Source organism: Pinus tabuliformis, chromosome 9 (genome assembly GCF_031772625.1).
Source record: "Pinus tabuliformis cultivar Carrire ecotype Pingquan chromosome 9, CPIR1, whole genome shotgun sequence".
NCBI classification, from domain to species: domain Eukaryota; kingdom Viridiplantae; phylum Streptophyta; class Pinopsida; order Pinales; family Pinaceae; genus Pinus; species Pinus tabuliformis.
In genome coordinates, this window is record NC_142307.1 from 1,907,505,169 (window position 1) to 1,907,649,347 (window position 144,179).

Below are 144,179 nucleotides of genomic sequence, written 5' to 3' on the forward strand. Positions count from 1 at the left end.
ACCAGTATATGCAGATACTCAATTATTCATTGAGAATGGAACAAAACTGACATGGCAACAGATCAAAGGCACTTTTGCAGAGGACTTCAAGGTAGAATTAGAGGACCATCAATTTTATCTTAGCATCTAGTGGTCAGGGTTATACAAGGTTTCATGAAGGTACCCCTTCTTCCCATGTGTGGACATCATTAGCTGGATTGCCTCACATACGAATGGGTAGACTATGACATTGAGTAGTTCCAGTGGGAGAGAGCTTGCCACCTTCAGGGCAGAGAACCTTTAGTAGATGTATCATCACTAAAGAAAAACCTTGTGATTAAAGTCCCTTTTTTTCTCCTTTTTTTCATCTAGAGCCCATTTTTGGTGCTATTTTTGTCCATTTATCGAATATGGTGCAAAAATTGATGCAATGTTTGCACCTTGTTTTGCACCAAGTCTTACACCAAGTTTAGCACTAGGTATTGTAGTAGGTTTTGCACCAGATTTTACACCAGGTTTTATGCCAGGTTTTATGCCAAGTTTCATGCCATCCTTTGCACCATGTTTTGCATCAAGTTTGGAACCTAATTTTGTTTCACCAACTTTTGCATCCTCTATTGCATCCACTTTTTGCGCCTACACTTGCATCAATTTTTGCATCATCTCTTGCATCCTATTTTGCATCATTTTTTCAATCATTTTTTGCATCCATTTTTGCATCATTTTTTGCATCCCCTTTGCGCCAAGTTTTGAATCGAGGTTTTTGTTTAGTTTTGCATCTAATTTTGCATATACTTTTTTTGCATCCACTTTTACATCTTGTTTTGCATCCATATTTACATCCTCTTTTTCATTTGTTATTGTGTCCACTATTGCATCCAATTTTCTTGTGCCATATTCTGCAGCTAGTTTGGGACCTCCATTTACACCCATTTTTTCTTCTAAATTTGCATCCACAATTGCATCCTCATATACGTCTAGGTTTTCATTGACTTTTACATCTATTTTTGCATGCATTTTTGTATCCACTTTGGAGTTAAGATTTGCATAAGGTTTTGTATCTCATATTGCATCTACTTTTGCATTGAATTTTGTTGCATCAACTTTTGCATCCTATTTTGCATCCATTGTTGCACCCATGTTTACGTCCACTTTTGCATCCCTTTTGGCATCTTATTTTGCATCTTCATTTTCTTATTTTTTTTTCATCTATCATTACATCCACTTTTGGTGTGACACAATGTGTGCCATGTCTTATACTTACTGTTGTACCCACATTTGCTTCCAATTTCGCATCCATCTTCACACCCTCTTTTGCATCAAATATTTCATCTATTTTTGCATCCACTTTTGTGTTGGATTTTGCGTCTCATTTTGTATCTTCTTTTGCATCTACTTCCATTACATCCATATTTTTCATCCAATTTTGTTTCTCCTATTGCACCCATGTTTGCATCCACATTTACATCCCTTATTGCATCTTGTCTTGAATCTAAGTTTGCATCTTTTTTCTGTGTTTGTTATTACATCCACGTTTGTTGTGCCACAATTTGTGCCATATCTTGTTCTTATCATTGCAACCCACATTTTCTTCCACTTTTTCATCCACATTTGGATCCTCTTTTCTTTCCAAGTTTGTATCAAATATTGTTTATGTTTTTTCATCCCATTTTACATCTACTTTTACATCCACTTCTGATGCGTCCACTTTTGCATCTAATTTTTTGTTCACTATTGCACCCATCTTTGGTCTATGTTTACATCCCTTTTTGCATCCAATTTTTCCTTCTTTTTTCATCCAAGTTTGTGTCTTTTTTTCCGTTCATTTTTGTATCCACATTTGTTTCACCTGAATTCATGTTAAGTTTTATGCCTACTATTGCACTCATGTTTTCTTCCACTTTTTCATCCATGTTTGCATCAACTATTGCATCTACTTTTTCATCCACTTTTGTGTCACTTTTTCTATCTTTTTTTCATCTACTTATGTTGTGTCCACTCTTTATCCAATTTTACATCCACTTTTGCATCTCTTTTCCAACACTCATCATATTTTTTTCATTCATGATATTTCTTATCACATTGACAATTATGAACAACTGATGACAATGTCAATAATTATGACGATGATGATAATGAAGATGATGACAACGACATCAATTATGATTATTATGATAATGAAAATCATGATAAATATGATGGGGGTTACAATGACAATGATGATGATGATGCTAATGACCTTGGCCAATCTTCCCAATTTTTAAATGTTGTTATGGTCATAATCATAATTAGTATCTTTGGCATCATCTTCCAAGTCATCATCATATAATCATCATTATCATTATTTTCATCTTGGTCATCATCAACGACAATAATGATATGATGATCATGATGAAGATGACAACAATGATGATATAAATTACATTAATTATGATGACGGGGATGATGAAAATTATAATGACGATGATAATGATAGTGATGATGATGATCATCAATCATCTCTCAAAGATAAAGTTTTTATTTCTCTTGCATATATCATGCATCCTAACAACCCTTTTCGAGCACTTGTAATATTTTTAGGTTGATGATGTTTGTTACGACACCTATAATTATGAACAATTGACGAAAATGTCCATAATCATGATGATGATGATGACATGAATGGTGATTATGATGATAATTAAATGATGACAATAATGATGACGATGATGGTGGTGATGAGGACGATAATGAAGATGATGACAATCCCTCTAAACTAGGGTACTCATAAAGAGACAAAAAAGTACTCTCAAGTTGAAATATTCATATAAGAAGGGATCTAGATTGATAAGCATCAACGATGATTTACATCATCATAGCCAACATTGTCAAAATAGCAAGGCCTTGACTAACAAGTTCTATCTCTCCATTAGATCAGAGCACAATGTTGGGAGGAATAAATTTGGACACCACTGCCTCTCTACGCATTTACCCCACTGGGACGTTCACCAAGTATGCCATCACATGAGCATTTCCTAATCCACTTTCATAATATTTGACACTAGGAAATGTCAATCCTCATGACTATTCTTATCTTGGATTAATGTACTTGACTTATGGTGGTTAGTCCTAGTCAAAGTACAAATTCTCAAATAATATTGGTCCCAGATGTTTATCCAATCCACCATTCTCCCTACTGGTGTCTTTACTAGGCTTACGACTATTAGTCTCGGCCATAGTACATGACACATGATAATATTATGTCCACCCTTACTCCCTCTCAAGAAGGGAGGAAACATCCACAAGCATAAGAATTTCTCAAGAATACCCATGATTTTCATTGAGAATAACATCATTAATTTGTTTTCATCACATGATGCCTTTATGATTAAGCATTCACATATTTGTGGAAAAATATAACCCCCTTTTGTCATTTATGATGAAATAAAATCAAAAAGTGAAAGATAAAATCATAAAAGAACACTATAATGATTTATCTAAGTCCAAACACTAAGGTTGAAGTGAAAATTCATGTAAATGTTATATCTATGAGTTGTGCAAAGCATATGAAAACCTTATTCCCTAAGTCCTATATATAAGAAAAAGCAAAAGAAAGAAAAATAAGGCCCAATGAATGCTAACTCATGTATTCACTCCCTCTTTGGAAAACATATGAATATATACACTCCTAGTCACACTTGATCACATGTTTGTGATGGTTAAATCATGAAGTCCTCTTTTCCCCTTGCATTTTCACTTCATCATTTAAGCACCTAATTGAGTATCTAGGGAATGTTTGTTGCCCAAGGGTTTCATGTATAATCTTGGTTTACTTCTGTCACACTACAATAAATTTATGTGACGGGGTGAAATACTTAAGTTTTTGGAGTTATTAGAACATTGTATTAATTTAGTCACCACACACACATGTATTACATCTCATTATCCACATGTGTGGGTTGGAGACTCATTGCTTGAGAACTTTAATGGAGACTACTTTAGGGCTTTGATGGTATTCATCCTTTCTTTTCCTTGAGACACTTGATAATATTGAAGTCAATCCCAATAATCCATGGAGATTGGGAGTATAAATTATGTGTATTGGAAATAGAATTGAGAAATAGAGGTTTTCCATTTGCGATATTGGAGTCATAGACATTGGATACATGGTAGTAGTCATCGATGTCAATTAATTAAAATTGTATTGTCATAATGTGAAAAGTGGTAAACTTATAGGTAACCTTGATGTCCTGATCATCTCAAATAATAACCATTCCACCCAAGCATCTCTAAGCATCAATCGCTACTACTTGGCAATTCCTCGCCGATTTTCTAATTATATGAGGTAGAACCTCACTTAATATTTTTGTTTCTTATATCAGCATTATTGATGGGTGATTTGCGTACCATTTTTCTTTTAGGATTCTTTTTTTTCCTTTACTATTAAGGCCTCTCATGTTCCATGAGACTATTTTCATGGAGAATTTACACAGAAAGGAAGTATATTGTGACTAAAAAAACATGTTTCAAGATTTAAGTGCTTGGACAATGCCACTTCATGACTCCTATATTTCCTTAACCTCGGATTGAATGGTGAACTTGATGGCCTCAAGGGACAAATATCTACAATAATATTTAATATTTAATATTAATATTTAACATTAATATTTAACAATAATATGGACAATAAAACATTTTCATAAATTAAATAACATGTTATCAAGCCTAAGAAATGTCACTAATAGAAAAGTAAAAAGAATGCAACTAATGGGAGTGACCACTCAAGGAAACCATTAGAAAAATAATCTATTAAGACCAAGATTAATGGGGACAAAGATATACAAAGGACAAAGGAAAACCTATTTTAACTTTATTTTTTTATTAGGTGCAAGTTGAACATCTCAAGATATAATGAAGAGCATAATTAATTTTATTGCATTAAGAGAACCCAAGCACATTATATAACTTAGCAAGGAAGGGAAGTATAATATCCATCTCAGTGACACAACACATGGCATTAAGTTACTTTTTTATATATAATTTAAACTTCTATCATAAAATCACAAATTTAGGATGAATGGAATGTTTAAAATCCATTTTTATAAAAAGAAATACCAAAAACTAAATATATTTTTTTAGAAAATAAAAGAAATACTAAAACTAAATATATATTAAAAAAAAAAAACTAAAACATAGTAAAATATTTTTTAGAATTTTTCTAAACACTTCCTTCCATTCGAAGAAGAAAAAATAATAATAGAAATAAGGACAGACATAAATTTTTTCTTTCCCTGGTAAGTGTTTCCCACCATTCATTCCACTCACTCAAGTTAATTCATAAAACATATATAAGTGTTATTTCACACTCTTTTGGCAAAGGCTATTAAGCTTCGCGTGTGATATATTTATTCCTTGATGTAGTCCTTGATATATTAATCAAGTTTTGATTCCTTGGAGATTAATAAGAGCAAAGAAAACATGAGTACTTTTAATTCCAAGTTCAATGCCTCTGATGGTGGACACGAGGCAAGGGAGGGGGTTTCAGTCGTGATCATGGGCGTGGAGTTTTCTCTTTTACATTATATTTAGGGAGTTCAAAGAAATTTGAATGGAACCATTGTCGTCACTAGGTATAATGGATTAAGTGTGATAATGGATAAAATGTAATTATTTGTGAGAATTTGTTCTTGAATGAACATTAGGATCCATTTTATCATGGAGAAAGGTACATGCATTAAAACAACTTAATATTTCATGTGACATTCATATTGTATGCAACTTATTTTTCATTAAAAAAATTTACTTTTTCATGTGACATTCTTTTTTTGTTAAAATTTCTTCTATTTCTAATCTGAATTACAATTGTAATTTGAAATATAGCTTCGAGTAAAGCTGAAGTTACCAATCGTGCATGGAAATCATAAGAAATATTCACAATGTAATATGAAGAACAAATGGGTACCTACTTCATATGCATTAAAAATGCTTCTACTACTTAATGTGAATTACAAGTGTAATATTAGTTGGATCTCCAATATATCTTAAACCATATTCTCATTTTATTTTTTAGCACTATTAAATGTTATTATGTCCTACCTCATTTTATGGTTAGCATTGTAATAAAAATATGCATTGTGCTATGTAATTAGTACTAACATGTAATATTGATTTTTTTTCCAGAACACTACAGGTAATGACCGCGAAGATGATGACACATACTATGTTTAGATTACATCATATATCAGAGACGATAATGATGAGGATGGCGATGGCATTAATGATGATTATGTGGATGATATTATCAGGATGCTCATGATGATGATCATGATGAAGATCTTGACTATGATTTTGTGGTGCAAGCTAGCCATGCATTATTTTTTATATTTCTTTGGGATGTCTTAATATGGTAATCATACATTTGAATTTTAGTTGATTTGAATAATCATGATCATACTATCAGTACTATCTTGTTACCTTATGAATATGTTGAAAATTGTTTACATTTTTTTTATGAAGAATTATTGTGTATGATGAGATTCCTATTTTTTTATGGATGTTGTGAACTTACCTTAGAATAATGATATCTATGAAATTTTTTTATTTGGTAATCATACATTGAATTTTAGTTGATTTGATTAAATATGATGATGATATTATCATTTTTATCTTGTTATTTTATGTATATATTGAAAATTATCAACATTATTTTTATGGAGAATTATTATGTATGATGATATTACTATATTTTGATGGATGTTGTGAATTTAGCTTAGAATAATGGTGTTCATGAAAGATTTTGATCTGATAATCACACATTTGAATCTTGGTTGATTTGATTAAAGATGAAGAGGATATTGTTAGTATTATCTTGTTACCTTATATATGTGTTGAAAAAAGTCAATGTTTTTTGATGGAGAATCATTATGTATGATGATAATACTATTTTCTAGATGTAATGTTGTGAATTTACATTGGAATAATGATATATGCAATAAGTGTTGATTTAGTAATCATCTATGTATATTGAAAATTGTCAATTATTTTTTGATGGAGAATTGTTATATATGAGGACACTACTATCTTTCTGATGATCTTGTCAATTACCCTTAAATTCGTCTAGAAAGATTAAGTTATCAATTTGAATTATGATATCTTATTAATGTGTTATACATGAAAATACTGCCTGTTATAGACATTTTTGGGCACTACAACCCCAAGCATAAATGTCCATAAACTAAGGGCTCCTAAGTCCCTAAAGGTGTTGTTCCAGCCCCTAAAAGAACAAGGTCAACTGACTACAGCTTCTCCCAGAAGTTCTCCATGAAAAACTACTCAGAACTGGTCAAAACTGGATCATTTCACTTGCTCCATGGCCAGGGTGTGATGCATCGCACCTTGTACACACGGGAAGTGCGTTACATTTCAAAAAGACCTTCTATGGGGTGCGATGGATGGGAAAAGACAAGTGGCAGAGACAATTTGCGAGGTGGATGATCATGGAATCTTCTACAAACTTCTCCTGGGACACTTGCCTCTCAGAATCGCCCAAGGATGAGTAAGAGATCAATGAGATCTCCAAGTGGCGTCAAGAACTATCAAAGAGAAGACACTAATCAAAAACCCGGAGCTAACTCACACCTCTGCAAATATCTATATATAGATCTCTCATCCCAGAGATCCAGAGGTTGAAGGCTGGAATTTTGCATATTGTAAGGAATTGCTCTTGGTTTCTTGAGACAAAACATCAGATTGTTGGGTGATCTAAGCATTATATGAGGTGAAGAGGGGCTTCCTTGTTGAGAGGTTGATGATGGGTCAGAAAAACTGGTTGTAACTCCTCTTGGCTCTTTCTTGTTTATCAATAAAAGCTATTCAAGTTTTCCTCCATACTCTTGTGTCATTTATGTTTGCTGCATTTGTATGGTCAATTTACATCTGATCCTAGATTTTTTGTGATTATAGATCCATGTTCTTGTATAGTGCTATGCTACTGTGATCTTACAGGTACTCTGTGAAGCTGGGCGTGCAAGGGAACAAGTAGCGAAAGACTATCAAGGAAGAGAGGAATCGAACCAGGAGATTAGTGCAAGACAGAGGTTGGTCTTGTTTGTTCCTCTATATCTATAATTCATAAAGGAAAAACGACAGTAGCTTTACTTTGTTTGTTTCTAAGGCAACTATCACACCTTAGTGGGATAAGCAGTTCTGAGTAGACACTTTTCCTTGTAACACTGCCTCATCATCTTGGAGGAGAATACTATGTTGTTGGTTGAAATACCCCTTTCTCCTATACTATATAACACTATAATAGAAGCTATGTACCATGAGGACCACATTATCCTAGTCTATAGCAAGTTTTCCCCTTCATCTATCTTTTGTTACTGAAATTCTCACTTAGTCATGAGGAAAAAAGCTTGAGTTAACAATAATTTGACAATCTTGTCCACTTTAAGAAAATCATATGGTGAAATGTGATCTCTTTATCCTCATATTTAGCTTTTTCCTAAAAACGAAAAGCATACAAAAGCGGGAAAGAGCCATAAAGCATGGGAATTTTTTTCGTAAGCACAAAAGCATCTAAAAAGTGGAAAATGCCATTTTTATATAAGGAAACATTATTCATCCAAAATATTTTGCCCAAATTGAACTAATGAGGAATTTGGAAAATCTTCATAGCCTTCACTTTCCTATATATTGGAGGCTTGGCCATTGAGAAAAGGATGGGAATTCTTGTATTGTCACGCTACTGAGATCTATCTTGAGAGGGAGAGTTTTGGAGCTAGGAGTTGGGGGAGGTGTTGCTGCAACTACATATGATGGTTGTAACTTTCCTCCAACTCCTTTATTAATATATATCGGTTGTTCTTCCTTCCATATGCTACTATTCATTCTTTACTTATTCTATTTAACTAATGAATGTATGGGATTTTGGTTTATATTTATTTATTCAGTAATATTTATATGTTTATGATAGTTTCAATTATCAAGATATTATGTTGTGAAGGTTTCTTTGTTCTCTCTCTTATGTGTAGGACCAAGATTTGGAGCTAGCTAGGAACGCTTCCGAGCTACACTAAAACCTCCAACAAGACTTGCATTCAAGGACTCACAGGAATTCCTTCTCTTTTTCTTAATATATACTCTACATCTTGATCTACTAAGAATCTTGAGCCTTAGAACAACCTTTCTCTTAATCGGTCTGTCCTAGGTTTCTGGGATAAACTGAGAAGGTTTTATGTTCATTTAACCATGCATTAAATACTACAATAAAATGATATTTAGAAACTGTAATGTATTTCACTATGTAATTGAAATTAGTAAAATGAACCCATAAAGTGGGTCATAAATGGAAATAAAAGTAAAACTCTAAATAAGAAGCCAAAAGTGGATGTAACCATGGATGCAAAATTGGGAGTAGAATTGGATGTTAAACTAGCCATCAGAAGGGTGCAACACTAGACACAAAGAAGGGAACAAAATAGGGCATACAAAAGGATACCAAATTGGGTGCAAACAAGGATGTAAAAATGGATACCAAAATGAAGATGAAAATAATGGTGTAAAATTAGGATGCAGAATTGGGTGCAAAAAGGATGTAAAAAAAGACACAAAACAAGATGCAAAATGGGACTAAAAAATGGTGAAACCAAGGGTGCCAAAAATGATGCATAAGTAGATGAAAATTCAAACTAAAATTTAGGTGCAAAATGAGATGCAAATGTGGACACAAAACGTGGCAGAAAAAAAGATGCAAATTTTGATGCCAAAAAGGATACAAAATTAGACACCAAAAAGGATGCAAAATTGGACATAAAAAATGGTTCAAAATTGGACACAAAAGTAAAAATAATGGTAGAAAAATGGGCATAAAAATGGATCAAATTTGGATGCAAATTGAGATGCAACATTGGATGCAAAGTGAGGTGCAAAAATTAAATCAAAACTTGGTGCAAAAACAAATGCAAAAGTAGACGAAAAAAATGGCTGAAAATTGAACGTAACATTAGACACAAAATGGGATGCAAAGGTGGATGCAACGCATGGTTCAACATAAGATGAAAATTTATATGCTCAAAAGGATGTAAACTTGGATACAAGAAATGGTGTTAAAAATAATGCTAAATTGGATGCAACAAATGATGAAAAATTAGATGCAAAATATGGTGCAAAATAGGATGCAAAAAAGGGAGACAAATAAAAGGAAAAAGTGGATGCAAAAAATGGTGCAAAAATGGATGCAAAATTTGGCACTAAATTAGATTCAACATATGGTGCAAAATTGGGTGCAAAAAATGGTGTAAAAAAACAGAAAAACTGGCGCAAATATAGATGTAAAAATAAGTACAAAATTAGAGGCAAAAAATGGCATAAGATTAGATGCAAAAATTAGCACAAACTAGATGCAAAAAAGGAACTAAATTAGATATAAAAGATGGTGTAAAACTCGATGCAAAGTATGACACAAAACTAGAAGAAAAGAATGGCACAAAAAAGAAAGTAAAAAATGATGCAAAAATAAATGCAAAAAATGGCACAAAACAAGAAGAAAAACCTGTTGTAAAACCAAATCTTTGTGCAAAATATGATACAAAAAACGATGCAAAATTTGGTGTAAAAATGATGCAAAATTTGGTGCAAAAGAGGATGCTTTAAAAATTGTACAATAGAGCTAGATTTAGCACTAGGCCGCTCATCCCAATTAAGAAAAAAATGCACTAAAAGCTGGTGCTAAATCTGGCACAAATTTCTTGTTTTGTTGTAGTGCATTTACCCAAGTGAGTAAAGCAAATGGACTCACTTTTCTATGCCACCCATAGCTATGTGAACATGAGAGATATTTTCAAGCACTGGGTGTAAGAGCTGTTGAATTTTAGACAAACACCTACCCATGTTTACAAGGCGAAGTACCTCAGGAAGGATTACCAGTTCTTGATCATCTTTTCCTGCAGAATATATGGTAAAGAGAAAACAAAAACTTTTCGTGAAGGGTGGGTGGTCTTATTAGACTAGTTGGTGAATGATGGGAGGCCATTCAATTGGTTGGATCTGTTGGCTCATCAGTTCAAGCCCCATGTGCCTAAGGCTCGAAATCCGCTCGAGAATGAGCAAGCAAGGTTTTACATGTACACATACTTACTAGATGCAATCTGTGCCCAGAAGAAGTTCCCTAGAATGAGATGGAAATGGACACAAAAAGAGATTACTATCAACATCTATTTCAATTTCCTTTCTGACTGCAGCTATCAAGGAGTGATGGTAAGGCTAAATGACGATTTTATCATCCTGTAGTACAACCTTTGTTTTGAGTAGGATCCACCTTGCATGTCCCGAGAAGCAATGGAGGAGATAGTAAACATTGCTGATTGATATGTCTCACTAGGTGGCACCTTCATTAGAGTGTTTGGCGGAGAGAAGCCTCCACATGTTCTACCAAGGTATACGACTGATAAGTTTATCATGCAAGAAGTTTCATATCACCTCACTATAGGGTTGTTAGCAGGACTGCATGGGAAGAAGAAAGCACCATGGCACACTCTTTGTTTGCATATTGGGTTATATGAGATTAAGAGATTGAAAGATATAGATGTCGAGGCTAAGGACATAGTGAAATTCGAGCTCGACACTAGGGATTTTAATCCGTATGATCCCCATGGTATTTTCAAGGGCCACTGTACGAGAGTTTACTTTCCGTGGATCCATGGGGCATGTCATTGGCCAGAGGAGGACCCTTGGAGGTACTATTACAATGCCTCCAAACTCCATGAGTTGATCAGTATAGAAAGAACTTGGAAGGCTTCTCTACAGAAAATAATAGCTCCAGAAGCAACAACAATAGAAACGGATGGTAGCAATCCAATACAAGATAAGGGAAAGAGGAAGGTTGTTGAGAACCCAGAGGGAGAGGAAAGATGCAAGATGAAGGAAGATCCTATACTGGAGAAGGAATCTTTGGCAGTGAAAGAAAAGAGGGAGTAGCAGATGAGGAGGGTAGAGTAAAGGAAGAGAGAAAAGAAGAGGTTGTAGGGAGTAGAAATGAGGCTGTAGGAGACAGAGAAGAAGCTAAAGGAAGAAAAATAATTAAGGAGGAGAGAAAGAGAAGAGAAGAATAAGTAGGAATAAGAACAAAGGAAAGGCACAATGACAGAGAAAAAAACACTGATATAGTTTAATGATCTAGAACAACCAATAACTAAGAAAGAGGGTGAATAGATGCAGGATCAAGAGCTTTCTCAGCGAATTGAGAAATTGATTGAAGTGACAGACATGGAGTTGGAGCAGGAGCCATAAAATTAAGACACTGGTATGATGCTAAGAGCATCATAGGCCATCACTTAGTCTCCACACCTCTAGTGTCAGAACTAGCTCCGAGCGAGCCAGGAGATGCTGTTCTCATTGATGATGATATGGTCATGGATGTGTACAATCTATCATTTGACGAGTTGCAGAAGAAGATTGTACATGCGTAGAGGAAGAAATTTCCAGATAATCATGCATCACCTACATTCATCAAGGAAAGGGTGATAGTATCAGACACTAGGAAGCATCCAACTTCCATTTCCCAAGCCAACTTGGCCTATGCAGGAGCAAAAAGCTCAAATGTTCAGTACCTGATAGCCGAGAATGAACAATTAGCAAAGAATTTGCAGGTTGCCAGGAAAGAGGAAGAACAACTCTAAGCATCAACACAGAATGTAGTTTCCGCATTAGGGGAGATAAGGACAATGATACCTCCTAAAGTATCAACACTTGGTGATACCATGTGGAAGCACTATTACAGCTTTGTCATCATGCATAAAGCAGTTGTATGTGAGCATGACCTACAACAGAGGAGCAAAGAGTTTTTTCAAACTCTCAAGAACATATATGCTGCCATCACCCATGTATAAGAGTGGATAATGTGGTGCAAAGGGGACTAGCTTGACTTAGTAAAGAAGATGAAGCCACAAGTGGAGTTGGAGAAAGAAAAGGGTCGAATGTTAATCCAGAACTACGAGCATATAACCACATTAATTGATAACATACAATCCTTATATGTGTGGTTGTACAATAGTTTGGATGTCATGGTGAGAAAGCACAAGACTCCATCAATCCGTTCCATCATGATGCCAAACCCAAGAACCAAGTCTGACTAGAGATTGATGAGTACTTGGAGCAGCTATGACAGGAGGCCACTAGGGAAGACTTAGAGTTGAATGCACATAACATGTAGAAGTACATTGGTGGTCCTATCAAGGTCAACATCATGTTTCTCATGCTTCAGAACAATTTGGATACATGTTCCAAGACCATATACCTGGATGATATGGAGGAAAGAGTCCGCTTCCAGAAAAACACCATTAAATAGTTTGGGGACACCATCACACAGTACCAAGCTTGGCACTGATATGTGACCAAGAAGCATCAAGTGGATGTTGCTAAGCTGGAATTTCTCCAAACTCCAGAATCATAGCATTGTGTCTTGTTAGGCTATCTCTATCCTATTTTCTCTTATATGGGTACATGTGGAAAATGTAATATTATTTGTAAATATGTTGTAATTGAAATTCCATGTGTTAATATTGGAATATGAAAATTCATCATGTAATGTAATATGTCATTTAGTAACGAAATTGAAGAGTCATGAGGGATGTCAACGAGTCACAAAGAGGAATGTCAAGGGTCACCCCACACTTTGTTATAAATATAACCTCATAACTCATAGAACAAGATTTTGGGAGCCAAGGTTTTGGCTAGGCTTAGGCTTAGAGAAGTCTTGGGAATATTGTGAAGAGCCTTGGCTTCTCCATAGTGTATAATGAGTATACTTCTTTGGAGGAGCATGTGTTCTTGACTATAATGTTCCATTATTGGGGCTAGTGGTTGTCAATGGTGTATGTATGGATGGAATCTTCACTTATAATAATAATATCAGAGCTAGCACACTTTCATGCATATGTTGTTAATGTTGTAGGACTATTCTTGTTGCGTTGGCAATGTATTTTATTTAACTTACACATATGCTTATGAACTAATTTGTATGCATTTCTATGAATTTGGTTGAATGTGTGTTGTTGGATTAACTCTGTGTGTTAGAACCTTCATGCATTGCACTTGACTCTCTAAAGTACTGTTAGGTTCCTATACCAATAGGTTTCATTTTTCATGATTGACAGTGGAAGTGCCAAATATGTTCATCTTTTCATACTGCAAAGGTTCCATATTTTGTAAAAGAATTAGAGAGAATTAAAAACTATAAAGAGGGTATGCCCTAAAAGAAAAATCAAAGGGAAAAAAGAGTGAATTGGTCAAGAAAAAGTAATCAAAATGAACCCCAAAGAAAGACCAGGAAAGTGGCCAGCCAAAATGCCACTGCTCGCTGATTTGAAAGTTCACAATGTACAAAGTCTTGTTGTTTATCACACTTGATGGGTGGCCCAAAAGTTCAATCTGGACCAGTCCAAGTTTAAATTGCTTGTTGTAGAATAGAGAAAAAATATCTGTCCAAACAGTTTAAGATTTGCAGACACTAGCTTGGTAGAGAAATTAAGGAGCCCAACTGCTTAATCTGGGCCCTTGGAAGGAATAAGGGTAGATTTAGATAGGAGGAAAGTCAAAAGAAAAGAGGATAATCAGGGTCTGCAAGCCTAAGTGCACCCATTTAAAAGGAAGAAAAAATGTTAGGTGTATTAGGCCGGGTAGGTAGTTTGAGGTTGCAGAAGCAAGGTTTTGATCACCTCATGTATTGTCAATCAGAGCTCATCTCAACAATGACAGAAAGGTCAAAGCAGTTGTCTAATGGCAGAACTATGGAAGCATGTCTAATTCTCCTTTCATTCCACTATAAATCACTCACTAACATCCCTTCAAGGAGCTTGGGATTTGCCCAAGGGTCCTGTTTCTCTTCATTTCATGATAAATGTTGAGCATAATCTTGACTCCTCTTACTGAAAAGAAGCCACATTTCTTGTCTAGAAATCATCATTCCATACTCTTTTCATTTTCCTATGTCTAAGGTTCACTTTATGAACTTAGCATTCACCCATTCATTTTCACTCCACAAAGTCATATTAACTTCTATTTTATTATTATTTAGCTCCCTAAAGTTACTTTCCCACTCCTAGTTCTACAAGAAACTATGTAAAAACCCCAAAATTTATTAAATATTCCCACCCCATGGCACTATAGCCATATAATTCAGTCTTGGGAAATAATAGTCCATTTGGGACTATTGTGAACCCTTCCACGTCCATAAAATCTGGAATTTGTTTAACCTCTGGTTAAATTAGCAACCATAATAACCCCTTCCTAAACCATAGTTCATTAACCCCTTTGCGCTCATATACATTTTCGGGTTTCTATTTAAATGTTTAACTAAACACTAAACTCTACCCCCGGCGCATACCCATAAAACCCATATTACCCAAAGTCTAAACCCCCGCAGCATTATATAAAGATTTAAATATTCCGGTGTGTCCCGTACATTAACATCCCGCTAGCTCGGAATTTCGTCCACCGTCGGATCAGGCCCTCCACATCCGATGGCTATCACTGATATCGGAGTGCCCCCGACGTACAAGAGTTAGTGTCTAATAGAACGGTGGTTTTACCGTCAAACAAAATATGCGTGCCCTGTTTTCATTGCGTCGGGCCTCCTCTGACACTTACCACCCCCGTACAGAAGGCGGTCCGATAAAACCATTTACCGCCTTCTGGGCGCCACGTCCCAGTGACGTCACCTCCGCGTCAACCCGCCGCTGCTCCATGTCACCGCCACCTCATATGCCTGCGTCCATACCCTACCACCGTGTCTTGTGCTACGTCATCGCCCCATTCAACTACCACGTCTCATTGTCGTACCCGGGACCCACTGATGACGTCATCGCAGAAAAGCGCCAAAATGCCGCAAAAACCCAAATTTGCGTTAAAACTCGTGAAAGTGTCATTTTGTTTGTTTTATATGCAACCAAACGGTGCCAGTTCTTGCATGAAACTTACATCCAGTTCGTATTCGACGTTCCCGTCAGCCACCCAGGCATACTCGACCTGCAACCTGACCTCTTTGGCCTCCACCTGCAACTCTTCACCACAGCAATCTCTCAAAATAACAGGTATTTACCCAAAGAAACGCCCGTAACCCTGTTTTTCATAGTTTCTCTGCAAAAATTGCCAATACACCTAAAATTCACCTGGAAGACGTTGGCACCCAAGAGCTTCTCCTCTCTGCCCCACTATATAACCTGATTTGCGACCAAAACCTAGCAACTCTGTTATCCCCTGCAAAATTCCCATTAAACTCGAAATTTAGCTCCACTTCTCCCGCAAAACCACTGAAGACTGTCTGCAAAAGTCCTTTTATTTTTCTCCATTTCAGGTGAACTTAGTGCAAAGCCCTGCACAGTCTTCATTTCATTGAGTTTTACTCATCAATAACATCTCTGCACAGAACTTAAAACTGTGAGTTCCTTGCCCAGAAAACCATTATCAGAACTCTGTTCCTTGTTGAAATACAAGCCTAATCCAACTGTAATCACAGTAAAAAAATGGAGGCCCTAGTTGCCCTCAATATTGCACCACTAAATGCACCACATAGATAGTTAGAATGGATTCCACTGGCAGATAGAGACTATCAAATTGCTGATATGGAAGGAGACACGCCTCATCTTCAGGCTTTCTGTGAGATAAGGAACAAATTCAGAAAAAAAAGATGACCCATTAGGAATATGAGAATCCAACATGCCCATGTACTACTTGCCCTCAGTAAATGTCTTTCCTGACCTCATCCATCAATGTTGTTCCAATTATGAGCCCTCTTAAAGGGCAGTGATGGGCCCTGCTAGTAAAGTCCTCTTCTACATTACTCCTTAGTCTATCAATGAGATGTTGCAATTCAAACCAACTCAGCCTTTGGTCCCCCTTTCCATGAAGAATCTGCTAGATCAAGCCTCAAAGTTGCCCTCTGCAGAGATTGACCGAATTGCTAAGTTGTTTATGCCACCAGACTGTTACTCCAGATTCACAATCCCCTATCTCCATGTTGCGTTTACTGAGGAGGGAAAAATGCTTATAGATATGATCTCCTACATCCTGGGATTCAGAACAAGTGAAATTGTGGACAACACTGTCTTTGCCTTGATGTCTATCTTCACTCCAGGACAGCCCCCTGCTGTCCAGTATGATTATGCTACCTTCATAGCCTATGACATCCAAGAAGGGAAAATGACCCTCGGTCATTTCAGACCTACAATTCAGCAACCACAATCAGCTGTCGACTACATCAGAACCAATCTAGAAGTTTTTGCCAAGAATATCCATCCGATGGACCAGATTGAATTGCACAAGCAGATCGGGGAGATGTTATATTCTACTTTAGCAGATAAAACATTGTTAGCCCATAGATTGCAAAACTCTTTGCACAATACTGCTGCCCAACTAGAGTTGGAGAAAGCTTCGTCACAGGCCAAGGACAATAGAATCAAATCCTTGGACGAGATCATTATAGAGCTGGGACATGATCCCACTGATCCCAAGGGTGTGCAAGCTTTGATAAAAAAGAAAGATGAAGACATAGCCGCCCTTAGAAGACAAATCAAGCTGTCACCTACATTTCATCCTCAAACTACAGAGGTGGCACAGCAAAAAGAAGAGCAGGATGTGGTAGCTTTGCTTATGACATTGCATAAAAGGTTGGTAGAGACAGAGAGTGCCTTGGAGGCATCATTACAGCGAAGACAGGGAGAGTTGGCCGCTCAGCCAATTCAAACAGCTCAGATTCTTATAGCTCCTCCTCCTACGACCACCACAATAGTCCCTCCGACTACTCCAGCATCAGAAGCAGGTACCTCAAGCTCAACACCAGTTTGAGCAACTACTACAACACCTGCAGAGCAAGGCACCAGCTTGAGAATGGACAATATGATGAAAGAAATAGAAGCCCTGGAATTGCAAATGGTGGAATTGAAAGAAACCAAGGAAAAGTTGGGTAGAATTGAGGAAAAATATGACAAGTCAAAGCAGGATGTAGCTGAGAAGACAAGGGAAGTGAAAGCCTTGGAAAAAAGAATAAAGGAGCTGGAGAAAGAGCTTACTTTTGATAAAAATCTAGTAGATATCAAGAAAATTTTGTGGGCCAAGATTGGCCAATCCATTACGGACCAATGGCAGTCCATTGAAACCATTCATGAGCAAATGGATTTGATAAGCTTGGCTCAGTTTGAAAACCAGAAGGCTAGAGCATCTTTAGGAAATATGCCCGAGCAAGCTAATAGAATGATCCAATTCCTGAATACTTGCACCAAAGGGCAGTTGGCAGCAATAGGAATCGGGAACAGGACTGATACTATCTTGCTAATAAAAAGGGTGTTGACCCTTAGGAATTTTGTGAAAACCTTGGAAAGAAAATGCCAAGAAATGCAAGCAGAGGTGGATGAGTTGATAGCAAAGATCACATCATTATAGAGCAAAGGGCTACCAAGTTTGGTAACTAGCGCTGGAAGACTGCTGTCACATGAGCATTATGCCAACAAGGTAAACAACTATGCCTCCAATCAAATCACAGCGTCCTCAAGCACTTCAGAAGAAACAGGGCCTCCATCCGGACAGAGTGTCTTCGATAAACTAGAAAATCTATTCTACATTGCACACGAGATAAACCATCTCTTTGAAGACCAACCAAACTTTTATAGATACACAGAAGCTGATGAAACACTGATAAAGATACAAAGGCATCAACTACCTACAGAGGATTGGTGGAAAGGGATGATAGATACATTGCTGAGGTGAGTTTGTTTATTAATTCTTTTTGATCAGCTACAGGTCAGCGAAAACAGGGACACGGTCCACCTGTCAAAGGATTAAAGCAGCATAAATCAGAATTGGAATGGTAACTACAACTCATTAAATGTAAAGAAACCTAGCACCAAGGATGAAGACCAAGACAGCAACAGACAGCGTACTAGCATCAGGACAGCACACGCAAAATGAATACGCATCAAGCAGCCGACTCACCCAGCCCAGAAAAGTCAAAATTTTCTGACAAAATGGATAGCTAGCAAGCCAATATTAACTATAGTGTTTAATTCTTCATTTACTCCCTTGGAAGAGTTGGTGATGTAATTTATTGCATGAAGACTCATCATCTAGATATTTTGTATCTTATTTTTCTATATATACCTCCCCATAGAACGTATTTGAGGTTGGTTGGTGATTCTCTCTAAGAGCTACACTGTAAATTTTTAGACTTTTAATACAAATTGCTGGTGAACTTCATGGTCTCTGCACTGTCTGGATGTGAAAGTAATGAACTGCGTTCTGCTACATAATTCCTCTGTCGTTTAATGGAACAATAAGTTATTCTAAACCGTGTTTTGTCTTTCTGTGTTTGCAAAATTCACATATGTTTCATGATCTTAGTAACAGAGAAAAAGAATAGCTCAAGACTTGTTTGAATGCACCCTTTGCTCAATCTCTATTTCTAACTGTGTTTTCTTCAGAATTGGTCATAAATATGAATTCTTAATTGCTCATGTTTTCACTGATTCTCTCATTATGAATGCTGTTTAGGAATTCTTAATTGCTCCTAGGTAATATTCTCACACTTTCCCTCTATCAGCATAGTGAAATATCCTTGAATGCCTTTCATCCCCTTATTTCATGTCATCGATTCCAAGATTTGAAGAATTGTTCCATAGATGCCTGTCTGGCTCTGTAGCATTACCTTTTCCCCAAGAAATATTTTCAGCAGTACACCATTATTGACTCCATTGCCCAACAGTCTAGATTGTTCTGAAACTGCATCCCAGTTCTCCCTGAAATCATCATCCAACCAAACATAAAACAAAACTTTGTACATCATAACTAGCCTAAAATTACACCAAAACAAAGTTAAATTATAAAGAGAGAGCCCTCTCTGGTTGCAGGTAGGCTAGAGCCTGCAGCTAAAAGATTGGTTAGTGGTTACCTCGGCCGTATTCCCTTCAGGAGGCAGGGAACAACCTGAGTGATAACATCATTGGCGACTCCGATGGGGACTTGATGTTTATTTGTAACTACTGTCTATTTTCTAAAAACTACAGATGGAGCCTGAAGTTAGCTAGATAGCCTCCGAAACTGTTCTTGCTGTGCATTTACAGTAGTAAGTAAAAGCTGCTTCAGTCAATCTCCAGTTTAGTTCTAGACTATAAACAGTTGTTCCAAATATTTGATCAGTTTCTTCATTTCAACATATTCAAAGAAAATCCAAAGCCTACCCTATTTCGAAGGAACTCTTGTAGAATATTGTAAAAATCTGTGATCACAAAACATTCCCAGAAAATAACAAAAACAAATTTAGAAGCTGGCTCCAAAGAAGAAAACTCGGTATACCAGGTCAAACCCTGACCCAGATCCTCTAGCGGTTTTTGAAAATCCCAACTTGATCCCTAAGATCCTTAGGAAACAGTAAGCTCAAGAATATTTTGCTGATTCAAGTCTTGAAACAGTTCATCAAAACTATATTCCAACCCTTGCTAAAGCTTCAGTTCGTCCTCACATTGCTCCTACCTCTCCTTCTTCCTCATCCACCTCTCAAAGCACCTTCCCTACACCTCCATCCACTGCACATATTTCAGCTCCAGCCCCTGCGGTTCCAGCTGTCCCATTTCTTCCTGTTGTACCATTTATCCCTGTCAATATGGCAAATCGTTATGCCTCGTTATAGCTACTTGGAAATCCTGGGGCTATGCCTCAAGATTATCAAAGTAAGATCACTTATTTTGATGGTACAGGTACATATACGGCCCTACAGCATACAAAGAAAATGCAAGACTATTTTGAGAATTATGAGATAGACGATGATGATGTAAGAATGAAGATTTTTGTCCAAAGTTTAACAGGTGAAGTAAGAACTTGGTTTAGAGCACTTGCTGCAAATTCAATAGCCAATCCGGATGCTCTTTACCAAACATTTCTCAACAGATGGGAAAAGAAAAAAGATCCACTGCACATTTTATCTGAGTATGACACTATAAAAAGAGGCCCACAAGAAACTGTCCTAGACTATTGTGCAAGATTCAACAATGTCTACAATGCCATCCCTCAAAACCTTAGACCTCCACTTGATTTATCTTTGATCAAATTCCCTGATGGATTTGATTCCGACATGGCATATCAACTGAGGGAAAGAGCCCCTCCAACCTTCGCAGACATGCAGAATATAGCTGTTAGTGTAAAGGCAAACCTAATTTCTAAAAGAAATCGGGCAAGAGCTGAAAGAAGAACTACTTTTAAAGAAGAACCTTCAGCTTTTGAGAAAAAATTGGATGTAATCATCAAAGGTATGGACAGACTAGGGGATAGGGTGGAAACCATCGAAAGAAAGTCATCATGGGAAGGTCAACCAAATAACACTCCAAGGAACCCAAACTTCAGAAAGAATCAAAATCCAAATGTTGGGAAGGCTGGTCCCGACCAGAACATCAGACCTCCCTTTCAAGAAAATTATGCCGAACCCTCAACATCTAGTGAACCAACCGAGGACCCTCACATCAATTTGATGGGTTTGGACAGTGAACACCAAGTCGTTCTAACACAAGAAGATCAAGAGGCCCATAACATCAATCAATTTCAAACCAAATCAGGGGAGTCATTTGATTTTAGAGAAGGCTATGATGCAGCAGTCTATGAAGTCCATAAATAATACAAGTTGAGAAGTAGAACTATAGATGTGCCTGAAACTATCAAACCAAAGGATGCCAAGCAGCCAAAAAAAGTAAAAAATAAAGTTACGCTCACAGAATCCTCTGATAAAATAGACCCTAACCCAAGAGAAGTCATTGTGGAAGATATATCAGATGTACAACCCACAAAAAATCAAACTTTTACAGGTCCTCCCACAAAAGCAAATCCAAACAGTGTTCCTGAAAATATTTCTAGAAAAGAGGTACTTCAAAACAACATTCAAAATCAAGAGAAGATCATTGAAGATCCAGCTGAAAAAGAAAAGTTTGTTGTCCACAACACAAAGCTGCAAACAGAAAAACCCTTTAATTTAGAAACAGAAATTGGCAAGCTGAAAATAGCTATTCCTCTTTCTGAATTGGCCAAACATGAAGTATATAGACAACAAATCAATAGGTCACTCCAAATACCAGACAATAGGGATGCTGTAAATGTTTTAGATGATCAACCTGAATTACTTTTTGGTCCTGAAGTTAATGGAAAGACAACAAATGGAGGAGTTCCACCTTTTTATGTCAGTTTAAACATTCATGACAAAGTGTTACACAATGCAATGTTTGATTCAGGAGCCTCCCATAACCTAATGCCTAAATCCGTGATGGAAAAACTAGACCTAGACATCACAAGACCCTACAAAGATTTATTCTCATTTGATTCCAGCCAGGTCAGGTGTCTAGGACTAATCAAAGACCTTTGTGTATCCTTAGTCCAATACCCAACCAAAACAATTCTGATGGATGTGGTGGTAGCTGATATTCCACCCAAGTACGATATGCTTTTATCAAGATCATGGGGTGCAAAACTCCAAGGATCCTTGCAATTGGACATGTCCTATGCCACTATCTCAGTCTTTGGACAGCCAAAGAGATTGTACCGTGAAACACTGATGAAATATGTGGTGAGTAGTCAAGAAAAGCCCCAAAACTTCCCCATCTATTCAATACATTCCGACATGGATTCATTCATTTTATATAATGCTGACATGTGCCCCAAAACTGATGCCAAACTCCTGATAACAGCACAACCAGAAAGCATGAATGAACAATCTGCTGATCCAGATCAAAAAATTGTCAATATGACTAATGCAATAAAGAAAAATGACACATCATATGATTCACAGGAACCTAATTTGCCCACTAAACAAATTTCCAAAACTCTCAATGCAAGTCATAACCAAGAAATCTTATGGTACTTAGAGTTTGATGGCTCAGTAAACAAATTAGGAGCAGGGGCAGGGGTCTGGATGCACAACATGCAAAATGACCATGCTGAAGGTCATGCATATAGATTAAACTTCAGATGCACAAACAATATGGCCGAGTATGAAGCCCTTTTGCTAGGACTCAAGCTCATCAAAAACCTGGGTATAACCAAAGTCTCAATTTTAGGGGATTCAGATCTAATCATACAGCAGATGAAGGGAAATTTTGTCACAAATGATCCTAGGTTGAGGGCTTACAGAGGTGCAACCATTGAAATACTTAACACTTTCTTAGAATTTCAGCTCACCAAAATCTCAAGAAAGCACAATTTACATGCACATAGCTTGGCAACCTTTGCCAGCACATGCAAGCTACCATTTGAACCCAACCACAATTTCACTACTGAAATCAAACATAGGCCTGCAGTCCCAGATAATGTCAAAAATTGGCAAGTCTTTGAAAGTGATACACAGATAAATAACTTCCTGACTTTGAAGGAAGAATTCTCCAGCATCAACATTGATACAAGCACTATGGATGATCAACAATAGACAGACAGAATTGAGCAGAATATATCAGTTGAAATAGCAAGTCTAATTTTGCAACCAACTAATTTTAATGACAAGAATGTACAATAGCTGAAGCAAACAGATTTTGATGAAATAGCTGAGGGAGAAGCTGAAGTAATTGATCTAAAGGACATTTTTCTGCCCACAGGTTTAACCCCTTTGGAGGATTTATTCGATTCAAATGACATTTCAAGGAAGCCAAAAATACAACCACTAAATGCTGAAATTGAGGACTGTAACATTAGAACCACACAAAATCCCAAAATGGTAAAACTCTCCAAAGCCTTGCCTGCTGATCAGAAACTGAAATACATTGACTTGTTTAAGGAATTCCAAGATGTGTTTGCCTAGAGTTATGAGGACCTCAAGTCCTATGATACTTTAGTTATCCAACATACTATACCTTTGAAATAAAATAAAAACCCGTTTAAACAAAAGCTTATAAGGGTGAACCCAGTCCTTCTTCCCTTAATTGAAAAGGAAGTTAAATGAATGCATGAGGCAGGAATCATAGCTCCAATTAGGTTCTCAGAGTGGATTTCAAATCTAGTGCCTACTAGGAAGAAAATGGGAGAGATAAGATTGTGTGTTGACTTAAGAAATTTGAACAAAGTCTCTCTCAAAGACCATTACCCCTTACCAAAAATGGACCATATCCTACAAAGGGTAGTAGGAGCCTCTAGGATCTCATTGTTAGATGGATTCTTAGGATTCAATTAGATTTTAGTACACTCGGATGATCAAGACAAAACTGCCTTTACAACACCTTGGGGAACCTTCAAATATGTGAAAATGCCTTTTGGGCTTAAAAATGCAGGGGCCACTTTTCAAAGAGCAATGGACATAGCCTTTGCCAAAGAAATCCATGATTTCCTAGTCATATACCTTGATGATCTTACTGCCTTTTCAAAATCAGACCAAGAACACTTAGAACACTTGAGGCAAGTTTTCCTAATTTGCAGAAAATATGGCATATCGTTGAATCCAAAGAAATCACTGTTTGGCCTGGAGGAAGGCAAGCTCCTAGGTCACATCAGTTCAAAAGATGGCATTAGGATCGACCCGGACAAAATTCAAGCTATCCTTCAAGTGCCTCATCCAAGAAACATCAAAGAACTACAAGATTTTCTAGGGAAGATTAACTTTTTGAGAAGATTCATTCCTAATTTGGCTGAGCTCATAATACTGTTAAAAAATATGCTGAAGAAAGATTCTAAAGTCAAGTGGACCATGGAAGCCAAACAAGCCTTTGAGGACATCAAAAGAGCTTTGACAAATACACCCGTCCTCACAAGTCCCAGGTTTGATAGAGATTTCATTATTTTTTCCTTTGCATTTGAGCATACAATTGCTACTGTCCTATTGCAAAAAGATGACCAAGGGTGTGAGAAGCCCATTGCTTTCTTCAGCAAAGCTCTTAGAGACTCTCCCTTAAAATATCAGATCATGGAAAAGCAAGCCTATGCTCTTGTAAAGGCCATCAAGGATTTCAGAATTTACATTTTATACTCTCATGTGATTGCCTATGTCCCAAATGCTGTGGTTAAAGACATTTTAACTCAAGAAGGAATTGAAGGCAAAAGGGGCAAATGGATTGCCAATATCTTAGAATATGACATTGAAATAAAGCCTACAAAACTGATAAAAGGACAAGGATTAGCCAAACTAATGACTGAAACCAATTTTCAAGCCCTTGATATTAATCAGCTGGACAACGAAGAGGAGATGGCGACTCCAGAGATCAATCAAGCCTTTTAACAATCCCCTTGGTATGCTGATATATGTTTTGTATTGCTAAACCTGCAAGCTCCTCCAGGGTTGTCCAGAACTAAGAAAAGATTCCTAAAAATGAAAGCATCAAAGTTTTGTATCATAGACAATGTTTTGTTTTGGAAAAATCATGAAGGAATTTTACTCAATTGCCTAACATTGGATGAAATTGACAATGTCCTCAAGGAATTTCATGCAGGTGACTGTGGAGGACACTTATATTGGAAATCGACAGCTGATAAGATATTAAGGGCTGGATTCTATTGGATCTCCCTGTTTACTGATGTGAAAAAATTTGTAATGTCTTGCCATAAATGCCAGGTCTTTGAAGGCAAGAGGAAACTGTTACCTTTACCCCTCAAGCCTATCTCAACTGAAAGACCATTTCAGCAATGGGGTTTAGACTTCATTGGTGAAATCCACCCTTCATCCTCTAGCCAACATAGGTGGATTTTGACTGCCACAGACTACTTTACCAAGTGGATAGAAGCCATCCCTTGTAGGCAAGCCAATGACTCAATCATCATGCAATTTCTAGAAACCAACATCTTGTCAAGGTTTGGCTGTCTAGAAAAGATTATTACAGGCAATGCTGCTGCTTTCAAATCCAAAAGAATGATGAAATTTTGCCACAAGTACCAAATTACCTTAGGCCATTCCATAGCCTATTACCCTCAAGGCAATGACCTAGCTGAGTCCTCCAACAAAAGCCTCATCAATATCATCAAAAAGGTCTTGGAGGAAAACAAAAAGAATTGGCATAAGAAGCTAGTAAATGCACTATGGGCAGATAGATTGACCACTAAAAGATCTATTGGTACAAGTCCCTATGAATTGGTTTATGGAATGGAGGCCAGATTTCCTTCTTCTTTAGGAATCCCTGTGATCAAGTTATTACAAGAAATACAAGCAGAACCTAATGATATTCAAAGAAGGATCAATCAAACTATCCACTTGCAGCAAACAAGAGAAGAAGTATATCAGAGAAGTCAGGCTTTACAAGAAAAGCTAAAAAGGATGTTTGACAAAAGAACAAAAGCTGAAGATTTCTTCATAGGAGATAAAGTGCTGAGATGGGATTCTAGGAGGGAAGATAAAGGGAAACATGGGAAATTTGATTTTCTGTGGAAAGGACCTTATGTCATACATGCTGTACAAGGTAACAATACCTATTTCTTGAGGAGTTTAGATGGCACAAATACTGAGGAAGGCCCAGTCAATGGGCGAATGCTCAAGCACTATTTTGATTCCCTGTAATCAGCATAACACCACTGTGTATTGTACATAAATATTTGTATTTCCAGCAAGTTTTTATTCACAGTAATTAGATAAGGAACAAATGCAATAGGTTTTGAGGAAAGAGTCAGGGAATTACTCTACTTTGGGTGTATATTTTGAAATTACAACAGGGGATCAAGGAAATACTTGGGAAGTATACAGATGATGATAAATGCTCAGAAAAACCAGCAAAGACACAGCTGTAATTTTGCACAAATAAGCTCATAAGGACTGCATATAGGATACCAAGGTTCAGATCATTGGTCTTCAAGAGAAGGAAATTTCAGGCTACAACAATAGCTGAAAAACAAGGCAATCTGACCTGCTGTTCTTGGCCTTTCACAAGGAAAGGCCATCCCCAAGTGGAGCCACTGTTAGGTTCCTATACCAATAGGTTTCATTTTTCATGATTGACAGTGGAAGTGCCAAATATGTTCATATTTTCATACTGCAAAGGTTCCATATTTTGTAAAAGAATTAGAGAGAATTAAAAAATATAAAGAGGGTATTCCCTAAAAGAACAATCAAAGGGAAAAAAGAGTGAATTGGACAAGAAAAAGTAATCAAAATGAACCCCAAAGAAAGACCAGGAAAGTGGCCAACCAAAATGCCACTACTAGCTGATTTGCAAGTTCACAATGTACAAAGTCTTTTTGTTTATCACACTTGATGGGTGGCCCAACAGCTCAATCTAGACCAGTCCAAGTTTAAATTGCTTGTTGTAGAATAGAGAAAAAATATCTGTCCAAACAGTTTAAGCTTGGTAGATCACTAGCTAGGTAGAGAAATTAAGGAGCCCAACTGCTTAATCTGGGCCCTTGGAAGGAATAAGGGTAGATTTAGATAGGAGGACAGTCAAAAGAAAAGAGGATAATCAGGGTTTGCAAGCCTAAGTGCACCCATTCAAAAGGAAGAAAAAATGTTAGGTGTATTAGGCCGGGTAGGTAGTTTGAGGTTGCAGAAGCAAGGTATTGATCACCTCATGTATTGTCAATCAGAGCTCATCTCATCAATGACAGAAAGGTCAAAGCAGTTGTCTAATGGCAGAACTATGGAAGCATGTCTAATTCCCCTTTCATTCCCCCATAATCACTCACTAACATCCCTTCAAGGAGCTTGGGATCTGCCCAAGGGTCCTGTTTCTCTTCATTTCATGATAAATGTTGAGCATAATCTTGACTCCTCTTACTGAAAAGAAGCCACATTTCTTGTCTAGAAATCATCATTCCATACTCTTTTCATTTTCCTATGTCTAAGGTTCACTTTATGAACTTAGCATTCACCCATTCATTTTCACTCCACAAAGTCATATTAACTTTTGATTTTATTATTATCTAGCTCCCTAAAGTTACTTCCGCACTCCTAGTTCTACAAGAAACTATGTAAAAACCCCAAAATTTATTAAATATTCCCACCCCATGGCACTATAGCCATATAATTCAGTCTTGGGAAATAATAGTCCATTTGGGACTATTGTGAACCCTTCCGCGTCCATAAAATCCCAAATTAGTTTAACCTCTGGTTAAATTAACAACCATAATAACCCATTCCTAAACCATAGTTCATTAACCCCTCTGCACTCATATACATTTTCTGGTTTCTGTTTAATTGTTTAAATAAACACTAAACTCTACCCCCGACGCATACCCATAAAACCTGTATTACCCAAAGTCTAAACCCCCGCAACATTATATAAAGATTTAAATATTCAGGCAGGTCCTGTACGTTAACATCCCGCCAGCTCGTAATTCTGTCCACTTTCGGATCAGGCCCTCCACATCTGACGGCTATGGTTGATATCGGAGCGCCCCCGACGTATGGGAGTTAGCATCCGATAGCACGGCGGTTTTACTGTCGTACAAAAGATGCGTGCCCTGTTTTCATTGCGTCGGGCCTCCTCTGACACTTACCACCCCCGTACAGAAGGCGGTCCGATAAAACCATTTACCACCTTCTGTCTGGGTGCCACGTCCCCGTGACGTCACCTCCGCGTCAACCCGCCGCTGCTCCGTGTCACCGCCACCTCATATGCTTGCGTCCATACCCTGCTACCGTGTCCTATGCTACGTCATTGCCCCAGTCAAATGCCACGTCTCCTTGCTGTACTCGGGACCTGCCGATGACGTCATGCTGACGTCATCGCAGAAAAGCGCCAAAATGCCGCAAAAACCCAAATTTGTGTTAAAACTCGTGAAAGTGTCGTTTTCGTTTGTTTTTTATGCAACTAAACGGTGCTAGTTCTTGCATGAAACTTATGTCCAGTTTGCATTCGACGTTCCCGTCAGCCACCTAGGCGTACTCGACCTGCAACCCGACCTCTTCGGCATTCGCCTGCAACTCTTCAGCACAACAATCTCTCAAAATAACAGGTATTTACCCGAAGAAATGTCCGTAACCCTGTTTTTCATAGTTTCTCTGCAAAAATTGCCAATACACCTAAAATTCACCTGGAAGACATTGGCACCCGCGAGCTTCTCCTCTCTGCCCCACTGTATAACCTGATTTGCGACCAAAACCCGACAACTCTATTATCCCCTACAAAATTTCCATTAAACTCAAATGTCAGCTCCACTTCTCCCGCAAAACCACTGAAGACTGTCTACAAAAGTCCTTTTATTTTTCTCCCTTTCAGGTGAACTTAGTGCAAAGCCCTGCACAGTCTTCATTTCATTGAGTTTTACTCATCAATAACATCTCTGCACAGAACTTAAAACTGTGAGTTCCTTGCCCAGAAAACCATTATCAGAACTCTGTTCCTTGCTGAAATACAGGCCTAATCCAACTGTAATCACAGTCAAAACATGGAGGCCCCAGTTGCCCTCAATATTGCACCACTAAATGCACCCCATAGACAGTTAGAATGGATTCCACTGGCAGATAGAGACTATCAAATTGCTGATATGGAAGGAGACAAGCTTCATCTTCAGGATTTCTGTGAGATAAGGAACAAATTCAGAAAAAAAGATGACCCATTGGGAATATGGGAATCCAACATGCCCATGTACTACTTGCCCTCAGTAAATGTCTTTCCTAACCTCATCCATTAATGTTGTTCCAATTATGTGCCCTCTCAAAGGGCAGTGATGGGCCCTGCTGGTAAAGTCCTCTTCTACATTACTCCTCAGTCTATCAATGAGATGTTGCAATTCAAACCAACTCAGCCTTTGGTCCCCCTTTCCATGAAGAATCTACTAGATCAAGCCTCAAAGTTGCCCTCTGCAGAGATTGACCGAATTGCTAAGTTGTTTATGCCACCAGACTGTTACTCCAGATTCACAATCCCCTATCTCCATGTTGCGTTTACTGAGGAGGGAAAAATGCTTATAGATATGATCTCCTACATCCTGGTATTCGAAACAAGTGAAATTGTGGACAGCACTGTCTTTGCCTTGATGTCTATCTTCACTCTAGGACAACCCCCTGCTGTCCAGTATGATTATTCTACCTTCATAGCCGACAAGATTTATGAGAAGTTCATGAACCTAGAAAGGGAAAGGGTATTCAAATACACCTCATATATCTATCATTTGCTGCTATATTATCAGTCTGAAAGTTTCCCAGTATTCCTCAAAAAATTGGATGCTAGGGGGGAAAGGAGGTCAGTCATATTTTGGTCATCAGTATTCCATCATGTTAGCTACTCCCCATACACATATTGTGATTTCATTGACCTTTTTGTCTATCCAGCCACCTGCTTATTATCAACAGATCCTCCTCCCAGACTCACTGATGAGATGCAAAAGATTCTACAGCTTTCCAAAAGCTACAGCATTGGTGACTGGTAGTTTTACCAAAACCACACAGTAATCAGGGTTTATGGCTGTGAATTAGCCCCCTACCAACTGCCAAAATATGTCCCTATGAGACTCTTTGCCTTAGAATACTTTCGACAATTTGGTAATGTAGATATGATCCATTTCCATGGCAAAAGAAAAATGGCACAGCTGAAAATCAGACATAAATTGGGCCCCTTTATTTTCAATAAGAGAGAAGAAGCATGGAAGGATGCTGACCAGATGCTGGGAGAGAAACTTAAGCTCAAACTAAGTTTCATTTGGTCACCATATGATCCAAATCACTTTATAAGCCTTAGAAGAATCAAATTTAGGCTTGCAAGATATGTACATTGCAATATCCCTCAAGTTGAACAATATGCCAATCAACAAGAATGGGTAGAAGGCACCCTAATGGAAGAGCTCACTGAAGAAGAAATGATAGAAAAAGCAATCAAGAGTCTAGAAAAATCTATTGACTTGGAATCTTTTGCATAGGTCTTTTTTACAGCTCCTCGGCACCTTGGAGAAGGCACCTCATCTGCGATGTCCCCCCAGCAACCGGCCCAAGTAAGTGCCCCACCAGCGGCAACAGATAAAGGTAAAGAGGTGCAACATTCAGAAGAGGAAGTGCACAATTTAGAGCAGTAAGAAACAATGGCACACCGGCCGGTTTCTACAGATGAACAGAGTCAAGGGAAAGACCCTTTAACTCAAGCAAAAGTGACTGAAATTCTTGTGTTGCAGACTCCTGCCAATGAAGAGAGAGAAAAGAAGAGGGATAGACAGGAATAAACACCTCTAGGGACATCCACAGAGCACTAAGGAGAAAAAGGATAGAGGCTAAATCCTTTTTCAGAAGAAGAAATGCCAGAGGGGCCCACTAAACAGTAAGTTCCCCCAAGCATGGAAACATCGACCAGCTCCTTTCAACAGGAGCAAGAGAGACAACAAGGGGTAGAGGTAACATCCACTAGGCAATAGGGCCGACAGGGCTCTGACATTAAAAAAGCATTCACTGATATCAAAGCTAGGAATGAGCCAGTGAGATTACAGCTGTACAACCAGTTAATAAGGATGGCTCCCACCAATCAGTAAAGGCTAATGGCAGCCTATGACAACCAAGAAGTGAAAATGACCCTTGATCATTTCAGACCTACAATTCAGCAACCACAATCAGCTGCCGACTACAAGAGAACCAATCTGGAAGTTTTCGCCAAGGATATCCATCTGATGGACCAGACTGAATTGCACAAGAAGACCGGGGAGATGTTATATTCTACTTTAGCAGATAAAACATTGTTAGCCCATAGATTGCAAAACTCTTTGCACAATACTGCTGCCCACCTAGAGTTGGAGAAAGCTTCGTCACTGGCCAAGGACAATAGAATCAAATCCTTGGACGAGATCATTATAGAGCTGGGACATGATCCCACTGATCCCAAGGGTGTGCAAGCTTTGATAAAAAAGAAAGATGAAGACATAGCCGCCCTTAGAAGACAAATCAAGTTGTCACCTACATTGCATCCTCAAACTATAGAGGTGGAACAGCAAAAAGAAGAGCAGGATGTGGTAGCTTTGCTTATGACATTGCATAAAAGGTTGGTAGAGACAGAGAGTGCCTTGGAGGCATCATTACAGGGAACACAAGGAGAGTTGGCCTCTCAGCCAATTCAAACAGCTCAGATTCTTACAGCTTGTCCTCCTACGGCCACCACAACAGTCCCTCCCACAACTCCAGCATCAGAAGCAGGTACCTCAAGCTCAGCACCAGTTTCAGCAACTACTACAACACCTGCAGAGCAAGGCACTAGCTTTAGAATGGACAATATAATGAAAGAAATAGAAGCCCTGGAATTGCAAATGGCGGAATTGAAAGAAACCAAGGAAAAGCTGGCTAGAATTGAGGAAAAATATGACAAGTCAAAGCAGGATGTAGGTGAGAAGACAAGGGAAGTGAAAGCCCTGGAAAAAAGAATAAAGGAGCTGGAGAAAGAGTTTACTTTTGATAAAACTCTAGTAGATATCAAGAAAATTTTGTGGGCCAAGATTGGCCAATCCATTACAGACCAATGGCAGTCCATTGAAACCATTCATGAGCAAATGGATTTGATAAGCTTGGCTCAGCTTGAAAACCAGAAGGCTAGAGCATCTTTAGGAAATATGCCCGAGCAAGCTAATAGAATGATCCAATTCCTGAATACTCGCACCAAAGGGCAGTTGGCAGCAATAGGAATCAGGAACAGGACTGATACTATCTTGCTAATAAAAAGGGTGTTGACCCTTAGGAATTTTGTGCAAACCTTGGAAAGAAAATGCCAAGAAATGCAAGCAGAGGTGGATGAGTTCATAACAAAGATAACAGCATTACAGAGCAGAGGGCTACCAAGTTTGGTAACTAGCGTTGGAAGACTGCTGTCACATGAGCATTATGCCAAAAGGGTAAATAACTATGCCTCCAATCAAATCACAGCGTCCTCAAGCATTTCAGAAGAAATAGGGCCTCCATCCGGATAGAGTGTCTTCGATAAACTAGAAAATCTATTCTACATTGCACACGAGATAAACCATCTCTTTGAAGACCAACCAAACTTTTATAGATACATAGAAGCTGATGAAACAGTGATAAAGATACAAAGGCATCGGCTACCTATAGAGGATTGGTGGAAAGGGATGATAGAGACATTGTTGAGGTGAGTTTGTTTATTAATTCTTTTTGATCAGCTACAGGTCAGCGAAAACAGGGACACAGTCCACCTGTCAAAGGATTAAAGCAACATAAAGCAGAATTGTAATGGTAACTACAGCTCATTAAATGTAAAGAAACCTAGCACCAAGGATGAAGACCAAGACACCAACAGATAGCGTACTAGCATCAGGACAACACACGCAGAATGAATACGCATCAAGCAGCCGACTCACTGAGCCCATAAAAGTCAAAAATTTCTGACAAAATGGACAACTAGCAAGCGAATATTAACTGCAATGTTTAATTATTCATTTACTCCCTTGGAAGAGTTGGTGATGTAATTTATTGCATGAAGACTCATCATCTAAATATTTTGTATCTTATTTTTCTATATATACCTCCCCATAGAACGTATTTGGGGTTGGTTGGTGTTTCTTTCTAAGAGCTACGCTGTAAATTTTCAGAATTTTAATACAAATTGCTGGTGAAGTTCATGGTCTCTGCACTGTCTAGATGTGGAAGTAATGAACTGCGTTCTGCTACAGAATTCCTGTGTCGTTTAATGGAACAATAAGTTATTCTAAACCGTGTTTTGTCTTTCTGTGTTTGCAAAATTCACATATGTTTCATGATCTTAGTAACAGAGAAAAAGAATAACTCAGGACTTGTTTGAATGTACCCTTTGCTCAATCTCTGTTTCTAACTGTGTTTTCTTCAGAATTGGTCATAAATATGAATTCTTAATTTCTCATGTTTTCACTGATTCTCTCATTATGAATGCTGTTTAGGAATTCTTAATTGCTCCTAGATAATATTCTCACACTTTCCCTCTATCAACATAGTGAAAGATACTTGAATGCCTTTCATCCCCTTATTTCATGCCATCGATTCCAAGATTTGAAGAATTGTTCCATAGATGCCTGTCTGGCTCTGTCGCATTACCTTTTCCCCAAGAAATATTTTCAGCAGTACACCATTATTGACTCCATTGCCCAACAGTCTAGATTGTTCTGAAACTGCATCCCAGTTCTGCCTGAAATCATCATCCAACCAAACATAAAAGAAAACTCTGTACATCATAACTAGCCTAAAATTACACCAAAGCAAAGTTAAATTATAAAGAGAGAGCCCTTTCTGGTTGCAGGTAGGCTAGAGCCTGTAGCTAAAAGATTGGTTAGTGGTTACCTCGGTCGTATTCCCTGCAGGAGGCAGGGAACAACCTAAGTGATAACAAGTGTCACACACTTTCTCTCACCCAAAGTCATCATAATTTCCTCTTCACAGTACTGCAGTCAAGGCATTACACTACCACCCACTGTTGGGACTCCTACTCCAAATGGTGTGAGGTCTGGTTGGGACTTCATATTAGGGAGATCCCTTGAATGTTGGCAGGTCTAGAATGTCAATAGAAACCATTCTCTAATGACAAAGGTTTCAAAATAAGAACTTGTTGTAGTGGCTACAACCACCTTGGAGCCTCCCCACTAACCATCCTCAGCAGCATGACTTGCAATGGCAAGTATATGTGCTTCATTAGTTTTCTAGCAGCTTGCTAGCTTGTGCATGATTGCTTGCTTCACTCCCCTCATAGGTTGCCACTCTAGACTTGGTCCAGCTGTTGGCTAAGCATCTCCCCTAATAAATTACGTAATTTTGGAGGGGAAGCAACCTTCCCTCTAGAAATTGCGCAAATCAAACTCGCAACCTGCTAGGCCCAGAAACTGCGTAATCCTGTCAGACAGTCATCCCAGTGAAAACTGCACAATCTGGCCCAATAGTGCTGATCAGATAAGAAATTGCGTAATTATGTGCAGAATTCAGTTAGTCCTCCTAGAAATTGAGCAATCCCTTTGGACAGCTAGCCCAGCTTCCTACAAGAAATTGCACAAAAATCTCCCTCAGTCAAGCAAGTTGTTGCATGTGCCTTCAGGTTGACCGGTTCCACCTGGGATCGAGGAAACTTGACTTGCATGCATGGGCTTATTTTTCCCGAAATAGCAAAAGGAAACATGCAAAAAGTGTCCATAGATTTTAGGGAGTTATTTTTAGCAGTTGGAGGTTATATGTAAAGATCATTTTAGAAACTTTCCTCAAAGTGTCGCTTTTTCCTAGATTTGTGGCATGCACGTCATGAACCTCAAAATTATTTATTCGACGCTTCAGAGCTCATTCTTCACATTGATCTTGGAGCTCTGACATCCCATAGCACATCTAGGAGTCTTTGACACATCTATCTCAGCTATTTCCAGGTAAGTCCACTTAACTTGTCTTTTGCAACATTTCTGTCGCTTTTTGTGTTTTGGCTTGTGTGAGTGTTGTCAACTTAATTTCTGTGAATGCTTCTTGTCATTTGGATGCATGTTAGGTTGTACAAGCACTATTTCAATTTTTGTTAGCATCTCACTGCTATCGCATGCATGAAACTGTTTTGCATGAATGCTCATCGATTTAGCAACTTGTTTCACACACATGCATGTTGTTCCATTTTATGAATCTTGCATTCACTATTTGCATGCACGATCATCCACTCATGTTTACACTTAGTATCACCATGCATTCACATATTCATTTTCTTTGAGTTGCCCATCGGCGGGTCCGGGCAACCTTGGCCCGGACTCTGCCTCACCAAGACAACATTGCACAATTCTAAGAGGGAATGCTCTGGCTTCCTCCCAGAAAATGTGAAATTCTTGCCAGTGGCTGCCCTTTAGTCTTGCCTTGCACAATTATGAGAGGCAGTGACTGTTGGCCCAAAAAATTATACAATGTAGTCCCTAGGCCTGCATCACTTTCTAGCTGAAATTGCACAATGCGGTCCCTGGGCCAGCATCACTTTCCAGTTGAAATTACGCATTGCGCAATCACAAAACCCAACATGCTAGTTTGGATTATGCATTGTGCAATTCCAGTAGTCAACCAACCTCTCGAAAGTCTGGACTACCTTTTGCATAGTTCCGGCAGCCAGTCTCCTAGCCTCCTAGTGAGAATTACACAATCCTTTTGAGTTAGTCCCCAGGTATGTTGCATGTCATGCCTCAAGTTTTCTTTGGTTTTAAGTGACAGATTTCTTGCCATGCATGTCGCCATGTCTCTAGATATAGTAGGTGTTTTTTCCGTTTCTCAGTAGTTTAGGATCAATGGCCTTAAAGAGAGCATGATCAAAGGATACTGATGGAAGCGCAACTGGAGCAGCAGTTGAGCGTGTGTCTACAAGTTTGCCGATCTATGAAGACACCAAGTTGATTTTAGACAAATACATCAAGCTGAAATGGAAAGAGGTCAATGATGTATTCTCATGCACATTTGGGGAAGATCTCGAAGACTTCAAAGTCTATGTGAACATTCATAAGTCCAGCTTGCATTGAATTGCATGTAGGTATCTCGCATTCCTATGCGTAGACATGATACATTGGATCGTCTTGCACACTGATCCCGAGATGATGACATTGAGCAGTGTCAGCAGGATGAAGATTTATACCTTTAGGGCACAGGATTATCAACAATTGTATCATTTGTCGAAGCCAGTGATCACCATGGAGACGCCCTTCAGGATACCCAGCAACAATGCCAACTCTAGGGATACCTTGAAGAACTGGGTGAAGGAGCCACCCAAATTCAAGATGACACCCAACAAAGTTCACAAGATGAAGATACTGCAGAAGGCGTATCAATACTTGGTCATGTTTTCATGTCTCTTGTATGGCCAGGAAAGCACCGAGACCTTCCTGTAGAGTTGGGTGATTGCATTAGACCCACTAGCCAACAAAGGCAAAGCATGCAACTGGTCTGACATGTTGGATCATAGGCTGAAGGAACAGGGAGCAAGAGCTCAGAAGCCATGCAAAGGTTAGCAAGCAAAAATCTACATGTCCGCTTATATCTTGGATGCAATATATGCTCATCAGGAGTTCCTGGGCATGAAGTGGGCATGGAAATCACTGGAAACCTCTGTGAATACTTATTGTAAACTGATTTTCAAATGCAGCTTCAGAGAGTTTATCACACAACTGTCAGATCATTTTTTCACCCTACTATACAAGATGATATTTGAGCAGGTGACCTGAAATGATCATAAGTTAAAAATGATGTAGAATTGATTAGCCATTAATGAATAGAATGTTAATGAAAGTGCGGAAACTAAGAGAACTACTTGAGAAGAAAGACATTACGACAACTGATAAAACATAATTAAGATGCAAAAAAGAAGTGAAAAGAGCTAAAACACAGCAATACTAGACAACAATATTGATTACGAAGTTCGTCCTTGATGGACTACGTCTTTGGGTCCGCTTTCAAGAGGGGTGACTGCTTTATTAAGATTGAAATAGAAGAGGTCGATTACAAAGATATTTGACCAAACTTAACATGCACGCAGGCACTTCTAGTCACTGTTAAAGGATATCTCTCTGGACCAGCTTTCCAATGCCAGTCACAGTTCCCAATTCCAAATCCTGATGCTCCTGTTACACTGAAAACAAAAATGACTATGATCTCCAGAAGTTGCATACAAAATCCAAAACCATTCTCTCCCACTTCAATGAATAAAACTGCCTTTTAAAACCCACCAGGTGCATTCGAACTTCCTCCACCGAGTTTAGGAATGCATTTGATCTAATTTGGGTTACAAAAAGTCTTGGTCTAGTCATGATTTGCCACCTAGGGATAAGGTATATGGTGGTTGAATTAGTTTTAAATATCAAACTTAACAAAACCCACAAATAGACTTTGTATTAAATCTTAACTATTGGTGGCTTGCTGACCGGGTGGGATTGGTTAATTGTTTCGTGTGACCAGCCACGGTCTAACTGTAGGCTACCACCTAGTGGTTATCCTCCGGTGGTTCCGGCGTAGACATCGCTCTGATGGTTAACTCTGTCACATGTCTGCTGACTCCCCGCATGGTTAAGGCTCTGATATGGTTAACCCCGATGGTTAATCCATTTCTGCTCACATGCTATTGTGTTACTCCACTGTGGTGAGGAACCGGGTTAAGAGCAAAGGGTTATCCGCTACGGTCAAGGCTGCGGCTTCACCAACCGCCCCACTCTGACTGCTCACGTGGCACGGTTTCGACGTGGTTATCTACTCTGATCTCTTAACCGTGGTGAGGATTGATATGTTTTATTTGAAATGTATTGTATAGGCTGAGAGGCAAACTTAGGATTATATGTATGTTTTAATACATAGTTTGCAATGCAATGAGGTCCGATAGGTATAGGGCTTAGTGTTTAGGTCTTTTAGCATAGGTTTAATGTATTTACTTTGATAGGTTAGATTCTTAGGACTTAGGTCATGTTATTTAGTGTACGAATTTAGGTTTTAGGATTAGGTTTTTAGACTTTACATCAAAACCCATTTACAATCATTTGTCACAAAGTGACATTCACCCACACACATGTTCTACAGCAAGCTTCATTTGCGATCACATGATGAAAAATCCACGTCGACACCAATTCCTGCGAGGTGAATTGTCAACCCATATTGATGACTCAAATCCTGCGAGGCGGACAAAAAACACATGTTGACGACCAAATCATGGTGGAACTGACGACAACCATATGTTGATAGCCAGGTACAAAACCATATCAACTGAACACCATGAAAAACCATAAACATCACCTCGACAACCTGAACCATAATCAACACTGTTGATATTGAACGACACCGGACTGAACTGCGGACGACGACACTGTACCTGTGTAATTGATTTGACGAGATCCTCCTGGACAAATCCTATCCACTTGAAAGCTTTTGTACCACAAAATTTTGACTAAACAAATAGACGATGAGGGTAGAGCTCCCTAACTTTCCACCTTGTCCTAATAATGTACCAATACATTCGATCAATCACCTACAAGTGATGACCCTGACGATGCTAACCATGGCAGATTTTAAATCGGTGACCTGTTCCCTCCATCTGCAAAATGTACAACTTGTGATGGTGGTCAAAAAACTTGTTATAAACATGGAAATTGATTTATTTCCATGAATAACCATGAGTTAGTGATTCATAATAATCTTTGAAAACAGTCTCTACAGGATATTGTTCAATACCATTGACATGTATTAACAATCTATTTTGTGGAATAACAAAGACAATCAAAGATGTTTTTGACATCAAACCAACTGCTTGACTTGACATACTTTTCTGCTTCCTGATTAGTAAGTGAACTTGCTGCCATAAACCCATCAAACTGTAAGGTGAAAATTCCTGCAACTTAGTTTGTCTTTGAAAGTATTGAATTAGCTGTTGATTTGTTTGAATAAATTTTCCCTTATTCATTAAATGATGTTTCCATTGATTAGCGCTTTCCCCTGATGCATAAGTTTCCCTTAAATACTTTGACATTTCTTTAGGAAAGGCTTTGATATGAAAACAAATAGGTTTCCTCTCCACTTGAAAAGAGGCTTCCAAACTATTTGAAACATGAATAGGTGACACAATACAAGAGAAATTTAACACTGACTTTCCCCAATACTAACCTACATCCCTGTAACTGTTAATTTCCAAACTTGAACTGAATTGATTCATTCTGACATTAGGAAGAGGAGCTTTAGGCAAAAATTGTAATTCATGTTGTATTCCCTGCTTATGAGTAAGATGTTTGGTTTCTCTGAATAGGACTGGAAAAGTTTCTACCTCTTTGATCAAGCTATCTTTAAACTGGGACTCATACCTTGAACAAACATCCTGCCGACTCTTATGTTTCTCCTTTACACACATGATTATAAATCTTTTATTTGAACTTACTAATCGCTTCATATGATTAGCAACAATATTCAAATGATTTTTACTTTGATGTGCCCTAACAATAAATTCAACCCCATCTTTCTTAAGGTGATATTGATGCTCTCTCCTGTAAAATACTGCATCATGATCATAAAGATAAGGACTTCCTAAGACAGCTCCACATATGTCTACTGGAACTACATCTAATTCCACTTCATCAATGTAATTAGCTGTAATGAAAAATATTAATCAACACTATTTTGTGACTTTTATCTGAGTTGATTTATTTAGCCACCCTAATGGGTAAGGTCTTGGATTATTCTGTGTTTCGAAACCCAAATTCTTAACTAAATATTCAGATATTAGATTGGTCTGTGATCCACTGCCAAACATTATATTTATCTTTGTATGCTTAGAAGTTATCCTTATGTTAAACAATTCAACTCTTTTATCATCATTTGAAGGATTTATGTTTGATGAAGATGCAATAGTATTCAAACATGAACTAGTGTCAGAAGTTTTACCTGTCGTAACCATAATAGTTATCTTCCTTTCATCACCTAAATGTGAACCTAGATCTTGTTGGACGGCTGCAATTTCCTTCTTTTCATCCTTCTCCTTAAGTAACTTTTTGGGCTTAAGTTCTCGATGAAGTTTCCAACACTTAGATTCATCATGACCAATTCTCTGGCAATGGGAACAAGTAGGTCTTTCCTTCTGAGCTATCGCTGATTTCTTTCTCTTCGAACTGTTCTTCCCCTTATTGTCATTGGAATCTTTGATTTCTAACTCTTTGGATGATTGCGATGAAAACTTGAATGGTCTGCCACCTGATTCAATATGTATGGCTTGAACACACACTTCATCAAAATCATCAGGATTAAACATCAATAATGTATGCTGCAAATATGAATGTAAATTGCCGATGTATTTTAATAAAGTTTCACATGTATCCAATGAAATACCAAGCACCAATTCTTTCTTTCTAAATTCCTGAGTAAAATCCTGAACACTCTGCCCTTTACCTTGCCTCAGATGCTGCCAATCAATAACAATTTGTTTGATGTATCCTAAAGGATAGAATTGTTTCCTAAGAGATTTTAAAAGCTTAGACCATGAAGAGATGATTTTTCCTTTTCGCTTGACATCTATCTAAGTTTTACTTTCCCACCAGATTAGAGTTTCTCCCCCCATTCTAAGTGTAGCTAATTGAATTTTCATTTTATCATCAGAGATGTTCTAAATATGAAAATACACTTCTAATTGTTTAATCCAGTTATCTAACTTTTCAGGATTCATTTCACCATCATAAATAGGTAACTCAAATTTTACATCAAGTTTCAAAAGAGATGTTTTCTTCAGTTTCTTTTGTATTTCAGATTCTGCACTGGAAGAAGAAGAAGAAGACGATGATGATGGAGATGATGGAGGTGAAGGTGGTTTATCACCCTTGCCTTTACCTTTGTCCTTCTTTGATGTCTTTGAATAAGAAGCTGCATCTCTCGCGTTCTTATCTTCGTACAGTTCTCCCAACATTTGCTGCATAGTCAAGAATGCTTACTAAAATTGTTCATCACTCATCTTAGTTTCATTATTTTCACCTGCATTAGATGTTGTCATGGTTGATTTATGAACGACTCATCTCTTTCCAATCTTTGGATCAATCTTCTCAAGGATTCCTTCTCCACGTTGTGACTTTGACCTAGTTAAAATTCAATGGAAAATTCTACAAACGCAACCTACTCTGATACCAAATTATATGATTTGAAATGATCATAAGTTAAAACTGATGTAGAATTGATTAGCCATTAATGAATAGAATGTTAAATGAAAGTGCAGAAACCGAGAGAACTACTTGAGAAGAAAGACTTTACGACAGCTGATAAAACATAAGTAAGATGCAAAATAGAAGTGAGAAGAGCTAAAACACAACAATACAAGATAGGAATATTGATTACAGATTTTGTACCTGATGGATTACGTCTCTGGGTCTGCTTTCAAGATGGGCGACTACTTTATTAGGATTGAAACAGAAGAGGTCGATTACACAAAAATTTTGCCAAATTGAATGTGCATGCAAGCCTTTCTAGTCATTGTCAAAGGATATCTCTCTGAACCAGCTTTCCAACGCCTATCACGGTTCCCAATTTTGACTCTGGATGCTCCTGTTACACTGAAAACAAAAATGACTATGACCTCCAGAACCTGCATACAAAATCCAAAACCACTCTCTCCCACTTCAATGAACAAAACTGCCTTTTAAAACCCACCAGGTGCATTCGAAATTCCTCCACCAAGTTTAGGAATGCATTTGATCTAATTTTGGTTACAAAAAGTCTCGATCTAGTCATGATTTTCCACCTAGGGATAAGGTATATGGTGGTTGAATTAGTTTTAAATATCAAACTTAACAAAACCCACAAATAGACTTTATGTTAAATCTTAATTGCTGGCAGCTTGCTGACCGGGCAGTATTGGTTAACTATTTCGTGTGACCAGCCATGGTCTAACCATAGGCTTCCACCTAGTGGTTATCCTCTGGCGGTTCCGGCGTAGACATCACTCCAACGGTTAACTCTGTCACATGTTCGCTGACTCATCGCGCGGTTAAGGCTTTGATATTGTTAACCCCGATGGTTAATCCATTTCGGCTCACATGCTGTTGTGTTACTCTATTGTGGTGAGGAACTAGGTTAAGAGAAAATGGTTATCTACTATAGTCAAGGATGTGGATTTACCAACCGCCCCACTCCGACTACTCACATGGCACAGTTCCGATGTGACTATCTATTGCGGTCTCTTAACCGCGGTTGGGACTGACATGTTTTATTTGCAATGTATTGTATTGTTTAATGTATTGCAAAGGCCGAGAGGTATAACTTAGGGTTATATGTATGTTTTGATACATAGTTTGCAATGCAATGAGGTCCGATAGGTATAAGGCTTAGGGTTTAGGTCCTTTAGCATAGGTTTAATGTATTTATACATGGTTTTGATAGGCTAGATTCTTAGGACTTAGGTAATGTTATTTAGTGTATGAATTTAGGTTTTAGGATTAGGTTTTTAGAATTTACATCAAAACCCATTTACAATCATTTGTCACAAGGTGACATTCACCCACACACATGTTCTACAACAAGCTGCATTGGCAATCACATGACAAGAAATCCATCTCGACACCAATTCCTGCGAGGTGAATGGTTGACCCATATTGATGATCCAAATCCTGCGAGGCGGATGACAAACACATGTCAATGACCAAATCTAGGTGGAATTGATGACAACCATATGTCGATAGCCAAGTACAAAAACATATCAACTGAACACCATGAAAAACCATAAACATCACTTGGACGACCTGAACCATAATCAACACTGTCAATACTGAACGACACTAGACTGAAATGCAGACGACGACACTGTACTTGTGTAATTGATCTAACAAGATCCTCCTGGATGAGAAAGATCCACCTTGCATGTCAAAGGTAGCAATGGAGGCACTGATCGACATAGCGGATTGGTAAGCCTCACCATCCGACACCTTCATACGAATGTAGAATGCGGAGAAGCCTCCTCATGTTTTGCCAAACTTTTCCATGGACAAACTCATCATGCAAGAAGTATCATACCACGTCTCGGCAGGATTGTTAGCTAGGCTTCACCAGAAGAAGAAGGCACCATGGCCCACTCTTCCATTGTGGATCGAGTTGTACAAGATATGAAATTTCAAGCATACGGATGCCGAAACAAAGGAGATCAAGAAATGTCCTTTCAACATTCGAAGTTTTAATCCATATGACCCACATTGTTTGGTGAAGGATCACTACACGAGAGTACAATTTCTATGGATCCAAAGGGCATATCATTGGGTGGAGGAAGACCCATGGAGATATTGTTACAACTTCTCTAGGCCCAATGAACTAGTTGGTCGGCATCACTGTGGAATGGCTAGTGAAGCAACATATGGGAGAGCACCAACAACAATAGCAACAGAGGTAAACATAACGACGGACAACAAAGGCAAGAGAAAGATTATCGACAACACAGAGGTAGAAGAAAGATGCAAGTTCAAAGCAGACCCACTTGTACAGAAAGAAGATTTGGCAATAGTGGTGAAGGGGAAACAACACGACAGGAGGAACGTACAAAGGCAGAGAGAAAAACAGAGGATGGAGGAAATAGTGAAGGAGTTGCATGAGTTGAAGGAGCAACTTCGGAAGAAACAAGAGTTGTGCAGGCTGGATAAGGAAGAACAACAAGGACAGGTACAATAGGGGGTGCAACATGTACAAACAAATGAAACTACGCCCATTCAAGTAGTAGACTCATTCAAACAGCTGGCACAAAGCAGATAGGGTGAGCAGTGTCATGAGCAGGACTTCACTCAAGAGATTGAACAAGCACTTGAGCAGATGGATACGAATATGGAGCAACAAGAGTTAGACAAAGATATCAACCTCATGCCTTACCATCAAGAGTTCAAGCCACTAGCTTCACCAGATCTAGAAGCAGAGCAAGTCCCAAGTGACCAAGGAGATAATGAGATCCTTGGAGATAATCCAGAAGGAGAGATGCACAACATATCATTCGACGAGTCACAACATAGAGTTGTGCAATCACGCAGAGTGTCTACTCCAGATGAAAACACATCTCCTACGTAGTTTGAAGAAAAAGTGATCATGTTTGATGTGCGCAAGCATCTAGTAGCATTGGTCAATGCTACCAGAGCATATGCCGAAGCCACTAGCTCGAGTTTTTTCTTCTTGATAGCTGAGAATGAGCAAATGGCTAAGGAGTTACAGATGACCAAGCAAGGAGGAGAACCGGTTACAGCATCTTCCCAAGCAGAATTGAAGAAGGCGATACTAGATTAAGTATTGTCCCTTGAGACATTCATGCGGGCGTTGTATTCCAAGTTTGGTACCATGTGTAAGGCCATTTTCCATCTCAACGGTTGGCAACAGTGATGTGCTAGGAGAGAACATATCTTGTTAAATTTACATATTGCTATTGACTACATGCAAATATGGACAATGAGATACAAGGGAGCCCTATTACACTTGCCCAAGATGATGAAGCCCAGAGCGGTCGAGCTAAAGGCATGAATTCATAGTTAGATCCGAAACTATGAAGAAATCCTGCAGCCCGTCACTAGTTTGCAAGCTTACCATGCATAGGCATTCAGAAGCATGGATATTGTTATGTGTGCACATGCGATCCCATCTATTGGGACACTCACCAAGGCAAAGACAAAGGCACAAGTCCAATTGGATCTTGACTCTTAATTTGATGAGATGATGTGCATAGCCACCAACGTAGACTTGGAGATCAGTGCAGACACCATGCATCAATATGTCACTGGTCTGGCCACGCTCAAGACAATGATGCAAATGCTATTAGACAAGTTGGATAGACGAGCAAGAGCAGTGTACCTGGATGCTACAGAGGTAAGAGTTCATTTCCACAAAGATGTCACCACAGAGTACATGGACACCATCGCGGACTACCATGTTTGGTATCAGTTCGCTACTGTCGACCATCATGAGGATGTCGAAGAGCTAGTCTTCCCACAGTTGTCCAAGTCATAGTGATGTCTTGCATGGCTTGCTCAAGCCTATTTTGTCTCACATGGGTACATGTATAGATTGTATGTAACATATTGTCAAGTGGAAGTTAAAGTGTCGATAGTTGAATGTAACAGTCATAGAGTAGTTGAAGAGTCATGAGGATAGATGAACAATCACAAAGGGGAATGTCAAGGGTCACCCCACCCTTTGCTATATATAGTCCCTCATAACTCATTGTATAGGATTTTGGTCAACCAAAATTCTGATAGGAGTATCTTAGAGAAATCTTGGAGAGTATTGTAATGAGCCTTAGCTTCTTCATAGTGTAGAGCTGGTATATCTCTTTGAAGGAGAAGGCGATAGTGACTATAATGTTCTGCTATCGGAACTAGTGGTTGGTCATGGTTGTATTGTATGATTGGACCTTTCATTTCTTAACATAATAGAGCCAACACAATTCATAAATATGTTGGTATTGTATTTCAACTAACTTGTTTACTCTAATGATATACGTATTTGTTTTCTTACGCATGAACGTATGGACTTTTCTATATAAGTATGTATGAATCTTACCGAAATGTGTTGCTGGTTTAACCATCACTTTGGATTTCTAGCTTACTCACCTTCCAATTTGTGATGCATATTTTCTTGTGTGTTCCCTTCTTAACTCCATGCTTTCATAGGTTTCCAAGGGGCACACTCACTTCACACTCCATGTGCTAGAACCACTCATGCATCTTCCTTGACTTGCTACACATGTCACACCCTTGCTACCAACAGGGACATCTTACTTGCCTCTATTTGCAACCGCGGTCAAGGCGATATTGTACAATCCACTACTGGGACTCCTACACCAAATGATCTGAGGTCTAGTTGGGACTACTTACCAGGGAGATCCCCTGACATGTTGGCGGGTCCAGTATTGTCAACAAAACTCTCCAAGGTACACAAATTTCATATAGGAAAAATCCCTGAACCAAATGGTATCTCTATTGGATTCCATCTTGAATGATTTTATTTTATTCTTAATGATATTCTCTTTATGATTGAATAGTCTCAAAATTTGGTTAGTTCATCCCCCCCTTGAACTATAATTTCAATAACCTTATCCCAAAATCAAACCCACCCAACTCCTTTGATCTCTTTCATTTGATCTTCTTATGCAACTCTATCTACAAGATCATCTCCAAGATCATTTCCCTTTGCCTCAATGATATCCTATCTGATCACATCTCCCAAGAACAATTTGGTTTTTTTCAAAATCACCAAATCCATGATGCAATTGATCTTGCCCAAGAATGCCTCCATTTGATGCACATAAAAACGAAAGGAGGAATCCTTTACATGTTAGACATTTCAAAATATTTCTATCGAGTAAGTTGGATCTACCTCATATGACTCCTAATACATCTAGGCTTCTGCCACTCCTTTGTAAGTGTGGTAATGAGTTGCATTAGCACAAATTAATTTTCCTTGTTGATCAGTGGAGCAACCTATCCTTTCTTTCATGCAGAAAGAGGTATAAGACAATATTGTCCTTTATCTCCAGTCTTCTTTATTTCAGTGGAAAAAAAAATAAGTTGACTAATTATGAATTGAAAATAAAGAGGGAATTGTTAAGGAATTAATACCTTCAAATATGCAATCTCTCACATATTATCCTTGTAGATGAGATATTATTTTTTCCTGAAACGAATTTATCTCGTCTACACACATTAATAGATATGAATGTATCCATTTTCCTTGAAGCTACAAGAATGAAAATAAACAATGAAAAATCCTCCATCTATGGTTGGAGAATCCCAGAGAGGATCAAAGCCTCAGTGGAGGTTCTATTGTAATAAATAACTCTCAAGGGTTGGGAATTTGGATTTATGCAAAGTTATCATTAAATCCATTCCAATATTCTAAGAATATTTATCGTGGATTTCATTGGCATTATGGTGTGCATGGATCTAGCAAGATAATGTTGGAATTGGTTCATGATGGAAGCTATATCATGTTGGAATTGGTTCATGATGGAAGCTATCTCATGTTGGCATTGATGTCAACCCTATGTAGTCTAGCTGATGTGTTGATGTCATTCCTTATAGCATGGTTGCGTCTAGTTGAGATGACTTTGAGATGGTTATGTTGGCATTAACGTCAACTATATGATGTCACACTCATGATGATAAGATGATGGAATTATGGTGTTCATGGAGGTAGAGGTTGCTACTACAGGTGGATGATGCATATCTTCATGTGATGGAGATGATGGCACACTTGATGAGTTGGCATGCTCAGTCTTTATGCTTATTCTTATGGAGATGAATTGTTGTGGTTTGATGGCCTTATGTTGATGATGGAGATGTGCTACACTATATTTTAGGTATGTCACAGGTGTTGCAACTTATGCATATCTTTGTTGGAGAGTGGAGGACTTGTTGGCACTCTTGCCAACCCTTTTTTGTTGGATTCTAAGTAAACATGGCAGTATCACTTAAGAGACATATTTTATCCACTTGCAGTTGTGTTAATGAGCTTAACAGATGTTTGGAGGCTTGTACAAGAGCTGGAGAAGGTGATCCAACAGGTGTTAGGGGTTCTGAACTGAAGGTCCATTGTTTTCCTTATGAACTGCCCCAGTTGCTCCCATGGAGGATTATGCATGTGAATGAAAGGCTCCAGTTGCTGGGAGATAGGCTAGTGCATGTGATTGAAGGCTCCAGTCAAGTTTAACTAGTTTTTTGTGTGTGACTGAGCTTTTTCACGAAAAATTATTTGCATTTCTCACACAAATCGAGTGAATATTTCCATTTAAATTCCCAAAGACTTCTAGAATAAGTTGTAAAGGTTGGGAATGGTTTAAAAAGTCCTCCAATGATGTGAAACCTTTAGTGCAAAAGCAGTGATGTTAGTGGATTGATTTGGTCCAATTTGTGCACCTTTGATCCCAGCCCAAAGATCGATTTATCACTACACATTTTATATACATCACTTTGGAGTTGAGTATTGGTTGGTTGTGTATGAGAGTGAGGAAGATAATGATGCATAGTGTTATTATTCTTCAGAGTTAGTTCCGAGAACAATTGCTTTAGTGAGTGAGTGTAAATGGAAGTGAATGGCACAGATTGTTGAAGCATTACATCAGTGTTTGAATCAGATTTGAGGTTGCTATAACAGAGATTGTCTGGAGAGTTTTTGCATGTTTTCGGAGTATATTTTATTGGTGACTCTCACATTTATTCTTACAGGAGCTATTGATGCATTTGGAACATAACCATTATGTTCTATGTTGCTAATTGTAGTGTGCAACAATTATATTTTTTTGTGAAGGTTTGATGTTATGGCTGAGTATGAGTTTTATTTTAGCTGTTGGTGATATTAGTATTCAAATTTGTTGCATACATTATGGCCACTATTTTTCTAGAGTAGTGAGCATATTTGTGGTGTTATTTTGATTTGATGAGATTGTCTTGTTGTTGGAGATCATATTGCAGAGTCGAATCGAGCTGAGTAGAAAGTCTTGGGATTGAGTTTCAAAATAGATGAAACGAGGTATGCATAGAGTAGAGGAGCAGTGACTTCATCAATGTGGAGTAGTGATTGCAAAGTTTTAGAAAAAGGAATAGTTTCTCAATCCAATGGTAGCTGGATAGTCCAATCAGAGTTGGGTGAGGATTGTTGATCATGGTGGCTTTCAGTAGATGGTAGTTCATAGATCTGTGTGAGAACATAGTCTTTCAAGTTGATTAGTAGAATCAAGTTTCCTAGCTCATAGTAGTCAGTTGATTGTATATGAGGTTGAATCTCTTAGAGATCAGAGTCAACAATCTATGTAAAAGACTATATTTTCTTAATAGAAGATTCAGAGTAGTGCAACAACAACAAGGGTGATTTTTATCCCAGTTAAGGGTTTTCAACAAGATATTTTGTGTCTCTTGTGTGGATGGTTTTTGTGCATGAGATAATCTATTGTGTTTCTAGTGAATATATGTGTTATTTAGTTGAAGTTTAAAGTGGTAAAAATTGTTAGTAAGTCACACTACTAATTCCCTGCGCCGCCCGCGCCACCCCCCCCCAAACCCCCTCTCAGTAGTTCTCAAAGGTTTCCAACAATTGGTATCAGAGAGGGGGCTCTTGGTTGTAGCTTGATCGCTAGAGAGTAGATTTGGGGTTTGTTGGCAGAATTTGTTTTTTTTTAGAATGGTTGTCCTCACAACTGCAAATTACAAGGTATGACACAAAAATGTTAAATATAAATTATTGTCTAGTGGATCTAATATTTGGAGATGAGTATTTGAAGGTTGCGGAAAGGATGCAATAGCAGATAAAGTTTTGTAGCGGGATGCACAATCTAGATGCATAATCTACAAGATATTCATGATGATGATTTGAAGTTTCTAGTAGGTTTGAAATATGCCAAAGGTATATGTGACAAGCTAGAGTCTGTATTTGGAGATGGTATCAACAACAATATGGAGAATGGAAAGAAAAACAACAAGATAAAGAAAAAGAAGAACAAGAAGAAGGGACTTCAAAGAAAAGAATATCAGCCACAAGAGTTTGATTCCTCTAGTGCACATGATTTAGCTGATGATGAGAAGAGATCAGAAAATATTGAACCCAAAGGTATAAATATTAATGATTTTCTATTGAGTTATAATTTTGATGATTCATATTTTGATCATGTTGAAGCACATAGTGAAGATGAGAATGTTATTAAGGGTCTTAGAGTTGAGATTTCTAGACTAATAGTTTCATGCAAGGATCAAGAAAAATTATTGCAGATCTGTGATGATAATGAGGCCAAACTCAAGGAAGAGATTGTTAGCTTAAAAATTAAGTTCACTGAATAAGAAAGAGTTGAGGAAGGCATGAAGAAGTAGTACCAAGAGAAAGAAAAAGAAGTTGAGGGATTACAAGCTGAAGTGCTTTCCTTGAGAAAGCAACAAAAGATGGAGAAGAGCATTATGGCCTTGGATAGTTTGCTTGAGATCCAAATATTACCAATGGATAAATCTAGTCTTGGATTTCAAAAGGATGAGTCTAGTTTGCATGTAGGAAAAGCCACCAAAGAAGAACCAAGAACACTATAGCAAAAAATACTAGTAGAAAAAGTGAGAACCAAGGAAACAAGAAGCAGAATGAGTAGCTGATCAAGTGGCAAAACCAACAATAGAGAAGAAAATCTCAAGGATGTCCTAAATTTAGAAAACCTTTTTCTCCTAGAGATGATCAGGGAATCTCTATTATATTTCAAAGGAAAAAAAAATTCTTTTGTTCCTTTGATGCATTGGGTATAATGCTATAACTGTCACAAGTATGGACATGTTGTAGCAAAATGTAGGAGAAGAATGTATAGATCCATTCAATAGAGATTGCAATAGTGTAAACAACCATGGAGGTTGGTCAACAGGTATAATAATAGTTTTTATGGTTATTTCTATTTATGTAACCTATTTGGCCATAATGAAATAGATTGCAGGTCTAGCCAATGGAGGACAAGAAAATTGCATGCAAGGTTTATATATGGCCTGAAAAACAAGAGATTTGATCCTCCTGCTTCTTATATTGGCCATGTCTAATGCTACACATGTCATAACATTGGCCATATGGAAAGAGAATGTTTAATACCTCATTATTGAAGGAAAAAAAAAACAAAGAGGACCTACAAAAAAAATAGTGAAGGAAGAAAAGAAGCAGATGCAGGAAGAAAAAAAGTAGTCAAACACCTTGTGGAGGAAGAAGGAGTGATAACTCTTAAAGTAGTGAATGGCATCCCCTCTTGCAGTCCATGATTATTTCCTACATATTTGTAGTGGACTGCAGAGTTCATGAGAGGTGCATAACCTTAGGGGGAAGTATATGGTAGTAGTGTGGCAGTTTGATGAGTCCAAGATGGTGAGACAATGTATGATGAATTCACTTTAGTCTCATGCACATTCAAGTCCACAGGATTAGCCTATATATTGAAGGTATCTTGAGTTTAGGGGGAGATATGCATGGTCTGGAGATTCATGATTTGTTTTGTCTCTTTTACTTATTTTCACTCATGCGATTGTAGAAACTATATATGTCTTTTGATGAGTTGAAATAATTAAATTTTTCAACCATATATATGTTTTTGTTCACATTAACAAGTTGGTTGAAAATATGGTACAACCATGCATAAAAGGATTTTATTGGCGTAGGATGTGATGAGGTGACTTGAGACATGGATCAACCATGTATGAGATGTCTTATAATGATTATTACAGCCATGTAATTGTTATTGTATCATCATTTTATGTTGGATGAGAGTCCAGTCATTTGTAAATTGAGTAATCATGATTATAGGTAAGTATCATGAGTCTATTTTGCAGCCACCTGTATGAGCTAATAATGATGCAATAGTCATGATTTAGCATATTTTTGACCCATTGGTCCTGTTAGAGCCTAGATTTGCCTCAGGCTGAAAAGGCAAGGTTCTAGGTCAACATCAAACCACGCTCAGCCTCGTAGCTAGCCCTACGAGGACAGGAGAAGGATCTCTCTGGGTCAATCTCAGCGAAAGATAATCAATGGGGCTTGAGATGACTGATTTAGTAACTGATCTTAGGCTAGGTATGAAGTGCAAAGTTTTGATTTGAGTTTTTGGGGGTTTTGTTGGAAAAAGGGACAGACAAATTTTGGGTCCGGGGATGAGGTCAGATTTTTGCAGAGGTCAGGTAGGGGAAAGATAGGCAGTAGTTTTGATGCTTTGGGTTGAATGAATGGGTGGATCATACTGGTGAGGGGCCAAGGAGGGCAAGAAGGCCTCAAGAGTCCTCCTCAAATAGACGAAAACATGAAGAATTAAACAAAATATCTAGGCAGAGCATAGCAGTCCATGAATTCTACCTTAATCACTCATTTGTTTAATTGCAGAAGACATGATAAGGGAAGATGATACATAATAACATCAATGAACTTAAAATACATAGAGAAACACACCATCAAAACATAGAGCCACATGGATCCCAAAAAGTGCTGCAAAACCCTGGTCTTTCCTTTGCCAAAATTGTAGAAATCAAATGTACAATAGAGTGCCCAGCAATCCCAAGTATCCAACCATGAAAATGACTGAGAAATTACATGATATATACAAGCCTAACTCCTTCCCATGCCTCAAGGGGTCGAGCTCATCATTCTAGGAGCTGTTTCAACCATATCTAAACAAGGAACTGAAAAATAGGCAATGAAACAACTTGCCCATATATGAAAGGAAACTGATTCATTCAATTGTTTTTCACTTTTTAGTGAATGAATCTACCAAAACAAGTAAAAATGTGCCCAAAATTACATCATGGTCATCAAATTACATCATGGTAGATAAATAGTTACATCAAAAAGTAAAACTAGTCAAAACTGGGCGAATTTCTGAGCTGAAGAGTGAAAATGAGGCCAAATTTCTCTATGCACCGCGCCCAAATTCTCTATGCGTTGCGCTACTTTGGAGCTGATTTTGAGGCACTTCCTAAAGTCCAAGATGAGCCCAAGATATATTGTTGGAAAGCCCTACCTGTCTAATTTCCAACCGAAGTGTAATTTCTGGATTTGGTGTCCATTTGCCCCTCCAAATGTCCAATCTCCCAAGACTGCTTCCTGTGTGTCAAAATAAGGGCAGTGAGGTCATTTTTTGAATGTTTTTTGACCTTTTGAGGGCTCAAAACCTCCTCAAATTTCTTGGCCATGCACCAGAAACCATGATTTTTCGTGCAAAATCCAGGAATGCAAATGTTTTGTAATTTGGAGCTCCCTAGCAAAAGCGCGCACCACGTGGCGCTGCGCATAGGGAGGAAAACCCTGTGTTAAAATTTCTGTGCGTAGCGCCTTTTTCAGAAGACCTTTAGAGGCCTTCCCTATGTCCAAATTGGGCACGAGATAGCTCGTTGGAAAGGTATTTGAGTATAATTTTCAACCAAACTGGAATTTGTGAATTTGGAGTTCATTTTCCCTATCAAAAATCAAATATCCCAAGACTGGTCAAAATGTGCCAAATGAGGTTGCCTCAAGGCAGAGTGCTGTTGCAGTCAACTTTTGAAGGTCTTCCTCAACTCCAAATTGAGCTCATGATATCTCATTGGAAATATCTTTGTTTATACTTATCATTTGACTCCTCAAGCAAGTAATTTGGCCAACCAAGCTAGGAGAAAACTTGATTTTCCCAAGGTCACTTCAGAGGTGCATCAATTCTCCCAAGGCAACTGTATTTTTGACATTTCTCTAAAACCATGACACTTGTGTAAAAATTGAAGGAGGTTTTTCTTCCTTGGCCTATTTTGGACAAAAAAATCTCTCAGTTTTCCCAAATTCATCTTTTATTTCTCAGAAACATCATTGGAGTAAAACCTATTCCGATGTGTGAAGAAGGGGATTTGTCAAAATGAAGCGAAATGAAGGGGATAGGGGGCTTCTAAATTCTTGAGGAAATTTTGAGGAGTAGGGAGGGATGTTAGGAAATAGGGGAAAGTGGAATTTCAAAGATTGAGTGAGGGGAAGGGGTCCAAAAAGGCAAACACAACCCTAGCCTAGAAAATAGGGTTTGTAGCAAGAAACTAGGGTTTGCGCGAAAATGAGGAATTTGGGGGATCACAGTGATGGGAAGTGTTTAATAAGGTACATTAAGGATAGGGGAAGGTGTATGAACATTAGGATACAAGTTTTACTGATGATTTGACCATCCAAGAGAAATTAGCTTCAAAACCCTAAGAGAGGGAAATGAACCTTACCTAGGCACAACTAAAGCATGAACAAGGTGCAAAATGACCCTTTGGAACTTGGCATGATGATGAAAACCCTCTGAATGATGGTGCACTCCACCGAATGGTGACATGAAGCTCTTGGGACAGCCATTAGGGTTTGGGAATTTTTAACTAGGGTTTGGGATAATTAGGACTAGGGACTTGGGAAAATGGGAATTGGGGATAGGTATGACTAAATATGGGACTTAGGAAATGGGTGACAAGCTGAGAAAATAAATGAAGGAATTAAAAGTGAAGGAGTGGTAGAAGGCAGCAAAATGACAAGTACAAAATCCTAGGCAATGGCTTTTGAGAGATTGCAAGATACTAGGGTTTGGATTTTCTTTTACAAAACCACCATAAACTTTAAGAAAAACTCCTGCACTAGCAAGGAAAAGAGCTTAGCTTACTTGCACATTAGAAGGTTTGAGCAATTTTGGCAATTTGAGGAAGTTTTGACAGTTTTGGGACCCTCTGGCTGTATGTGCCGCGCGGCTAGCCCAATGCACTGCGCCTCCCCAGTGCGTCGTGCTCATGTTATTTTGCACTGGGTTCTGAGGCCCAATGTGCTACGCCTCACCAGTGTGCCGCGCCTTCTGCCCAGTGCACCGCGCCGGTCAATTTTCTTCCAATTTCACCCAATTTCTCACTTGTTCACAAAAATTGCTTTGAGTTGCATCCTCTTTGTTCTTGGCATGCAAATGAACTTTCAAAACTTTGGAGACATGCTTTATTATACCTTGGCTTTTGAAATTAATTTTTCCAAAAACCCATTTTGTAATGTTTTGCAAATAACTTTTATTTCAACCTCTGTTTTGGACCTTTTCACTACTTTTTCACTTTGTAATGAGCGAAATGACCTGAGCTTGGCTTGTCTTTGTAGGTGTTGGAGCTTCTTAGGCTAAGGAAAGAAACCAGGGTGCAGATGAAGAAATTTGCAATGAAGAAAACAAAATTTACATGATTTTAGTACAATGAAAGCTGAATACTCTGTTTTTTCCTCAAAACAGAGTTTTGAGGATAAACACATTTTCGAACACTTGTTGAGGAAATTTATTGATGTTGAAACATCCTCATGGCCTGCTGGTAATTTTTGAACACTCTGACACATTTTTTGACAAAACCCTAATACAACCCTTGGCCTAAGTGACCATGAAACCCTAAAGACAACTTATGCAATTTTTAATGAAAAGAAGACTGTATATGCCTTTTTTTTAAGGAACAAACATGAACCAGTAGGTAAATGACATGAGGGACATGAGGAAAACCACTCTGGTCAGATGATCCATGCACCTAATGGAATGCAGATGACTGGGTGGGACTCCTAAAGATCAAATGCAAAAAAAGAGGTTTTGATCTCTGACGGAGGGCTGAACAGATCGACTCTAACAGGTCCATAGGAAATGATTATAAGATCTATCTATTTCATTCATATATTCATGTAAAATTCTCATGGATTGTTTGCATAAGGCGGCCTGACCCAAGTTCAAAGTTGCTCGTGCCAACCAACAAAACCCTAACTGCTAGCCCTTTCAGCAACAACCTACATAACGTAGGCTACAGTCTCACCCAAAGCAGTATTGTGGGATGCTAGAAGTGGGTTTCTGCATCCAGAGATTGTGTGATAAGTAATCTGAGGCCCTTGTAGCTCAGATTTGCGTTCGCACATATAGGAGTCTTCCTATGGCTCACTATTTCAACTCTATTCAAATGGCTTCCAGATCTTCGTGAAGGTGTATGATCAGGCTTTTCAGACCTAAAAGAAGTAGATTCACAACTTTCACATAGTAGATAATAACCCTAGATTTTCCTTCGTGTAGATCTACCCGCTCGAACAATTATCGTAACAGAATTAGTTACTACCTTCGCGAAACCAGATCATTCCTTATTTCATGCAGAAATATTAAAGGTTCAATAGAGTCATGTATAAAACACACTTTAATTCATCGAAAATAGATAAAATGCATAAAATTGAACATAAATAAGAACAAGGCACAAATGCAATTTATTTTGTCAAAAACTAGTCTTTATTAGATTCTCCACCCTGCGCACCCAGCTTCAGGGGCACGTGCACTCAACTACGGACTTGCCAAGGTCTCCATGCACTCAGCTGCAAGAGCCTTCCCCTTTTGTGTAAGGACAGGAAACAAAGTTTTCTTGCCTTAGCAGTTTCCCTTATACTTGTTTCTTTTAAATATCGATGATTATCTAGACTCTCTATGAATCAACTATTTATATCCTTTCTATTACAATACCATGGCTGGCGGCCTATGGGCGAGTCTCAAAACCAACCTATTACTTACCCATACAATGGGCTAAATGCCCTTTGACTCCTACTTAGTTGCGCATTCCGCTTCCACATTTCTTGGAGACTTTACATTCTTTACAAAATTCTACTCAAAAATTGATTAAACTATCCCAAAATTGACCCTAGGGACCCTTTTCCAATAGGTCCCTAACCCAAATATGGTGACTCTCCATCAAGTCACTCAGCTGGCTTGTTAATTTTGTGGCAGGGCTCACTGAACTGCTACTTCAATGCATTCAACCCCGCGGTACTCTGTACTACAACCTTCTTCACTTCTTCAACCAAATTTTCAGTAGTTGGTCCCTCTACCGCAAGCTGCATTGTCCGATGAGTCTACTATAGATCTTTCTGCTTCTCCTGAATTATTTGAGAGACTTGGCTGGCCTCTTTTGTCCAAGGTTGAATCCAAGCCTTTAAGAATGATTCTTTTTGTTGCAATTCCTGTACCTGTGCCTGTATAAGCTTCCCTTCCTCTAGGTGCGCAAAGAGCTGGGTTGGTGCCAACGTGCATGCAGTCACCCTAATCTCATCATACTTCTATTGGGTCTCTCTAATGTCTGTGCTTAACCTTAGTAATTTCGAGTCCTCCTGCAAATTGTCCCATAACTCCATGGCCTGGTTAAAGAGAAAATCACATCCTTTAACTGCAATCTCCAAAGTATTCATATGTTCCTTAATGGCTGCATTACACTGATCCCATACCTTTCGTAGAGTATTTTTTTGTAATTTCAACTGCATCTTTGAGATCTTCATTTGGAAGTCAAACATGACTTTTCCTATCTCATGTTTGGATTCGCAGACTGTAGAAGCCAATTTCCTGATCTTCGTTATTGTTGTGTCATCTTCTGGAATATTTAGTTTTGGGACTGAATTGCACGCTTGTGTTATTGTTGTTTCCATTCTCTGACTTCATGCCTCCAACTCTTCCTTTTATTTTAAAGCCTGAGCCTTCTCCGCAAACATATGTTTGTTGTTTACCATAAATTCGCTGATTACTGCTAGTGAGTGCTGCTCTCTGATTCTAAGCTCTTCCGAGACCCCCTGATGTAGCGCATGGAAAATATGAAGTGGCAGCGCGGCCAAGTTCACCTCGATGTCTTTTATCATGCTTAGTAGGGTGCGGTCTTCTTGTGTTTCCATTCGAACTGATCCTTCTGGTAAGGATATGACTCTGAGGTCCAGAGTCTGTTCCAGCTCCAATACTTTCTCACTCCCTTGTGCCAGGCTCGCTTGCACTCCGCTCACTTTCCCAACGCTTGTTTTCCCAACGCTTGCTTACCTAATGCTCACTTGAATCCTTCCTGTTTGGATCTGCAGCTCGCGTAGATCCTTCTGGATGGTCCCTAGTGTCTGCATGTACTGCTGTTCAAATATTTGCTATAGCTCTGTTGTGGTGTCTCTGACCTTGTTCCCAATTTCTTCGAGATCCCCTTCTGTGAGGATCATTGGGTGAGTACATGCTTTTTTATCAAATTTGTGCTTATTTCTTAGTCTAACAGTGGTCTCCTTACTGTGCTTCTTCAATGTGAAGGGAGTGCTATGCTCCTCTCCTCCATCTTTGCCCTTCTTAAATTACTCCTACTCCTCAGTATGCTAGGAAGCCGATGCTTCAACTTCCTCTGTGTCAATGTGTTCTGTCTCAACATGATCTTTCACATCATACTCCTTTTCAATAACTGCCTTAGGAGAAGATTCTTTCTTTCTTTATTCGGCCAATGCTCATGCGACATTTTGTGCTGCTTCTTTTTGCTTCTGTATGGTTGTTGTTTGCACAACAAATATTTCTCCGCCTTGGCTGGTACCTGCACCGACCCAGGACATTGGTGGGTTGCCACCACTCTGCTGGCCATCTCCCTACAATTTCCTACACATTTGTTTCCAAGACTAAGTATGGAAACTTGTGCCATATATTCTTAGGGTCCTGCCTAGCCTTGATTGATACATTATGGAAATCAGCCTTAAGCTTCGTGAAGGCCCTCAATTGCTTGAACAAAGTTGGAGACAAGCTTGGCCGCTAACTCATTACTATGCGGAGGTCCATTTCAACCAAAATCCAAAACATCTTGGAATCCTTGATTCTCTCTAGATCCTTTGTTGCCCACAGTGAAGCGAACTTCGCTGCTTCTGGTAAATTTTCTTCCTGCAGAGGAAACTGACTTTCCTCTGACAGACACCATTCTACTAGTAAAATTAGCAATAGGAGCCAGGCACGATGAAATGGATTGATGTCCTCCTCTGCTTCACGATAGTTCATGAGGAATTCCTTACATAAATATTGCGCCCTATTGTATTGTACTCCCTTTGTACACTGGGTAGCCAACGACACTACTAGCGCCGAAACTTCGTCCACGCAGAATTTCCTCATAACCTTTCCTGCTAGAATTTTGGCAGCGAACTGCACCGCCTAGTATTGAATGGAGCAGATAATTTGTACAACTTTTTAATCAACCCAATATAAACTTTCATCTTATCCACCAACTCTTTTTCTCCACTTTTCCCTCCAAACTCCTTCACAGTATTTGCCCCTTTATAGCACAGCTTCGTGATCCTATGGATGATCATATTAGTTATTGGGATGGATTCTCCGAGCCATAAGCACACATCATGCACCAGTGCAAGCCGTTGGTGCACACACACAGTTATGATAATTGACCGGTGGAAGTGTGCTATGCAAAACATGTGCAACAATCCGGCCTCCTCAACACCCCAGACACATCTCATGGGCTCTAGCTGTGTAAGCCCACTTTCTTCATAATAGATCTTTGTCATGTACTTATTCATAGTCAAGTGAGGGAATTTATCATGGTCAACGAGATACCAATCCTCCATCTTCAATACTGGGATGTGTGCTAAGACCGCGCCTTCAAAAACGACCTGTTCTGGTAGCAGTGGGGCAAAACCATAAATTTTCCTGAGTCTAGATCTATGGTCACTTTCGTCTTCCCTTTATGCGGAGGGATATACTCTGGGAGTTGTGTGATAGGTTCGCGCTCCTGAGCATCTAACTCCTCCACTCCATCACATAATTCTTTTTCCTCCAAGTCCACGACTTTCTCCAACTACTTTGGCTTATCCTTCTTCTCCTTTTTTCGAACCTTCGGGTTCTTCCTCGGTGAATGCCTCACAAGTACATATTTCTTCTACTTCTCCTTAGCAATTGATTTCGTCAACCTAGGTGACCTTGGTGCCGTAGGCACAAGGGGCGCAACTTCCATAGATATGACTTCAGGGCCTTCCACTTGAGAAACAATGGTTTCAGAACTAACTGGAGTAGACATATGTGCGAGAATAATCCTATGGTTAATTTCAAGAAGTGTTGTGAATGTTGGACTGGAAATTGAGTCCTTTGAACCTTTCGACTCATATAGCTAACACAAGGGGGATCATACATAGTCATCAGAATGCAAAGTGTTCTTTGGCGGACCAACATGCCATATTTATAGGGTTTTTCAAATTCAAATCCAACCTTTCCCTGCATTTTCTAATGATAAATGCATCTTTGGTGACAAATCTCCAAATATTTTCTCTATAAATGGCACCTACCCCCTCCTCTTAATGGGATTTTTTCCATCCAATCATGAATAGTAACTCCAAAAGCTACATTTGGACCCGTCTACGTGGTACCCCCTTGTGGCGCAGCTCCTCCAGCATAGCTTCACCTATCGCACTCCTTTCTCCCATCGTGTAGCCTCCCTACTATATTGTTCTTGTCTTCGGGTAGCTTAGAGTATAGTCCCGCAATCCCTTGTAGCTACCTGGATTACTAAGCATGTTCTTCTACCATGTAGTCATTGCTTAGGGGCAGGATCCCCTATGTACAACTTTATACTACTTCCATTAACTTTCCTAGGGAATGGATCCCCATTCAGCTTTAGGAGCTGAACTGCGCCACCATCCATGATCTCCTTAACAACATATGGCCCCAACCAGTGCATTTGAAATTTCCCTGGAAATTTTTTGAACTTGTTGTCATATAGCAGCACTAAATCATCCACCTTGAAAGTGTGCAGCTTAATATGCCTATCAAGCCATGCTTTCTCGCACTCCTTTTGTACTTGCTGGTGAAATCCTACAAGAATGTTGTGCTCTTTTATCTCCATCAACTGTGCGAGCCATTCCTCCAAGGTCTCGTGATCCACCATCTCTATAATCAAAGTTGCAATACATAGAATTGGCACGATATACTCCATAGGCATCACCGCTTCAATCCCATAAACCAACGTAAATGGTGTTTGGCCTATCAACTTCTTGCAGGTCATCCTGTATAGCCATAGTATTGATGGTACATGCATATTCCAGTCATTCCTCTGCGCGTTACAGACCTTTGTCAATGCATTCTCCAAGATAGGGCATGCTCTTTTGGTGGTATACCTAGAATTATTCAAGCATCACACAGATCATCTCATTCAATAAATCTGTACCCCTATCACTCATCAATATCTTAGGGCATCCAAACTGTGTTAAGACATAGTCAAACAAAAACTTCGCAGTGGTGGTAGATGTACAATCCTTCACTGGCTATGCTTCTACCCATCTGGTTAAATACTCTGTTGTAGTAATGATATACCGCGTGCCCGTTTGCATTCCTGGTGGTTGTATTGGACCTAGGAAATGAATGGCCCATTTATCAAATACCTACAGTGAAACATGAGGGTTTAGAGGCAATTTGTTTCTTCGTAAAGACTTTCCCATCCTTTAGCAAGCATCACACGCCTCACACTATGCCTTATAATCCTTATGTAATGTCACCCACCATAACCCCTCACACAGAATCTTCTGTGCAGTTGCTTTTCCTGTGTAATGTCCTCCTGCTGCTCCTCCAAGTGCTTCGATGAGGATATTAGCTTGTTCAAATTCTAAACGTAGCTTTGCAATATTTCATCTCTTCACATCTTATGCAAGTGACTTGAAATTACTAAAAAATCTACAGAGTAGACTACTAATTCCTTCTTCTGCTCAGTGGAATATACTTCTGGAGTGGTACCCATAGTTAAAAATTGAATGATATCAGCAAAACGATCATCCGCGACATGCACTGCAAAGAGCTACACATCTTGTAGTCCTTCCTCTAAACTATTTGGTTCTTCACCCATTTCAATCCTTGACAGGTGGTTAGGCCTTGCATTCAACCTTCCAAGCTTTAGAATCACTTCAAAATCATTTTCTTGGAACAAAAATAGCCATTGGCAGATCTGCCCCCCCCAACACAGGTTTATTGACCAGGTACTTCAACACAGAGTGATTTATATACATTTTAAAGTGTTCGCCCAATAAGTAATGTCAAAAATTTTGCAATGCGTAGACCGTCGCCAACACTTTGCACTCTGTAGTGGAATAATTCTTCTCAACCTTTGATAACTTTCTACTCACGAAGGCTATCAGATGATCAATTTCTCCCTCTCCTACCTGTGTTAATACTGTACCGAGCACAATACAAGAAACATCTACATGGACATGGAATTATTTCTTCTAGTATGGAAATACCAAAATCCGCACAATCACCATATTTTCCTTCAAGACATCCAAACTGCACTGACATTCTTCATCCCAACAAAACATGGCATCTTTCTTCAATAATTTTTCCATCAGCGTGGTTATCTGAGCATATGCCTTGATAAAATTTCTATAATACCCAGTGTGCCCCAATGTCGTGTGCAACTGTTTTACATTCCTAGGAGCTTCCAAATTCACAATCACAATAATCTTCGCAGGGTCCACCATCAATCCTTGCTTACATACTACATGTCCAAGAAAAATTCCAAAGGGCACACAAAATATGCACTTTTTCAAATTCAGTGCGATTTGATACCTTCGACATGTATCCAACATAAGGTGTAGGCTCGCAACATGGCACTTTACTAACCCAAACACAGTCCAATCATCAAAATAAACCTCTAAAATTTATGGATAAATTCCTTAAACACCGTGATTACTACCTGGGAGAAGATTGCTGGTGTGTTCTTTAATCCGAATGCCATGACTGTATACTGAAACCAACCCCACTCTGTTGCAAAGGTTGTCTTGCTTTGATCTTCTAGCGCAATATTTATTTGATAGTATCTCAAGAACCCATCAGTAAATGAATAAGCCTCCTATCCACCAACATTCTCTAATACTTCATCTTTAAATGGTGTTAGAAATGGATGGTGCGTGCATGCATCGTTCAACTTTCTTAGATCTACGCATATCCTGATTTCACCTTTTTGTTTCTTTTCTTGGACAACCATTGGGCTCACCCAATCAGATTCCTCTATAGGTTCAATAATACTAGCATCCAACATCTTATCAATCTCTTGGCACACCTTTTCTTTATACTTCAGATTGAGCCGATAAGGTCTCTTCTTGACAGGTTTCACTTTTTGGTTTCAACGTAATCTTCATAACACCTAAATCTCCTATGATCCCCTTCAAATCAGAAAACATTGCTGGGAATAGATCCCAATATTCACGTAGTAGATCGAGCACCTTATCGACTGTATCTTCATCCCAATAGTCTCCTATATTCGCGAACTTAGGCTCTTATTGAGATCCAACATTTACTTGTCTAGTTTTCAAGGGTTTTGATATATTCAGGTTCTCAACTCTCATACCTTCAACGTCGCACTGTCTTTCTGTCTCTGGAATGTTAATATTCCATGGGTCTTGTTCTTCCTCTTTAGCAGTCACATTGTGACAGTCTAGCATATGGCGCAGCTGTGTATTCCAATCCGGCTGAACCCATTAGACCGGTTCCTTAGGCGTTTTGAATATAGCTGCTTTTAACTCCTGGAGAGCTTCATCAATGCACTCAAACCCATCCTCAAAGATGAAAGTCAATAAGAAACTCTCTCTTATGATGTCCCATTCTACTGTCTCATGGTGAAGCTCCATTTCCAAATACCAGTTCATTGGAATTGTGTCTAAGGTATGAGAAAAAATGTGCACCCATTCGGGTTGTAGTTCTGCTACCCAGGCCTTAGTCCATCGATCCAAATGATCATGCAAATCATCCTTCCCACTGTAATTTTCTATCATTCAAGTATTAGCATACCCAAACCTTAATTTCATCATTCTTTCGTATTATTTCCATCCAACAAAAATCTCCTTCTGTATACCCCACCAACGGGCAGGCATAGCATGTAGTGCCAACTCCAGTGCTTGGAAGCGATGTTCTTATAGAACTTCCCTTTCAAATTCATCTTAAAACAAATCCACTTCAGTCAAAACATCATAATGTGGAAGCTTACTTACCTCAGTTGAGACACGCCGCAGTGATTTGGTCATCATATTGCAATAGAGCGTAGATACTTCATGCAACTGATTCTACTAGTGTTCAAGCTCTTCATCCAAGTCTGAAGTGTAGGAGCTCTCCCTGTCCCATGCAATTCGTACATTGGCCATAGGATTGATCCAATCCTCATTTCGCGTTGTGATCTTGTATATCTAATCCAGATCATCAACACTTACCACAAAGTCATAAACAAGTTCAGTATAACGAGCTCCTTCAGTAGGGTTTAGTGGGACTACAACCTTGAGCAAATTCCTTTCAAACGTCATCTTCACTTATTCAATTTGATTACCGCGTCCATATCAAAATCCCAGTCAATTTCTAGTATCACGAGGTATGGGTTACTCTTGTCCACTATTTCAATGAGCTCAAAGTCAGCTAGCGCACTTGTGCCATCAACGTCTACCATTACACCATATAAGCAAACCATAAGAATAATCTTCTATTGATTTTCCATGCATAGCTGAATAGGAGACCACTGTAGCGCAAGTCTCCCCATCCTTTCCCACGTCTGCTTAGGCAGGACGTTTGCATTAGATCCTAGATCCAAGATTACCTAGTCCATTTCATATTTTCCTATTTGCGTGGTCAGCCTCATCTCGTACCCCGTTTGCTGCTTATGCTTACCAATTTTCCTCATGGTGCGCTATTCAGCAAGGGTATCTTCTTTATTTTCGCACTCGTCGATTAACACTTGCATCCCTTCTATTGTTTTCTTATCACATAGTAACTTCATATAGGTCTTTAAAAAAGTAGCTAATACTGAAGGATCTACCTCTTGTGTGTTACTAGTTTCTGTCATTCTCTCATGTCTTCCTAAGGTGGAGGCCTCAACGAAGTTCTTCTTTGCTTCCATGAAGGTCTCTTTAGTGCGATTAAGGTCAAAGTCTATTCACTTCTCAGCAGCCTTGTGTGCCCACCCTTCAGCCTTAGGTTGCTTGCCCTTATCTACATCAGTGGCCATACCACTTCTTGTTACTATATTAATGCTCTGATCTTCTTGTTGGGGCTCTACCCTCATCATCTTGATGTTCTGCATAGGCTGTTGGGGCTGCATCTTCTTTTCTTGCATCTTTTACATAGGGATCTTACATTCTTCTACCACATGGTCAAACTATCAGCAATATTGACATGACGTATGCATGGGGTTTGTGCAATCTCACACGAAGTGTCCTGCTTCACCACAATTATAGAAAATTATTTTCCCCCGTCCTCAACTAGTTCCACCCCCTCTTCCTCGTCCTTTGCCTTAGAATCCTCAGTGTGCTACTCCTGCACCCTGATCGGGAGGCTGGTAATCTGCCTGCATTCAATAGGTAGGGGTTTTATCCATAATGATCTCATAGCTCCTACAATGGCATTCATCATGTCCCACAAATTTATAGAAATTACAAAACAACTGCTGATGGGTCTATACAAACTTCTGTATTAAATGGAAATTATCCATTGCATGTTGTCCTATAACTTTACAGATAGCGCACCATGGCCCAACTCCTATGCTCAGCCCAACTTTATTCTCTGGTTTCAGGGGAACAAACCCTCCCTTAATAATATAGTTCTTATAAATCAGGCAATGGTCCTTATCATGTACATGGCTTTTGTATTTCAAGCACCAGACTTCAACGCACACCTTTAGCTAGGCTTCCTTTCCTTTCTTCCAACTGTGCAATGCCAAGTGCAGGATTTCTAGCTGTGAGTGAATTTGTTGCACTCGTAGGTTTGTATACTATATGGGCGAGGCATCCAACCTCATCACAATTTCTAAGGGTTTTGCTTGCATTTCTATCTTTTGTTGTGACAGAAGCACTCTTAAGTGCGGAAAAAGTGATGCAATATACCAATCGTGATGCTGGGAATCTGTAATCACCATATTGGCTTCCCTGATTAGGAATTTCAACCTTTGATCGAAATCCCAAGGTGTCTCATATACCTTTTGCCGAATTTTTTTAAACTCAGTTATCGATTGTGCCTCTGACTTAGGCTTTCTAAATTCCTTTTTCAGAGCTTGCTGAGTTTCTGCCAATGTCGTAGTGGGGTTATCAATGCAGTACTTGATGTACCATGTCAATTCTCGATCTTGTAAGGCTATGGCCAACTGCTCTTTCTTGATGCTATCTTCCGTAATTTGTTGTGCCATCCATATAGCTCCCACAACAAACCAGAACTATTCGGGATCTTCGCTCCCTACCCTTTTGAAAACTGACATCTTCATTGCGTTCTCCATATTGAATGGTGGTGGAGGTGGAGGTGGAGATGAAGGTGTAGGCATATGAGGTGGAGATTGAGGTGGAGGTGGAGTCGACGGATGAGGTATCCTTGGGATACCCTGCTTAATTAACTGAACTTTACTTCACAGTGTAGTAAACACTGTCCCTTTGTCGTCACTTGAAGGGGGTTCAATGAATGGACTGTACTCTGAGCTCGATCCTTCGTTTCCTCTAAAGAATCTCCCACTTCACGTAGCCCCAAATATCAAGGTAACTGTATAACCCTCTTTTCACATAACAAAATTTTAATCCAAGTCTTTAATGATTTAAAATACTTACCTCGCGGTCCCTTAAAGAGCCTACGTTCCGCTTCACTATAGGTGATATTTTTGTCGATCACGAACTTAGTCACAAAAATTCTTAGTGTGCGATCAATCCAATGATTCACAACCTGTGCGATATTGCTTCCTGATGCTTCCAGATGTCACATCAGTTCTGAAGTCCACATTATAGGGTTGTCAAGTCTCCGTGTCCCTTGACTATCGACCAATTTAGATAACCACTCGTGTAGTTCCTCAGGGAAGAAATAAAAGAATTCCTCAGTCTCGTCTATGTACAAAAATCTCCGCAACCATTACACCTTGGATAATTTTGGGCTCTTATTCTCTTGAGACCCAAATGTGTGCACTTTTCGGTCAATCCACTACTCAATCTCTTTCTTTGTAGGAAACCATTTATCACACATCTTAGATAGCTCTCGGTCTCGACAATGGAACCATTTGTTGGCTTAAGGGGTCCTAACCCAGGTTTAGATTTGTTCACGCCAACCAATAAAACCCTAACTTTTGGTCCTTTCAGCAACAACCTACCTAGCACAGGCTGCAGTCTCACTCGAAGTAGTATTGGGGGATGCTAGAACCAAGTTTATGCATCCAAAGATTGTGTGATAAGTAATCTAAGGTCCTTGTAGCTCAGATTTTCCTTCACGTAGATTGGATTCTTGCTACGATTCACTATTGTAACTCTATTCAAATGGCTTCCAGACCTTCGTGGAGGTCTATGATCAGGCTTTTCAGACCTAAAAGAAGTAGACCCACAGCTTTTGCGTAGTAAATAATAACCCTAGATCTACCTTCACGCAGATCTAACTGCTCAAACAATTATCGTAACAAAATTAGGTACTACCTTCGCAAAACTAGATCATTACTTATTTCATGCACAAATATTAAAGGTTCAACAGAGTCGCGCAGAAAACACACTTTAATTCATCGAAAACAGATCAAATGCATAAAATTGAACATAAATAAGAACAAGGCACAGATGCAATATATTTGCTCCAAAACCAGTCCTTATTAGATTCAACGTTCAAATTACAGACTCTTCACCCTCCACACCTAGTTATAGGGGCTCGCGCACTCAGCTGTGAACTTGCCAAGGTCTCTGTGCACTCAGCTACAGGATCCTTCCCCTTTCGCCTAAGGACAAGAAATAGAGTTTTCCTGCCTTAGCACTTTCCCTTATACTTGTTTCTTTTAAATATCCATGATTACCTAGACTCGCTATGACTCAACTATTTATAGCTTTTCTATTACAATACCATGGCCCGCAGCCTATGGGTGAGTATCAATACTGACCTATTACTTACCCATACAAGGGGATGAAGTCCCTTTGACTCCTACTTAGCTGCATGCTCCACTTCCACATTTCGAGGAGACTTTACATTATTTACAAAATTCTACACAAAAATTAATTAAACTATCCCAAAATTGACCCTGGGGACCATTTCCCAACATGGAGCCATGTAATTATGTTGTACTATCATTGGGTCATTTAGTCATGATTCATGAGATCATGTTATAGTCATATGAGAGCATGTATGAGGTCTTATGTTGCTGCTACAACCATGTATGTATAGTGTATATGTCATCAATCATGTGGAGTCTTGGTCGATCTTGTGCTTCTTTCCTTTGGCAAGGCAGAAATGTTGCAGAAATAGCAGGTCACTTCATGATGGTTTGATGTTAGAGATGGCATATGTTCAGGTGGGGCATCTATTTTCTCTTTTTTATTTCAACCATTCATTGCTGGCATCATGGTCCGCTTGGAGGTGTTCATGCTGTGCCTCATTCTATGCTATGACAGTGGAGGTTCTTGGCCTCATGTTATGTTCGAAGATATTTGGTAGTTGTTGTTATGTAGTTGTTGAGGAGATTGTGTGTGTTTCCTCATGTAAATGTCGTTGCATATTATGTGATGTTCCTCATTGATTCTTGTATGATTGTCTTATGTTGGCATATTGTTGTATGCCACTAGAGTTTTTGGTTGGTATGGTACTTTGGATGATGATTGGTATATTTTCCACTTGATGCTACTGATGTGGAGAGACTTTTATGCTCGTTTATGTGTATTACAATTCACCCATGTAGCTTTCATATGCTCAAGTATTTGTGCTTCATTTTTGTTTCCTATTTAAATGGAGTTGTCCCTTTTCTATTGACATCAAAGGGGAAGTGATAGAGGATATTGGAATAGAGTTTGCGTGTGGTTACCATCAATTCCAAAGGGGGAGATTGTCAGCATTATGGTGTGCATGGATCTAGCTAGATGATGTTGGCATTGGTTCATGATGGAAGCTAGCTCATGTTGGCATTGGTGTCAACCCTATGTAGTCTACCTGATGTGTTGATTCCATTCATAGTAGCATGGTTGTAGCTAGTTGAGTTGACATTGAGATGGTTGTGTCAGAATTGATGTCAAATATATGATGTCACACTCATGATGATCAAATGATGGGAGTACGGTGTTCATTGAGGTAGAGGTTGCTGCTACAGGTGGATGATACAAATATTCATATCATGGATATGATGGCACACTTGATGAGTTGGCATACTAGGTCTTCATGCTTATCCTAATGGAGATGACTTGTTGTGGTATGATGGCCTTATGTTGATTATGGAGATGTGCTACCATGTATTGCACATTTTTCAGAGGTTTTTCAAATTGTACATATGTTTGTTGTAGAGTGGAGGACTTGTTGGAACTCTTGCCAACTCTTGTTTGTTGGCTTCTAGGTCAACATGGAATTAACGCTTGGGAGACATGTTTGATACACTTGCAAAGGTGTTACCGAGCTTGAAAGAGGTTTGGAGGCTTGTACAAGAGTTGGAGAAGGTGATCCAATAGGTGGCAGAGGTTCTAAAGTAAAGGTCCATTGTTTTTCCCTATGATCTATACCAGTCTCTCCCATGGAGGCTTATGCATGCAACTAAAAGTCTCCAGTCACTGGGAGACAGGTATGTGCATGTGACTGAATTCTCTAGTCAGTTTTATCTAGTGTTATGTGTGCAAATGATATTTTTTACAAAAAATCCTCCAATTCCTTGCGCAAATCAGATGAAAATTTCCATTGAAATTCCTAGAGACTTCTAGAATATGTTGTAAAGGTTGGAAATGGTTTGAAAAGGTCCTCTAATTATGTGAACACCTTTAGTGCAAAAGTAGTGATGTTAGTGTATTAATTTGGTCCAATTTTTTCACCTTTTATCCCAACCCAAAGGTCAATTTCGCCCTACACATTTTATATACATCACTTCGGAGTTGAGTATTGGTTGGTTGTGTATGAGAGTGAGGAAGAGAATGATGCATAGTGTGAACCTGCTTCAAACCTAGTTGTGAGAATAATTGCTTTAGTGAGTGAGTGTAAATGGCAGTAAATGGAGAAAATTGAGGAAGCATTTCATCAGTATTCAAATCAGATTTGAGGTTGTCGTAGCAGAGATTGTTTAGAGAGTTTTTGCATGTTTTTGGAGTATATTTTGTTGGTTAGTCTCACATTTGTTCTTGTAGGAGATGTAGATGCATTTGGTACATATAGATTGTGTTGTATGTTGCTAATTATAGTATAGAACAATTATATTTTGCAATGACAGTTTGATTTTATGGTTGAGTATGAGTTTTATTTCAGTTATTAGCGATAATAGTATTCATATTTGATGAATACATTGTGGCCACTATTTTTCTAGAGTAGAGAGCATATTTTTGGTGTTATTTTGATTTGATGAGATTTTCTTATTATTGGAGATTGTATTGTAGAGCTGAATCAAGTTGAGAAGAAAGTATTGGGATCTAGTTTGAAAATATATGAAATGAGGTATGCATAGAGAAGAGGAGTAGTGACTTCATGAATGTGGAGTAGTGATTGCAAAGTTTAAGTGAAAGGAAAAGTTTCTCAATCCAATGGTAGATGGATAGTCCAATAGAATTTGGGCGAGGATCATTGATCATGGTGGCTCTCAATGGATGGTAGTGCATAGATCCATGTGAGAACATAGCCTTCCAATTTGATTAATAGAATTTGGTATCTTGGTTGATAGGAGTTAGTTGATTGTATATGATGTCGAATCTCCTAGATGATGTGAGCCAACAATCTATGTAAAAGACTATATTTGCTTAATAGAAGATTCAGAGTAGTGCAACAACAACAAGGGTGGTTTTTTTCCTGGGAAGGGTTTTCCACTAGATATTTTTTGTCTCTTGTGTAGATGGATTTTGTGGTTTTGTTTGATGGTTTTGTTGTGTATTTTATTTCTCATGGTTACCTTATTTTAGTTTCTTATATGCTTAATATGCATGAAATAATCTATTGTACTATTGGTAAATATATGTGTGATTCAATTGAAGCTTAAAGTGGTAAAAATTGTTAATAATTCACACCACCCCCCTTCTTAGTAGTGTTCAAAGGTATCCAACATATTCCCTTAGGACGTTTACAAAAATTGCAAAAAATTATTAGAATTTTTCTCTAGGTAGGCAGGGAAGACAATATGATGTTTCCCTTCAAAACTTGGAAGTGGATAGAAATCCATAAATAGAATGGCAGGTAGGGTCAAAAAAATAATTTTTTGGTCTCTAAAGCCCTTTACACTAAAGGGGTGTGTATATTCATTCAAAGAGAGGTTATGTGGGAAAAAATCACTCAGTAGAAATACATCAAACCACTATCCACACTAGATCTAGAAAAATCTACCCAAAAATATATAAAAAATGGATCTATAATGTGGAAGATTGTTACAAAAACATTTCCTATAATTGGTGGCTATCTTTGCTAGAAAATTTGGAATGTCAAATGTAAAAATTGGTAGGGATCCATGGATTGGTAGTCAACACTAGTTTAAATTGTCAGACCCCTCATCATCTCTCTAAATGAAGAGGGATGACACACTTTTAAATTAGATAGTGATAAGCCCAACTTTCCCTTAGAATCAAGAATGACCCTCAACAAAGGAAATGTACCTAAAAGATCAAAATGTTGAAGCATGGAAAACATTAATTTAAGGATTAAAATTCACCAATGTTATTATTACAGATAATGATGATAGTCTTATGTGAACCTCGAACCCGAAGGGGGGTCTATGCTCCAAAATATGAGTGTAGGACTCTTTCTAGTAAAACACTCCCCATGAACTCCCATGGTGGAGGAAGAAACTATGTAATCTAAATTATCCTCCCAAATATATTATGTTTGTGTTGACTTTGCTAAAACATTGGGCTCTTGATTGGGACAATTTATTAAAATAGGCATATTAGGGAATTGATATATATTCCTTATGTAATAAAGAGTCAGAAACAAACTTACATCAGTTCATTCACTTCTCTTTATCAAAATAAGTTTGGAAGGAAATAAACCAAATGGAGAAAAAACACTTTCCCTAGGATGTTGATACCGCGTAAGAAAACTTAAAAAAATGGTTACAAAACATATAAAATGAAAAACATAAATCTCTCCCTCTTATGGTTTCTTGGGGTATTTGGCTCGAAAGAAATCACACAATTTTTGGAGATAGACGCACAATCCCCATCAAATTTCCTATCAACATATTTTTTCATATAAACATATATCAAATAAACTCCAAGTGAAAAGGTTTTTTCTCACATTCAAGAATCATGCATCCAAACAAACTATAACTAGGCTTTATTTTATGGTGCAACTAAAGGTTCTCCCTCTGTGGGAGTGTCTACTGGAATATTAAATATAAATCACAACAAATCCCTTATCATATCAACAAACATTAGGCTAACCACAAACAACTTTGAAAAACCATTTTCTTTAAGAATAATCCTACAACTTGAAAAATATCAAGGGATTCAAAAACTTCATATATATGGGGAATCTTAGACAATAATGAAATGGACAATGGGATCAAGTCAATTATACAATTACTATCTTCTTCCCATGTTTAAAAAAATATGAAATTTAAAGGAAACTTTATTTGAGATCTCCTTTGACCATGTTTACAGAAACAAGAACACATAAGCTATCTCCTTCTAAAAGATTGTATCGGATTTGGACATGAGTACATGCAAGGTTAGAAAAAAAAAAGGTGGGATAACTGCAAGAATATTTTCTTGACGCTTGGAAATAATTGAAACATCTTTCTTCTACTGTTATTTTTCTTTCTGATTAAAAAAAAATGGGCTGGGAAATATTATTATATGAAATTTTATTTGATAGTTCTTTTTTATTTTTTGAAGATCGTATAGCAAGGCATTGATTGTATAAAAATGCTACTAGCTTATGGAAGGTGGTGGACATTGAAAAAACATGTAATATATAGTGCAATATCTAGTATAATAAACTCAAAAAAACCATTAATTCCATATAATAAAACATATCTCAAGAGTTTTTGGTATTATATTTTATGTATATTTCAAATATATGTGTGTTTGTGTTTAAATTAGTTTATATATTTTTTCCATATAAATTATTTCTTAAATATAACTATTTTAATTTTTTTGTCTTTGCCACCATTTTATAGGTAAGGCCCTCTAGAGGTGTGAAAGTGGCTTTAATTAGGAAGTTTGAATATATTTAATGATATTAGTACTACTCAAGCTTTGCGGCTACTTTTATATGGTTTTGAGGATTTTTTTAAATAAGGTTTTAGGGTTGTCCTCATAGGGATTATGGGACACAAATGTAGGTTTCATGGGCTAATAGAATTACTATCCATGCAACTTGGAACTGTTGACTGCTCAACACACCCTCTTAAATTTTGCTTCAAAATGTTTTAGGGAATCACTTATTTTTCTTGACTTTGACTTATTGCATCACTCATGATTTTTTATTAATCATCTCTTTGAAATAAATAATGAATAATGTTGTTTTATTTTGTTTGGTTTATTTCAAGAATTTCCCCAAAAAATGTGATGAATAAACAACCTTAACATATTGTTGAAAATTACTAAAAAGGATTATTGACAATTGGTGAAATTCAGTGGGTAATATAATGTTCAGCCTCAAGTATTTTGTCGATTTCCAACAAGCTTATCAACAACTAATGGAATTCAATGGGTAATATAATGCAAAAACCAAATTTTTTCACCAATTATTGACAAATTTATCAACAATAAAAAAAATTTAATGGGTAGTGTAATGCATAACCCAAAGTATTTCATTGATCATTGACAAACCTATTGACAATTAGGGAAATTCTTTGGGTAGAATAACATGAGTGTAAAATAGACCCAAAGAATTTCACTCACCACCAATAATTCTATGATAATCAATAAAATATTCTTTGTCAACCATAATGTAACTCAAAATAATTCGTCAAAAGGTGACAAATTCGTGAACATTTGGTGAAATTTAGCAAAAATCAAGTCAGCACTTAACATTATTTATTGATGTCAACTAAATAACTTAATGAAGTACCAAAATACTTCTCAATTTTCCATTTGATATATGAGATTTGATTCAAACCAACTAATATTTCCACAGGCTAATCCCTAATGGTGGCATACTAGTATATGTTACACATCATTTTGTCGCATTAGGCAAATGATCATCAAAATTGGATCTCTCAACATCCATCCAAGTTTCATGAAGCACTCCCTTGCTCATCCAGGTGGATATTGGTGGCTACCCACCAATTCCACTTGGACCCCCACCATTGCTTCTTTCAGTTTTTTAGTTTCCTTAATTGTAGCACAGTTTACTATTTTTAGCAGTTTTTTGGGTGCTAAACTTTCAGAGCCATTTTGAGGCCCTAAACGAAGTTTTTTGAAAATATATTGCCAACAATTTATGTTTAAAATCATATTTTCCATCATATTCCTTGGAGATATCTTTCTAACGGGCTATCATGCGTGTGAAACGGAGATAATATGACCAAGTCGCGACCCTGGGAAGTTGGTTGTCCAACTTAGCGCAACGAGGCCCGTAAACTCTTGGTGTTACATCTCCTCGGGTTAGTGTTTTGGTTGTTTAGGGTTTTCTCTTATTGTTCAATAATAAAAAGGCCCTTGAGCCTCATTGTAAGGCAGTTCAGGGGCATGTAGCTGCCACATCTCTTCTCAGAGATAAGCTACCATCGCCCTAGAGGATCATCTCTTCCACTCCTAGATGCAGGTAAAGGGCTCCCCGCTACAGTACATTGTCGACAGCGGGAGCCAAAAGAACCTCATTTTAGCAGAGGTCATGAAATGGTTGGGCTTATTGACCATAGCACATCCATAACTGTACACCATTCGGTGGCTTCACCAAGGACGAGATATTCGCTTGAGCCAGTAGTGTTGCCTTTCATACAACATCAAGCCCTTCACAGATGAGGTATTGTGTGACATTTCTCCCCTTGAAGTTTGTGATGTATTATTAGGACAACCATACTTGTGGAAGCAACATGCTATGTATGAATCAAGGCCACATGCTGTTATTGTTACTTTGAGAAATAAGTTGTACAGGATACTAGAGGTAGCACAACCTACTGCCATCTCTTTGGTTACTGCAAAACAATGCAGTAAGCTCATTTCCAAAACTGGGATTTTTTTTTTCCTCGTGATATGCCCTCAAGGAAAGAAGAAGACGGTGGCCACGACCTTCAGACAAGGCCCCTCCGCACAACAACTACAGATGGACAAGGTCGTGGAGGAGTACGAGGACATCTTCACCTCCCTCGTAGGGTTTCCTCTGCACTGTCAGGTCAAGCACTCCATCGATCTATAGGCACTCCATTCTGGAGAATGATGAAATCAAGAGGCAGATTCAGGGGCTACTGCAAAAGGGTCACATTCGTCCAAGTTCATAGCCCTGTGGGAGCTCGATCATGTTGGTACAAAAGAAGGATGGGACTTGGAGACTCTGTATTGACTATCGGGCGTTGAACAAGATCACTGTCCGTAATAGGTACCCGATCCCATGGATTGATGACCTCCTAGACTAACTGAAGGGGGAAAAATATTTCAGCAAGATTGATTTGAATTCAGGATATCACCAGGTACCAATCGAACCCTCCGATGTGTGGAAGACTGCCTTCAAAGCCAAGGAGGGCCTTTTCGAATGGTTGATTATGCCTTTCGGATTGATGAATGCTCCTGCAACCTTCATGAGGCTAATGGATGACATCTTGCGGCCATTCACCAACTCATTTGTAGTGGTATACTTAGATGACATTCTAATCTTCAGCTAGAGTTGGGAATAGCACCTCCACCACATCCGACAGGTTCTCCAAACACTGCGGCAACACAAGTTATGTGCCAAACTGGAGAAATGCACTTTTGCCATGACCCAGGTTCAGTATCTGGGATACATTATTGATGAACAGGGGGTGCATGTGGATCCAACCAAGATCCAAGTGATTCGGGATTGGCCATCTCCAAGCACTACGATAGAGCTTCGCAGATTTCTACGTCTTGCCAACTTCTACCATAGGTTCGTGTTGGGATTTTCTCATATCACTTGGCCCTTGAGTCAAGTCACCAAAGGAGGAGCGAAAGCAAAATTCTTTTGGTTTGAATCTCAACAGAAGACATTCACAAAGTTGAAAGATCACCTCTGCTCAGCACCAGTGCTCACGTTACCAAACTTGCAACAACCATTTGAGATCGAGACAGATGCCTCTGACTATGCTATTGGGGCAGTCCTTACTCAAGACAGGCATCCAATAGCATATCATAGTGAGACACTTTCAGACACGGTCCGGAAGTATCCCACTTATGACAAAGAGATGTATTCCATTGTGCAGGCCTGCCGACAATGGAAGCATTACATTTTGGGGAAGGAAATGGTCATCCAGACAGACCACCGACCCCTGCAGTTCATACAGACCCAAGGGAAATTGCAGAATGATCGCCATAAAAAATGGTCCACATACCTGCAACATTTCCATTTGAATATCAAGTATAAGAAGGGAAGCACCAATAATGTTGCAGATTGCCTCAGTTGACCACTGATCATAGCGTTAACCACCGTGCTCAACTATTGTGGGCATGAGACTTCTGATTGGCCACTTCTCTACAAAAGAGACCCAAAATTCGGCCACACATACCAGACACTCTTGGAGGGTCAACATGTTCCAGATTTTCACCTCCAGGATGCCCTGTTATGCCACCTGGGTCACCTTTGTGTTCCTTCAAGTGAGTGTGCCAAGATGATTTGGGAAGCACACTACAGTCGGTTGCTAGGAATGTCGAGGTCAAGAAAACGGTGGCAGTATTGCAGAAGTATTTGTATTGGTTGAATCTCCAATAGGATGTTGGGAAGTACATCAAATCATGCACTGCCTCCGCCATTGCCAAACCAACCATCAAGAATCAAGGCCTCTATACCCTACTTCCTACCCCTAGTTGACCTTGGGAATCCATCTCCATGGGTTACATGTCAAGCCTTTCTTCCACTAAGCATGGAAATGATTGTGTTTTTGTGGTCGTCGATAGGTTCTTGAAGATGGCGATTATGGCGGCTTGCAAGAAGAATATCACAGCAGAAGCCACTACTAAACTCTTATTTGAACGAGTGTGGGTACACTTTGGGATCACACAGTCCATCATCTCAGTTCGGGACAACAGGTTCCTCAGTACATTTTAGTCCAGTCTCTGGTCAATGCTAGACACCAATCTCACTAAGTCCACAACCTTCCATCCTCAAACTGATGGCCAGACATAGGTTGTCAATAGGATGATCATACACATTGTATGCATGTACAACTCAAAGCATCCATGCACATGGGACAAGAGCCTCCCCTATGTTCAACACACCTACAACTGGGCTCTCCGCAGCTTGACTGGCCACAACCCTTTTGAGGTGGGCTTGGGATTCCAGCCACTGTGTCCCATTGATGTGGCCATGCCATTTGTAGCTACTCACGTAGATTCAGCTCATGTCCACTCCGAAACAGATAAGGAAAATAGCTTCATTGAGCACATCCAACATATTCTCTAGCAGGTCCATGACTTTATGGAGAAATCAAATGCCAAGTACAAGCAGCGACATGATCAATATCGGGTGCCACACAAGTTTCAGGTGGGTGACAAAGTTTGGTTGCATTTGCAAAAGGAATGCCTTACCAGAGCCTATCAGAAACTCAAACCATTTCGATATGGTTCTTACACCATTACCAAGGCTGTGGGAGACAATGCATTTGAGCTAAACATTCCCCCATTCCTTGGCCTGCACCTAATGTTCAATGTGGACCACCTTCAACCATACTTTCCACCATTACTAGACACATCTAACATTGTAGAACAACTCACAACCACAAAGTTAAATCTAGATTGCATGGAACAAGTTATAACTGATTGGATCATGGACACACAGATCAAGCACACTCGCCAATACAATATCCAACTGTATCGAGTTGTCAAAGCAGGCCAACTTCTTCACCAGGGCAAGTGGCTCACCAGGGACCAAATTCAACAGAAGTTCCCTCATCTCATGAAGGAACTCAATGCAATGGGGACCATTGCTTCCTAAGGGGGGACGAATGATCTAGGTGGATATTGGTGGCCACCTGCCAATTCCACTTGGACCCCCACCATTGCTTCTTTCGGTTTTTCAGTTTCCTTAATTGTATCATAGTTTACTATTTTTAGTAGTTTTTCGGGTCCTAAACTTCCAGAGCCGTTTTGAGGCCCTAAACGATGTTTTTTTGGAACTCTATTGCCAGTAATTTTTTGTCTAAAATCATCTTTTCTGTCGTAGTCCTCGGAGAGATCTTTCCAACGGGCTATCATGCGCGTCAGATGGAGATAATATGACCAAGTCGCGACCCCGAGAAGTTTTCTGTCCAAATCACCCCAATGGGGCCCATAAACTCGGTGTTACATCTCCTCGGGTTAGCGTTTTGGTTGTTTAGGGTTTGCTCTTATTGTTCAATAATAAAAAGTCCCTTGAGCCTCATTGTAAGGCATTTCAGAGGCATGTATCCACTACATCTCTTCTCAGAGATAAGCCACCATCGCCCTAGCTGGTTTATTTCCATTCCTGTTTGTAAGCATATTTCAGTATTTTACATTAATAAAATGAAGTATTATTTTCGCTGCATCTCTGTGTTGATTGTTATATTTGTAATTTTTTGCGTTCTTGTTTAAATCCGGATCACTTGCAAATCGACAACTTATATACCTTCAATAAAGTGGAATTTTTGGATCTCTTGGTACAAAGCCCTACTTTTGAGCATTTGTGTAGTTTTTTCGAACAAAAACCACACGTGTAGTTTCTTCCACTGTAAACTATGTAGATCTGTGCTATGTTTTTTAACAAAAACTGCACAGGTAAATCAATAAAAAATAAGAATAAAAAGTGAGATCTAGAAGCATTTTTAGGCGAATCATTCCCAACAGAAAGCCTCGAACTCATGTTTATTCGAGCCTAACCTCATTTTTGATGGAACTAATTCCCATTCTTAATTTTTTTCTTATTTGTGATCAAACTCATTCTGAATTGCTAATTAGGGTTTCTTGAGATCTAGTGCTTTTGTGAAGAAATTGTGGTCATTTTTGTTTGATAAAGGAAAATTGTTTCTTTCAATTTTGGGAATTTTTCACAATTACACTGCTGTTATCATTAAATCAAAGCATTCATAGGGAAAATTTGTTTTTCTCCAACTCTCTTGATTGATTTCTGTGTACTTGAACGTTTTGAGTGATAAAAGATAAAGAGTATTTTGGTTTATTTGATATTTAGGGAAATCTAGAATTTGTTTTTTGTTTTTTTTGTTTTTGTTTTGTTTTGTTTTCTTTCGGTTTTGTTTTTTTGTTTTTTTGCTTTTTTTATGTTTTTTTTAAGTTTTTGTTTTGTTTTTGTTTTTGTTTTTGTTTTTTGTTTTTTGTTTTTTGTTTTTGTTTTTGTTTTTGTTTTTTGTTTTTTGTTTTTTTTTTGTTTTTTTTGTTTTTGTTTTTTGTTTTTTGTTTTTTGTTTTTTTTTTTTGTTTTTGTTTTTGTTTTGTTTTGTTTTGTTTTGTTTTGTTTTGTTTTTTTGTTTTTGTTTTTTTTCTACATTTTCATTGCATTAAGATGAAATTGGTTATTTTAGAAAAAATGGAAAAGTTGTGAGTTTTTCATTTCATTTCGAAAAATCAAAGAAACTCTTTTTTCCTCTAAATAGGATTTCATCGAATTTAAAAGTCTGACATTGCATTTTTGAGTGCATTAAGATTTTGAGGTGTGTCATAACATCATGAGTTTCACCTTCATTACCTATTGAGTAAAGAACAACTTAATAATACAATGTTAATTGAAATTCATCTAGAATTTTACATTTTTTAGGGTTGTTGCCACCAATAGTAGTTTAAGTGTAGGGTGTTGGAATAGGGAAGGAAGTAAACTTTCCAAACTACAAACGAACAATATAATCTTAACTTAGGGATAGAAATCCAATTATTTCAGCTTTTCTCTGCAAAGATCTTCTTAGACATGAGTTAAGCATAAGATCATGTCGGATCTGGTGAATTGATCATACCTGCTTCATTCACTATTCCTTTTAGGATCTAGGGAGATCGATCTTGTTCGCAAAAGGGATTTGCCTAGTGTAAAAGGAAACTAAAAAAAAATATACAATCAAGATAATTCCTTCCTTGAATCTATCTTTTATTGAATCATAAGCTCGGTAGGTGAGAAATGCAAATTCATACCTTATTATGACATGCTTGATGAAGATCCCTCTTTGTGCTTCAGTGCAGCTCCTCCATTCTTGAATCTAGACCTGCACACATAGAATCACCAAAGGATCAAAGGCATATGTAGCATAATTGATTCAATAATTCAAAATAGTGATCAAGGAGACTAGTAAAAAACATAATTCCAATGGACAAATATAAATAACATCATTCCAATGGAAAAATATAAATAACATAAACCATCCATGAAATTGATCAATTAATCCATTAAACAATGAAGTGAGAATAAATGGTTGTTTGTATTAATTTCAGAAGCATAAAGGAGCTACAAAACATGTGCCTTGAAGTTGTGAAGCTCCTACCATTGATCTCAATCCTCTCCAAGAATGATAAGTTCTTGAATCTGATTACTCCAACATAAAATTACTGTCAACAACCTCACCCAATTCCCCCACCTATGGCTTGATTAATAGTCCAAAAGGAAGTACTTTCAGATCCTTAGTCCAAGGATGAGATCCATTAAAAGAGGCATGAGGGCTCCTTGAAGAATGGGAATTAGTTCCATCAAAAATGACGTTAGGCTCGAATAAACATGAGTTCAAGGCTCTCTATTGGGAACTATTCGCCCAAAAATGCTTCTAGATATCACATTTTATTTTTTTCATTTTATTGATTTACCTGCATAGTTTTTGTTCAGAAATAGAGCATAGATCTATGCATTTTATAGTGGAAGAAATTGCAAATGTGTGGTTTTTGTTCAGAAAAACTACGAAGATGCTAAAAAGTAGGGTTTTGTACCAAGAGATCTAGAAATTCCACTTTATTCAAGGTATGTAATTTGTTGACTTGCAAGGCATTGCTTCGTGAAACTTGGATGGATGGCGAGAGTTCCAATTTTGATGATCATTTGCCTAGTGCGACAAAATGATGTGTAACAGATTTCCCCCTAAAGTGAAAAGTCAGAAAGGTTTTAGCACTGAAGTACTTTATCACATCAAGGATTGGATTGGACATCATGGTTGGAAACCTACAAAAATCAATCAAGGACCACAATGCAATATGATAATCATCACTGAGGTAGGCATTCCCATACTCAGAACATAAAAGTCTTAACGCATAGTACAGAAATACACTATGTCAAAGTAGATATAGGATGGATGCAACCATCAAACACAAAAATATCTGTATAATTATGAATATAAAATTCCTCGCAACCTGGATGGATGAAACTAGATCTAGGGTCTTGATCTCCATCTCGCGATCCATAGTGCGAATCTAACCATGCGAGTAAATGTCTTGAATTCGAACATGGAAGCAACCACTTTTTTACCGGTCAATAATGTGAACTGTTACAATGAATCTCAAGGTATTCTCAGTATAATTTATGAAGTGTGAATAGGTCATCTAAATTTGAACACTGATAGAATCATTCAATCGAAATCAAATAATGAGAAATTGTCGCCGAAGGCGAGAAACCTACCATTAAGCCATGTAGGCCTCAAGGTACTAAAGGTTTCTAGATCAAATTCCTAGATAATGAGCTGAAGTCGATAGGAAACTTCTGTCAAGTTTTGGAACAGTTTGCAAGGACTGACTTAGGGATGGCCGATGCGATTGAAGGCTACAAATTGCAAGGTAATTTGAACTGAGGTTTAGACTTCTCTTGAAGATATTAGCGACATGAAAAAATGACTTGGAAGCATTTGACTCAATGATAATACCCAAAAGGTTCAATTAAATATGAGACAAATGGATTCCCCAACCCGAACAGATATATGACAGAGTGTCATGTTCAAGAGCGACATAATGCCTAAAATACAAGAAACAAAATTTTATTTTGAATTTCCCCCACCATTACTCACAAGTACCTCTTTATTTTTTACAAGCTTGAGGAGGATAACATATGCTTGTCCTGTAAGCTCATCCTTTTGATGAGTCCATCATAATATTTGTAATGAACCCTAAGAATGAGTCATTCGGTCTCGTCATGCTTAATGAGTCCTATATTGTTTAGTTTTTACGGGTCCAATAAAGGAGTAACTCGATGTTGTTTTATTTTAAAGAGTTTGAAAAAGAAAAAAAAGGGAAACTCATCTAGTTCATTTAATGTAAAATTTGAATGAGCTCGGAGAAAGTAAGTCTCGATGTTTTTTAGTTTTAGAGAGTCAGAAGAAAAATGTAGACTCCATCAGGTTCTTTTTCGTAAGTTTTAGTCCCTCGGGTCCAAAAAAGGATAAAATAATACAAGAGATAACTCTATTGACAATGTTAGATTAACATATAACTATTTCGTAAATAGTCCTGGATAAGTTCGTAAAAGGGGTAAAATTATACTGAGTGGACATATGTTCATTTACTTTTACGAGTACAAACAAACAAGTACTTGACGATGTTTTCATTTTTAAAGAGCCTGAAAAGGGATTAAAAGAAGACTCTATGGTTTGGGTTTTTCATAAGTTTTAATGAGTTGGAAAAAGTGATAAAAATATACTCATCTTACCGACTTTTAATTTAATTAACGAGCAGGAAAAGATGAAAAGAACTCGTCATTTTCATGTACATTTTACGAGCATGAAAATATAGCAAAAGGAGCTTGGGATTTTCATGAGTTTAATGAGTCTTGAAAATAATAACGAAATGGACTCGAGATAGGTTTGATTTTCACACAAGCTTGAAACATAGGAAAATTATGCTTGATACTGGTTTCATTTTCACACAAGATTGAAACAGAAAAAACTTTGTTTGAGATAATTTTTCATGCCCCCAACCTAATGACTGCAAGGGCAGATACCCCCCAAACTTCATTTCATTAACCTAATTAGACTACAATTTACTAGGAGAATGAAATAAAGGCTTGTTTACAAGATCAAAAAGACTCGACTTAACATTTGTGAGATCTAGTTAAAGACTCAACTCAAATAGGGGAGGATTTGTTTCATTTTTTAACGAGCTTGATAAAAGAAAAGAAATATGCTCATATGACTCGTTTCATCTTTTTAATGAGGTTGACATGGTAAAATAACTATCCTTAACAGGCCTATTTAATTTTTTAATGAGGTCGACACAGGAAAAGAACTATCCTCATGAGACCTATTTAATTTTGTAATGAGGTTGAAATAGGAAAGGAACCATCCTCATAAAAATTTGTTTCATTTTTTAAAGAGGTTGACACAGTAAAAGAACTATCCTCATGGAACCTGTTCATGGCTTCCATATGAAAGAAACACATGACAAGGGACACTCCTTGATCATGGCTTCAAAAAGGTCTTCATCAGATGGAAGAACAATCCTCTGGAAGGAACACATGTCAAGGGGATCAATAGGGATAAGAAAATGATATTCAAATGAACCCATTAATGTTTTTACCATGTCAGCTACTGGAACTAAGTCAAAATATGTCAAGTAGACAGTGAGAGCCTCGCTTGTATCGGTAACTGAAAACATGGGAGAGGTTGCCACAAAATTAACCCGTGGTATGGTAGGTACCATTTCCATATAAGGAACATTCAAGGGCGTTGTATGACTGGTAGTCGAAGCAAGATCAACGTATGAAAGCTGATCAACCGTCACAATGTTTCCATTGTGAGGGAAGGACATTAAACGAAAGAGTGTCGATATGACAACTTTCATGGCATAAACATAGTCTCGCCCAAGGATCAAATTGAAATCTAAGGGACCTTGGACTACCATAGGATCAATTAAAACAATTTTACCTTCCAGAGTAATAGGTAACATAGGAAGGATCCCTAAAGGTTCATTAACAGTATTTAATAGATTCTGTGTAACAGGCACACGCTGAGGGGAACCCAAAGCTTTCCAAGTAGGCGAGGATAAAATACTAACATAAGCACATGCTTCACCCTCCAATGGAAGAGTGGGATTGACTCTACTTTGATTTAGATCAATCACTTTGTAAACTGACGATAGATGGGGAGAAAGTTTATGGTAATTAGTTGGAAGTCGTTGCTGTGAAACAATAAGTTTTTCCAACAATTATGAGGGTTCATCCATGTGAGGGAAAAGGTGACTATGATGAGTCCCTTTCCATAACCTACAAGGAAACCTGACCTTAATCTTTTTCCTCAAAATATGAGAATCACTGGTTGAGGGATCAACAGTAAGTTGATGAGAATTATTTGACCATACTTCCGAAACCTTAGGAATACTAGGAAAATTGGTAAGGAAGTGGGCACCCTTACAAAGCTTGTAAGGGTATTTTGGCTTATGATGCATTGTAGAAGTTCCCTCAACATTACCAATACTTATGGCCATGGTTGGTTGGTTGAATTCTTTCTTATCTTGGCCATAAGTATTGGTAATGTTGAGGGAACTTATACAATGCATCATAAGCCAAAATACCATTGCAATATTTGTAAGGGTGACCACTTCCTTATCAATTGTCCTAGTATTCCTAAGGTTTTGGAAATATGGTCAAATAATTATCAACAAATTACTACTGATCCCTCAATCAGTGATATGAGATTCCGAGGAAAAAGATTAAGGTCAGGTTTCCTTGTAGGTTATGAAAAGGGACTCATCATAGTCACATTTTCCCTCACATGGATGAAGCCTCAAAATCGTTGGAAAAACTTACTGTTTCACAACAAAAACTTCCAACTAATTACCATAAAATTTCTCCCCATCTATCGTCAGTTGACGAAGTGATTGATCTAAATCCAAGTATAATCAATCCCACTTTTTCATTAGAGGGTGAAGCATGTATCACTCAAGTTGATGGTCTATTTGTTGATCAAGTGGTCGAATCAATTCCATCTTCAGTCGATACCACTCTCCCTTTAGAGAGTTAACTTCATACCACTGATGTTCTTCATCTTAACTCAGATTCTTTTACACATGGGGGCATTTGATCTATTGATTTTGAGCCCCATCCAAGTAACGAGGCTATTTATTTTGATCGAAGTAGACTGACAGAACCTTGCATTCCTTCTTCCACCCCTTTCCACATCATTGTGAAGGCTTATGGTAAGAATGTGCATTGTACAAATGAAGATGAAGGTGCTTCTGTCAGTATTTTTTCCTCAACTACTTACCAAGATTTGGGTTCCCCTCAGCTTGTGCCTGTTACATAGAATATATTAGCTTTTAACAGAACTTCTAGTGAACCTTTAGGGATACTTCCTAAGTTACCTATTACTCTGGAAGGTAAAACTGTTTGTATTGATATTATGGTAGTCCAAGCTCCCTTAGATTTCAATTTTCTCCTTGGGCAAGACTATGTTTATGCCATGAAAGTTGTCGTATCGACACTCTTTCCTGTAATGTCCATCCCTCACAATGGAAACATTGTGATGGTTGATCAACTTTCATACGTTGATCTTGCTTTGACTACCAATCATACAACACACCTTAATGTTCCTTATATGGAAGTGGTACCTAACCTGCCACAGGTTAATTATGTAGAAACCTATCCCATGTTGTTAGTTATGGATGCAAATGAGGCTCTCACCGTCTACTCAACTTATTTTGACTTAGATCTGGTAGTTGACATGGTCAAAACATCAATGGGTGCATTTGAATACGATTTTCTTATCCCTATAGATCCCCTTTACATGTGTTCCTTCAAGAGGACTGTTCTTCCATCTAATGAAGAAATTTTGGAAGCCATGATCAAGGGGTGTCCCTTGACATGTGTTTCTTGCATATGAAAGCCATGAATAGGTTCCATGAGGATAGTTATTTTACTGTGTCAACCTTGATAAAAAATGAAACAACTCTTTATGAGGATGGTTCTTTTCCTATGTCAACCTCGTAAAAAAATGAAATAGGTCTCATGAGGATAGTTCTTTTCCTGTGTTGACCTCATTAAAAAATGAAAAAGGCCTGTTGAGGATAGGTATTTTACTATTTCAACCTCAATGAAAAAATGAAACAGGTCATATCAGCATAGTTATTTTCTTGTATCAATCTCATTAAAAAATGAAACAAATCCTCCCCAATTTGAGTTGAGGCTTAACTAGATCTCATAAACGTTAAGTCGAGTCTTTATAATCTTGTAAACATGCCTTCATTTCATCTTCCTATTAGTAACTTGTAGTCTACTCAGGTGAATGAAATAAAGTTTTGGGGGCATGTGCCCTTGTAGTCATTATGCTTGGGGCATGAAAACTTATCTCAAGCACAAATTTTTCTGTTTCAAGCTTGTGTAAACATGAAATCAGACTCAAGAAAATTTTTCCTATTTTTTAGTCTTCTGTAAAAATGAAACCTATCTCGAATCCATTTTGGTTATTATTTTCAAGACTTGTTAAAGTCATGAAAATCCCAAGCTCCTTTTGCTATATTTTCATGCTCGTAAAACGTATATGAAAACGCCGATTTATTTTCGTCTTTTCCTTCTCCTTAATTAAATTGAAAGTTGGTAAGATGAGTATATATTTATCACTTGTTCAAACTCGTTAAAACTTATGAAAAATCAAAACCATAGAGTCCTATTTTAAGCCCTTTTGAGACTCTTTAAAAATGAAAAGATCGTCAAGTACTTGTTTGTTCGAATTCGTAAAAGTAAATGAACAACCATCCACTCAGTATAAGTTTACCCCTTTTATGAATTGATCTAGGACTATTTTCAAAAAAGGTATATGTTGATCGAACATGGTCAATAGAGTTCTCTCTTTTATTATTTTATCCTTTTTCGAACCCGACATACTAAAAATTATGAAAAAGAACCAAATGGAGTCTACTTATGTTTTTCTTCTAACTCTCTAAAACTGAAAAAAGTTGAGCTTTACTTTCCCCAGGATCATTAAAGGTTTACGGTAAAATAACTAAATGAGTTTCCTTTTTGTGCCTTTTTCAAACTCTTTAAAATAAAAAGAAATTGAGTTACTCCTTTATTGGCCTCGTAAAAACTAAATGCATAGGACTTGTTAAGCATGACCTGACCGAATGAATCCTTCTTAGGGTTCATTAAAAATACTATGATGGACTCATACGAAGGATGAGATTACATGACAAGCATATGTTATCCTCCTCTAGAAAAAATAAAGAGGTACTTGCCAATAATGGTGGGGGAAAATTGAGAAGAAAAGTTCATTTCTTGTATTTCATGCAGTATGTCACTCTTGAACATGAGACTCTGTCATATATCTATTTGGGTTGGGGAATCCATTTGTCTCATAGTTAATCAAACCTTATTGAAAGTCTTCATTTGGTTTTGGGTATTATCATTGAGTCAAATGCTGCCAAGTCATTTTTTCGTGTTGCCAATATGTTCAAGAGAAGTCTGAAACTCAGTTTAAATTACCTTGCAATTTGTAGCCTTCAATCGCATCGGCCATCCCTAAGTCAGTCCTTGCAAACTTTTCTTCAAAACTTGACATAGGTTTCGTGTCATAGGCCCTCCTATAGAATTTATCTCATTATATAGGAAGTTGATCTAGAATCCTTAAGTACCTTGAGGCCTGCATGCCTTAATAGCAGGTTTCTTGCCTTCGATGACAAGTTCTCATCATTGGCCTTTGATTGAATGATTCTATGAGTGTTTGACTTCAAATCACCTATTCACACTTCATAGATTGTACTGAGAGTACCTTAAGAGCCATTGTCATTATTGGTGGTTTCTTTCACACTTGTTAACGATTCACATCATTGACTGGTAATCAAGTGGTTTCTTCAATGTTCGACTTCAAGACATTTACTCGCATGGTTAGATTCATACTATGGATTGAGAGATGGAGATAAAGACCCTGGATCTAGTTTCATCCATCCAAGTTACGAGGAATTTTGTATTCATAATTATATAAAGAGTTTTATATTTGATGGCTACATCCATCCTATATCTACTTTGACATTATGTATTTCCATACTGTGCTTTAAGAATTTTATGTTCTGAGTATGGGAATGCCTACCTAAGTGATGAGTATTATATTGCATTGTAATCCTTGATTGATTATTGCAGGTTTCCAACCATGATCTCCAATCCAATCCTTGATATGATAAAGTAATTAATTCCTAAAACCTTTCTGACTTTTCACTTTAGGGGGCAATCTGTTACACATCATTTTGTCTAATTAGGGAAATGATCATCAAAATTGGAACTCTTGCCATCCATCCAACTGTCATGAAGCAATCCCTTGCAAGTAAACAAATTATATACCTTGAATAAAGTGGAATTCCGGGATCTCTTGGTACAAAACCCTGCTTTTAAGAATTTGCATAGTCTATATGAACAAAAACCACGCATGTGCAGTTCTTCCATTGTAAACTACGTATATCTTTGCTCTGTTTCTGAACAAAAACTGTGTAGGTAAATCAATAAAAAAGTGACATCTAGAAGCATTTTTGGGTAAATAATTCCTAACAGAAAACCTCAAACTCATGTTTATTGGAGCCTAACCTCATTTTTGATGGAACCAATTCCCACTCTTCAGGGATCCCTCATCCCTCTTATAGTGGATCTCATCCTTGGACTAAGGATCTCAAACTACTTCCTTTTGGCCTATTAATCAAGCCATAGGTGGGGGAATTGGGAGAGGCTGCTGAGAGTAAGTTTATGCTGGAGTAATCAGGTTGGAGAGCTTATCATTCTTGGAGAGGATTGATATCAACGGGAGGAGCTTCACAACATCAAGGCATAGGTTTTGTAGCTCCTTTATGTTTATGAAATTAATACAGACACACATTTCTTCTCACTTCATTGTTTAATTGATCAATTCCATGGATGGTTTCTGTTATTTATATTTTTCCATTGGAATGATGTTATTTATATTTCTCCATTGGAATGATGTTTGTTACTAGTATCATTGATCACTAGTTTGAATTATTGAATAATTTATGCTACATATGCCTTTGATCCTTTGTTGTTTCCATGTGTGCAGGTCTAGATTCAAGCATGGAAGAGCTACATTGAAGCATAAACAGGGATATTCAGCAAGCATGTTGTAATAAGGCATGAATTTCCATTTCTTGCCTTATGAGCTTATGATTCAAGAAAAGATAGATTCAGGGAAGGAATTAGCTTGATTGTATGTTTGTTTCTAGTTTCCTTTTAGGATATAGGGAGATCTCTCTTGTCCGTAGGAGGGATTTTTCCAGTGTAACAGTGTAATCACAGGTCACCACTGGTACAACCAATATTGATTTAAGTTGAAAATGATATATGCAATATTTGATAGTTGGTGATTAGTAGAATTTACATAGTATAGTGTGAATGTAGCCCCAAATAAATTGTCAAAACGTAAAGCATAGAATGAAAACTTGTCAATCCATTTCATCATCAAGAAATTGGAAATCATTGAACATGCCCAAAACATTTTCAAAATTGTTGAACAATGGTTTTTGCATGCTTGGAACATTATATCAACTATTATTGTCTAATAAAAAATACCTTGCTGCATTAAGATACGATTACTTGGAAATATTGTCATAAAAAACATGGATTTAATGTTCAATTGAGGTTAAATTCCTCCAAGACCCAATAATTCCTCCTTCCCATAGTGAAGTTTCGCATAGAGTCTTTTCATTTAGAGTAATTTTTATTCCATAGTGAGAAAACTTGGTCTTGGTTGATTGGTTTTTGTCGGTAGGTGGCTGAAGACAAAACCCTTATCTCTACCACCAAGTGAGATCGTCCATGATTTATACTTTTTCATGATAATTTGCAAAAATTATGAAGTAATTATTTTCCTATTGCCTATATTGACCAATGAATGAAATAAATTTGTGTGAAACATTAATTGAACAATTGTTGTTGAAAATGGCTATAATTCAGAGGTCTTAGAAGAAGACTAAGATAAAGGAAAAAAAGTGATTTGGAGATATAACCTTTCACTACTACAAGAATAAGAATCACAACTAGCAAGATGACCTAATTCTGTCATCTTGCTATTGATGAGAAAGTTGGATATGAGAATTCCCTTTTTTGGGGATATAAGCAAGAATTGGATCATTGGTAGCAATGCTATAATGTAAAAACTTGTATAACGTATTAAAGAATGAAGAATAGTGATATTTCACACCACACAACAACTATTTTCTTATCAATATTCATATTATTTTAATTTATGTAGAAAAATTGTAAACATTTATTAATATTTATAAAAATTTACATAGGTACATGCCTAAGGCATTCAACAGACATATGTCATCATCATGAAATACAAAACTGAGCCTTTTTAGAAACCATTCAGCCCATAGTATCAAAAAAGATCATCACATAAAACAAAAGGACATATAAAGAAGATCTATAGAGAGATCATATGTCTATGCTTACAATTCCATGTGACTGCAGGATCCTCAATAAAAAAAGAACCCCTATGTGGAACCATTAGAAAATAGAAAATAAAGTGCCTGAAAAGGCCTATCTTTTTTAGATATCTAAAAAATATTGGTGTTGATATAAGAGATCTGACCCCTCTATTGTGTTAATGACCTGCCATATGCCTTGATCCTATTTAGCACTTGCTTTAGATAACATGTATACTTCTACATTTCGTTCCCTGTATATATGGCAAAATGTAAAAATGTCAAAGGAATATTTTAACTAAACAATTTCTTCAAATATAGGAAACAATGTTAAATTGTGACATCTCTAGACAACATTGAACCAATTGACTTCATTTAAGGAATATCCAAATATTTGTAAGGATATACATCCCATTTCCAAGGCCTATCACAATAGAAGATTCAAGGAAAGAAGTTTTGCATAATTGTTTATCCCTCTTCCCAAGCCTATCTTTGAATTCAAGTGGCAATGACTGTTGAGGAATAACACTATCCCACCACCACACATTCCTTATTCATTGTAGGCACAATCAAGATAGGCCTAATGGCTTTTGTGATTTATTTCCTCTACCACTATTATTCGAGTTGCTAGGACAAAGTCTTTTGAGGGCATCAAGGAGAGGATGGAAACAATTTTTGAAGTTATATGAGAGGGTACAGAGACATAATCTCTGAATATTGATTTCTTTATGGTGAGACAAATTCCATAGCAGAAGGGGGGAGGAATATTTCTATGCATTTTATTTTAAATGTTGTCCCATGGTAGTTTCCAAGCCTTCTGAATTGACTGACCATCCCATACTGTATCTATCCCCAAGACCTGACAAAATCTCTCCATGGTGCTAAATGTAAAAGGGCATTTTAGAAATAGATGTAGCACCGATTCTTCCTCATTTCTACATAAAGTGCACCAACCTAGGCCTTGTTTGCATCTTTGTTGTATCCCATGTTGGTACCTTGTTCCTACAGACACACCAAATAAAAATCCTTGCTTTGGAAGGGTGGTTCATTTTCTAAATACATTTCCAACACCACTGATGGTCTATCTGGAGCTATCTCTAAAATTTGAGAAGGTACACAAATTTTGGAAAATAGGAGCTTGAAGGGACATAGATCCATTTCAATTCATATTCTCACTCTCTAATTCTAACATGTGATATTTTCATCTCAGCAACATACTCAAGCCGAACTCGATCAAAATCCTTATTCAATTTTAATTGATCCGCCCTCAGCCACCCTTGACCTAATAATGTTTTTCTACATTCATCCATTGCCTAGCTTATAAATATTTTTCCTTGGCGATTTATGAAATGCACCATTTCAAGAGGCAGCTTGAAGTTTTCATAGACTCCAACCCATGGTTCAAGGTTAATCCTAAACTTCTCCACATTTTCTACATCCTAAGCCAGACCGCAGACCATGATGTTAAAAGACGCTACAATAGCCTTCCAGATGACCGAGAAGTTAGGGTTCCTCTTAGAAATATTTCTTATCCATTCTATTTTTTTGGGAAAATATATTTTCTCTACAAAACCAAAGTCCAAATATTTTCAGTGGAATTAGCCTCCAACTGGATTTCACTAAAAGCGATGTGGCAAAGGAAGGAAGGTATTTCAGTCCCCAGCCACCCCAAGCCTTTCGAAACGTTATCTTATCCCATGCCACCCAAGGCAGAATGTTCTCCTCTTTATTTCCTTCCCATATAAATCTGCCACATCTTCTTATAATAGTTTGCAAAATGCCTTTTGTGACCGAAGTCAGAGTTGTCTAGTATACTGGTATTGCTTCAAGAATCAATTTAATCATTACCATATTCCCTATTCTCGATAGCCATTTAAGGATCTAATGACTGATTACTTTTTCCACCTTTTCCACTAACCACCTCCAATCCTCCTTCTTGTAATCATTTTGCATTAGGTGAAAACCCAGGTATTTGAAAGTTTCCTTGATTGGCTTTGTCTCAAAGGGAAATATGTGCTAAAATTCTAGGATTTCCTGCTAAGATTGGCCTGATTATGCAATAGCTGATTTTATTTCATTGAGGATCATCCATGTTGCTTTCTAAAATAACAACAAGGCCTTCTTTAAAAATTCAATATCCTGCCTCCAACCATTAGTAAACAAAATAATATCACAAAAAAGGAAGAATATGGGTGATTAACATATTAGGAACCACTTCAATCCCTTGTAAGAGCCCCCTTCTCTTGGTGTCTATGAGAATTCAAATAATACCTTCAAATGAAAAAAGGAAGATAAGAGGACATAAAGGAAAACCTTTTGTGAGGCCTCTCTGAGAGTGAAGGAAGGGAGCATTCGACCCATTGATTAGGACATCAAAGGAAACATCCATAATACACCCATGACCCAATTGATGAAGGGAATTTCGAAGCCCAAATGAGTCAACATTCTTATGTAGACCTGACTAATTCTATAGTATGCTTTTGATAGATCAATTTTTTCTATGACCCCTTTCAATTTTTTTTTGATGTTGTGCAATACTTCCTGGGCCATGCCAATGGCTTCATTTTTTTGATGCCCATCTAAAAACCCAAAGCTTTCTCTAGAAATGTTCCTAGAGAGGATAAGTTGAAGACAAACTGCAATTATTTTGGCAGTAATCTTGTAAATGAAATTGCATAAGGAAATTAGCCTATAGCTTTCAAAATAAAAGGGTTTGTCTACCTTTGGAATTAGGGTTAAGAAATTGGATTTGAAAGGGTCACAAACCCTTCCATTTTACCATAAATCTACAGCAATCCTTAACAACTCATCTCCTATTAGCTAAAAAAAACCTTGGTAGAATTCCATAGTCTAGCCATCTAGACCTGTAATTTTTTCCTTCTACATTTACTTAAGGGTGTCATCCAACTCCCTCTTGGTTATTGGAGCCATAAGATTCTGATTGTCATCATCCTTTGTGAAATGAGGAAATAGTTGGGATATTTTAACTACTGCTACAAGAGTAGCCTCTTCGAGATCTCAAGAGAGTCCTTTTAAAATTCCTTTGCCAAGGAAGCTATTTCCTCAAAATATTTTGTAGTGATCTAATAATATTTATTCATTTCCCGGATCATATTTATATTATAGATTTGAGGATATGTATGGTGATATTTTCCGGAGCCATCAGATTCATGTTTTCTTGGAATCGATGTTTCGAACCAACCACTGTGGTTCATCATCAGGATCAGATGAGTGAATAAGTTAGAATCTCAAGGGATAAATAAATAGAGGAGAGGGTTGAGCGAAAGGAGCTGACAAGTTTACTAATGATATGATTCAGATTATTAATTAGTTAATGTTTTTAGTATTTATATTTCTTATAATATTATTCTCACAATTATATTTTAGATTTATTTTGATTTTTAATTTATTTTTATAGTTATATATTCCTAGTTTTTATTTTGTATTTCTTTTTTAAAAATTAAACTGATAATTGAACATAATAATAATTAATCTAAAGTATAACTAATTAACAATAATTAGTTATACTTTAGATTAATTATTATTATGTTCAATTATCAGTTTAATTTTTAAAAAAGAAATACAAAATAAAAACTAGGAATATATAACTATGAAAATAAATTAAAAATCAAAAGAAATCTAAAATATAATTGTCATAATAATATTATAAGAAATCTAAATACTAAAAACATTAACTAATTATTAATCTGAATCGTAACATTAGTAAACTTGTCGGCTCCTTTCACACAACCCTCTCCTCTATTTATTGATCCCTTGAGGTTCTGACTTATTCACTCATCTGATCCTAATGATGAACCACAATGGTTGGTTCGAAACGTCAATTCCAAGAAAACATGAATGCGATGGCTCCGGAAAATATTACCATACATATTTATATTTTTCCTACCTCTACCATAATTGTGGAAGAATTTTGAGTTTTCATTTCCACTTTTTAGTCAAACTGCCTTGATTTGTATTTTCCACTGTTCTTCATGATTTAGAGGGATCCTTACTTTCCTCTTTTCTAGCTCTATGATCCTATTTTTGGATTCTTCTAACTCATACCCACCTTCTACAGGGTCCTCTATTTTTTCAAGGTATAACTCTTTTTCCTTGAGGTCCTCCTCATCCTTTATATTCTTGAGCTTTGCCCATTGATTCAAAGTTTGTTTCACTCCTTTGAGTTTTTCCATAAATTGTTGTGTTCTAGACTGTGCCTCTTCAATTCTGTAGGGATTCCATGTCTCACAGAATAGCTGAATGTAACTCTCGTCTTGTAACCAGGAAGAGTTAAATTTGAAGGGAGTTCCTAGTTTTGGTCTGCCACACTTAACTTTCAGAAATATTGGATGATGGTCCTAGTCTCCTCCTGACCTAACCCATTGTCAAAATAATTAGGTCTTTTCCACAATTTCCTTCACCATCAAGAACATTTCTAGCCTTTTTTCCACCATTGCACATCCTATGCACCTATTTCTCCAAGTGGGATTATATTGGATTAGATTCAAGTCAATAAGCCTGTGATCAATTAGTTTTATTGCAAAATAATCTACCAATGGATTTTCTCAAGCTTGGGGGCCCTAAACCTCAGATCCCCTCCTATCACCAAATTGCTTGTTTTCATACAGGATTTTGCAAAGGAGAGAAATCTGGAATTGTTCTCGCTCTTGATATGGTCCATAGATTTTTATGAGAGTTAAATCCATAAAAAGTTCAGTTGAGTAAATATATGCGCCAAGAGCATGCTTAGAGCTCCAAATATTTAGAACCCCGATCTTGTTCAAGTTAAAGTCCGTCGAAATTCCTCCCAAGAACCCTCTTTCATCTAAAGAGAAGAAGGAGCACCTTGGGAACATCGTATTGAGAATTTTAGAGATATTATCCATCATACCTAGGGTTTCTTTGTTAAGTACCTATAATACTAGTGTATTCCCCTTATTGTTATTGTTAGTGTAGCCCCCTATTGTCATTGTTGTGCCAATGTATCCCCCATGTTTTTATTATTGTGCCCCCCACTATTGTTATTGTTGTTCTGTTACATTATTATTGTTATGTAGGCTTTGATTATATTGTGACCCCTTAGACTCCTATATATACCAATGAGGTCTTATCATTTGTATCATCCAAGAATTGTTCATTTATGTAATATAAAGGAGGATGCCCCTTTAAAGAGACTAATTTTTAAGTTGTTGGTCTATCTTTTCTTTTATTTTGTGAGTTGGTTGCATAACATTTGGTATCAGAGCTCTGGATTCTAGGGTTTCGCTTCTTCAAACAGGTTATATTGAAATTTTCGCTATAATTTTTTTTTCTACAAGGCTTCATAACTTGGAATTGCAACCATGTCAAGCCAAAATATTAGTGAACTTTATGTACGAATTTAAGATCTTGTTTGACTATATTTTTGGATATATGATTTGAGGAAGTTAGGGTTTTTGCAGGCTCCAGAATTCCATCTCAAACAAGTGACCTAGGAAAATTTGTCATAACTTTTTTGCAAACATCGGATTTGAATTTTGTAAAATGTGGCTGAAATTGCAGAGACTTACTTTTTTCATGTACCATTTTCAAGGCCAAAGGTTGAGACAATGACACGTGGAACTCTATACAAGTTCATTGTACTAAAATCATCTATAATCAGGTAATCACGAGAGATTGGGCATAAAACTTTCTTGAATAATCCAATTTTCGTCTAACTTGTGGGATTGGAAAGAAGACTCAGAGGGCTAGCATAGGATGAAATTTTAGACCTTGGAGATTTGAAATTACATATATACAACAACTTCCACTTCGAGCTCCTGAAAACAAGAAAATGGTGTGTATTTTTTAAAATTTCGCATAACTTTTGTTTGAAAAATTAGTTTGAAGTAATTCAAAGGGAATATTGAAGCATATATATTAGTATTTGGTTCTAAAATACCTCCCAAAAAAATAATTGTAAACCCATGAAGTCATCATAAATATTTACTATGACTCATGAAGAGGAAGAATTGCAACATGATATATCAAAATTACGGGACCAAGTGCAACGAATTTTTCCCTCACAAAGAGTAACCAAAGATGAACTAAAATGGGACATGTATGGCTTAATATGGTGCATGGATGTATTAAAAGGTGACATGGATGGTTTAAAAGAAAAATAAATGCAACATGAATGGTTTAAAAGAGGACATGAAAGGTTTGAAGGAAGGTTTGACAAAGTAACTATAGGAAATGCTTCCAAATGGTGAAAAGGTATTCCATGAAACTCATGAGAAGAACAAAAGGAATATTAATTATGATTTTGGAGACTCTAATGTTGGGTTTAGGACCCACCACATTCCAAAGATCGATATGAGGAAGTTTTATGACAAGGATTTGGTAAGATGGCTACTACAAATGGAGCAGTATTTTGATCTCCATGATGTGCAACACACACAAAAGGTACATATTGCATATTTATATTTACAACCAAATCAATTTGTATGGGATCAATGGATTTTTTCACGTAAACCAATTGTCACTTGGTTAATTTTTATGGAGGAAATGATAGCACAATATGATGATAAAAAGAGCAACACCTTCTTTAGCCAATTGATAAATATCAAACAAGCTAACCGTGGGGGAATATATATTGAATAGTCCATTGATTTCCATTCCAATGGGTGGTGCCAATGTTGTACAATGCTTCCAATGGTTACAATTTTTAGGGATGATAACTTTTAAATTTTGAGATTTTTTCTTGAATTTTTTGTTGGGAAGGAAAGGAAGTTGAATTAAGGGGTATCACAAGGAAATGAGGAAATATAATCAACTCTAATGGAATAAAAAATATTTTGAAGAAAGAACAACAGGGTGTAATTACACAATTATGCTCACTAGAGGTTCAAACATTGAATTCATGTATTTATTCATATCTCAAAAAAGTCTTGGAAAATCATTCCAAGGTATTTGAGACTCCCAAAGGCCTCCCACCTATTTATGATCATGATTATGTTATTCATTTGATTCCAGGAAGTGTTCCTCAAAACATCAGACCTTACAAATATCTCCATGCCCAAAAGAGTGAAATTGAATGTATTATCACTTTGTAATTTCCTTAGGCTGAGAAGATAACCCTAAAGGTAATTACAAAACCACTTCTAAAGTTGGGATCTATCCCTTCTAGCTTCAGAGGGATCTCTCTGTATGATTTAGATTTCTGTTTTTAAGATCTTATGCTAGTTATTTAAGTTCGAGTAGGGTTTTTCAACATTTTGGTTGAAAGATGTTGGAAGAGTCCATCGGGCATGGAATCATAAAGTTTTGGATAATAAGTTATAAAAATAACAGAGTAGCTATAACAAGGCAGGATAAAAAAACTTTTAGATCTTATAAAGAGTCTATGGGGTGAATAGGATGAATATGATTTAAGATCAATTTAAATATAGAGCATACACAAATGAACTCTATATTTAAATCTCAGAAGAAAACATTTATATTGTTAACAAGCTACAGCAGAGTACACTTAAGCAAATTTGACCCTTAATATTCTTCCAACAAGAAAGAGGGAAAAAAACATATGGAAACTAAGAAAAAGAAACAAGTTTACATAAGAAAACACATCACCAATGGTTTGACATGGGAATCTTGGAACAAAACTCTTTGTATTTTTGTAAATTGATCACTTTGAGTACAATCCATGGCTTACATCAATGTACAACTATTTTCTTGATACAAGTCTGAACCATTAGTAAGTCTTATTGCAAAATATTTATAGACTACCTATTGAAGTAACTTCAGATTCCAAAAATGATTTGATTACAAAATAATATCTAACAATTTCTGGAAAAAATCTGAACAATAAACTAAAGATAAAAACAATCACTAGAAAATTGCAGGAAATCTTGAACTGCTGGAAAATCTCCAGCCTTTAAATTTGTATATTGGTTCATTAATGATGATCCCTTGCCTTGGAATATGGAATGGTTGAAGTTGTTTTCACAAAACTTGCTAGCTGCCCTTTCAAACCTAATTAACTTTGCCATGATCTGGAAAATGGAAAATGAAGGCAAAAATGGCTTACGTAGCAAAGATAAAACACCAAAAAGTGATACCCAACATTCCCCAAAGAGGAAGTTATTGCATGTCCTCATGCACAAAAAGTGTACCTGTGTGTTTATCATTGTTCCTCTTCTTCTTTCACTTCCTCTTCTGCCTGCAATAAAATATCTACATTGGTTTGTGCCCTGTGGAGAACTTTTAGCCTTTGGTATTTTGTTTTTAGTGCCTTCTTTTGATGATACCACTTGTATGCCTGTTTAGAAATTAAGACTTCTCTCACCTTCAACCTTTGATTTCTCCTTTTTAATTTCTCATTTTATTTTTTAATTTCTTGGCTTTGAGATTTCAACCTTTCATTTTCTGTTTTAAATACCTCTCAAGAACTTCCATCTCTTTGACAGTCTCCTTTAGTTTCTTTATTTTTTTATCTTTCTTTGAAATGGTTTTCTCTGTCATCTTTTCTGGAATGATGGACTCCAGTTCATCCATTGGCATATCCTTTGTCATTTCCTCCTCTTTCCTTCCTATTTTCTCTTGTTCCTCTAGATCTTGTTCATCCATTGGAATCTCCTCTGTCATTTCCTCCTCTTTCCTTCCTCTTTCCTCTTGTTCCTCTAGAGCTTGCAAGTAATCATATTGGTATTGTTGTGCTTTATCATTTTCCTCCAAAGTTTTCCCTCTTTGAGCATGAGAGTTTTTTCTAGATTTTCTTTCATAGGTATGGAAAATTTTATCTTTTTTCTTTCAGTTTCTCTTCTTCTCTGATCATACTCCTTGTTATTCTTTTCTCCAAGGGTAATTTTGAGCTAGTTTCCCTTGGAAGGACTTCTTCTTCTTCTTCATCATCATACTTGGAACACAAATTCCAAAGAAAATTTTGTTTTTTAAGTTCATTCACAATAATGATTTAATTAATCCATAATGATAAAGTATTTTTCTATTTCATTTTTGTACCCCTCTTGCCACTTTAATGAAACTTTGCAGCAAATAATAAGACATATTAATTCTGCAATTTTCCTTCAAATGTTGTAAAAGCTTGATATGGTACAAATAAATTATGATGAACCTCCCCTCACATTTAATGAATTTCTAAATGATGTATTCCATTTCATCACAAGGATGTATGAGCCAACTCCTAGAAATTATTTTTTCCCTGTGAAGTGATGATACTCTAGGCCTACAAATAAATGGTGCCCATGATTTGTCTTTCCGCTGCTTAGTCTTGAAATCCCTCTCTCCTTCCCGGGGAAGACCAGTAACTTGTGCCATTATATCCTCTGATAATTTGACAATTAGGTTTCCTATAATTCCCTTCTCTCCATCAAATGATGTTGCAAACTCTAGACATGCCTTTTCATTATACCCATTGAATTTATTTAAAATTGAAGTCCAATGATTAGCTTCTAAAAGGTCTAAACAATCTTGATGTACTGTGGCCCTATCAAATTGTTCTGGTTCAGTCTTAGACACTATTTTGAAACAAAATATAGTTCCTTTCTTGATTTCTGCTTCTAAAAAACTTTGTTATGGAAAAATCTGTTTTGGAAATTTTCACCGTGTTTTTGTATTATGTAAATTCACTGTGTTTGTCTTCTATTTTGTAGATTTCACTGTGTTTTTCTATCTTCGTTGAACACATGAAATAACAAAAATAAACTTCAAAATTTTCAGTTCCAGATTTAATTTGTGCTCAGAAATTTCATAAAAAGAGTTTTTTTTAATACCTGTTGAAGCAATCTCTGTGCTCGGAATTCTAAAAACTCGCTTTGAAAACTTCTCTATGCTCTAAATTTTAGTGTTTTGGTGTTGCTTGGTTCAAATCTCTCTGTGAAAAATTTGTTTGAAATAACCCCCAAATCCCTTTTCGAAGCCTTAAAAGTTTTGATTTAGAGGGTCTCACATTTAAATTTAACTTAATAGAGGATAACTTAAATCGATTTATATGGTTGAACCAGAATTGTAGATATTTTGACAGGGGGTTTTCAACAAATATTTTATTGTTTCCCTTATTTTGGCAAAGAAATGAAGCTTACCTCTTTCAGTGCATAAGAAAAATCCTCCTTGAGTGATTTTCTGCTTCAATGGCTCCACTATGGGCTCATATCCAACTTTTATGGACATGGTTTCCGGTATTCACAAGTTCAACGTATTCACGGGAAATAAATTCTCAACATTTTCTCCCAATTTAATTCTACATATAGGCTTTCAATTATGAGACGATTGGCGATAGTGGGTTCATGATTGGTGTTTTAAAGGTAGGATAAGAGTAGGATAAGTAGCGTAAGTAAGGGTAATTAAGGTGGAGGATGAACTAGGGTAATCAAATAAATGAGATGAATGAATGAATAATATGAATGAAATAATAAAATAAATACATTATCACTACTTTAGAATCACATTTTTTTTTCAAAAGTAAGGAATTTAAAATTAAATTTCTTACTGATTTGCAATGACTCCCTTAATGGTTTCTGTAGTAGTTGGAGCTTGTAGCAGCTGAAACTTTGTTGCAACTAGAACCTCATTGTTCATCCATAGTTGTAGATTTCAAATTGTATTGCTAAAGTAGGCTATAGGTCCCTTTGAAACTCTTTTCACTGTCTTCAAACATTGGTTGGAAATTCAAGTCCTTTTTGATGTTATGCTTCAAAAGAGGTCCCTCTTCTAATTGTACAGGTCCCTATGATCATGAAATATGGTACAAAAGAGGTCCTTTTGATAATGAAATATGGTGCAAATAGATGTAAGTATAAAACTTAAAAAATATTTACACCTTCCCCTCTACTAAACAGTTGACTTGTCCTAAAGTTTGTAAGGAGATTTTCTTTTATTCACTTGAAAACTTGACATGAAAAACTTGACTTGAAATGAAGTAACCTTTTTTTTTGTTGAATTTTCACCAGCCAATTAAAATTGGTTTTTTAATGAGAATTTTGAGTTTATGTTGTTCTGGTTTCCTGGTTTTTTTGTTTTTTGTTTTGTTTTGTTTTGTTTTGTTTTTTTTTTTTTTTTTTTTTTGCTTTTTGTTTTTGTTTTTTTGTTTTGTTTTGTTTTTGTTTTTGTTTTTGTTTTTTTTTTTTGTTTTTTGTTTTTGTTTTGTTTTGTTTTGTTTTGTTTTGTTTTGTTTTGTTTTTATTTATTTATTTATTTATTTATTTATTTTTTATTTTTATTTTTTATTTTTTATTTATTTTTTTTTTTTTTTTTAAGAGGGAGGTTGAATAGACACATGACTATGTTTTCCCAATATCTCCATCTCATTTTTCTCTGAAATTTGTTGCAAGAAATTTTCTTTATCTATAGGCTTGTTTTATAACTTTAGCCTATGTCCATTAACCAAAAAAGAATTTTGTGTTTAATCAATTGTTTTGATTCTGACTGAACCATTATAATATATCTCTTGAATTTCATATGGAACAAGTCAGTGAGTTGTGAACTTGGCTTGAATTTCCTTGAAATTTGAGTCAAATAATAATGCCTAGTCTCCTTCTTTGAATTTATTTTTGTTGACGAACTTATCGTGCCATGTTGCCCTTTGTTTTTGAATGAGTGGAGTATGTTGCACTACTTGTTGTTGGATCTCCTCTATATAATTTAATTGCATCACCCTTTATTTTTGTGCTTCATCCAGGATCATTTCGAAATCAACTGCCAATTTGTAAGTATGAATGTGAAATTCAACAGGAAGTAAGACTTGCTTACCATATACCAACTGATAAGGAGTGAAACATGTTGTGTTCTTCCAAGTGATTCTGTATGCCCATAGAGCTTCATGAAGTTTTTCTGACCAATGTTTTCCATGCATTCTCACTATCTTGGTCATTATTTCTTCTAGGGTTTTATTGGTAGACTCCACTTGGCCATTAGCTTGTGGACGATAAGGTGTATATTTGCAATGTTTGATTTTGTATTTCTCTGCTATGTCTTGAACCAATTTAGAGGTAAACTGTGTTCCTTGGTCAGTGAAAATTTCTTTGGGTACTCCAAATCTAAAAAATCATTCCTCAAAGAGAAAATTCACCATTTTCTGTTATGTTTCTTTGGTCACGGATTTTTCTTCCACCCACTTCATCACATAGTCAGTACATACCAGGATATACTTTTTACCATTTGATGCTGGATTGATAGGGCCAATGAAATCTAATGGCCATTTTTCAAATGGTTCTATGATAACTTGTGGCTTCAATGGCATTTCATCAGATGGTACTAGTCTACCCATCCTTTGGCAATTGTCACAACTTCTGACATATTTCTTAGAGTCCCTAAAAATGGTTGGCCAATAATACCCTAAATTGAGTATTTTGTATGTTGTCCTTTTATCTGCAAAATTTCCACACCAAGGTGCATCATGAAAAGCTTTTATAATTTCTAATATTTCATCGTTCCTTACACATTTCCTTATAATAAGGTCAGAACCAGTATAGAAAAGATATCCATTAAGCGATGTATATCTAGCACTTTCTCTAATCACTTTTCTTTTCTCTTTTGATGTAAAATGTGGAGGTAATTTTCCTGTTGATAAGTAATTAGCTATATCGGCATACCATGGAGTGATAACTGATATGGAAAATAGATGCTCATCAAGAAAGTTATCAGAAACAGGAACAATCTCACCAGATGTATGTAGTCGAGATAGGAAGTCTGCCACTTGATTTTCCTTTCCATGCCTATCTAGGATAGTAATGTTAAATTCCTGCATCAACAACAACCACCTTGTTATTCTTCCATTAGTAATAGGTTTATTCATTAAATACCTTATGGCAGAATGATCTGTGTGGATGAAGACTTCATAACCTTTGATGTAATGTTAAAATTTATTCACAGCATGAACTACTGCCAACATTTCTTTTTCAGTAACTTTTTAGTTCAATTCTACAGGGATTAGGTTTTTGCTAATAAAATAAATAGAATAGGTCATATGATTTTTTTTATTTTTATTTTATTTATTTATTTTATGTAAAGATGCCCCTATTGCAGTATTTGCTACATCAGTAGAGATATGAAATGGCAAAGGCCAATTGGGGCCTCTTAAAAGAGTTGCTATGGATAATTTTTGTTTGAGCTTCTCAAAGGCAACTTGACAATTGTCATTCAAATGAAATGATACATCTTTTGTTAGTAATTTGAATAAGGGCAAGGCCATTTTGCTAAAATTCTCAATAAATCTTCGATAATAGCCTGCATATCCAAGAAAACATCTTACATATTTTTTATTTGTTGGTGTTGACAAATACACAATGATTTGGATTTTTGTTGGATCTACTTTTAATTACAGAAGAGGAAATATGATGACCCAATAGTATCCCTTTTGTTAACATCATGAAACACTTACCATTGCTAAGAGGTAATTTGTTTCATTGCATCTCTTTAAAACCTTTTCCAAAATTTTCAAGCAATCATCAAAAGTATTTCCATACATAGTGAAATCATCCATATAAACTTCTACACATTCATGTATAAAATCAACAAAAATGGTCAAAACATCTCTTTGAAATGTAGCTAGTGCATTACATAATCCAAAAGGTAACACATTATAAGAATATGCACCCCAAGGACATGTAAAAGTATCTATTTTGTGGTCTTCTAATGTTATTTTGATTTGATTGTAGCCACTAAATCCATCTAGAAAGGAGAAAAACTTTTTCCTGACTAGTGAATCTAAGACCCGATCTATGAATGGTAATGGAAAATGGTCTTTAAGAGTTTCTTTGTTCAATTCCCTATAATATACACAGACTCTCCACTTCCCATTCTTCTTTGGAACCACTACTAAAGGAGAAACCCATTGGTTGTCTGAGATAGGGTAGATAAATCCTACCTGTAATAATTTTTGCAATTCTTCCTTAACTATCTCTTTTAACATTAGGTTCATTCTTCTTTGAGGTTTCCTTATGGGTTTAGCACTATCATCTATGTAAATATGGTGAATACATGTTTCAGGATGAATTCCTTGCATATCAGTGTAATCCCAAGAAAATGCCTTTGAATATTTCTTTAATATTGCAATCAATTGTTCTTCTTATGATGGTTGCAAATTATTTCCAATGTTAAGACATTTTTTGAAACTCATTTCAATTGTTTTTTTTTTTTTTCAGAATTTGTGATTGAATTAACATAAAGGATAACATCAAATGATGTTTGCAAAGAATTGATTGTGCAATTTTCTTGAAAATGTTGTTCTAGAATTTGACTTGCAGCATTATATTGCATAGTTCTCAATTTCTCTGAAATATTTGGTTCTGAAATGAAGAAATCTATTAAATCCTCATTATCCTCTTCTCTAAAATCAAAATCTTGATTAATACTTAAGATATATTGAATTTATTCTGTTTGTTGTTCTATTTCACCAGGCCATGATACCAAAGAAGGTGATTGAGTAGGAGGATAAAGTGTTATATGTTTCCTTTCATTTCCATGTGAAATAATCATGCTTCCTGATCTACAACCAATGAAGGCATCAACTGTGGCTAACCAAGGTCTGCCAAGAATTAATGGGTTCCCTCCTAAATTTGACTTTGGTTGAATAACTAAGAAGTCTATTGGATACTCCCAAGAATCCAAAGAGACTATGATATCTTCTAGCACACCTTCTGGAACTACTTTAGATCTATCAGCTAGTTCCAAAATTATAGTGGTTGGTCGAATATTTGGAAAATTTAGATATTTCATTGTTTCTATTGTCATCACATTAATAAAAGATCCCAAGTCAATTAAAGTTTTAGAAATTGAAAAATTGTTAATGGAAATTGTCACCATTGGAATTCCAGATGTTAGAGCCTAAATCTACCTCAGGCTGAGAAAGGTAGGATCCAGGACCCACATCAAACAACACTTAACCTGGTAGCTAGCCCTACCAGGTCGGGAGAGGGCTCTCTCCGAGTCAATCTCAGCAAATTATGATCGATGAGGGCTTGAGATGACTGATAGAAATACTGATCTTAGGCTAGGTATGTGTGTGCAAGAGTTTGATTGAATGAAATGATGATTTGTTGGCTCAGATGGAAAGGCAGATTTTGGGTGCGGGGAATGCGGCTCAATCTTGCAGAGATCTCAATGGGGCAAGGTAGGTAATTTTTTTTGGCACTTCAAATTGAATGAGATGGAAGGATTAGATAGGTGAGGAGCTAAAGAGGGCAAGAAAACTCATGGATCCTCTCCAAATAGTTGAAAACATCGAAAACTAAAAGAAACCCAAGGTAGAGCACTGCACTTTCGATGGATTCTACCTTTCTTCCTTGTTTGATTTAGCTAAGAATAAAACAAGATAGATAATGGCATATAATCACATAAATAAATTCACAATTACAAGAGAAAGCACTGTACCAAGACAAATTTCCACATAGATCCCAAAGAGTGTTGCAAACCCTGGTCTCAATTCCTTAGCCAAAATGCTGATAAAATTATACAGTGAAGCTCAAGGCTTTTCTCAAAAGTCCAACCATGCTAATGACTAAAAAACTACATAATATAGACAATCCATAGCTCATCCTAGCCTCTAGGGGTCGAGCTCACATGTTTAGGAGCTATTCCAACTAATTCTAAACTGAGAACTAGAAATCAAGCAGTGGAACAGCTTGCCTCTAGAAACTAGGGAACTGATTCATTCAGTTTCAAACAACCTTTTAATAAATGAATCTACCTCCATAAGTGAAAATTTGACATATTTACATTAGGATCCATCAATGTACATTAAATTACATCACAAATTTGCCATTAAGAAAGTGAAAAAGTCAAACTGGCCAAAGCTGGGTGAAAAACAGAGTAATACTTGGTCAAACTGGCAAAATTTCCTCTATGTGCCGCACTTGATTCTCTATGCGTAGCGCTTTTTTGGACCCACCTTTAGAGGCCTTCCCAATGTCCAAATTTGCTCCACGTGTGCTTGTTGGAAAGGTCCACCTGTCTACTTTCCAATCCAAGTGGAATATTTCAATTTGGCCTCCATTTACCCCTCCAAAATTCAGTTCTCCCAACACTGCTTCTTGTGTGTCAAAATAGGGGCAGTAAGGTCATTTTTTTGAGTGTTTTTGACCTTTTTGAGGGCTCAAAACCTGCCCAAATTTCTTGGCCATTGGTAGGTGAGCATATATTTCCATGCCAAATCCAAAAATGCTGAGTTTTTGTGCTTTGGAGGCTCCTAGCAAAAGCGAGCACTAGGTGGCGCGACGCATAGGGTAGAAAATCCTGGTTTTTGTGCCAAAAAGTTCAAAAATGCAAAAAGTGCCCCAAATTTTTTGAAATTTTGGCTGAGTCTTCTCCATCAAGCATTGTGTTGGGCCAAGGAAGCCTCAGCCAATATCTAAAGTCTATCATGCTCCTTTCGCCTCCTTGATGCCCTCCTCAACTTTGTTTTCAAGCTCTTGATTCTTGCCTTGCAAACCTTTTTTCTCGCCATGTAATGATGGGCCATGTGCCTCAACATAGTTTTCGCATTGTTGGCCTTCTCTAGCATCCTTTCCCAAGTGGATATTAGCTCTTTCAAGCCATGATTCCCGATCGGCATTGATCTCTTGCTCAAGTGACGTGAGCTCTACCCTCCTCCTTTGGGCAGTTTGGCAATTCTCCCGAATGTTTTTCAACTCCATAATCACTTGCTGATCCTTAAGCTGCTTGTTTCTTTTCTCCAGTGTATGTCTCTTCATCATGGTCATATGAAGGATTAGACTCCATGTTTGCTAGTGGGTGAGTTCTCTTGATGAGTAGTAGGAGATTTATGGTGTTTTCAATTTTTTGCCACCAAGGTTAAAAATATATGAGGGACTGTGAAGGGCAAAGTGTATGAGGGGTTTTGGGAATGTTTTTGATAGGTTTTTTGGGAAATATGGGGTTTAGGGAATAGTACTTAGGTTCTTGGGAGAGTAATTAGAGTTTGGGGATATTTGACTAGGGTGTGGGAAAGTAATTAGGGTTTTAGAATTAGTAGACTTAGGGATATGGGGATTGGGGGAATGGTTTGAAAAAATGTAATGAGAGAATGAAATAGTGAGAGAGTGAGAATTTTTTTGAGTAGGCAGCAAAAAACACAAGTGTAAACCCTAAGCAATTGTTTTTTGAGAAAAAATTGCAAGGAGGTAGGGTTTGAGTTTTGTCTCACTAAACCACCATAAATACCAAGGTAAATCATTCATTGGTCATGGGAGAAATTTTAACTTGAACAAAAGAATATTTAGCAAATTTTTCAATTTGAGAGAGTTTGTGAGTGAAATCAGGCTTCCAACTCTATGTGCCACGCCATAAACCCAATGCGATGCGCCACCAAACCCTATGCGTGGTGCTCTTTGCAGGCCTTCCCGGTGTCCAAAGTGAGAACAGGATAGCTTGTTGGAAAGGTTATTGAGTCTAATTTCCAACCAAACTAGAATTTTCCAATTTCGGTTCATTTTCTCTATCAAAAATCAAATCTCCCAAGACTAGTCAAAATGTGAAAAATGAGGCTGCCTAAAGGAAGAGTTCTGTTGCAGTAAATTTTTGAAGGTCTTCCTCAACTCCAAATTGAGATCATGATAGTTCATTGGAAATTTATTTTTGTCTAGTTATCATTTGACTTATCAAGCAATTCATTTGGCCAACCAAGCTAGAAGAAAACATGATTTTTCGAGGGTCACTGCAGAGGTGCATCAATTCTCCCGAGGCAACTGTATTTTTGACATTTCTCTAAAACCATGACACCTGTGTAAAAAGTGAAGGAGGTTTTTCTTCCTTGGCCTATTTTGGACAAAAATATCTCTCAGTTTTTCCAAATTCATCTTTTATTGCTCAGAAACATCATTATGGTAAAACCTATCCCGTTGTGTGGAACAGGGGATTTGTCGAAATGAAGTGAAATGAAGGGGATAAGGGGCTTCTAAATTCTTGAGAAAATTTTGGAGAGTAGGGAGGGATGTTAGGAAGCAAGGGAAAGTTTAATTTCAAAGATTCAATGAGGGGAAGGGGTCCAAAAGGGCAAAACATAGGCCTAGCCTAGAAAATTGTCAAGTTGTAGCAAGAAAGTAGGGTTTGTGTGAAAATGAGGAATTTGGGGGATATCAGTGATGGGAAGTGTTTAATAAGGTACATTAAGGATAGGGGAAGGTGTATGAACATCTGGATATAAGTTTTGCTGATGATTTGACTATCCAAGAGAAATTACCTTCAATACTCTAGGAGAGGGAAATGAACCTTACCTAGGCACAACTTAAGCATGAACAAGGTGTAAAATGACCTAGTGGAACTTGACATGATGATGAAAACCCTTTGAATGATGGTACAGTCAGTTGAATGGTGACATGGACCGAAATTTGGACAACTTTGAAAGGAGTGAAAGTAAACCCTAGACCTAATACCTAGTGACCAAATTTTGTTTGAAGACTCACTGAAATGACAAAATTTGACCTTGAAACCATAAAATCACTTTGTAAGAGCATGTTTGATCAATGGAGGAAGGTTGCAAAGACTGACACTAACACCAATATCAAGATATTTTTCAATTTCAGTATTCATTGACATGAGGAGGCTAACTAGTTTTCCCATTACATGAATTCTTGTTGGATCCTTCTTTCTTTTTCCAATTTTCTTTATGGATAATTCCTTGATTTGTTTTGTAAAAATTGGAATATATTTAATAGCTTTCAATAAAGAAATTCTCATATAAAAAGTTTTCAATTCATATAAGACATTAGAATTAGGAAGAGAAATTAAAGGTATTTTCTCAACTACCCTTTTTGGAAAAGGAGGTGTTTGAGTCATTATTGTTTTACTCTTTTGAATTTGATTATCTTTCATTATATCCTATGCGTTGGATTTTTCATGATTCCTTTCCTTCTCTTCTTGTTCCTCTATGATGACAAGATATTCCTTTTGTAGAAATTTTCCATACCTCAAGTGAATATTTTGAATAGGAAGGATTGAATATGAAGTTCCTTCCTCAGTATTATATATTGGTCTTTCTACTTTGTTACTCAGATTTGCCACTGGCTGGGCTAGTAATTGAGTTGGTCTGGGTGGTGGTTGGTTAGATGGCAGCTGAAGCTGCTGAGGTTGGGTTAATGGTGGTGCAAGTAATGATTGTTGAGGAAATGGATTTGGTTGTTGGGGTTGTTAGAATTGTTGATATGGAAAATATTGTTGAGGATAGGATTGATAGGTTTGTTGATATGGAAAAGAATATAATTGTTGAGGAAGTTGGATTCCATAAGCATATCCTCGCCAACCTTGAGAAGATTGGTTTTGGGTTTGCTGTGGAGGCCAAGCTTTCCAAGGCATAGGAGTATTCCATAAATTCTAAACATGATACTGATAATTTTGAGGAAATTGCTGAGCAAATTGTTGAGTAGGATTTTGAGGCATACCTGCGAATCATGGTTGCCAAGGTGTTCTTGGTGCTAAGTAATAAAGAGATTCCATTCGTTGAATTTCTTCCATTTGGTTTGCCTGCAATTCCTTTAACTTTGGACAATCATCATGATTTTCAGTGCAAAGTCCACAAACACGAATATTGTTTAAAGGTTATTCCTTCAATGGATGCTTCTTTCTACATTTAGGAGAGAAAATTGATAATACTTGATCTTGTTCCCCTTGTCTCTTTCTTGTTTTTAGTATATAAAATTTTGTTCCTAATGTACTTAAGAGATTAGTTTTTAAGTCTTAAAACAAGTTTCCTAATTCAACTCTCATTATACTTCATGTTACTAACTTGGTAGCTTTAGAATTTGCATCTCTTTCCCATTTTAGCTCTACCTCTTGAGTATTTTGACATAACTCTGCAATTTCATCAAATGGTAAATATGAAATATCTCCCTTTCCCATCACATTAACAATATCAACATACCCATCTCGTATGCCTTTTAAAAGGATTATTCGAATAGTATCAGGGTTTAAAGAATGATGTTTGGATTTTTGCAAGTTATAGAGAAATATTTCTAGATATTCCTCTAAACTTTCATCTTCTTGTTGAGACATTCTAAAAATATCATCCTTTGAATCTCTAGGCCTATAGTATGCTTGATATTTCTTAAGGAAAATTTTTCTCATGTCTTCCCAACTAGTAATAGTATGTTCACCTAATACCATAAAACACTTTAATGCGGATGCTTTAAGAGTAGTAGGGAAAAGACAAGGCTTATGTGTATCATCATTATAACCATAGGTACAACATAGAATATAAAATTCAAACAAAAATGAGTCAGGATATTTAGAAGACATACCATAGAAATTTGGTAAAATAGAGGGTGGATGTAGAAAAACTGTGTAGGTTAACCCAATAATGCAATATAAATCAAAGCAGAATATTATAACCTACTTCTACTATCAATTTGCAGAAGCTTAAAGATCGAGCTAAACAATACAACTAGAAGAAGAAGAATCAATCGCATAATACACATGAAAATACTTTGGGGAAATCCTTAGCTAAAAATCCCACACTATTGTATTATCATACATGGTGGAAATACATAGGAATTATACAAAGCCTTAGCTCTCCTAGCTAGCCAGCTCTCAGTACAATCCTCACAGATGCTCACAGGCAATCTCGGCTTCTCTCCAGCCTTCCTCGCTGCCCTCTAAGCTCCTATTTCCTTGTGTTGTTACTTGTGGATGATTCTCCTGTTACGAAGTGGATGATCTCTTCCAAAGCTGCGCAATCCTCATGGATTAAATCCTTGACTGCATGCATGAGTTTTCTCTTTGAGAAAACACATGCAACTGATAGTACACTGTCCTTGACTTTAATCTCAACTGGATCTTTCTCAAAATGGACATGCATGAGTTTCTGATGAGGGAATATTTAGTTAACTGGAGTAGCATTAGTTGAGTGCATGCATGCATCAACTGACTCTTAACTCTCTATAAGTTCCTCAAACAGTTTGGAACTAATTTAATTGAACTTAACTCATTAAATTGAGTTAACTAATTACAACTCAAATATAACTCAATATTATCTCCTTAATTGATGGGATAACTCTTGCATGACTCCAGAAAGACTTCTAACTTGAATTTCTCCAACTAATTAATTTAAAATAAATAAATTAATTAATTCCAAGTAGCTGTTAAGACTAAATTCGATTTTAATTCACAATTTAATTCAAGGACAAATTAAATTGGAATATTCTTGTTACCATATTTCAACACTCCCTCTCAACAAGAAAGGGATTATCTGCTACCCCGATCTTGTCTCTATGGAACTTGAATTTACACTTTGACAATGCCTTTGTCAAAATGTGAGCATCTTGATCCTCTGTCGAAATAAATTGCAACAACATGATCTGTGCAAATCCACAGGAAACAAATCTTGCCTTGTGCTTCTCCACACTACCATCAGCAACTTACTTTATCTTGTAAAACCAACGAGCACTCACAAATGACTTGTTCTCCAGTCTCGGAACCATGTCCCAAACACTGTTATGAACTATGGAGTCATACTCCACCATAGCATCAACCAAAATTGGCTGCTGCACTGCTTCCTCAAAGGAAGATGGCTTGGTCTCAACATATTCCCCCAGCAAGGGCCATGTATCCAGTGTACCTCTCAAGTGACCTCCTCTGTATGCGCTAAGAATATGGTGCTCCCACATTATCTCTCGAATCCTCCAGCAATTTGTCAGCTTCTCTTGTGCACTTCGATCCAGCTTTGGAAGACTCTGCTTGAGTGGATGTCTCCACTCCTGGAACCTCTGCATGTGGCTGCTTCGCATCCGTTTGAGGCTCCTCCTCCTTAGGAACCAACAGTTCCTCCATAACCTATAGTTGGAGCTCCCTCTCAAGGGAAACTCGCATGGCCCTGTGCTCATCAAACTTGAGATCTCTGTTAGCCTCCTGTTGCAACAGGTTTCATATTTCATGATTGACATTTTTACATGCCAAATATGTCATCTTTCTTGCAGCAAGGTTCCATATTTCCAGAGAAGAAAAACCAGAGAAGAAGCAATAGAGTATGCCAATTCAAATGTTACTGCTGTTTCCAATTTTGATGAGTTGTTCCAGTTTTGAAGAAGTTCTTAAAGGGAGGTCCAGACCGTCTAATCCTGGCTTCCCTAGGTTTCAATTTCCTGTTTTAGAATATAGAGAATGACATCTGTCCAAACAGTTTAATCTTGGCAGATTTGTAGATAGGTAGAGAATCAAAGGGACCCAACTGTTTAATCTGGGCCCTGGCAGAAATAAGTGCAGATCTAGATAGGAAAATTCAAAAGAAAAAATTGTAAATCTGGGTCTACAAGTCCAAGTGCACCCAAAATAAAAGAAGAAAAAATGTTAGGACAGTAGGCTGGGTAGGTAGCCGTTCGATGGCAGAGTGATGAACAGTGATCAATTTAGTACCTCACAATGTCTTATTCTTCCAGATCATAATTATCAGGCAGTTTTGCAGTTTCATGAAGGTACTCAGGCTGAAGATTCATTAACATCCCCCTCTTCTCATTCCCCCCCCCCCAAGTCACTTACTAACATCCCCCAAGAGGTCAAGATCTACTTGAGCCTCTCAGTCACATCGTTTCCATGACATGTGCCTTGGTGAGGATCTCCTTCACTCAAGGACTGCTCACTCATCATCTGTGAGTCTTCTTTTCCCCAAATGGCATAAGGTCTCACACCTTAGTGCCCTCTCTTCATCTCCATATTAACTCTTAATGTTATTATCTAGCTCCCTAACAATTTTTCCTTTCCCCTACTAAAAATCATGTATATAACACTCCCCTATGTAAATATCCCATCCCTGGCATTATAGCCATAATTATACTAAGTCAGGGAAATCACAGTCCATCTGGGACTGTTTTTAGCCCATATGTGTCATTGAGGAACTAGTTTGACATCTGGTCAGCTAGCAACCTCTCCCTTAACCCTAAAACCCCAAAAAAAACCCATGTTTTCCCCTTCCCCTTGTAAAATTCCACCCCACCACTGTAAAAACCCACATTCCGCCCCTAACCCAAAGTCCCTGTGCATAATTATTAACCCGCGCCTTTAACCCCGTAAACCCGTTTTCCTAAGCTTATAACCCATCCGCCACGCATATTAAATTCGGAATATTCCTGTGAATATTCTCGCCCGTTAACCCCATATCCCGTCGCGTCCGCCGCCAGCTGTCCAATCCATAGCCCCGCAGATCTACGGCTGGCGGGCATCCTTATCCCCGACGCGCCCGGCCTTTAACGTCCGGGAGTTCGGCGGTTTCGCCGCCGTACTCCCACCACGCGTCAGGCGCCGGGCTGTGGCAGAGCCCCTCCCTCCGAAACCGCCATCCCCCATAAGCGGTGCGCCACATACCGCTTACCGCCCCGCCCGGTGATGTCACCAGCCCACGTCACCCCCCTTGTACAGTCACCCGATGAGTCACCCGCCTGCGTGGCCTCTTGCCACGTCACTGCCACGTGTCCCGCCACCTTACCTGCCATGTCATCGTCTGTACGTGATGACGTCAGGCTGACGTCATCCCGCCACGTCGCCATGCTAACGTCATGCTGACGTCACCCGCCATACAATGCTGACATCATCAGCCCTTTTTGGACGCAGAGGCGCGAAAATCGCACTTCGGAGCCCCGGAATCGAATTCTGAGGCAGTTTTTGATGAGCGATTTGCGCCAGGATTTTTTGGGCCAAAATGGAGAATCTTCAGGGAATCTTTAAGGAATCTTCGCTCCATGCAGCCCCAGGAAGCCCGAAAAGGCGCAGAAATTATCAGTTTTCTTCACAGAGCAGGCCAAATGGATCAGAAAACAATTTCAAAGGTGCAGACGCCGAACAGCGGCCGTTAAATCGTGATTAGACCCGCAGTACATTAGATCAGCAGCCCAGATTTTGTCAAAGAGTATCAGAGAAGGAGAAGACGCCAAAGAGTATCAGCCGAAGATACTTTAGTGGCTCGAAGCAGCTAAGAATTAATGAGCCCATCAGGAAGTCAAATCAGGCAGCTAAAGCCCATTCCTGCACTAAAATCACAGCTTAAACTTAAATGTAGGCAGGCTTCGAGGAACAGGAACCCATGCATATTTATTTCAGAAGACACTACACCAAGCCACCAATGACCACATCATTCACTCAATTCTGATATGGCGACCCTTAGCGCCGCTCAAGAGATTTTTTGCATTTAATTCCAGATAGAGTTAGGTCAATAAATGATGTTTTATGACCTGATTAGGTCAAGTTGTAATAAAAGCAGTAGATAGAAAGTTTTGCCCTATATATACCACCCTCTGTATAGTTTTAAGGGTTGGTCAATTGAGAATTTCATGAGAGACTCGCATTGTACACCTGAGTTCTTCCATAATCAAAGATTGCTGAAAGCTCGGAGAACGAACTGTCTGTTGTTGATGAATTTTTTGAAGAGTTGAAGATGGAATTCCTGCGCTGCGGCCTGAAGCAATAAGTGCCTCTTATCTTTGTTTATGTGTTTACCATTATCTAAATAGCAGGAAGAAAGAATAGCCTAGAATAAGTTTAAACACTCTCTATGCTCAATTTCTGCTATTTCTCCGTGTTTTCGTCTCAATGAATTGGTTATGAATATGAATTCCTCCCGGCTCATATTTACCCCAATTTACCTGTGTTTGCCAATTATCTAGGGATTCTTAACTGCCCCTGGGTAGCGCTCTGTCATCTCCTCTGTTAAGCCAATTGAGAGATTCTTAACTGCCTCTCATTGCTTGGCATCTCTTCCATCCATAAAACCTGAAAGTTGCTTCGACCTCAGCTATCCTGCTCCATCTTCCCTCACTGTGTTTAAAGAAATATAACAGCTTTTCTCATCCTTGACTCCACGCCCAATGGTTCGAGAAACTTAGAGTATACACTGCCTCTCCACCTGAAGAATCAATTTTCCCACCAAAACAAAACAAAGAACCCCCTGAGCCCAAGACCTAGCCTAAAATCCTTTTAAACAAAGTTAAATCTAATAGAGAGAGCCCGTTGATTGCAGGTTGGCTAGAACCTGCAGTCCAAAGTTGGTTTGTGGTTACCTCGGCCGTATCCCTTTCTTAACCTTCAGGGACAACCTGAGTGATAACATAATGGCGACTCCACTAGGGATCTTCCTCAGTTAATTTTATAAAGTTTCACGAAGAAGGTTAAAAAATCCCTTGTAGAAATTGATTTTCTAATTGCTGTATATTTCCTAAAACTACAGATGAAGCCTGAATGTCAGCCAGGAAGCCTTTGAAACTATTTTGTTTTACATTAACAAGTCTAGATAAAAGCTGTTTCAGTCAATCTTCATGCTAGTTTTAAGATATACACAGCCATTTCAAAATCTTATCTGGCCCCTGTAAATACAAAATATTCCAAAAAATATACCCAAAAAACAAGTTCGGAAGCTGGCTCCCAAGAAAAACCCGCGATACACAAGGTCAAACCCAGACCCAGATCCCCCAGCTGTTTTTCAAAACCCTAACATAATCCCTAAAATCCTTAGGAAGCAACAAAGACAGGAAAATTTTGCTGATTTGAGTCCTGAAACAACTCACCCTAGCTCTGTTCCAACTCCTGTCAAGGTTTTATTCTGGTCCACCCCTGCTTCCCCTAGCTCATCATCTACATCTCAAAGCCCTCCCTTCACACCTTCATTCACCGCACATATTCCCATTACAACCACTGTTGTTACTACCGTTCCTATTACCCCTGTTGTACCAGTCGTTCCCGTTGTTCCAGTTATCCCTGTCATTCCTATAAACCCTGCAAATATGGCTAATAGATATGCACCCCTGCAATTACCTGCTAACGCTGCAGCCTTGCCTCAAGATTACCAATCCAAAATCACATATTTTGATTCCACTGGTGCCTTCACAGCTATTCAGCATGCCAAAAAGATGCAAGACTATTTTGAGAACTATGAAATAGATGATGACAGCGTGAGAATGAGAATTTTTGTCCAGAGCCTGACAGGTGATGTGAGAACTTGGTTCAGATCACTTGCTGCAAATTCTATAACCACTCCTGACGAGCTTTACCTAGCCTTTACCAACAGATGGGAGAAAAAGAAAGATCCTCTGCACATACTAGCTGAATATGATACAATCAAACGAGGTCCTCAAGAGACCATTTTGGAGTACTGTGCAAGATTCAACAATGTATATAACGCGATACCACAGAATTTAAAACCTCCATCCGATTTAGCCTTATACAAATTTCCCGACGGTTTTGACCTTGATATGGCATATCAGCTGAAAGAAAGAGCTCCCGCAACCCTTGAAGACGCGCAAAAGGTCGCCGTCATGGTAGAAGCCAACTTAATTGCCAAAAGAAACAGAGCAAGAATGGAAAAGAGAGCCACCTTTAAGGAACAACCCTCAGCCTTTGACCAGAAACTTGACGCTATCATTAATGGCCTGCAAAGACTAGGAGAAAGAGTAGAACATGTTGAGAGAAAAGCATCATGGGATGGGCAGCAGTCCAACACTATAAGAAACCCGAATAGGAAGACACAGAACATAAATGCTGGTAGGCCTAACCAAGACCAGGATATTAGACCCCCTTTTCAAGATAACTACGTAGAAGGATCCACATCCAGTCAGCCTATAGAAGACGATCACATAAATGTAATGGATCTAAAGGGTGAGCATCAAACTTTCCTGACACAAGAAGACCAGAATGAACACGATGATAAGCAATTTCAAACTAAAACTGGCGAATCTTTTGATTTTAAACAAGGTTATGATACTGCTGTATATGAAGTACACAAACAATATAAGCTCAGAACTAGGACCATCGACATCTCTGAGCCCAGCAAGACAAAGGAAACCAAACAGCCCAACAAAATTAAAAACACAGCTGTCATAACCCAACCAGCTGACACGACTGCCTCAAACTCCAGTCAAGTGACTGTAGAGGACATAACAGACACGCAGCCTGCTGTTGAGCAGCATTTGACACCTCCTTTCTCAAAACAAAACTCAAACAGCGTCCCAAAAAGTATTCCTAAGATTGCCAAACCGCAAGCAAATACATCCCATAGCATTGATAAACAAGAGCAAGTCGCTGAGAATTCAAATGAAGAGGGAAAAACTGCCAATGCCAATACCAAGACTCCCCTGGAGAAGCCTTTTAGTTTAGAAACAGAGATTGGAAAACTCAAGATAGCCATTCCTCTTTCAGAATTGGCTAAACACGACGTGTATAGGCAACAAATTCAAAGATCATTGCAAATCCCAGAAAATAAAGATGATGTAAATGTTTTGGATGATTCCCCTGAACTGCTATTTGGCCCAGAGGTTAACGGAAAATCTACCTATGGACCTGTCCCACCCTTTTATGTCAGTCTGCATATACATGACAAAGTTTTACACAATGCTATGTTTGACTCAGGGGCATCACACAATCTTATGCCCAAAGCAGTAATGGAAAAACTGAACCTTGATGTTACAAGACCTTACAAAGATTTATACTCATTTGACTCAAGTCAAGTGAAATGTCTAGGTCTCATCAAAGACCTATGTGTTTCCCTAGTCCAATATCCGAACAAGACCATTTTCATGGATGTAGTGGTCGCTGATATTCCTCCTAAGTACAGTATGCTTCTGTCAAGATCATGGGGAGCGAATCTTCAAGGATCCCTTCAACTAGACCTTTCCTATGCTACCATTTTAGTCTTTGGGCAACCAAAGAGACTGTATAGAGAAACGCTCATGAAATATGTAGTGAGTAGTGAAAGCAAGCCTGAAAATTTTCCCATTTATTCGATCCATTCTGATATGGATTCTTTCATTTTATTTAATGATGATTTGGATCTGCCCACCAATAAGGAGCCTTTCGCTCTAGAACAACAAGTGCACAACAGTGAAGAAGCGGTTACCCATAATAAAAAGATTGTCAAAACAGTAAATGCAACCAGCATGTTACAAGAACATGCCCAAACAAAAATTTTAGACCTGCCCAACCCCGATTCGGATAACACTCCTAGCATTGTCAACAGGCATGAAATCACATGGTTCTTAGAGTTTGATGGCTCCGTTAACAAGTTAGGAGCAGGGGCAGGTGTCTGGATTCACAATACATATGATAACCATGCAGAAGGACATGCCTATAGACTGAATTTCAAATGCACAAATAACATGGCAGAGTATGAGGCTCTGCTGTTAGGCCTTAAACTGCTGAAAACCCTAGGTGCTGTAAAAATATCTATCTTAGGTGACTCTGATCTAGTCATACAACAGATAAAAGGTAATTTTGTTACCAATGACAATAGAATGAGAGCCTACAGAACATCTGCTATTGACATACTCCAGTCATTCACTGAATTCAAGCTTGACAAGATTTCCAGAAATCACAACATTCATGCACACAGCCTAGCCACCTTCGCGAGTACATGCAAGCTCCCTTTTGACCCAAATCATCACTTCACAGCCGAAATAAAACATAGACCCACCGTCCCAAATAATGTAAGAGATTGGCAAGTATTCGAGAATGATGCCCAGATTAACAATTTCCTTACCCTTGCGCACGAATTCTCAAATATACACATTGACACGGATGCCATGACAGATTCTGAACAGCAGAGAAATGAAAGTCAGCAAGCTTTAGATGCTGCAACAGCCAAACTGATTCTGAAGCCAACCGTTTTTGACAATGAAAACATTGAACAGCTAAGACAAACACAGGCAGAAGAAATAGACAAAACAGAAGTAGAAATCATTGACCTAAAGGATAATTTTTTTCCCGCTGGGCTAACTCCACTAGAAGACATGTTTGATTCTAATGACGTTCCCAGAAAACCAAAATTGCAACCAATAAACACGGAAATTGAAGAACACAACATTGGGACACCAGAGAATCCAAAAATGATCAAACTGTCCAAAAATTTGCCACTCGATCAAAAGCCCAAGTACATTGACTTATTCAAAGAATTTCAAGATGTATTTGCTTGGAGCTATGAGGACTTGAAGTCCTATGATACATCAGTGATTCAGCACACTATCCCATTGAAGCCCAATCAGAAGCCCTTCAAACAGAAGTTGAGAAGAATCAACCCCGTGCTGCTTCCCCCGATTGAAAAAGAAGTAAAAAGGATGTGGGAAGAAGGCATTATAGCACCTATCAGATTCTCAGAGTGGGTGTCCAATCTTGTTCCTACAAGAAAAAAGACAGGAGAAATCAGACTTTGTGTAGACCTCAGAAACTTAAACCAAGTCTCCTTAAAAGACCACTATCCTTTGCCCAAGATGGACCACATATTGCAGAGAGTAGTGGGATCATCTAGAATCTCTTTATTAGATGGATTTTCAGGTTTCAACCAAATACTTGTTCACCCAGATGACCAAGACAAAACAGCTTTTACCACACCCTGGGGAACATTTAAGTATGTAAAAATGCCATTCGGACTTAAAAACGCTGGTGCTACTTTCCAACGAGCAATGGATATTGCATTTGCAAAAGAAATACACGATTTTTTAGTTGTGTACCTCGATGATTTAACCCCATTTTCCAAATCTGATGAAGAACATCTCAAGCATCTCAGGCAAATTTTCATAACATGCAGAAAATATGGAATTTCCTTAAATCCTAAGAAGTCCTTATTTGGCCTTGAGGAAGGAAAATTACTTGGCCACATCATATCAAAAGATGGGATCAGGATTGATCCTGAGAGAATACAAGCCATCCTCCAAATCCCATACCCCAGAAACATAAAAGAGTTACAAGCATTCCTTGGGAAAATCAACTTCTTGAGAAGATTCATTCCAAATCTGGCCGAATTAATAAGACTATTAAGCAACATGTTAAAGAAGGATGCCAAGGTAAGATGGTCCCTGGAAGCTAAGCAAGCATTTGAGAGTATCAAATCTGCCTTAACTCAAACCCCTGTCCTAACTAGTCCACAGTTCGATAAAGATTTCATCATATTTTCATTTGCGTCCGAGCATACGATAGCTGCTGTCCTGCTGCAAAAGGATGAACAGGGAGCTGAAAAGCCAATTGCTTTTTTCAGCCGAGCCTTAAGAGATGCCCCACTGAAGTACCCGATAATGGAAAAACAGGCCTACGCGCTTATCAAGGCCATCAAGGATTTTCGAGTGTACATACTGTACTCACACGTGATCGCCTACGTCCCACACGCTGCTGTAAAAGACATACTGACTCAAGATGGATTAGAAGGCAAAAGAGGTAAGTGGATTGCAAGTATCCTCGAATACGACATTGAAATAAAACCAACCAAGCTGATAAAGGGACAAGGTTTAGCTAAACTGATGTCCGAAACAAACTTTCAGGTCTTAGACATTAACCAGCTGGACAATGAACCGGAGCTGGCGACTCCACAGATCAGTGAAATATTTCTGCAATGCCCCTGGTACACTGATATTTGCTTTGTATTGATTAACCTGTGTGCTCCCCCAGGATTGTCCAAAACAAGGAAAAGATTTTTGAAGATGAAAGCGTTGAGATTTTGTGTTGTTGATGGTGCATTATTTTGGAGAAATCATGAAGGTATATTGTTAAATTGCTTAACCATGAATGAAACCAACAATGTCATGAAAGAATTCCATGCAGGTGATTGTGGAGGACATCTCTACTAGAAGTCCACAGCAGACAAAATCCTGAGGGCTGGTTTCTACTGGCCCACTCTTTTTGCAGATGTTAAAAAAATTTCCACAACATGTCATAAGTGCCAAATTTTTGAAGGCAAGAGAAAATTATTGCCCCTGCCCCTCAAACCAATCTCCACCGAAAAACCTTTTCAACAATGGGGTCTTGACTTCATTGGAGAAATCCATCCCTCTTCCTCAGACCAACACAAGTGGATCCTAACAGCCACCGATTATTTCACCAAGTGGGTTGAAGCCATTCCCTGTAGACAAGCCAATGATACCATCATTATCCAATTCCTTGAATGCAACATCCTTTCTAGATTTGGCTGTCCTAAGAAAATCATCACTGATAATGCCGCTGCCTTTAAGTCCAAAAAGATGATCAGTTTCTGCCATAAGTTTCATATCACCCTGGGCCACTCTACAACATATTATCCTCAAGGCAATGGATTGGCCGAATCATCTAACAAGAGCCTCATCAACATCATAAAGAAAATGCTAGAATAAAACAGGAAAAACTGGCACAAAAAGCTGGTGAATGCCCTATGGGCAGACAAACTTTCAAACAAAAGATCAATTGGAATGAGCCCTTATGAGCTGGTATATGGCATGGAGGCTAGATTTCCTTCATCCCTCGGCATTCCCACCATCAAGCTGTTGCAAGAGATTCAGGCGGAACCAAATGACATCCAAAGAAGAATTAATCAGACGATCCACCTCCAGCAAACCAGAGAACAAGTATATGACAGAGCACAGATTTTGCAAGAAAAGCTCAAAAAGATGTTTGACAAGAGAGCTAAAGCTGAAGATTTCAGAATTAATGACTAATTTCTAAAGTGGGACTCAAGAAGAGAAGACAAAGGCAAGCATGCAAAGTTTGATTTCCTGTGGAAAGGCCCATTTATTATTTCTGCTGTTCAAGGAAACAACACCTATTTTCTCAAATCTATGGAGGACAACACTGTTGAAGAAGGCCCTGTGAATGGAAGGATGTTGAAATATTATCATGATCCTTGTTGTTAAAACAATGAAAGTCCTGTAAATATATTTGTACAGTTATATTGTGTATATATGAGCACTGTTTTTAATTCATTTTGATAAACAGACCGATTATTGAAGGAACAGTAGTAAATTCATGGAGGCACAGCCGGTGCTGATTGTCCAGTTTTCAAAGACCCATCTCTGTATCAATCTAAGCAAGGCAGCAAGAGTAACAACGTCACAACAGCAATTCGGGTCAAAGAGAAGTTGTTTTGCACTTGCAATTTTCAGGCAAGAAAAGGTTAACAGAAGAGGAAAGACTTCAGCAATTTATTTCACACCTAAGCTGAAGGAAGTACATCAATTTGCAATCCATGTTTTCAAAGATATATTCTCAGGCAGGATTGTACATAATAATACAGCACGCAGAAGAAAGCAGGCGTTGCTGAGCAGTTCACAAAGATTCAATTGAGGAGAAGGTCGTTTTGTCACAAAGTTTCATATTTCTAACAGCCAGAGCGAAGAAGTTGTTTTCAATTTACAGTGACAACAGAGATCAAGGCAGTCTGACCTGCTGTTCTTGACTTTTCACAAGGAAAAGCCATCCCCAAGTGGAGCCACTGTTAGCCTCCTGTTGCAACAGGTTTCATATTTCATGATTGACATTTTTACATGCCAAATATGTCATCTTTCTTGCAGCAAGGTTCCATATTTCCAGAGAAGAAAAACTAGAGAAGAAGCAATAGAGTATGCCAATTCAAATGCTACTGTTGTTTCCAATTTTGATGAGTTGTTCCGGTTTTGAAGAAGTTCTTAAAGGGAGGTCCAGACCATCTAATCCTGGCTTCCCTAGGTTTCAATTTCCTGTTTTAGAATATAGAGAATGACATCTATCCAAACAGTTTAATCTTGGCAGATTTGTAGATAGGTAGAGAATCAAAGGGACCAAACTGTTTAATCTGGGCCCTGGCAGAAATAAGTGCAGATCTAGATAGGAAAATTCAAAAGAAAAAATTGTATATTTGGGTCTACAAGTCCAAGTGCACCCAAAATAAAAGAAGAAAAAATGTTAGGACAATAGGCTGGGTAGGTAGTCGTTCGATGGCAGAGTGATGAATAGTGATCAATTTAGTACCTCACAATGTCTTATTCTTCCAGATCACAGTTATCAGGCAGTTTTGCAGTTTCATGAAGGTACTCAGGCTAAAGATTCATTAACATCCCCCTCTTCTCATTCCCCCCCCCAAGTCACTTACTAACATCCCCCAAGAGGTCAAGATCTGCTTGAGCCTCTCAGTCACATCGTTTCCATGACATGTGCCTTGGTGAGGATCTCCTTCACTCAAGGACTGCTCACTCATCATCTGTGAGTCTTCTTTTCCCCAAATGGCATAAGGTCTCACACCTTAGTGCCCTCTCTTCATCTCCATATTAACTCTTAACGTTATTATCTAGCTCCCTAACAATTTTTCCTTTCCCCTACTAAAAATCATGTATATAACACTCCCCTATGTAAATATCCCATCCCTGGCATTATAGCCATAATTATACTAAGTCAGGGAAATCACAGTCCATCTGGGACTGTTTTTAGCCCATCCGTGTCATTGAGGAACTAGTTTGACATCTGGTCAGCTAGCAACCTCTCCCTTAACCCTAAAACCCCAAAAAAAACCCATGTTTTCACCTTCCCCTTGTAAAATTCCACCCCACCGCTGTAAAAACCCACATTCCGCCCCTAACCCAAAGTCCCTGTGCATAATTATTAACCCGCGCCTTTATTTAACCCTGTAAACCCATTTTCCTAAGCTTATAACCCATCCGCCGCGCATATTAAATTTGAAATATTCCTGTGAATATTCCCGCCCGTTAACCCCATATCCCGTCGCGTCTGCCGCCAGCCGTCCGATCCACAGCCCCGCAGATCTACGGCTAGCAGGCATCCTTATCCCCGACGCGCCCGACCTTTAACGTCTGGGAGTTCGGTGGTTTCGCCGCCGTACTCCCGCGACGCGTCAGGCACCGGGCTGTGGCGGAGCCCCTCCCTCCGAAACCGCCATCCCCCATAAGCGGTGCGCCACATACCGCTTACCGCCCCGGCCGGTGACATCACCAGCCCACGTCACCCCCCTTGTACAGTCACTCGATGAGTCACCCGCCTGTGTGGCCTCTTGCCACGTCACTGCCACATGTCCGCCACCTTACCTGCCACATCATCGTCCATACATGATGACGTCAGGCTGACGTCATCCCGCCACGTCACCATGCTGACGTCACCCGCCATACAATGCTGACATCATGCTAACGTCATTAGCCCTTTTTGGACACAGAGGCGCGAAAATCGCACTTCGGAGCCCCGGAATCGAATTCTGAGGCAGTTTTTGATGAGCGATTTGCGCCTGCAAATCGCTCATCGCAAGATTTTTTGGGCCAAAATGGAGAATCTTCAGGGAATCTTTAAGGAATCTTCACTCCATGCAGCCCCAGGAAGCCCGAAAAGGTGCAGAAATGATCAGTTTTCTTCACAGAGCAGGCCGAAAGGATCAGAAAACAATTTCAAAGGTGCAGAGGCCGAACATCGGCCGTTAAATCGTGATTAGACCCGCAGTACATCAGATCAGCAACCCAGATTTTGTCAAAGAGTATCAGAGAAGGAGAAGATGCCAAAGAGTATTAGCCGAAGATATTTTAGTGGCTCGAAGCAGCTAAGAATTAATAAGCCCATCAGGAAGTCAAATCAGGCAGCTAAAGCCCATTCCTGCACTCAAATCACAGCTTAAACTTAAATGCAAGCAGGCTTCAAGGAACAGGAACCCATGCATATTTATTTCAGAAGACACTACACCAAGCCACCAAGGACCACATCATTCACTCAATTCTGATACAGCGACCCTCAGCGCCGCTCAAGAGATTTTTTGCATTTAATTCCAGATAGAGTTAGGTCAATAAATGATGTTTTATGACCTGATTAGGTCAAGTTGTAATAAAAGCAGTAGATAGAAAGTTTTGCCCTATATATACCACCCTCTGTATAGTTTTAAGGGTTGGTCAATTGAAAATTTCATGAGAGATTCGTATTGTACACCTGGGTTCTTCCATAATCAAAGATTGCTGAAAGCTCAGAGAACGAACTGTCTGTTGTTGATGAATTTTTTGAAGAGTTGAAGATGGAATTCCTGCGCTGCGGCCTGAAGCAATAAGTGCCTCTTATCTCTGTTTATGTGTTTACCATTATCTAAATAGCAGGAAGAAAGAATAGCCTAGAATAAGTTTAAACACTCTCTATGCTCAATTTCTGCTATTTCTCCGTGTTTTCGTCTCAATGAATTGGTTATGAATATGAATTCCTCCCGGCTCATATTTACGCCAATTTACCTGTGTTTGCCAATTATCTAGGGATTCTTAACTGCCCCTGGGTAGCGCTCTGCCATCTCCTCTGTTAAGCCAATTGAGAGATTCTTAACTACCTCTCATTGCTTGGCATCTCTTCCATCCATAAAACCTGAAAGTTGCTTCGACCTCAGCTATCCTGCTCCATCTTCCCTCACTGTGTTTAAAGAAATATAACAACTTTTCTCATCCTTGACTCCACGCCCAATGGTTCGAGAAACTTAGAGTATACACTGCCTCTCCACCTGAAGAATCAATTTTCCCACCAAAACAAAACAAAGAACCCCCTGAGCCCAAGACCTAGCCTGAAATCCTTTCAAACAAAGTTAAATCTAATAGAGAGAGCCCTCTCTGATTGCAGGTTGGCTAGAACCTCCAGTCCAAAGTTGGTTTGTGGTTACCTCGGCCGTATCCCTTTCTTAACCTTCAGGGACAACCTGAGTGATAACAATCTCTACGAACCACTGTCCTCTAACTGGTAGGAAAGTAAACCCGATAGTTGTGAGGTGTATCAGTGTACCCCAAAAGTATCCCCAACATTGTTGTTGGCTCAAGCTTCTTCCGTGCATCCTTTTTCACATGGAAATATACCGATGAGCCAAAGATCCTGAAGTGACCCACATCTAGTCTCTTACCGGAGAAAGCTTCCACTGGTGTCTTCATCCCAAGTATGCGATGTGGGCTTCTATTCTACAAATAGACCATTGTGATGCATGCCTGAGCCCACAAGTGAAGTGGTAGGCCTTGGTCATGCAGCATTGCCTGTGCTGCCCCTACAATAGTTATGTTCTTCCTCTCGGCCACCCCATTCTACTTTGGGTTATGAGGTGCTGTAACCTCTCGTTTAATTCCTTCCATTGCACAAAAGTCCTTAAACTCTTGAGAGACATATTCTCCACCATTGTCACTTCTCAAGGCCTCGATCTTCTTCCCTAGCTCTTTCTTGACCAAAGCTTTGAACTCACAAAACTTTGTGAAAGTTTGGTCCTTCTTTTGCATGAAATAAATTGAACATTTATTAGAATAGTCATCAATGAAAATCACATAATACCTTTTCTTTGCTGTGGATTCCATCGAGAATGGTCCACACACATCAGTATGAACTCGTTTTAAGATAGCCTCTGCTCAACTATCTCGATCATGAAAGGAAGATTTGGTGTACTTTCCCAAGGTACAACCTTTGCATGTGCCAAATTACTCAAGTTTACCTTTGGGAAGTCCTGTAGATATCTGCTACATTATCTTCAAAGCCCTATGATGCAAATGGTCCAACCACCTGTGCCACAACTTGCCAATGTCTTTGCTTTGCACCAATTCTGCTTTTGTACTCAATACTGCACAATCATATACCTCTATTTTATAGAGATTCTTCACCCGAATCCCTATCCTCTTGGTCTAAATTGTGGCTATGTGTCTTAGGAATGCCTTTCCTTTACTGAAGACAACATTGTAGCCTTTGTCTTCCAACATCACGACCGATACCAAGTTCTTCTTCAGTCTAGGCACATAATTCACATCTGTTAAGGTGATAGGAGCTCCATGCTCCCTTTGAAAAGCAACCGTGCCCACTCCTGAAACACTATACCTTCTGTCGTCACCCATCTCTATGCACATCTTGAGGACTTTTTCCTCCATGGCACTAAATAAAATTTTATCGCCAGTCATGTGGAATGAGGCTCCACTTTCAAGATACCAGACACAACCCATCATCGATGACACCATGCATGCAATGAGGGTAAAGTACATTTCGAACTGAGAGGCTAATGCCTCACCTTTCGATTCTTCCGAGGATCCCTTCTTGGACTTCTTCGACGGGAAATTAGTCACATAATGTCCCATCTTGTGACAATTAAAGCATCTTACTTTAGACATGTCACCCTTCTTCCCTCCATGAGAAGAATTCGATTTGAAATGGGAAGCCTTCCCCTTCCCTTTCCTTGCCTTAATTGCTAAGGCTAGATTTTCTTCATCATCATTCTTGGATGAGAACCATCTTGTTTGCTCCTCTTGATCTCCTCCTGCATAAGATCTAACCACATTCATTCCCAATCGACAATTTCTCCCTTTCATTCACAGAGTCCTCGTAGTTATTCCAACTCTTTGGAAGGCCAAGGAGAGTGAGGCTCACGATATCATCATCGACAGTAGTTATTCCCACACTACCAAGCTCATTTCTGTAGGTGGTGAGCTTGTTTAGATATGTGGAAATAGTATCGCCCTTCACCATCTTGATTCTTCGAAGCTTATCCTTGAACACCAATTTCCTTTGGTCGCTACTGTTTTGGTAGAGGTCCTTCAATGTCTTCCACATTGAAAATGGAGTATCCTTCCCATGGAGACTCGAGACAATATGGTCTCGATCTCCCTCAAGGATTATCCGTCTTGCCTTTGCCACACACTTCTTCCACTCAGCCAACTCTTGTGCATTAGTTGAAGCTGGCTTTGGGATTTCTTGATCAATGAATTCCTTCAAGCCATTGTCTTCTAATACAACCCCATTATATCTTTCCATGATTTGTAATTTGAGCTACCTTCCAAGGCATACTCGAGTCTCAAGCCATTGAATGCCATTGGCCAACCTTGAAGTATGATATGAATTTGATTTGCACCTGCAACCCCAAACTTCAAATTTAAATTCTCTTCTCATTATACTGTTCACAACTCTAATACCATGTAGAAAAATTCTACAAATCCTGCTATGATACCATGTAGAAAATCTATGTAGGTTAACCCGATAATGCAATATAAATCAAAGCATAATACTATAACCTACTTCTACTATCAATTTGTGGAAGCTTAAAGATCGAGCTGAACAATATAACCAAAAGAAGAAGAGTTAATTGCACAATACACGTGAAAATTCTTTAGGGAAAGCATCATCTAAAAACCCCACACTATTGTATTATCATACATGGTGGAAATACATAGGAATGATACGAAGCCTTAGCTCTCACATCTAGCCAGCTCTCAGTACAATCTTCACAGATGCTCACAGGAAATCTTGGCTTCTCTCTAGCCTTCCTCTCTGCCCTCCAAGATCCTATTTACTTGTGTTGTTCCTTGTGGATGATTCTCCTATTACCAAGTGGATGATCTCTTCCAAAAATGTGCAATCCTCAAGGATTAAATCCTTGATTGCATGCGTGAGTTTTGTCTTTGAGAAAACACATGCAACTGATAGTACACTATCCTTCACTTTAATCTCAACTAGGTCTTTCTCAAAATAGACATGCATGAGTTTCTGATGAGGGAATCTTTAGTTAACTGGAGTAGCATTATTTGAGTGCATGCATGCATCAACTAACTGTTAACTCTCCATTAGTTCCTCAAACAGTTTGGAACTAATTTAACTGGACTTAACTCAATAAATTGAGTTAACAAATTACAACTCAAATATAACTAAATCTTATCTCCTTAATTTAAGGGATAACTCTTGCATGACTTTAGCAAGAATTCTAACTTTAATTTCTCCAACTAATTAATTTAAAATAAATTAATTAATTATTTCCAAGTAGCTGTTAAGACTAAATTCGATTTTAATTCACAATTGAATTCAAGGACAAATTAAATTGGAATATTCTTGTTGCCATATTTCAACAGTGGAGTACTTTTCATTTTTACCTCTTCTCCCAAAATTTCTCTAGTGTCTAAAATTGGAAATCCAAAAGTAGCCTCTTGGTCATCTTCTACTCTTTCTTATTTCCTTACCTTATTTTAATTCTCTTTTTGTATCCCCTTATCTTTTTCTCTCTTCTTCTCTTTTCCTTTCCCATTCTCTTTGTTGTCTTTCATATTGTAGTCATTTTTCTGTAGTTAGTCCTGGAATATTAGATCCTTGTCCTTCTTCTGCCATTTCTTTTTCAGTTGTTTCAAATGTTTCAGTAAAAATCTGAGTTTGTACTTCTTCAACTTTCTCTAGTTGTTCAAGGATAGGTTGATCAATTGGTTTCTCTAGTTGTTCAAGGATAGGTTGAACAATTGGTTTTCTTGTTTCTTTTTGTTTTCCTATAGAATATGTTTATGGTTGTGTTTTTTTCTCTTTACTTCATAAGCTAGCAAAGTTTGTCTTTCAACAGTGAGTTAACCTTTTCCTTGAATGTTGTTTTTCCTCTACTCTTCAAAAGTTGGTTTTCTAGCAATTGGTGTAGTTAGTTCGAATGTAGATGGTTGTGCTCCCACCAATGGTTGAGTGGTTGGGGGGTAATGTTTTGTATATCTACCTTTTTCATCTCTTTGTCTAGGTTTTAGCATTCCGTAATTTCAAGGTTGAAGAAAAAACCACGGAGGCAACATCAAAGATGGTTTCGAGTTTAGGATCTAGCCCTCCTAAACTTAGAGAGGGATATCTCTATGATATTTAGCTTTGTTTACTGGGAATTTCAGGCTAGTTATTGGGCTCAGAGTTTGGTTTTTGAATTGGTTTGGTTGGAACAACAAGGGAAGGCCATTGGTTTGGATCTTTTATATTTAAATGAAATGATGTAGAACAAGGGAAATAGATTCAATTGAAGCTAAAGAGAAATTAAGAATTCTTTAACTTGATATCGAAGGAAAACATGGAGAATTAACAACAACAAAAATAGGGCACTCTAGGTAACGAATCCTATTTATCACAGCTTTTGTTGATTAATTTAGAATAGAGAATACATAAGCATGATAGACAAAGAAAATAAACAAAGAACAGTAGATGCACTTCACCAATAGATATGACACATGAATCCTGAAACAACTTGTCTTGTATTACTGAAAAAGGTCACTTGAACTTAGTGAACAACTTTGCAATGAATGGTAGTATTTCTCATTACAAATCCCAACCCTTTCTTACTTCAAATGATGAAGTATTTATACAAATTCTAAACTAAAATATCTTGATAAAAATCTCAAGATATTTTTACAAATATCCTAAACTGTTTTACACAAATAGAAATGAAATGTAAGACATTCAAAACTAATGTATCTACTTGGCACTATCATTATGGATTTCTGTTGACAAAGAAGATAAATTCAAATTTGATTGCAACTCTTAGTTGATGAGGTGGCTAACTATCTTTGAACATTTTCCTCCCGAAATTCTGCAAAATAGGGTCCAATCATCCCTTTGTATATCTCAATCCAAGATATATCTGTAAAATGTGAGAGACGTTATTGTATATAAATATGTTCTTGAGATAAACCTCTCTCAGTTTCCCAAAATTCAGCTCTAGATGTTCCCAATATTCTCTACAAAAAGGTGACTGAAACAGGACTTTGCACAGTCTAAAAAATAGGCTGTAAAGATGTAAATGTATCTCTCATTCTGTAATAGTTGTGTAAAATATGAAGTAGGTTATTATACTTTGGCATCATAGGAACACAAACCTCCATTTTCTCAAGAGTCATCTCTTATTGGCCACAATATGTTTTGCAAAAGTATGACTAAATAGGAAAATTTAGGAAAATATGTCTGCAAAGATTCATTTGTATATCCCAAACCATAATAGATGTTAGAAAACTGAGAGAGGTTTTTATACACAAGGATTTTCAAAGAAAAAACCTCTTTCCATTTTTGAAAATTCATCGTCATTGGTTTGGAAACAATGTTTGAAGTCAATGTTGCGTATAGGAAAAAGCATAGTTTCAACTGATCATAAGACAGATGAATGACGTGGGTGCGGGAAAGATACAACTATTTAACCCCATGTTTATGAGAAAACTAATATTCCTAAAGAATGCTAGCCCTCTAGGTTTGGCAGCTACCCTAGAAACAATAGTTTAAAGCAATTCAATGATTTCTTCTATGTGTAACAGATAAGACAAAGATAATGGAACTAACCTAGAACTTCCGCTTAATACCTTACTTGATCTTTCTCTCCTTTGAAAGATCCTACAACTCCTCCCCATACTTAACACACTTGGAGAGTACCTGCACAGGTATAGCAACAAAGAACCGTCAAAGCATCGTGATCTATTACAATATAAACATTACAGAATCAGATATATAATGAAACAAATGATAGCATTCATAAATGATAACATTCACAATTGCACAATCATATGGAAGAAAAATTGAAGAGCTTTATTAATAGAAAGGAGAATTAAAACCCAGTTGTCTGATCTAGCATCATCCTCCCAGCTTCAATCCTTCTTCACCTCATGAAATAGCAAGATCATACCAACAAGAATATATTGCTCTTTCCTCAATTACAAACTATCAGCACTTCCTTGCAATTCACAACATTTCAGCCTTTAGATCTCTTGGATGAGGGATCCATTTATAGATGTTTGCAAGGGTGTGAGTCATACATGGGGTTTGATTAGTGTCATTCCACTTGTTACAATTGGTTCCACAAGAGAAGGGATAATAGATGGTTTTAGATCCCTTATTCATCCTTGGGTGAATTCAGAGAGGCAAGTGGCATAAGAGAAGTTTCTAGAAGATTCCAAGAGCAACCACCTAACAAACTCTCCCGGAAATTTGTCCATCCTCACCCATCGCACCCTATATAAGGCCTAAACAGTATGCATCGCACCCTGGCAATGTACCACTCAATATGCATCGCACTTTGTGAGTGGAGTAGTCAGTATGGTTAAATTTAGGCAATTTCTGGATGGTTTCTTAGATGGAACTTTTGGGGAATGATGTATTCAGATGACTATGTTCCTTTAGGGTATGAAACAACTCCTTTTAGGGGTTGATGAGCCCTAATACATGGACATATAAGTTTGGGGTTGATGTGCCCAAATATGTCTATAACACCCCATGTGCAAAATCCTTTTTTTTTCATTTTCAACTTTATAGTAAAATCAAACTATAGTACCAAGGCCTTTATTACAGTTTTATTTAATCACATTTAAATGATGTGATTAATTTAATCTAAACATACTTAATTATTATTTAATGTTGCATTTTGCCTTGCAAGCATATTTTTTTATTTTTCTTAAGGTTTTGACCTTTTTTGGAAATAAGTTACAATATGGAATATTATTTACAATATCCAAAATATAACAATCATAAGCGATAATAAAGCAATCCTATAAAAATTATAGGACCCTAATAGTGGCTCTAGCTAGGGATGGCACTTCCTAGTGAAGTGTTAAGAACACCATAGACTAGTAGCCTGATCCATTGGGTTGATCTAAAGACTTGCAACCCATTCTGCCATAAAATCTCTGCTACTGAAAAATCTCAAACTGAAATCAAAACCATTCTTCACACTAAAATCTGAAATATACACTCAACTAAAAGTCATATTGTAATCTGAAACTGAAACTAGAAAGAATTCTTTGAAAAACACAAATGTTCATGGTACTGATCTTATTTTCACTTTTCTACTGACTTTAATTTGATAAAATGACTACCATATCAAGTGATAGCAAACATCCAGTGCAACCATTCAAGCCAATGGATACCTAACTGAAGTTTGCATTCTACTTCTTTTTGTGGAAAAATAAATTCAGAAAATGACGACTCAACTTTTCCACTGGATCTAATAACTGCATTGATGAATCTGGAAAATTCTCCCTTCACTAATGAATGCAATAAACTGACCAAAGGATCATGGAAAACATGAAACATAAGATCTTCATCATGTAAATCTGATTGGTCTTTAATCACTGAAGAAAACACTACTTGTTGAAAATGTTCTTGTGGATCAAGAGGATTAAGCTCTGCTAGTTCTTCTTTTGGTTCACAAGATCATTGTAAATCAACAAATGAATGTTCAACAATATGCTCAATTACCTTTACTTGCTGATTAGTACAAGGAATTTGTTATTTAATTTGATCTTTTGCACTTGAGACAACCACAATGTTCATGTGTTCATCCATGGTATCTAATATCCTGCTGATTTTCATTGTTGTCCTCTTCTTGATCAGGTTCAGGCAGCTGAATTTCTTCTTTTACCTCTGGATGATCAGTTATTCGTGGTGTTATAAGAATTATTTCTTATGGGGAATCTTCATGAACATATAGACAACTTACATCCTCAATTTCTTCCTGAGGGGAAGACAATTCAAGCAATACTTCTACTTTTTGTTCATACTTGAAAAGGATTTCCATCTAAAGCCTCTAGTATTTCATCATTTGTGAATTGATCATCATCATAGTAATCTTCTAGATATTGAATAAAACTTTCAAAATGATCACAACAATTTTTAATTAGCAACAAAGATGGATAATCCCCTCTGTATTTCTCACAAAAAATAGTATGAAAATTATTTAACGAACATATACTAGCAGCAGGTAGATTTTCATACCAAGATCTAGCATTTTCCTCCAAAGTTTCCATAAAAATTTTCATAAGATAATATTCATGAAATTTGATTTTAATCTTATGGATGTGCATATGAAACCTCAATAAATGTACAACAACATCATCTCCTTTTTATCTTTAAACAATGGAAGATACGTTAACCAATCACTGTTGGGCATGGGATTTGGAAAACATAGAATTCTTGATCTATCCATGGGAGCATACCTGTGTTGTATTCTTGAACTCATTTTTAAAACAATCAACAATGAAATGGAGTCACCATAAGTTCTTTACAATTATGGATTCTTTGATAAGGGATTCACCATGCAAACTTTGACCTCTGGAATCTTGAAACATGGAGTCGCCAGGTGAATAATTCAGCCTTCTTCTGCCTGATCACTATTCACCATCAACGATCAGATCTGGAACTTGATACACTTTTTTGAGGAAGATAAAACGCCCTCCCTAGTATGGCCACCACTATGTTAGCATTCCGTAATTTCAAGGCTAAAGAAAAAACCATGGAGGCAACATCAAAACTGCTTTCAAGTTTAGGATCTAGCCCTCCTAAACTCAGAGAGGGATCTATCTGTGACATTTAGCTTTGTTTATTAGGAATTTTAGGCTAGTTATTGGGCTCAAAGTTTGTTTTTTGAATTGGCTTGGTTGGAATAGCAAGGTAAGGCCATTGGGCAATGGAGTCAAAAGAGCTTCGGGTGATCAATTTGTAGAAGTATCAAGCTTGAGTGAAACATGGCAAACTAGGCATACTATTGGATCTTTTATATTTAAATGAAATGAAGCAGAAGAAGGGAAATAGATTCAATTGAATCTAAAGAGCAATTAAGAATTCTTTAAATTGGTATCGAGGGAAAACATTTAGAATTAACAATAGCCAAAATAGGGCGCTCTAGGAAACGAATCCTTTTTATCACAACTTCTGTTGATTAATTCATAATAGAGAATACATAAGCATGATATACAAAGAAAATAAACAAAGAACAATAGATGCACTTCATCAATAGATATGACACATGAACCCTGAAACAACTTGTCTTTTATTATTGCAAAAGGTCACTTAAACTCAGTTAACAACTTTACAATGAATGGTAGTCTTTCTCATTACAAATCCCAACCCTTTCTCACTTCAAATGATGAAGTATTTATACAAATTCTAAACTAAAATATCTTGATAAAAATCTCAAGATATTTTTACAAATATCCTAAATTGTTTTACACAAATAGAAATGAAATGTAGGACATTAAAAACTAATGTATCTACTTGGCACTATCTTAGTTGATGAGGTGGCTAACTGTCTTTGAACATTTTCCTCCCTAAATCCTACAAAATAGGGTCCAGTCATCCATTTGTATATCTCAATCCGAGATAGCTCTATAAAAAGTGAGAGAGTTTATTGTAGATAAATATGTTATTGAGATAAACCTCTCTTTGTTTCCCAAATTGCAGGTCCAGATGTTCCCCATATTCTCTGCAAAAAGGTGACTGAAACAAGACATTGCACAGTCTAAAAAGTAGGCTGTAAAGATGTAAATGTACTTCTAATTATTTAATATGTGTAAAATATGAAGTAGGTTATTGTACTTTGGCATCATAGGAACAAAATCCTCCTCCATGTTCTCAAGAGTCATCTCTTATTGGCAACAATATGTTCTACAAAAGTATGACTAAACAGGAAAATTTGGGAAAATATGTTTGCAAAGCTTCATCTATATATCCCAAACCATAATATCTATTAGAAAACTGAGAGACCTTTTTGTACATGAGGATGTCGGCAGAAAAATTCTCTTTTAGTTTCTGAAATTTCATTGTCATTGGCTTGGAAACAATGTTTGAAGTCAATGTGGCGTATAGGAAAAAGCATAGTTTCAACTGATCATGAGACATGTGAATGACATGGATGCGGGAAAGCTGCAATTGTTTAACCCCGTGTGAAAAAATCCCCTTTTCTCGTTTTCAACCTTATAATAAAATCAAACTGTAGTACCAAGGTCTTTATTACAGTTTTATTTAATCACATTTAAATGATGTGATTAATTTAATATAAACATACTTAATTATCCCCTAATGTTGCATTTTTTCTTGCAAGCATATTTTTTTATTTTTCTTAAGGTTTTTACCTTTTTTGGAAATAAATTACAATATGGAGTATTACTTACAATATCCAAAATATAATAATCATTAGCTATAATAAAGCAATCCTATAAAAATTATAGGACCCTAACATTGACTTCTTCAAAATTTGATATGTGGAAGGCTGAGGAGGTATGTTAGGAAATGACCGAAGCCTCACCAAGGATTTCAAGCTTGTCTCATTCTTTTGTTTGGATAGGGTTTCAAGTCTTGTTTTAACCTTTTGGAGCTTGGACCTTGCAATTTGATTTTTCTTGAAGTAATGTTTGGCCATGTTTCTTTGTAAGTCATTGTCTCTCTTTGACTTATTCAAGAGCTTCTCAAGATGCTAGTTAATCCTTCCTCTATTATGTGGCCTTCTCTCTTCCCTCTTTTCTTCCTCCATGAAATCTATGTTTCTCTTAATCCATAGTGTCCTGGCTAGAAACCCTAGGAAGATGAATTTGGAGTGAAATGTAGGTTTAGGGAGTGGGGAATGGGATGGAAAAAATTAGGGATATGGGGGAAGGGATTATCAAATTGAGGGAGGTGACAGGGAGGAGAAATGTTGTGGGATTTGGGAGCCTAGGGAATTTAGATACCTAGGTCTTAGGGTTTAAAGGATAAAGGGCTCTATGCAGAGGGAATGGTAGTGTAAGGGTAGGGATAGTTTTTTTTAGATGTGTAGGAAGGGTAGTGAAAGACTTAGGAAGTATATTTGGAAATTGGGATTGAAACCAAGGTTTTTAGCAAGGAAGACACCAAATTTTTATAAAAGATTCAAAAACCATTAAAATTTTCCTTTAGGAATGCTAAGACATGGCATTAGATGTTACTTACTTGCTAGGAGGTGGAAACAAGACTTTGTTGAAGTTTTGAGAGAATCTGGAGTCGTTTTGGTTCTCTGCGGCCTCACTAGGCAAAAGCGTAGTGCCTTGCTTGGAAGCACAACACCTATGTTAAAAAAGGGAACGACCACTGCTCTAAGCATTGCGCCTCCCTCCTAAGTGCAACGCCAACTTCAACTCCACTTTTGAGGGGATTCTCGATGTCAACATTGAGCTCATGATAGCTCGTTGGAAATATCTCTCTTGGTTACACAATGCACCTATCAAGCACTGACAATGATCAATTATAGCCCCTGAAAAATTAATTCTCCCAAGCCTGGTCAAAAAGTGAAGAATGGGGGTGCAAAAATGCAGTGTGGTCTTGCAAGAAACTTGTGGAGGCCTTCCTCAACTACAAATTGAGCTCATGATAGGTCATTTGAAATCTATTCTATTCTAATTGTCATTTGTCTCATCAAGTAAGTAATTTGTACACTCAAGCGTGGAGAAAAATGGGGTTTCCTGAGGTTGCTCCGGAAATGCAGAAAACCTCTTGTAGCACCTGTATGTTTTACATTTCTCCAAAACTATAACACCTATGTAAAAACGGAAGGATGCTTTTCATCCTTGGCTAATGATGGACAAAAACCTCTCTCACTATTGTCAAATTCATCTATGTTTGGTTTGAAACACAGTTTGAAGAAAAACTGGCCCTATGTATGGCAAATGATGGGTCCCTTGAATGAATTCTTGAAAAATGATGGAGACATGATGTTTATGAGTTGGAATGGCTTCATACTTGCAGAAATTACCTCCCTTATGCCTCCTCTACTTGGATGTCTCTGATTCCATAGCCAACCCTAGTTCAGTGGGAGAGAAAACTAGGGTTTAGTCCTTATGGAAAATGATGATTCAGGCAACCTTCAGAAAAGACAACTCCATTTGGCATTCACTTAAATTTTTAAATTTTACCCTTTCACTTGACTATTTCCTTTGAACTTGATCTTCTGATTTGATCTTCTTGGTGGATTTGGAAACATAATGACTTTGAAACTTTTCCTTTTGGCTTATGGAACTTTGAACTTACAACACTTGGAACCATGAGAATTATTACATATTAAAACCATAAAATTACATTTTTGCTTGAATATTCAAATTACAAACTATTTTGCTGATGAAATCTTGTTTATTCTTACTCCTTCACTTGTTGGTCTTTTATGCAGGAGATGGTGTTTTAGTGGACCTTGGAAACCCTAAGACCTAATGGAGACTTTGAGTGGTTGTGACCATGATGAAAATGACTGTCATGATGAAGACAAGTCATGACTAATGGTATACTTCAGCAAAAGGTGAAATGAGCCAGCAAGGGGTAAATTTCTAAAAGGAGTAAAGGAAACCCTAATTCAACCTTCAGTGCCAAAATTGTTGCATGATGACCTAATGGAATGACAAAAATTTCAGAATGGGACACTAATATGATATAAAAATAGGATTTTGATCACTGATGGTAATATGCAAATACTGACAATAATGCTAGGCATAAAGAAACATAACTAAACAATAAACTAAAATCTATTTTTTTTTTCAAGAAAAATCTAAATGAATTAACTAAACTTCTACTATCTAATTGTGCTTCCCCAGAAACGACGCCAAAAATGTGAGTATAATTTAAGTGTATAAATTAGATCATCATTCTATCATCCATCCAAACTTCATAAGCTTAGAATCACCACAAAATCTATGGTTTAGAGATTATTTCTAAAATATTAACACTTAACTAATCTTGAGATCTTAAGAATTATTGTCAAGTAAACTTCAATCTCCCTTACAGGAGATAGATTCAAAAAGCCTTCAATGAAACAATTAATACCTTAAGGCCATCAATCTCTTTAATGAAATAAATAAATAACTAAATTGCAGTAATTCAATCATATTTAAGAAAAATGAGCAATATTTGACAAGTCTAGTTTATTGAAAATGAAAAGCATATTAAGCTCCCTTATAGGAGGTCAACTCATAATATATCTCATCAAACATTCCAACAACAATTTTTTCAAACAATATCAAAATAAAACACAAGCCACTAAAAGAAATTACATCAAACTGAAAATCATACCAAACAATGAGAAACTAGTTTATAGGATTGGCAATGGGGGCCCTCCACGCTTTTCTTGCACACTTTAAGTGAAGACGAGCTTAAAAGAACTTGATAAAAAAACTAGAAATCATTCATTAAGCACAATAGAAAGATAAGAAACTCTGAAATCAACTCTCTTTACTAATTTACAAAGGTCTTCAAACATATCATAACATAATAAATGTCTTCCTCCTTCATATGCCACTTCTTTATAAAATAGTTTTTGTAACAAATTAACTAAAAATATTCAAATGTATTTATGAAAATATTAAATAAATGATATAGGTAGAATTAATCCCTATTATCACTAAAATTTGGGAGAAAACCCTTAAAATAAAAACTACCCAAACTTTATGCTTAAAACATGGGATTTTCTGCATGACTGGCCTAGTTTGACCAATGTTGACCGAGCACCTCCATGAACCTTTTGAGGAGAAAAATAGGAGTTTCGCCATCCTTGTACACCAGGGATTACCCAACAACCTTTGGATTTTACCCAGTTTTCCTGGAGATGTAAAAACCATAGAGCTATTATGGGAAGTTGCAACATCCTGTAATTACTGCTAAAATTTTAATTTTAAAGCAAGACTTTATCAAAATTTAAATCATTAAAAATAAATGAAATATGTACCTGATTCAATTAACTTCAAAGGTTTTATGGATGGAAATGTAAGTGGAAAATGGAAAATGGAGGCAGAAGTGGCTTATGTGGAAAGGATAAAACGCCAAAAGGTGATACCCAACACCCTTCCAGCTTCAGAGAGGGATCTCTTTGTATGATTTAGGTTTCTATTTCTAAGATCTTAGGCTAGTTATTTAAGTTAGTGTATGGTTTTTAAAAATTTTGGTTGAAAGATGCTAGAAGAGTCCATTGGGCATGGAGTCATAAAGTTTTAAGTAATCAATTATAAAAATAACAAAGTAGTTGTAACAGGGTAGGATAGGCAAACTTTTGGATCTTATAATGAGTCTGTGGGGTGAATACGATGAATATGATTTAAGATAAATTTAAATATATATCATACATAGATGAATTCTATAATTAAATATCAGAAGAAAACATTTGTATTCTTAACAAGCTAGAGCATAGTACACTTAAGAAAATTTAACCCTTAATCTTCTTGCAACAATAAGGAGGGAAAACACATGGAATCTGAGAAAAAGAAATAATTTTACTTAAGAAAAAACATCACCAATTGTTTGACATGAGAATCCTGGAACAAACTCTCTGCGTTTTTGTAAATTGATCACTTTGGGTACAATCCATGGCTTACATCAATGTACAACTCTTTTCTTCATACAAGTTCCAACCCTTAGTAAGTATTATTACAAAATATTTACAAACTTCCTATTGGAATAAATTCATATTGCAAAAAGGAGTTGATTACAAAATAATATTTAACAATTTCTAGAAAAAATATGAACAATAAACTAAAGATAAAAACAATCACTGGAAAACTGTAGGAAATATGGAACTGTTAGAAAATCTTCGGCCTTAAAATCTCGAAATTGGTTCATTAATGGTGATCCATTTCCTTAGAATTTGGAATGGTTGATGTTGTCTTCACAAAACCTTCTTGATTCCCTTTCAAACCTAATTAACTCTGCCACTTGTATCAACTAGTTGTCCCTTCGACTACTATTTTTGAGCCAAAAAATCTGAAAATAATTGCATGCCTGTTTATGTTTCCCACCTAGTTGATCAAATAATTATATGTATTTTGGAGTCAAACCAAACTTATGTGTTGACCTTTTTTCCCATAGTATTTTCCTTCATCATCCTTTAAATACTTCATCATTTTCGCAAGAAAATATTTGGGAAGAAAATGTTTTGATAAATATATATATATATATATATATATATATATATATATATATATATATATTTGGAATTTATATATTGATGAATAAATGGGATTCATAAACATATTTTATAAAAACCATTCACACATTTCCTTCCCATGGATTTGAAAACCATGTCTTATTTTGCCATGGTTGGTAAAGTATCTTTTACTTTCACCTTTTACTCCTGTACAATATTTGGATAACTATTTATCTAAATTTCATGTTCCATGCATTTCTGCTCTTTATACCATAGCAAAAGCCATGTCTCTCTTCTCTGTAAAATTTTATTTTTAGTCAACCTTCTTTTATTTTGACCCTAAAAAATCCTATCATAAATATATCACCATAAAATTCTCCTTTCATTTATCATAAACTTTCTTATATACTTCGTAGACCTTCCCGCCATATTTCATATATTCAAATCAACATGAATAATGGTTTTCGGGTGGTAGGTAGTAAATGGTTTAGGAGGGCAGGGGTGGGTCTGAAATGAATGGGAAACTGACAAATGTAAAACACAGTAAAATGAAATTAATTATTCACACATCTCAAGGCATGTTCTTATAGTTTAGAGATTGAGTTGCTAAGTTATTTTTAAATTAAAATTAATATTTCAAATAAATAATTTTATAAAAATATAACTATATATATTTTATAAAATTAAATCTTATTTAAAATAAAAACTATTATAAATAACTTTAGAGATATTTCATCTTTTAGCAATGGAAAAGGTTAGTGACAACTGACTCATGACACCACAATGATGACCCCTTTGGGACCTTTATACAAATACAATTTAGAATATAAGACCTGGTGGGTTTATAGGCTAAACTTTACGGAAGATTCCCAAAATAAATAACTGGATAGATAGATTACCTATATTATAGGACCCTAGCATAAAGTATGGTTGTTGAAATGCTAGAGGATGGTATAATTCAATCTAGTCAAATTTCTTTCTCTACTCCATTAATATTGGTGCACAAGAAGGATGGATCATGGTATGTGTGTCCATATTATAGGGAGATCAACAAGCTCACTATTAAAGATCAATTTCCCATTCTTGTCATTGATGAATTGTTAGATGAATTACATGAAGCAATTTACTTCACCAAATTGGAACTTTGTTCAGCATATCATCAAATTAGTATGAAGATTGAATACATTCTAAAAACAACATTCATAACTCATGAGGGTCATTATGAATTTTTGGTCTTACCTTTTGGGCTTACTAATGCACCTTCCACATTTTAACATTTGATGAATTCCATTTTCAAACCCTTCCTTAGAAAGTTTATGTTAGTATTTTTTTATGATATACTAATCTACAACTAGTGTTGGAAGGCGTTGTACCTCTGAGATAGTAGTAGGTTAGGCTATCGATGCCAGAGCATCTAAAATAATTGTTTTGGGGTTTTTTGGTTTAAGTTTTTGGAAGACCAATGAATGAAGACAGATGTAGAATTAAAGTAATTAATCCTTTGGGGTATATTAATATCTCAACGGAGGGCTACTATAAGACTTTACACAGTGATATAGATCAAAATAGTGGTGAGTAGAAGACAACAAAAATATGATTATCACAGTTTTGAGACTATAAAATAGAACAATAATAGGTTGGAAAAACTTCTAAACTATGTTCTAAAGGTTCAAGGCTGTATACTTAATGCTTACACAAGATGCTGATGATTTATTGATTAGAGGGGATTAGCTACACAAATAGTTGCATTAATCCAATCTCTTAATAGATGATCACTTCAGGAGATTATAGGAATCAATTGAAACTCTAATTGTTCCTACCTAGATATCTCTGCAAGTCATAAGCATATGAAGAAAACATATAATGATTGAAAACTAGAAAAACTTACAGGATAACACAAAACTATGTAAAACTAGATTCAGAATCCTTTGCTTTGTATTAAGGTTCCAGAAAGATCGATTACATCAAATGTCTGCAAAAGCTTCCTTCAAAGGTGGCTTCTAGGTTCAAAGTAGTATAAACAGTCAAAGACTTTTACAAGCAGTGAACTATGAATCTTGAACTCCGAACCATTTACACCTCTAGAAATGAGTTATTTATACAATAATAAAAGTAAGAAATATACTAAAAATGTTTAAGGTTTATTATAGGAAAGGAGAAGATCTCCATGCAAGAAGATAGGGGCAGCTATTGAATTGCTTCTTGCTATCCCCTTTATTCAAGTTGTGCTCGCTTTATTTGTCTGATATTTTTCCCCTTTAGTTGATTTTTTGTTTGTATCCTCTACACTGGCAGATTCCTTCAGATAAATCCTTTTACTGATATTTATTTAAACTCTGTAACTCTCTTTTTGATCCTACTGAGTAAATTTACTATTCTCCTTTTAGGTTTTACTATGTTTTTTAACAGTAAATCTTCATATTGCGTCTTCAAACAGTTATGCAGGTTTGTTGTTTATAAACCTGAAACATCGGTCTTCCCTACAAAACAAATAACTCATTAAAAAAATATGGTGACAAAGGAGGTTGTGATGGATTTTTTGAGCTTTCAAAGGCTATCGGAAGGTGTCCGAGAGGTATTGGAAGGTGAAAACATGATTTAAGGGTCGCAGAGGCATTGTTGGGACTGTGCTGTGTAAAACAAGCAAGACAGAGTAAAAATTCCTTTTTATGCGTTAAAAGGAAAAACAGTCTTCCTTTGCATTATCGGGCAAACTGTTTAGGTGAGAAATGCACGTACAGGGAGCATAACTGAAATAGCCGAGGGTCGTTGGATCTGAAGGCCTTAGATTGGACAGTGGTGAATTGAAGGAGTACGGATGATAAAAATGGTGGGAATATCTTAAAAGTGGTCAAAATGTGATTAGCGACTTAAATGAAGGCTTTGGGTCATTTCTTCGTTTAAATTGAAAAAAACGATTTAACACAGAAAATCATCGCAAAACACATAATGGCGGATTTGAAAATGTATTAACTCTGGCGGATAATGATATCGGGTCTGAGGTTAATCGCATATTGCTATTGGAGAGGGCAGGGGGTAGGCCCATCGCAAAGGGATGCAATGGGGGTCGGATGTGAAATGGCGATAGACTGAAATATATATGTGGTCGGGTCCGTATCCCATCGCAATCGGAGATCACAATGGGCAATGGGTTATGTTATAACAGGACTTTGCGACAAGAGGCAAACACGATATGGGAATAGACTGAAATATATATGTGGTCGGGTCCGGGCTTTGATCGCGATCGGAGATCAGATATTGCAAAGGCGAAGGATGTATGAGGGGAGGGTTATTTCTATGAAGGACTTTCAACCCTCTGATATTGCAATGTGATATTTATATGAAATACTTAGTTTTAAAATAAAACTATAGTATATGGATGTTTAAAGGGTTGCGGATCCCACCGCTGCAATATATGTGAAATACATAGTTTTATTAATAAAACTATTGTATATGCAAGTTTTAAAGGCCCGTGGTTCAGCCAATGCAATATTTGTGTATAATATATAGTTTTAAAAAAAAACCAAGCGTTTTTTGGATATTTTATTAAAGGAGCTATATTATACAGGAAAGGGAAAATATTAAGGGTTTAATACATTAGTTAGTGTTAAAATGGAATATAGCGGAAAAGGGGAATAACACTAAGTATTATGTTTTTGATGGATTTTTACTTTCATATATGCATATTACTAAGGGTAAAACATATTTTGCGGGTTTTTCATGTAAAAGGGATTTTATATGGTAAAAGGGAATTTATATGGTAAAAAGGGATTTTTCATGCTGTTTTTACTTTTCCTAGGTAGAAAGGGTTTTTCCATAGGAAAATGGGTTTTGAGGGGAAAATGAATGAATATGAATGTATGAAGGTAGGAAGGGGAAATTAGTGAATATAGGGATGAATGGGAAGTTAATTAATCGATCTTGTAGACCTTCATTTGCCTCGTGTAATTGCATCATGAGCATAGAAACATGATAATTATACATTTTGTACAATGAATAATCAAACTTCTACAACCTTTCTCCACTTACCCTTTTCTTATCCTATCATTTTTTCTTCACTTAATGGGTGCATTTAAGCTAGCAAACCCTTATCCTTTCTTCTTATTTAATAAAAACAAACTATGTAATTCTACCCTTATAACCTATAAAGGCTCAGATTAAACTGATGAGCACCTTATTATTCTCTACCTAACTACTGATCTGCCAAGATTAAATTGTTTGAACATATCTTTATTCTCTAACTAGAACATCAAATTTAAAGCATGAAGCAGTCAAGATTAAATAGTTTGACTGTCATGGGTTGTGGCATTTA